The 144,179-nt window shown below is 44.8% G+C and overlaps 3 protein-coding genes and 1 non-coding gene across 4 annotated transcripts in view; 1 reads left to right on the top strand and 3 right to left on the bottom strand.

Moving 5' to 3' along the window:
• atad3 (ATPase family AAA domain containing 3) overlaps positions 1-46,883 on the bottom strand; it is a 49,211-nt gene extending 2,328 nt beyond the window's left edge. Inside the window, exons 1-15 of the mRNA XM_080215134.1 lie at positions 46,665-46,883; positions 46,343-46,419; positions 44,401-44,502; positions 42,595-42,654; positions 40,318-40,387; positions 34,255-34,420; positions 32,393-32,462; positions 27,933-28,088; positions 25,740-25,796; positions 25,507-25,632; positions 18,359-18,483; positions 17,324-17,375; positions 15,950-16,020; positions 9,299-9,466; positions 5,056-5,164 (exon numbers count right to left, since the gene is read on the bottom strand). Of these exons, the coding sequence (XP_080071260.1) occupies positions 5,056-5,164; positions 9,299-9,466; positions 15,950-16,020; positions 17,324-17,375; positions 18,359-18,483; positions 25,507-25,632; positions 25,740-25,796; positions 27,933-28,088; positions 32,393-32,462; positions 34,255-34,420; positions 40,318-40,387; positions 42,595-42,654; positions 44,401-44,502; positions 46,343-46,419; positions 46,665-46,866 (1,611 nt within the window). The 5' untranslated portion in view covers positions 46,867-46,883. The remainder of the gene's footprint in view (positions 1-5,055; positions 5,165-9,298; positions 9,467-15,949; positions 16,021-17,323; positions 17,376-18,358; positions 18,484-25,506; positions 25,633-25,739; positions 25,797-27,932; positions 28,089-32,392; positions 32,463-34,254; positions 34,421-40,317; positions 40,388-42,594; positions 42,655-44,400; positions 44,503-46,342; positions 46,420-46,664) is intronic.
• On the bottom strand, positions 1,329-1,526 carry LOC145360336 (U2 spliceosomal RNA). Its single transcript, XR_013889700.1, has one exon. It is a non-coding gene; the product is annotated as a U2 spliceosomal RNA (small nuclear RNA).
• A 2,995-nt stretch (positions 46,884-49,878) lies between the features above and the next one.
• Positions 49,879-58,442, top strand: LOC145360195 (uncharacterized). Its single transcript, XM_080215228.1, has 4 exons — positions 49,879-49,986; positions 52,055-52,940; positions 55,301-55,474; positions 57,927-58,442. The coding sequence occupies exons 1-4, from the start codon at positions 49,968-49,970 to the stop codon at positions 58,090-58,092; spliced, it is 1,245 nt and encodes a 414-aa protein (XP_080071354.1). The 5' UTR covers positions 49,879-49,967; the 3' UTR covers positions 58,093-58,442.
• A 9,570-nt stretch (positions 58,443-68,012) lies between these two features.
• Positions 68,013-129,841, bottom strand: vwa1 (von Willebrand factor A domain containing 1). The gene is made up of 6 exons (XM_080215528.1): positions 129,434-129,841; positions 108,135-108,698; positions 81,813-82,091; positions 74,921-75,193; positions 72,148-72,432; positions 68,013-69,431 (listed from the first exon to the last, which is right to left on the bottom strand). The coding sequence occupies exons 1-6, from the start codon at positions 129,501-129,503 to the stop codon at positions 69,367-69,369; spliced, it is 1,536 nt and encodes a 511-aa protein (XP_080071654.1). The 5' UTR covers positions 129,504-129,841; the 3' UTR covers positions 68,013-69,366.
• Positions 129,842-144,179: the final 14,338 nt, after the last annotated feature.

Genomic DNA, 144,179 nt, shown 5'->3' with positions numbered 1-144,179 from the left:
TCAGCTTTTGGTTAATTAGAGGACATTAAGGAGATGAGGAAATGGTAATAAGTAGTAATTCTGGTGCTGATGTCAGAATACGATTCCACTGGGTTTAAGCTGCAAATGCGTCAAGCATGAGCACTTGTAGACTTTGCCTTATGAAACATTGAACAAGCTCTCAGTATTTCCACAGAATCTGCACCAGTCGACATTACTTAAAAAAATGCCAACACAATGCCAGTGGGCATTGGTGCTGATAATCCAACTGAATGTTCCAATACTTCAAAGTGAATGATGGAATGAATGTTGCTGGCAACACAGCCACGGGGAAGATGGTGGTGGAGTGGTAACATTGCTAGACTAGTAATATAAAACTCTGGGAGCATGTGTTCACAGGAATTAATTAAAAAATCTGCAACCTCTAATGTTGATCAAGACAACTATAATTAACTGTTGTGAAACCCCATCTGGTTCACTAATGTCCTTTAGGGAAGGAAATCTGCTATCCTTACCCAGTCTGGCCTATATGTGACTCCAGAGCCACTGCCCTCAAAAGGCCAAGCAAGCCACTCAGTTTCAAAAGCAATTAGGGATAGGCAACAAATGCTAACCTCACTAGTGATAACTACAGGAAAAGAAACATTTTTAATGGCTCAAAGTGGTGAACTGCTTTCTTGAACTGCTCCAGTTTGTACGCTTGTAGTTACAACCCAGTTACACTGTCACACTGCTTAACTTCAGTGAAACACTGGCAATATTGTTCCAAGTTCAGATGGCATGTGGCTTAGAGGGGAGTTTGCAGGTGATGCATTCCCAGGCATCTGCTGCCCTTATCTTTCCAAGTGGTCGAGGCCGCAAGGCTTGGAAAGTGCTGTCAAAGAAGCCTTGCCGACTTGCTGCAGTATGCCATGTAGCTGATACACTCTGCTGCCACAATGCACCAGTGTCAGAGAGTTGGTACTTGTGGTTCCAAACTAGCAGGCTGCCCTGCCCTGGACTGTATTGAGCTTCAAGTGTTGCTGGAGCTGCACTCATCCAAGTGGAGAGCATTCATCACATTCCTCACTTGTGCCTTGTAAATAGCTGAGAAGCTTTAGCGAGGTTAGTTACTTTTGGCAGAATTCCCAGCCAATTAATCTGTTCTTCTCATCCTCCCACACTCCAAAGATTAAAGTTTATTTATTCGTATCATGAGTAGGCATACATTAACACTGCAACGAAGTTACTATGAAAATCCCTAGTCGCCACATTCCAGTGCCCATTCGGGTACACCGAGGGTGAATTTAGCATGGTCAATATACTTAACCAGCACGTCTTTCGGACTATGGGGAAGGAACCGGAGCACCTGGAGGAAACCCACACAGACACAGGGATAAGGTGCAGACTCCGCATAGATAGTGACTCAAGCCAGGAGTCAAACCCTGGGGCTGTGAGGCTGCAGTGCTAACCATTGTGCTACCATGTCACCTTTGGGTACATGTCAAATATTAAACTGATAAGAACAGCATTTACACTGGATCTTAGCCAAAAGGCCAAGAAGCTGACACTTTGGTGCAGCACTAAGCAAATACTGCAAGGCTAGGGATTCCAGGTACATAAGAAAGAGGAGGAGTAGGCCATCTAGCCCCTCGAGCCCGCTGCGCCATTCAACAAGTTCATGGCTGATCTGAAGTGGATCAGTTCCACTTTCCCGCTCTCTCCCCATAACCCTTAATTTCCTTATCTATCAAAATCCTATCTACCCGTGACTTAAATATATTTAGCGAGGTAGCCTCCACCACTCCAACGGGCAGAGAATTCCAGAGATTCACCACCCTTTGAGTGAAGAAGTTCCACCTCAACTCCGATCTAAACTGCCCCCCGCCCCCCCCCACCCCTTATCTTGAGGCTGTGCCCTCTAGTCCTGCTATCCTTTCTAAGCAGGAAGAATCTCTCTACCTCTACCCTATCCATCCCTTTCATTATCTTACACGTCTCTATAAGATCCCCCCTCATCCTTCTAAACTCCAACGAGTACAGACCCAGTCTATTTAGTCTCTCTTCATAGTCCAACTCCTTCATCTCCGGTATCGGCCTAGTGAACCTCCTCTGCACTCTCTCCAAGGCCAAAATATCCTTCCGCAAGTGCGGCGACCAAAACTGCACACAGTACTCCAGCTGCAGCCTCACCAGTACCCTGTACAGTTGCAGCAAGACCTCCCTACTTCTATATTCTATCCCCCTCGCTATAAAGGCCAACATTCCATTCGCCTTCTTGATCACCTGCTGTACCTGCAGACCGAGTTTTTGCGACTCATGCACAAGGACCCCCAGGTCCCTCTGCACCGTAGCATGCTGCAGCTTTTTGCCCTTTAAATAGTAATCCCTCCTACTATTATTTCTGCCAAAGTGGATAACCTCACACTTGCTAACATTATACTCCATCTGCCAGGTCCTCGTCCACTCGCATAGCCTATCCAGATCCCTCTGCAGACTTTCCACACTCTCCATGCAATTGGCTTTACCACTCATCTTTGTGTCATTAAGACATTAAATTCTTTCTACTCAAATCGATGTGAAATATTCCATGTTACTCTGGAGAGATTGGGGCGGGGGGGAGGGGGGGGGTGCGTTATTTAAAATCGACAGATATTTATTTCATTGCCCTAACCTAGAAAACAGTTACAGCAATTACGTATTTTTGATCTGTAAAGTGTTTGGGGAAGTGTCAAGAATGTGAAAGGCACTACCTAAATGCAAAAAGTTTGCTTTCATTATTCCAAAATGAGCAAATATGTGCATGTTCACTGTTTTAAATTTTAAAAAATCCTTCACTGTCAAGCAAATAAGCCCACTATGGATCTGACACCATCTGCTCAAATGAGCAGCCAATCTGTCTAATGTCTGCAGCCTGCTAAAGTTGACAGAGTCCATGTTCAAAGAGTGAAATGGGCAATCAAGTAAAAACCTGAAGGCCCTGCAGCCTCTTCCTTGCTTCTATAAGCCAGAAAGGGTCATTTGCTGGCTTTTGCTCTGATCAAACCTTCTGCCCGGACTCCTCCAGAGTGTGGTAGCAGCACACGCCGCAAAGGGTATCACCGTTAACAGTAACCAACGTCACCCGTTTAACTAATGTCCTCTAGGGAAGGAAATATGCCATTGTTACCCAGTTGTCAGTGTGAATCAATACAGACTCACAGTTTAACAGAATGAAAACCAATAATCACAGCCTGGCTGTACCCTCTCAGCCCCCAGGTTTTGTCACAATCATTCCGCGGTGAGTGCTGACTACATCAACTTAAGAATTCAGCTACCTTCAGATCTGTGGAGCCAATAACATAGGTCACGTGGGAGCATTAGACATAAATCTGACAGAGGTTAAGTGTCTGGTTAAACTCAGCCCAACAGATTCGAGGGGCTGCAAATTATTCACCTGGAACTGAGCACAGGTCTCTCGGGAGCAAGGGACATTTACTGTAAATATCCTGCTGCTATCATGCTCCTCTGGAGTTTCCAGTAAATGCAGCGAATGTTAGCTGCAAACATTTAACTGGGCCAGGGTTAATAATGCAGTAAAGCTGGAAAAGTGTTACTAACCAAACACTGCGAGCAACAATTCAATTAGGTACAATAAAGAAGCAGCCAGAAGCTTGCTCTCACCCATAGGAAAAACTATAACCAGTGCACATTTACATAGGCTACTCAATTTAATAGCTAGCAAAGAGCTGAACAGTCTCCACGCCGGCAAAAAAAACACAAGAGGGCAGAGAATGTATAGTGACACAATCTCATCTGTTCCAGTCACTTGGGAATGAGTGTACCTTTTGGGGATTAGGCATAGGAAGTAAAACTGGAAAAACAGAGACTGTTTATTAGTACACACCATTTAACAGATTACTCAATGGTGAAGACAGCCAAGCCTCGATTATCAGAGCACTTGCCTGACATACAGGCTACATTTACTGTGACCCTAAAAGGTGTAATGTAGCAGGGGAAACTGCCTCCAAAAAGAACATCCAAACATCCAGACAACATTTTGTTCTCCTGTGTCAGTTCCCCACTTTATGGGGGCTTGCATCAAGCTGTAACACTGCAAAGCAGCTAGAGGACACCTAGGCTCACTTCAATAAATAGCAGATTGAACTAGACTCTAGGATTATCCTGTGTACAGAGAGTAGAGCAATGGCAATTTAGTGGCAGGAAACAGAACATGGGCCTGACGTACCGAGAGAGTTAGGGTCTCCTACAGCACAGTCCACTGTCTCTGGGCGACAGCATCTATCTGGGACACAAGGGTGGCAAGGAATTGATCTCAGCTCCCACACTGCTCCAATCCTGCTACTGAAGATGGCGGCTCCCCTTGGGTTAGGGGCTCTGTATCCCCTGGGTGACTAAATCTAAAAATACCAGACTGTCCAATGACATTAAAATATGGGTAACCGGCCAATGCTTATCCTCGAGTTGTGGCCCACAAACTACTCGAAGAGCAAATGTATTTAAAAAAAAAACCATATGACACAGGAGGCCATTCAGCCCACCATGCCTGTGCCAGCCCTAGAGCGACCCAATGAATCCCATTCCCCTACAAGTATCTCCCTTTAACATTTATAACCCAATTCCCAAAAACAATCAACTCTTCCAGTGGTACAGTTTCTCTAATAAGAAATTTTCTGCATTTCCATATCTATTAAAAGCAGAGAGCACTAAAGATGGAATATCATTTAGATTTGAACCCCCACATAATCTGGTTCCTACAGACATTAGCCAAGCTCAATTGGAATAAAAGCAGGAGACAGACTGCAGTAAGTGGGGAAGTTAATTTTTCAGCATCATCAAGCTCCCCACCATTATACCAAACAATAACACGTAGGCCTTGAAAGACAAGTTTCACTCAGATTTGAGGGTTTCACCAACTGGAGCTTAACCTGAACGACAGCCTACTGTGATATCTGCATAAACTTTCCAACCCCGAGGGAAAGCAACTGTTTTAGTTAACGAAATCATTTGATTTACCTTTCTAGACCTTGTCGCAGTTATGTGGATGTGCCACTGGTGTTATACATTCAAATGACATAAGAATTAAATAAGCCATACCTGCCAGGCCACTCCAAGTTTGGAAATCTCTCTACCCGACATCCCTTCAGTCACCCTAGCAAGCTCAGAGCATTTCTTGCCGTAGTCGAACTGAGCCACTTTCAGGCGCCTGTGAAGCAGAATTGGATGGTCATGAGTGCTGTAAATGACATGTCTTTGGCCAGCAGACCTCTTTAGGTTCAAAATGGCTGCTCAATATTTGACGCATTTCTGCATTTTATGATCTTCAAATGTGGGTTTAAGATTAAATACTGGGACAAAGTAACTCAAGCCAAGGGACACAGCTTATATGTCAGAACAAACAACTTTACCCACTCTACATAAAACAAACTCTCATTCATATAGCACACAAACTCTTCACAACCAGTGAAATACTTTAACAATAGCTGTAATGTGGGCAATCACCTCAGTAAATTTGTTCACAATGAGGTTCCACAAATAGTAATGAGATGAATAACCAGTTAACCTGTTTTGGTTGTGAGAGTTAAGGGATGAAGGCTGGTTAGGGCATAAGGAGGAGGTAGCGCAGTGGTATTATCACTGGACTGGAAATCCAGAGACCCAGAACAAGATTTGGGGACCTGGGTTCAAAGCCTGCCAAGACAGATGGTGAAATCTGAATTCAATAAAAATCTGGAAGTAAGAATCTACTGATGACCATGAAACAGTTGTCGATTGTCAGAAAGACCCATCTGCTTCACTAACGTGAATTAGAGAAGGAAATCTGCCGTCCTTACCTGATCTGGCCTACTTGTGACTCCAATGTGATTGGCTCTCAAATGTCTTCTGAGATGGAGGACAGTTAGGGACGGACAATAAATGCTGGCCCAGCCAGCGACGCCTACACCCCATAAAATGAATTAAAAAACTCTTCAAATAGATCCAAGAAACTCATCCATCTACCTGAACATGCGGACAGCCTCATTTTATCTTATCTCTCATCATCTCAAATGCTTAGCAGTGCAGTTCATACAAGGAGATAAATAATGTCATAGGACCATTCACTGCACTATACAAAAGGGGGCGCCTGACAGAGTTTAAATTGAGTTAAGCCAATAACTCAATGTCAAGCTTCTGCTGACATTTTCAAACTTCATGCAAGACACTGGTCGCCCGAGAACTGATGTATTTTCCCTGGAATCTAGCCCAAATTGATAAAATCAAAGACTTTTCATTCTTTTGATCTCTGCAGCCTAGTCCCTCAGAGTGCAATTCTGTAAAAACTGACAAATCCACACTGCAAAAAGTCAGAGAGAATGTGCAAGTTCATAGAATCTCTGCAGTGCAGGAGGCCATTCAGCACCATCGAGTCTGCACCAACTCTCTGAAAGACCATCTTATCCAAGCCCACCCACTGCCCTAATCCCATAACCCCATGCATTTACCCCACTAATCCCCTTAACCTAACATCTTGAGACATTAAGGGACAATTTAGCGTGGCCAATCCACCTAATCTGCACATCTTTGGAGTGTGGGAGAAAACCGACACACATAGGGGCAAAACGCGCAAACTCCACACAGACACTTACCCAAGGCTGGAATTGAACCTGGGTCCCTGCCGCTGTGAGGCAGCAGTGCTAACCACTGTGCCATCCTTCTGTTGCGGCTGCAGTAAAATGTTACCAGAGCACATGGCGATCCAGGTAAAATTTGGGATGTCTATATTTTATCGAAGTGCATGCTCGATGGTTAGTTTCCACTCCCTCAAAAGTCAAAGTTGAATGGGGGGGAAGAAAATAAAACAGCCATTCAGACAGTCTGTGGGATGCTCTGGAAATTTACAAGGAACCATTATGTCAGTCTGTAGTATGCAGTTGCTACTTGACGCAGAAGCTGCAAGTCAATTTGTTAGATGCCACCAATATTTAAATAAAGTAGCTATTCATGTTTATAATCCTGCACGAATGAGGCTGCTGTGTTTTTGTTTTAATTATAAAAGCGTGGTTGCCTGACAGGATAAAACTCAAACACAATTTATAAAAGGACGAATATTCAAGGTGGCTCAAACTTTGACATGGTTCACTCAAACAGTGGTCACACAAGCTGGTCTGTACTACAGCTTGTTAGTGTTAACTGTCTCTGCTTTTGCCCTTCCTGGGTTGAGCATGAATGTTTTTCACGTGCAAGGCTGTGCTTCAAACACAAAAGCACTTTGCTCAGCCGTATCCCCATTTAATATAAAGTCCCCAATGCCATTTCGATTATAAACCAGATTATTTTTTATTTACATAAAGATTTCAAGATCACTACTTTCTAAAGGAATGTAGTGGCTTGTTTTAATAGAAGCATATGAGGTAGAAAAGGGACAAGCAGGCACTGTGTAATGTGTCCGGAAGCTACTGAATTCAGGTCTAAGGGAGTTGCAATCTTTTGCAAGTGTCAAACAATGGGTGGGTGAATCTTGATATTGGGCATCTGCTCCCATAACACCAGTTACGGTGCAAACAGGATAGAGCTAAAAAGAGAAAAATCAGGCAATCTGGCTGAGCTGCTGAGTATTTCCAGCATTTTGTTTTTATTTCCAATTTCCAGCAGCTGTAATATTTTGCTCCTTTGGGCTGAGCTACAGAACTAAAGGATCAGATGCAGAATCAACACTCATGTAATATTTCCCACATTTGGTCACACCAGGGCCAGTGGTTTCTTCTTACTGTGAAGCCAAGCCTGCTTCAGTCTGTACAGAAATGTTTCTCCTCAGGAACAGAAAACATTAGTTAAAACAGCTCTGGGAATATCTCTGATACTCACTGCTTGTAAGCAACAATGCCAGTTGCCAGCCTGGCCTTAGTCTTAATACAATGCAGGACGGTTATTTCAAATGCTGTCAAGTTAACGGCATGGTAGCACAGTGATTAACACTGCTACTTCACAGCACCAGGGACCCGGGTTCAATTCCCAACTTGGATCACTGTCAACGTGGGGTTTGCACGTTCTCCTGTGGGTTTCCTTTGGTTTAATCCCACAGTCCAAAAGAAGCGCTGGTTAGGTGCACTGCCCATGCTGAATTCTCCCTCAGTGTACCCAAACAGGTGCTGGAGTGTGGCCACTTGGTGATGTTCACAGCAATTTCATTGCAGTGTTAAATATAGCCTACTTGTGATTAATAAATAAACACAGAACGAAGAAAATTACAGCACAGAAACAGGTCCTTCGGCCCTCCAAACCTGCACCAACCATGCCGCCCGACTGAACTAAAACTCCCTACCTTGCCGGGGACCATATCCCTCTATTTCCATTCTATTCATGTATTTGTCAAGATGCCCCTTAAAAGTTACTACCGTATCCGCTTCCACTACCTCTCCTGGCAACAGGTTCCAGGTATCCATTAGCCTCATACATCTCCTTTAAACGTTGCCCCTCACACCTTAAACTTGTGCCCCCTAGTTATTGACTCTTTCACTCTGGGAAAAAGCTTCTAACTATCCACTCTGTCCATGCCTCTCAATCTTGTAGACTTCAGGTCGCCCCTCAACTTCTGTCATTCCAGTGGAAACAAACTAAGTCTCTCCAACCTCTCCTCATAGATAACGCCTTCCATACCAGCAAACATCCTGGTAAATCTTTTCTGTACCCTCTCCAAAGCCTGCACATCCTCTGGTACTGTGGCGACCAGAATTGAACACTATATTCCAAGTGTGGCCTAACTAAGGTCCTATAAAGCTGCAACATGGTTAGCCAATTTTTAAACTCAATATCCCAACCGATGAAGGCAAGCATGTTGTATGCCTTCTTCACTACCTTCTCCACCTGCATTGCATTTTTGGTGACATGTGTACCTGTATACCCAGATTCCTTTGCCTATCAATACTCTTAAGGGTTCTGTCATTTACTGTACATTTCCTATCTGTATAAGGCCTTCTAAAATGCACTACATCACATTTGTCCGGATTAAACTCCATCTGCCATCTCTCCACCCAAGTCTCCAACTCAACTATATTCTGCTGTATCCTTTGATGGTCCTCATCGCCATCCACAAATTCACCAACCTTTGTGTCATCTGCAAACTTACTAATCAAACCAGTTACATTTTCCTCCAAATCATTTATATATATATTACAAACAGCAAAGGTCCCTAAGGAACACCACTTGTCACAGTCCTCCATTCAGAAATGCAAAACCTTCAATTAAAATGGGGGCAAGGAAGAAAAGAAATTGAAAAATAACAAAAAAGTTAAAATAGAAGATCATAGCAAGATTACCCTACTCACTAAAAGCCAAAAGCGAGAGTAAATTAGGTACGTACTGTTTTCCTTCCGTGGCAGGTTTCAGAACATATTTGTCAAAATATAGCCTGACCAGTCGTTCCCTCTCATCAAGTCCTGGTAGATCAAAATTAACAATTTCATCTATACGATCATTGATAGCCCAGTCAAACTGCTCTGGTTGATTACTAGCCAGCACCAGCATAAACCTGTTAGGAAAAACAGATGAACATTAATGAGTCGAGTGGTCAGGATATTAATCAAAACAAATCTTTAAAGGCAGGTTGGCATTAGCAGTGCGGAACTATGTGGCACCTTCCAAATCATTACTAATCTAATTTCACAATGTTTCTTATATTAAATTTCTGTGACTTGATCAGCCTGGACAAAATTCATCCATTCCCAGAACAGTTTCCACAGCAAACAAGCAGCCAGATATGAGGATTCGTGGAAAAGGCCACAGAGATGAAACAGCTCGAGATTGCTGTCAACTCTAAGGCACTAAGGAAGCAATGGCCTAATGGTATTATCGCTAGACTATTAATCCAGAAACCCAGCTAACGTTCTGGGGATCTGGGTTTGAATCCCACCATGGCAGATGGTGGAATTTGAATTCAGTAAAAAATATCTGGAATTAAGAATTACTGATGACCATGAAACCATTGTCGCTTGTTGTAAAAACCCATCTGCTTCACTACTGTCTTTTAGGGGAGAAAATCTGCCGTCCTTAGCTGGTCTGGTCTACATGTGGTTGACTCAACTGCCCTCTGAACAAAGGCAAGTAGGAATGGGCAATAAATGCTGGCCCAGCTAATGATGCCCATGTCCCACGAATGAGTATTAAATAAAAAAAACTAAAGGAGGATAGAATGCACTTAGAGAAGATATGAGGAAGATCAGCAGACAGCGTCAGAACCTGGCTTGAATAACCAAAACTTGATGCAATGAATATCTCTGATCACAGATATGTTATTGGTCCAGTGAATTGAATCTGAGTAGTCAATCCAGCCCCCAGCAAGGTTTAACTCATCTAGCTGCTTCTTCCTCCTCGGTTCTGTGCCTGAAAGCATCCTTGGCAATTATTTGCTGAATCAAGCAATGTGCCATGATTCTTTCACCATGGATGGGCAAGGAAGCAGGCTCCAAATCTACTTCAGCCAGAACAGGGATCGAAGCTCGTGCTGTTGGCATTAATCTGATCCACACGCTAGTGCTTTAGTCAAACAAACTAACTGCCCCCTCCTCTCATTTTGCACCAGAACAAAGAAAAATCAGTGTCACTGGGATCAGTGAAGTATAATGATGGATGTGTGATATTAGCATTGTGCCTACTCCAACTGAAAATACTCAGGAGCACAATTACAGATGTACAGCATTTAAAGAGAGCACTTTGAGGATAACAACAATAGGTGGAGTATTGATCCATCATAGATAGTGGGTTAAATTTAAAAGGGGGTGAATTACATGGCACATAATACACCATTAAACCTCCTATTTCAAGTGCAGCTATTCCTTCCCCACACTGGCATTAACGGACAGAATGATACTGCAGAGTCCTGACAAGTGAACACTTCAAAATAAAATATTATGGGATAGCTTAACTGAAAAGGCAGCTTTTAATATTTGCATGTGATTGTTGATGTGAAGATTGTTCATTGAAGGAAAACAAAGGGCGCTGTGTATAATAATAGAACTTTTTGCTGTTTAATAATGAAAGTATCCAAATTTACTGGATTGCTAATGCTCAATTCAGATTTTGTTTTACGTGCATCATTTCCATTATCCTTTTTAATCAGAGGCATTGCTTCTTGCTGGGGTAATGGCTCCACAGTTACCGATCTTCCTCCCATAACTATCCAAAAAGGAAATTCCAAGTGCAAGCCCAGAAGCGAATGCAACATGTTGTTTCTCAGAATGGAGACAAGAGTATCATAGCAGAACTAACCCTGTTCTCATAATATCCAAACTCAAGTTTCCAGCAGGGGGTTACTGACTGGTTATACATGAGATCTGAGTGGCCAAATGTATTGCCTCCGACCTCAGCCACAACAGGGATTAGGGAAGGCGATGCACAGAGGGACCTCCTTGTTCTGCGGGGCACAGCTGCAGATTAAATAAGGTTGCTGACTCACTGGGGAACATCTATACATGTACTAAATAGGTCTGATCTCAATCAAGGAGAAAATCTCCTCAGGAGAAAGTCAATACACCCAGCCACCGAGGGCATTGATTCAACAGAACACCTGTGGCCGGCACAGGAGTTAAAACTCTGCAATGCCAGAGAATAAAAGCAGCAAAATCCTCTGTCCTGCAGATCAAAGTCACCGTTAAGTAATTAATTACACATGGACAGGATGCTACTCAAATACACTGTTTAAATAATTAATTTGATAGACTGCAATAATGCAAACAACCTTGTAGACAGTCATTGCCTTTCTGAGTAATCTCTCTGGCACTAGCATTGCTGGTTGGACTGACATGCAACTAGTAATTCTGGATTGACAAGTTGCTGGTGTTATTTAAACTCATCAGTATCCTCACTTTCTGGACTGATGGCAGCATCACCTGTACAAGGCCACATCTATTGCTCATGGTTTCCAAGGTGGTGGCAAGTACAGGCTTCACACTGACCCTGGTCTTCCTCGTCCCTCCACGCATTTTTAAAATCATTTTGCTGGAGGGTCGTTGGTGACCTTCTCTTGAGAACCCCTTGAAGTTGCACGTTATTGCCCAGTTGGCAGTGAGTGCACTCCAATGTTCCTGTTCCATGGTAGTCTGTCCACCACCACCCCCACCTTGTGCTGAATGATTTGTTAAAGTGTGAAAACCAATCAGGTAGTAATTTAAAATTAGATTTAAAAAGACCAAAGGATAAATTACAAATGTAGCTTTGCCCTAAAGCTAGCCCAATACCTGGGCTAAACATTTAAAACAAGCTGGTGTTTCAGGCCTGAAACCAAATAGTTTCAGATCAGAGATCAAACTCTTTGAAGGCACAAAAAGCCAAGGTTAGCCTTGGCTTAGCCTTAGGAAGGTTAGCCAAGTTAACGAGGGGCTGAGAAACAAGCACTTGAACCTGTAAACTTTAACAGAACCCAATCAAGACTTCCAGGGCCTTTTAGAAGAGTGGTGACGGGCACTAAATACCAGCGCTTGATTCACCATCATTTACAATCACAATTAAAGTATCATCATGGCTGGTCCTGTTGAAATTGAACACTGCTCATGCACTTTTTATTTCAAGATTTAATTTCCTGAATTTCTGAACACTGATACAACAGTAGGCAGCTCAGTTTTCCTTTCAAGGTTAGAGGCAAATTAGAGTTGAAATTCTGTACAATTTCACTATTTACAATCTTTGTGTTCAGTTGGGTGTAGATTTGCACACATTGGGCATGTAACACTCTTAACGAGTACAAACACATTAATAATCAAGTTTCGGGGTTTTGCTAACTCCCCCTCCAAGTTAGATTTCAAACAGTCCATGCAAAATCTAGCTATTTTCCAGTCAAATAGAATTTAACTAAGTATGTGGAAACGTCATTGAATTTAGATTTTTAAAAATCAAACTTATCATTTACTGCAACAGTTCAGTTTAAAACAGGAGTGCTGAATGCCAGAGAAGAAACCTTGTATTCAGGGCTGTCTTTAAACGAATCTCAAAACTCTGCCAATGGGTGCAATTCTCAGAGGCTGTGCATCACAGGGTGAGCCATAATAGTATCCACAGTGGCAAGATCTCAGTTTAAGATCTTCCATGCCCTCAGCCAGTGACATAGCAGGGCAGGGCTTCTAGTTGTAACCCGGTGGGGGTTTGCCTTGATACTAGTAAAGCTATGGAGGGTTGGCCCTCTGGCTCTGATGGTTTAGCTATTCTTCTCATCAGCCAGAGGCCTTGATGTTTCTGAGGAGTGTGGGGGTGCGGTGATTTAACATTACTTGGAGATTGAGGTTCCTTTTAAAGATGGCAGCTCTATCAGGCACCGCCCTGCCACATGCCCCCCCACCCCCACTTTTTTATTGACAAAGTGTCAGATGATCTGGACTGAAAACTCAACTGTTTCTGGGGAGAGACATGCCAGTTCTCAGTTAGAACCTGACAGTCTACCCTTTTTTTTAAAAAAAGGAAAATTCCACCAATTATTTCTCACTTTTATTGCCTCAAAATCCTATGATAATCTCAACTCAGCACGAGCAGAACTATTGGACTGCAGCAATTTGACAAAAATGAAGCAAGCTGCTTTTTAAAATCAGAGGGACAATCAGACATTAACAAAGAATTAAAGTAGAAGATGCTTTTCAAATTGAAATGGTGGACTGCAGCTTATAGCTCCTTTTAGTTGAACTGCAAATGTCTTCTTATTTTAGCTGATTTTCCCTTCAATCAACCATGTTAAAGAGCAGGCTTAGAGGGTTAGGAGTCAGTCAGTCAGCAGGAAGCGTAACAAATGTTAGCTGGGAAGCGCTGATAAGGACTCCAACTATTAAGTATGTTAGTATTCAGACTTCACTCAGTAATCATAAAGACATGCAGCCAAGAACCACAAATTGATTCACCTCTTGTCATGCAATTATGGACGCTGTGAATGACTGTACCAGGATGCCATATCAATATTTATAAAAAGCATAACAAAGATTGAGCTGCACTCAGGTAGTCAACCGAATTTCCTGAGAAGAGGTAGATGATGGGCCACCCTATTGCAGTCTACACAAATGAAGACAAGTAAAATGTCGTCTTAGGCTTGTGTGTTTAAAAATGAAAATCGCCATGAGCATCCTACCACACATGGTAACAACTCCATTGCAAATTAAACCGCAGAACCAGGTAGAAGATGCAGAATATCAGCATATTTTTAAAACCACCATTTTGGCCTGTCTCAACAACGAGAGAGAGAGAGAGAGACGTCACATCTACATCCAAAGCAACATAATAATATGATAGAAGGCTCAACACTGCCAACTGTGCTCTGCGTCCACAGCCATCAGTAAAGATAACCCCAGAGGAGGCAAAATAACAGCAGCCAATTGCAGGAAAATACAAATTGCTTCACATTTCCTTAAAAGTAAAGTTCTGACAAGCATTGAGGGATATATTTAAATTAACCCCTCTCGACAGACATACCTTGGGCAAGTTGAAAATTCACCTGAAATACAGGACCACAGAGGATGGAAGCTACCATATTCATCCACTGGGCCAGTTCCAAACAGGACAGATTTCTTACTCCACGTGATATTTTTAATCATTTTACCTGCCATCGCAATCAAATTTATAACTTACACGGCCCGCTTGCTGGGTTTTCCTATGTATTTACCATTTAAGGGAGAAGTTACATCCAGGCGCATATTCACGTTTGATTATTTAAATTTGAATTCACATCTTGAAGTTCACCTAAATATTAGCAATCTCACAAGGATCCAGTTTATCTATTCAATTTAGGATTTCAGTAACGTCAGGTATGGTATTGTTGTGGTAACATTACTGGTGCCCCAGGGGTCTGGACCAATCCAATCAATCACTACCATCACAGTTTAAGAATTCAAATTAAGTTTTAATAAAACAGTTGGTTGAAATATACACAACAACGAAGCTTGTTTTTCTGAACTGCTGCAAAATCAAACAGCGCAGCAATTTCTAGAGAAGGAAAGCCGCCGTCTATACCGTTATGGGCGAATGTGATCTAACAGCAGTATGGTTCACTCAAATGGTTTAGTAGGCCACTTGGTTGTTTCAACAGAATCACCACCTCCTGGTAATTAAGCACAGCCATCACATACCAGTTTCATCACTGTAGTGTTCTGTGATTCTGTGGGGGATTAGTTGGGCAGATGAGGCCTTTCCTGCGACAGTGCAGACTCAATGGGCTGAATAGCCTCTTCTGCACCAGCATATTCTGCGATACTGTGATATCCACATTCGGTGCGAAATGTAACGATCGCTGCTGGGGACACGTTCACCGACTGGAAAACTGCTGGCAACGCCATCACAACCATTGAGGTGTCAAGTCCTGAACAGGTGCTTACCTCTGAGGGGACGTTACCAGCAGAAATCCAAGTGCAGGCAGATGTCCTGCTTACTGAGCTGCCAGCCAGCCAGGGAGGGGGGCCAGGGGTAACATTCAGGCTCCTGAGGATCTCCAGGAGCACCCATGTCTCTGGCAGGTCTTTCCATTAGTCATGGGATGCCCAAGTAGAAGCAACATGGGCAGCATAGTGTCACAGTGGGTAGCCTATGTAGACTTCGCACCTTTTCCCCGTGTTTGCAAAATAACCTCCTTTCCCTTATTGCAGATGCTGGAGAAGAAGTGATGGTGGAGTGGTGTGATTGCTAGACAATTAATTCAGAAACTCAGCATATGTCCTGGGGACCCGTGTTCAAATCCCGTCATGGCAGATGATGGAATTTGAATTCAGTAAAAAATATCTTAAATTATGAATCCACTGTTGACTATGAAACCATTGCCGATTGTTAGAAAAGCCCATTGGTTCCCTAGTATCCTTAAGGGAAGGAAATCTGCCATCCTTACCTGGTCTGGCCTACATGTGACTCCAGAGACACAGCAACATGGTTGACTCTCAACTGCCTTCTGAGCAAGGGCAACTAGGGATGGGCAATAAATGCTGACCAGCCAGCGATGCCACGTCCCACAAAGGAATGAAGAAAAAAGCCTTTGGATTTGAAGGCTAATACTTACTTGTTACTCTGTTCCCCTGTTCGGTACAGGAATGCATTCAGTGTCGCTCTCAGATCTTCGCTTATCTTTTCCTGCAGAAACATATCAAGGTAAAAGAAAATATGGACAAGTAGCGCTTTCTCCAATTCGTAAACCACAATCACAGCTACTGAAAACCAAAATGCATCCAAATAGCTCATATTTAAATTTGCTTTACTCAAGTACTGAGTATAATGGAGTTAGTGGGGCATTTTTTGAACCAGATCACAGGGTAATACAGCTGGAGGAAATTCTGGTATGCAGTTGCATCAATTCTTCTCTTGTGCCTTTTTTAATGGGCAGCATGATTAGCACTGTTGCCTCACAGCACCTGGGACTCGGGTTCAATTCCAGCCTGTCAGTGGAATTTGCACATTCTCCCCATGTCTACATGGGTTTTCCTCTGGGTGCTCCGGTTTCTTCCCACACTCCAAAGATGTGCAGATTAAGTTGATTGGCCATGCTAAGTTGCCCTTTAGTGTCAGGGAGATTAGCAGGGTGAATATCAGGGGATGGACTCAGGTGGGATTGTTGTTGGTGCAAGCTTGATGGGCCGAATGGCCTCTTTCTGCATTATAGGGGTTCTATGATTTTTCAATCACTATCTCAATTTCTTCCTCCAAGTGTTAAACTCACTGACACGATAAATGCAGGGCCTGCATTGTTGTTCCAACAGAGATTGGGGAAAAAAGAGCAAAAATGGTGTTTCCCTCTCACACTTCAACAACCCTTCAAAACAAACATGTGAAGCAGAAAGAGCAGCAGCACAGACATAAAAACCACGAGACATGGCTCAATGCCTGGCACTGTGTGCGGAGTCTGCATGTTCTGTGTCTTTGTGGGTTTCCTCCCACAGTCTGAAAGATGTGCTGGTTAGGTGCATTGGCCATGCTAAATTCTCCCTCAGTGTACCCGAACAGGCACCAAAGTGTGGTGACTAGGAGATTTTCACAGTAACTTCTTTGCAGTGTTAATGTAAGCTTACTTGTGACGCTTGAGAAACCCCAAACCCAAGCTTAACAAAAGGAGGATATTTGGGAATGACACTTCTCCATTATATCCAATGACTAATGGAGGAGAATTAATGTAAACCCAGCCACTCCCCATCTGTCAGCCAAAGGCCATCCACCACTGTGTCGATCAAGCTCCACTGATGGTGGCCCAAAGGCAGAGTAGAACTGGGAGCAGAAGAAAACAGAAACTGAGAGAAGAAACATGAGCTGGAATTGAAAGGATATCTGTCAGCAATTTCACTCTTGTTAAATGCTGACGATAAATGGGGTCTCTGGGACAAACATCACCTTCCTATGATTCTTTGTTCAGAAGATTTTCAAAAGGTCACATGGGTAGACTTACGGTTGCTCTCTTTCGAAGAAACGCATCCGCCTCATCCACAAACAGCAAAAGCCTGTGCACAGGAGACAAGGTACGATCATTCCTTTGACTTCACATAAACACATCCAAATGTTTAAAACTTAGTAGCCCAAAATAAATCAATCTCCATTATTTAGAATTCTTGAGGCACAGAAGCCAAGAACACTAATCTAAGAAAACAGCACATCCAAAAACCAAACGCCCACATTTTTCAGCCTTACTTGTGACGCTAATACACAAACTTTAAATTCAGGCGAAAGTCTCTGTTGCCTTACAGCTGCAGGACAGTCTCAGGCAAAATTCTTAAAGGTGCAAGTCCACCACTGTACTCTGTTAAACCACAGTTCTTGTACGGAAAATTAAAATCTCAACATGGGCACAGTAGGAGGGATCACATTGCTACTTGCATTTTAAGTTTAAAACATATGGAAGCAAACATTAGGTGAAACAAATTTAAGAAACATTTCAAATTCTCTGAAATCACCAATCTTTAAATCAGTGGCCTACAAAACTCAAGTTAACCTAATCCTCTACTGCATCAGCACGATATCAACCTGTATCACTTGCTCAAACATCATCCACATGCAATTGGTAGTGGTACAGTGGCTAGCGTTGCTGCCTCACAGCGCTGGGAACCCAGTTTTGATTCTGGCCTCAGGTGACTGCATGGAGTCTGCCTGTTCTCCCAGTGTCTGTGCAGGTTTCCCCTCAGTCCAAAGATATGCAGGCCATGCTGAATTGTCCCTTATTATCCCAAGACATGTAGATCCAGGGGTCCAGTGGGGTAAATACATGGGTTACAGGGATATGGCCTGGGTAAGATGTTCTGTTGGAGAGCCGATACACACACGGTGGGCCGAGTGGCTTCTTTCAGCACTGTAAAGATTCTATGAATGTAGGGATTCAATTAATTTATCCTTCAAAATAAAATATTCAATTAAAACAACAATTAACAGCTGAAACACAGGAATAGTTCACTTCTCTCTGTAACTGACCCCACCAAAATGACAAACTCACCCTCTTCTGCTAGTTGATGCCCAATCAAAGACTTTGTGCATAGCTGTGACACCCTCACGACCCATAGGAGCCACGTCCCCACCTGTCATAATAGCGTAATCCATGCCGGAATGTACAGCTAGTTTCTGACAAGGGAAAAAAAACACAAGAAATATAAATCTGAAAGTAGCTCGTTTCTTGACTACTGAGCACCTCGTTGTCAGGTCAAATAGAAGAGGCCTTGACTTCAGCTGTCGGCAGTATTCAGATTCTTATACATGCAACATGCATTTGTATAGCACCATTCCAGAGTCAGCCCCAAAACACTTTACCAGCAATTTTATAGCCATCTATTTTTTAAAGTTGTAGTTACTGTTTGTAATGTAGGAAACACAAGGTCTCAGCAAAAACCAAGATGACGACTACCAGTTTTTTAAAATGAGGATGAAACCAAGGATAAAATATTGGCCAGAGACTGGGAGAACACTCTTGTTTTTCTTCTAATGGTGTAACAGGATCTTTTACATCCTGTGGTTTGGGCAGACAAGAACTGTTTAGTATCCAGTATGAAAGATGACACCTCTGGCACAGTGCTCCTCCATACTGTTATCCTGTGCCAGCCTACTGAGTGAAGACTGATACAAGCACTCACTTAATATCTCTGCCATTCCCAAACTCCTCCCTGGCCTCTCCTTCAGCATCTTTCAATGATGCAGTGCTCTCCGACAATCCTCTCTCACTTTGACAAAAAGGCTATTCCCATTATTCCCAGTTGTCCACGAGCCTCTTTTCCAGCAACTTTTAATGTGATCTGATAACCAATGTAGATTTTTAAAATAGTTCTTAGCACCTGTCTTTAACTTCCTGTGTATTATGCACTTTCAATCCATCAATCAGATTTTATCTCTTAAAATAAGCAGATGCAGGAATCTGAAACAAGATCAGAGAATGATAGTAAAACCTCAGCAGGTCTGGCAGCTTCTGCAGGGAGGGAAAAGAGTGAATGTTTGGAGTCCGTCCGACTGAGTGGAGGAGAGGGAGAAATGTGTTGGAAATTTTACTGTAGCTGGGAGAGATTGCAACAAGATGTAGCAACTTTAAGAGCACGAGATGTTGCTCTTCACTACAGCACACAGCAATATTGCAGCACACCAAAGGTAGACAATGGGCACAAGAGCAAGATGCTGAGTTAAAATAGCAGGTGACAGGAAGGATGGGTGGGGATGGAATGTACTGCAATTCCACAACTTTAGATTTGCTCTTAAAAACTTGCCTTTCGCAATAGTTTTATCCTTTACCAGTAAATCTGACCAACTGACACATTCCAAGATGCATTAGCACTAGCCTGGGTGGTTATATTAATACTGGGACACAAAGTTTAAAGTTTATTTGTGTCACAGGTAGGTTTACATTAACACGTTACCCACAAAAATCCACTAGTCACCACACTCTGGCACCTGTTCAGGTGCACTCAGGGGGAATTTAGCATGGCCAATGCTAAATACACGTCTTTTGGACTGTGGGAGGAAACTGGAGCACCCGGAAGAAACCCATGCAGACGTGAGGATAATGTGCAGACTCCACACAGTGACCCAAGCCGAGAAAGGAACCCGGGTCGCTGGTGCTGCGAGGCAGTAGTGCTAACCACTGTGCCATGCCTTTCAGTCCCATTAACACCCCATGTTCTCAGGTGAAATGAAGGATAATTAGATCGGGGATCCTGATATACATGAGTCTTCGTGCTAAACCCATTCATTATCCTTAATTATAAATGCTGCGTAGGAAATATATCATGAAAACATCCAGAGCAAACTTTGGCATACTGCAATTTTACCCTGACGCCTGTGGAAGTGCTGCCACTGACAAGGGGACAGTCACAGAGTGACACATTTGCACAGTTTCCATTTCAAATGTGAACACAAGAATTTATAGTGGGAAAAAAATTGACAGGTATTACACGCAGAAGCAAGCTTTTTAATATATCAGAGCAAATGTGGTTTCATTGAGAGGATGCACTGTTAATTGTATTATGTACAATTACATTAGTAATTTAGCTCTGCCTCAGTGCCAGTACTTCTTACTCAGTTCCAGCCTACTGAGTCACTGCAGTGTTATATAAAAAGAATTATGCTTTCTAAATATAGCCCTACTGCACTCTATAATTTAATTCTAGTTTTCCTTTATGCAGTTAAAAGTGTTGATGTAAACCTCCACGATTAAAGCATTTAAGCAGCCGGGCTATTTACAACGGAGAGAAATCCTGTGAAATTGTGGAACTGCCATAAGAAGTGTCAGTGCGGTTATTAAACTTGCAAATGAGATATTCCTGTTGGTGTTCACTTTGCAGGCGAGGCCACTAAACATCTGCCCTTGGGAAGAAAATTACATCTCAGCACTGTGCAAATCTGATAGGAAAGTGCCACACACAGCAGCCACCAACCATCCATTGCCACACACTCAGCAATCCCGTCTCTTGCAATCAGAAATCTCCCTCGCAAACGCAGTTCACATTTCGTGAGCAAAGCAACTTTCTTAAATTAACCAAAATAATTCACTTACTGAGACAAAGGTATACGGTCAGCGTTTAGAATATCAGTACAGACCTTTAAGCAGCAGCATCACTAATACGTTAGATGGCAGTTTCGCATACATCAATTGGGCAATGTCACTGAAGCCATTTGGAAAAATTGATGTAATCCAACCAGTCTCCTCTCTTCTATACCTGAAGATTTACGACTTTCCCCATTTATCAACTGTGTTCCCCACCTTGCCCCTGCCACACACACAAGTTTCCTGTCTCATTTAACCCTGATTCACAATTAAAAATTGTTAAACACAAATTTCAGAATATTTCATAATGCTTGCTAACACCTGGTAATACCCATCATGTTACACAATTATGGAATAAATTGCCTCCTTTATTTTTAATCCTCATATTTGCGCTATGACTTATTAGATCGAGGCATGAGCGCAAGATGCCACAGGGCAAGAACTGACTCACCAAAACAATCTACAACAGCATCAATTAAAAGACTATTTCACACCGATTTTATAAACACAGCAGGGATCTGACCAGGAAACATCCCTGCCTGCCTGTAAACCTGTCGTTGTGTTTCATTTACTGCATCATTTTGTTTCAGCCCTTCAGTCTGACGCATATCATTTAGTTTTTCAGCAAATTCACTTTGACGGCCGTAACCAATAGAATTTAAAAGCCTCCAAAAGAAAATTCTTCTTCTGCAACATATACCTTTGTGCCTTTATTGGATACACCCCTAAAGCTATATTCAATAGGAGCAGCATGTCCCAATCTGTGAAACTGTATGTTATTAGCAATGCCACTCTGAAATAAATCTGTATGTTAAGAATCAAATACAACCAACACCTTTTATTGCCCATAACCCAGACTCCCTAATGCTATCAAAAAAGGCTAAATCTGTAGAGTTGAATTGACATTATAATCAGGGCAGAGGTGTGGGAATTGCAGAATTAGGGTGATGGACATAGTGATAGAAATTGTTTAGGCCATTTTGTGTTTGCCAGGGTGGACAATCACTGCTGGGAAAGCTGCCACTTTAGATGAGACACCCCAGGTCAGGCACAACACTGCCGTCACAGGAAGGCTTTCACATCGCTGCCCCAATGATACACCATAATCTCACTCAGAGGCAGCGCAAAACAACACGTTTTTTTTTTGCACTTGCCACACAAACCAAACCAACTACCTCAGTGAAGCTGGCTATTAAAGCTGAAAAGATGTGTATCTACAAACTCGCTGTCATGGTTAGAACAAAACAGACAAAAAGCAAATGACACATGGGAGGATGAGGCAATGTGAACAGCGAACAGATAAATAGACGCTTCATCTTTATCAGACTGATCTGTTTTCAACTCTAGTCCTGACTGGACTCTAGCTATGACAAAAGAAAATCTTTCCAATAACCACCACGCCTAAATGAGCTACTAAACTTAAATCCGTCTATGTAGGTGTACTGAAAGATACAGATGTATATAAAAGATTTTATGGTATTATTTAAAAACACACATACACGAGTGTTCTCCTAGTGCCTTTGCCAGACATTTCTCCCACAATCATCACCACCATTAAAATCACATCAACTGTGGAACGTTGCTCTGCAGAAATTGGCTACTGCATTACAACAGAACTGCATACCGAAGTTAACAGATTGACTGCAAAATGCTTTGGGACAACCCAAGGTGAAATACAAGTTCTGCCTTATTTTAACACTGACCTTCCTCAGATAAAATTAGAAAGAATTAATAGGACCTGATGTGACAATAATTGTTCAGGTTGCAAAGTCTGTAACTCAGGATTCTTTCGGCCTAAAATTTTAACAGAAAGTACATTTAATGCCAGGGCTACTGACAGAGATGACTCACTGATCATACATATATGGCAATTAGTATTGCTATATGTAAGTTTGCAGAGATCATCAACTGAAGAGGGGAGGATAGAGGAAGAGGCACAGCGGCGAGTGAAAGAAGAAATTCACTGAGACATCTTACCCAAGGAACTGCCCTTCATACATTGCCGTCAGAAACATCCATTGCCCCAACATTAACACCCCTCACTCTGATATGCAGAAATTGGCCAGGGGGACGGCAGTAGTTATGGGGGATTTCAATCTGCATATTGATTGGTCGACCCATGTTGGACGAGGTGGGCTCGAGGAGGAGTTCTTGGAATGCTGCCGGGATAGTTTCCTGGAACAGTGTGTGTTGGAGCCGACGAGGGAGCGAGCTATCTTGGATCTGGTGCTATGTAATGAGGCGGGTAGAATTAGGGACCTTGAGGTGAAGGATCCTCTTGGAGAGAGTGATCATTGTATGGTGGAGTTTCTGTTGCAGATGGAGGAGGAGAAAGTGGGTTCCCGGACACGTGTCCTTTGTTTGAATAGAGGGGAGTACGGTAGGATGAGAGAAGAATTGGCGAATGTGGACTGGGGGAGCGCGTTGGAAGGTAGGTCTGCTGAGGAGCAGTGGAGGATCTTTAAGGAGATCTTTCTTGGTGCTCAGCAGAAATTTATTCCGATGGTTAAAAAGGACAGTAGGAAGAGAGGTAATAAGCCGTGGATAACGAAGGAGGTGAAGGAAAGTGTTAAATTAAAAGCGGAGGAATTTAGAGTAGCTAAGAGCAGTGGGCGAGAAGAGGATTGGGAAAGGTTTAAATGTCAACAAAGATTGACAAAAAAGTTGATAAAGGAGGGTAGAAGAAGCTATGAAGCTGGGCTAGCACTTAATATAAAAAAGGATAGCAAGAGTTTTTATAAATATATAAAAAGGAAGAGGCTGGCTAGGGTGAACGTTGGTCCCTTAGCGGATGAGAAAGGGGACCTAGTGGTAGGGGATGGGGATATGGCTAAGGTCTTGAATAACTTTTTTGTTTCTGTCTTCACGGAGGAGGACGTGAATAATTTGCCGGGTGTTAGCGATGGAAAGGTGGTAGGACTGGAGGGTCTTAATGACATTACTGTTACTAGAGAGGTGGTGCGCGACAGACTGGAGGGGCTGATTGTGGACAAGTCCCCAGGACCGGATGGAATGCATCCGAGGGTTCTGAAAGAAATGGCGGAGGTGATAGTGGATGCCTTGGTGGTTATTTTCCAGACGTCGCTGGATTCCGGGGAAGTGCCGGAGGATTGGAAAACGGCTAATGTTACGCCGTTGTTTAAGAAGGGTGCCAGGCAAAAGGCGGGGAATTACAGGCCGGTTAGTTTAACGTCTGTGGTAGGTAAAATGTTAGAATCCGTCATTAAGGAGGAAATTGCGAGGCATCTTGAAGGGAATTGCTTGATAGGGCAGACGCAACACGGTTTCATTAAAGGGAAGTCGTGTCTGACAAATTTACTGGAGTTCTATGAGGATGTGTCTAGGGCGGTGGATAGAGGAGAGCCGGTGGATGTGGTCTTTCTGGATTTTCAGAAGGCGTTTGATAAGGTACCTCACAAGAGGTTACTGCAGAAGGTCAGAGGACATGGAGTTGGGGGTAGGGTGTTAGCGTGGATAGAGGATTGGTTGTCAAATAGGAGGCAGAGAGTGGGGGTCAATGGGTGCTATTCGGATTGGCGGTTGGTGACTAGTGGGGTGCCCCAGGGGTCGGTGCTGGGGCCTCAGCTATTTACCATTTATATAGATGATCTGGAGGAGGGAACCGAGTGTAGGGTGTCAAAATTTGCTGATGACACCAAGATTGGGGGAAAGGCAAATTGTGTGGAGGGTGTGGAGAGTCTGCAGAAGGATCTAGATAGGCTGGGCGAATGGGCCAGGAAATGGCAAATGGAATTTAATGTTGGCAAGTGTGAGGTGGTCCACTTTGGTAGGAAGAATGGTAGGAAGGACTATTACTTACGTGGCGAAAAACTGCAGCAGGCGACGGTGCAGAGGGACCTCGGGGTCCTTGTGCATGAGTCGCAAAAACCCAGCCTGCAGGTGCAGCAGGTGGTCAGGAAGGCGAATGGGATGCTGGCCTTCATAGCGAGGGGGATTGAATATAAAAGTAGGGAGGTCTTGCTGCAGCTGTATAGGGCATTGGTGAGGCCGCAGCTGGAGTACTGTGTGCAGTTTTGGGCGCCGCACCTGCGCAAGGATATTTTGGCCTTGGAGGGAGTGCAGAGGAGGTTTACTAGGCTGATACCGGAGTTGAGGGGGTTGAGCTATGAGGAGAGGCTGAATAAACTAGGCTTGTACTCGTTAGAGTTTAGAAGAATGAGGGGAGATCTCATTGAGACGTATAAGATGATGAATGGGATGGATAGGATAGAGGTGGAAAGACTCTTCCCGCTCAAAAAAGACAGTAGGACTAGGGGGCACAGCCTCAAGATAAAGGGGGGGCGGTTCAGAACAGAGTTGAGGAGGAACTTCTTCACTCAAAGGGTGGTGAATCTCTGGAATTCTCTGCCCGTTGAAGTGGTGGAGGCTGCCTCGCTAAATATTTTTAAGAAGCGGGTTGATGGGTTTTTGATAAGAGAGGGGATTAAGGGTTATGGGGAGAGGGCGGGAAAGTGGAACTGAGCCACGACAGATCAGCCATGATCTTATTGAATGGCGGGGCAGGCTCGAAGGGCCAGATGGCCTACTCCTGCTCCTATTTCTTATGTTCTTATGTTCTTATGTTCTTATGATATTTTTCTCCCTCAAACAGTCCTTACCTTAGCAAAAAGGGTTTTCCCTGTACCCGGAGGCCCATACATTAGAATATTTCGGTACAGTCCCTTGTTGCTCTTTGTGTTGCGGGTTGCTATGGCGATATCTCTCACACGTTCCTCCAATTTGGGCTGTCATAGAAAATGGGAATTGAGTGAAAGTGGAAAAAGAGACTCATAACAAATAAATTCAATTTCTCCAGGCACAGAACTGCGTATATGTAACATATAAAACTCACACTCAACACCACCCCCTCAAGCGCATCCTGTGGCTTGCTCATCACACGTTTACCAACCTGGGAGGAAAAAGAAACGTATCTAGTTTAACTTTACAATGGAATATTATCTTTCATACACAATGAACAAACGCCATTACATTACCCAAAGCCATTTGCCGCAAGGGAAAAAGCAAGATACTGTGGACATGGGATCAGAAGATGCTGGAAATACACAGCAGGTCAGGCAGAGGGGAACAGTTAACCCTTCAGGCCACTGACCTTCCTCCATTTGAAATACTGACTCAATGTTTCTCTTTATAATTGAGAAACGTTTCCAGCCTTTTTTTGATAGTTCAGTATTAGGAATATTTCATGTAACTGTCACTAAATTCCCAAATACATTAATAAACAATTGAAAGCATTGAGTGTACAGCTGGGCCACATTATCAACTTTACCTTGAACTACATTATAACAATTTTATACTTTACCAAGATTTGTTGAAATGATGCAACAATGTCCCCCTCAATGTCAGTAAACAAAAGATAGTCATTGACTTCAAGCAGCACAGTGGAAGACATGCCTCTGTCTACATCAAAGGTGATGAAGTGGCAATGGTTGACAGCTTCAAGTTTCTAGCTGTTCAGAACACCAACAATCTGTCCTGGTCCCTTCACACCGACATTATAGTTAAGAAAGCCCACCGACATCTCTACTTTCTCAGAAGGAGAAAGAAATTTGGCACATCCACTACGACTCTCACCGACTTTTACAGATGCATCATAGAAAGCATCCTTTCCAGATGCATCATAGCTTGGTATGGCTCCTGCACTGTCCAACACCGCAAGAAACTACAAAAAGTTGTGAACGCAGCCCAGTCCATCATACACCAGCCTTCCATCCCAGCAAGAACATCTACAATTCCTGCTGTCTTGGGAAAACAGCCAGCATAATCAAGGATCGCACACACCCTAGACATACTCTCTTCCACCTTCTTACGTCACAAAAAAGATGCAAAATTTTGAGAACATGTGCCAACTGCTCAAGAACAGCTTCTTCTCTGCTATCGTCAGACTTTGAATGTCTGAATACATATTAAGCCGATCTTTCTCCTCAACCTATCTGTAACTGCAGCACAATATTCTGCATCCTTTTCTTTTCTTCTCCCCTACTCTACGAACAGTATATTTTGTTTACACAGTTTGCAAGAAACAATACTTTTCACTGCATCCCAATACATGTGACAATAATAAGACAATTCAATTCCATTAGTTTTTTGAGATACATTGTTCACAGACAAAAAGACTAAAAAATAAACATGGTTCACTAGTGAATTCTTGCTCCCTCCTCCCCAACTGCCCCCAACACACATTCAAAACTTGATAAAATTGAGTTCTCACAAATCATTGAGGCACTGCTACTCACTCACCCATCCCACACAAATGGGACACCAATCACGTCTCATCCTGTGGTCACATTTTTACCCTAAGAGGTATGATTTAAAAGCATTTTCACTAGGAACTGCAATGATGCAGGAATTGTGGAACAGTTCTGCAGTTGCTGCTGTGGAGGTTTGACTTCATGTTATCTCACTAAATATAAAAAAATGTAATTATTGAAAATAAGATGTGTAGAGAGGAGATTCAAAACTTCTCACAACTGACCGACAGACACCAAGACACACAGAAATTGACCCAGGCCCCAGCACACTTCCAGGAGTAAAAAGTATTTAATTTAAAGTGAATCTTAGCCCTTTAGATGGGCCAAGGAAGGACACCAGCCATTTAATGCATGACTCAAAACCCAACCGAATCTGCATAAACACAATAATGAAGGTTTAGTTTAGCCTATTACTCATTTTTTTTGCAGAGTACATAAAGTTATTAACACATTAATACTCAAGTTACAAATATGTTCCATGAAATCAAATTTCTTTTTAATGTACATTTTAAATGACATTGATGGGTGCCACTTTATACCTGCATCATGAAAACCACCCTGGGTATTAGGTAGCAAAGCTCTGATTGTTCTGGAATGGCTGTAGATTGGTGGCTGTTGCCTGAGAGAAAGGTTATGTCTGTAAGGATTAACCCCAGGGCTGTGCTGGGTTTCATAATGCAACTGGTCCTCATTAGTCAGAGAACATTCCCCATTTGAGAATCAGTCTAGGCCTGAACTTTCTGTTCAGATCACCAAAACGCTCAAGTTTGCATTACCTTGATTGGGTGCTTCAACGCTTCTACTAATGTAATGCGGGATGTATCTCGAACCAGTGAAGGCTTTCCCAGCCGAGCCTCAATGTATCGTCCAGCAACTCCCGTAGCATTCTTGGCAGAGTAAACGCCAACAGCCAGCAGTGTTAGCCCAGCCACCTAAAGATAAAGCAATGCCAGAAAAAGTAATGAGTTATAGTGATGCCTTAGAGGATGGCACAATTATTCAGCTTATAAAACATGCAGGCTTTTTTTAATCAACACATTTCATTGACATAATTAGAAGGATATTTAAAGACATGAAATATCTTTTAAACATTCAACAACACGTACTTGCCCCATCAGGTACATTTTTCAGGAAGAAATGTTATCTCTATTTAATCATAGATTTAACTCCCCCTTCAAAATCACTCTACAATGCAAGTATAATCTATCCCATCGTGTGCAAAATCCAGCTATTTCCTCTCCTTTGGGGACGTATACGTCAATGAAAATCTCAGCTGAACTATATTCCACTAGCTCTTCCACTCATGACAGACTACTGTAACCCATCGAGTACCCCATCTCCACACTCCCGCCCCCTCCCAATCTATTCCAAGTAACAGGCAGCATGGTGGCACAGTGGTTAGCACTGCTGCATCACAGCAACAGGGATCTGGGTTCAATTCTGTCCTTGGGTCAGTGTCTGTGTGGAGTTTCCACATTCTACCTGTTTCCGTGTGGGTTTCTTCCGGGCGCTCCAGTTCCGCCCCACACTTCAAAGGTTTGTGGGTTAGGTTGATTGGCCATGCTAAAATGCCCCTTAGTGCCAGAGGGATTAGCAGGGTAAATAAAGGCTTACAGGAATAAGGCCTGGGCGGGATTGTGGTCAGAGCAGACTTGATGGGCTGAATGGCCTACTTCTGAACTGTAGGAATTCTATGATGCTACAAATTCTTAAGAGCCCCATGTTTATTGGCATTTATACAACTTGATTTTAGAAGAGGTGACACCAAACATTCTAGATATAGAAGACACAGAGTCAGCAGGAGACCTCACTCTGTTCTATTAAAAAACAGCAAGCATCCAAATCACACAGTGCACTCCACTGGCAGAATTTCAAAAGAATAAAGATAATGGAGAATGGGGAAAACAATTAGACAACACCAAATGTGGGCTTCAAAGGCCTGTAAAGGGAAAGTAGACTAGGGAAATCAACTGATATCAGGAAAGAATGAACTGAATAACTGGGGACGGTGCAGTGTGCCATATGCTTTAATGGTGAGAAGGCAGGGATGGCGGAGGGTGTGCGGCAAGCTTTACCCAGAATTTAGATGGAACTGGAGGGTAAAGTTCAGAGATGCTAGAGTCAAACAAGGGATGCTGTTATTGCTCCCAACGCAAACTTACATTAAGTACTGTGTAGATTGCTACCAGCCCTGTCCCATCTGCTTTTATACAGGTCTGGGAACTAACTGGAAACTAACAGCTGAAAGTGTGCACAGTTAATGGATAACCTGAGTTGTGGCACCACTTGTTTTATTTCCATATTTCCACCGTACTCATTTCAATGAAAACATCACCCCTCCAAACCTTTCAGAAATTCTGAAGTAAAAGCAAACACTTCATAAAAACCCTAAGATCAAGACAAAAAAAAAACTGCCATATAATTATGCAGTAAGCTAAACCAGTCAAATATTATTGAATTACAAACTTAATTTGTGATAAGGAACTGGTCAAACCGGACAGAAAGAACATAGAACATTACAGCACAGTACAGGCCCTTCGGCCCTCAATGTTGCGCCGACTAGTGGAACCAATCTAATGACCCTCTAACCTAAACTATTCCAATGTTATCCATATGCCTATCCACTGACCATTTGAACGCCCTTAAAGTTGGCGAGTCCACAACTGCTGCAGGCAGGGCATTCCACGACCTTACTACCCTCTGAGTAAAGAAAACAAGGGTGTCCAGGGTATTGGGGCAATACAGAACGAACGCAAGTAAATGCCAACACTTGCAGAATCTGAATTTTAAGACAGATCAAACACTACAGCACAACTCCCTGAGGAGATCTGTTCAAGATAGTCCATTTTCACTAGTCTCCAAGGACCTGGTGCTTACTACATTGTCATATTAATATGCAGCATAAGAGCATGCTCCAGATTCAAGGGCAATCACTGTGCTTTTACTGAGAGGGGTTTACAACCCATTCTTTCAATTATACCCAGGAGAGCACGTGGAACATATGATTTATTGCCCACAAGTGTCATAAATAAACATTAGGGTTTCATTTTGAAAAATACCATGAAAATGGCAAACTGTCAGCTGACTGAGGCATACAACCAGTAATTGAGGCAAAGGGAACATGCAATCACTTCCAGATCAACTATAGATAGCAACTTCATCTCCAGCAAGAGTCTGAGCATGAATCCAACATCCCAGGAAGATGGTTATTATGGGGCTTCTTGTGGAGTACAGAGATCTATGTAAAGTCTCAACAATTACCACCTGCAACTTTTGGCAATGTTTCTTGCCCATTAGGAATATGCTGGGAGAACAAATCCACTTTATTCTTTTATGAACTGTAATTGCTGCACCACGCATTCCCAGAGTTCATGACAGTCTGCGGAGACATCTGTTGTCAAAGAGCGGAGGCCAAGCCAAAGAAGGACCAGTGTACAAAGTGGAAGCTATCAAGTGGTTTGTCAAGGACCATGAACTGAACAATCTTAAAGTAGGATCCTGAGCTTCTTCCTTTCCAGAAAAGGAAGGTCTCCTTTGCTCAACATTACAGAACTGCACACAAGACATCCACACAGAATCCACAGCTTCAATATCTCACTCAAAATCTGAATTCTTCAGTCATTGTTTCTTGACAAGGGGTGCCACAAATCAGGTTTTCCATTAACTGTGCACACTTTCAGCTGTTAGTTTCCAGTCAGCACTTGTGTTAAACTCAAGCAAAAAAAAACAATCACCTGCAAGGTCAGCTCATTTTTAAACCTTACTAGTTGCCAATTAAAACCTGGAGCACATCTCAGCTTGACAGTTCAAGAATATAAACCCAAAAGTTAAAAATGAAGGATATTTCAACAACAAGCTTTGACAGTGCATGACACAACAGTAAGAATATCCGACATTTCCAATTATTGTATAGCTCAGATAATTTAAGTGGCAAAGTCACTAAACAAAGCACTAGCCTGGAACACTTCTGCAAACAGCAATCGATACTGGGTCAATGGTTAATTTATGACTGAAATTGATAATTTCCTTTGACTAGAAGTATCAAGGGATGCAGACAACGGTTGTTACGTAGTTAGCAGAAAGATTAAAAGCTATTTTACTGAGTGGTCGGAGAGGCTCAAGGGCCTATCTCTATTCCGACAAGCCATACAACTTCAAAAAGGTGATTCCTTTAAACTGGTTGGGTTACTAATACTGTCTGATGATATCTGATCTTATCCCTCACTGCAATATTTAGTCAACCTTCATAAGGATCTCCATTAGTACTGGTACCCTCTGGTGCTTAAAATGAGATATTGCATGCATGGAAATGCAGCCCTTGAAGATCACAAGATAGACAAGTTCATTGGTATGGAATACAGCAAGCAATGTTTCCAGATCACATCATCTAAATGTTTCTCAAGTAATTCCAGTGGTTTTGTCTTCACCAGCCTACCAGAACACTAACCCAAATGCCACTGATTCTCATGCAAAATTGTCACCAACATATCATATCCCTTCATTTCACCAGTGTAAACCTTTCACTGGTTCTAATACTGTAGCATATTCTGATAAACTGCTCCCGATTTATTTGGGTGGCACAGTGGTTAGCACTGTTGCTTCACAGTGCCAGGAATCTGTGTTCAATTCCGACCTCAGGTCACTGTGTATATGGAGTTTTCACATTCTCTCTGTGTCTGCGTGGGTTTCCTCCGGGTGGTCTGGTTTCTTCCCACACTCCAAAGATGGGTGAGTTAGGTTGATTGGCCATGCTAAATTGACCCTCTGTCATGGGATTAGTAGTAGTAAATACGTGGGGCTCAGGAATAGGGCTTGGGTGGGATTGTTGTTGATACAGGCTTGGTAGGTTGAATGGCCTCTTTCTGCACCACAGGGATTCTATGGTTCTATCTCATAATCCCACTTATCTTGCAGACTTCTATATACTTTCTCCTTAGTCATTTCCTTTCAAAACTCAAGTAACATGGTTTCTTCACTCTTCAAAAGCTTAATTCTTTGATGCCATCTCCAGTCTTGTGGCCCTTCACTGCACAGCCTCTGGGGTTTTGATGGTTGACTTGATTTGATGAAAACTGAACCCAGTACACAGGACCAGTATGCTGCACAGCTTTAGTGCAAGGTCTTCCGATTTACATTTAATTCACCCAGCAATAGGATATCAGCATTTTACTTTCCGTGTTCTGCCCCAGAAGTCTGACAATCGCCGGGGAATACTGCATCTCTCCTTCTCACTTACTGTAGCTGTCACTTTGTCCCAGTCGGACACGAAGGCACGGAATCCTTCCCCAAACACTGCACCAGCTGTCCTGAGTGAAAGGAGAAAGTAGAGCAGTCAGCGCACCTCAAAACAGCATGAGCAGCTGCACAGAAGTGTAAACACAGTCGCAGTCTCTTAAAGGGAAGTGCAGGAAGTAGAAGGATGCCTTTGGCACAGGAATTGCATTATTTTGCTCACAGGCTAAGGGCTGGACAAGCATCCAAAACACTCACATCCACTCCATTTCGAAGCAAGGCAAAGAAAAATTTCATTCAATTATGCAGTATGAAACTGACCCCATAATACGAGTGTGTCAGCCTCAAATTTCTGCTCCTATATTTTCAGTTGCAGAATTTTCATTTTTAAGAATGGAGCATGTCTTGACCTTAATCCCCAGCTATCTTCCGAGTTTGTGGGAAACCCCAATAGAGTGAACTATAAAGAGATGTTTGTGTATATTTTAAACAGCTTCTAAATTTAACATGTACCACTAACTATTGCCCAAGTGCCTCATGATAATTTACTTTCCTAAAATTCTGGCGTCAATACTGAGATTGCATGATAGTTACCCAATGTCTTAACTAGCTAAGTTTTTGGGGTCTGCAAACAAATTGTTTAAAATATGCTGTGGGTATGATAAAGCTGGGAGGAGGTTCATACAAAACATTAATCTGTTGGATTGAATGGCCTGCTTTGGTGCTGTAAATTTCTATGCCAAAAACTTCAATGGAAAATGGCAATAAAAGGACAGGGAGGGCTGTATTGCAGGTAATGGAACAGCACGCTGAAAATGGCATACAGTTCAGTTATACATTCAGAACATGAAAGTCAACCCAAACATTTTGAAGATCCAGTTTGCAAGATGTATTTTTTCTTTATTTATTCAAAGGATGCCAGCTTTGCAATTAGGAATGGACAATAAATGCTGGCTTAAAGGCCCCAAGGACAGCACGGTGGCTAGCGCTGCTGCATCACAGCACCAGGGACCCAGGTTCAATTCCTGGCTTGGGTCACTGTCTGTGCAGTCTGTACGTGCGCCACGTGTCTGGGTGGGTTTTGTCCAGGTGCTCCGGTTTCCTCCCTCAGTCCGAAAGACTTGCTGGTTAGGTGCATTGGCCAGGCTAAATTCAGTGTATGTGAACAGACAGAGTGTGCGGACAAGGGGATTTTCAGAGTAAGTTAATTGCAGTATTCATGTAAGCCTACTTGGGACACTAATAAAGAAACTAAACTAAAACACATCCCCTTGAATGAAATTAAAAAATAGCCTGAAGCTACTTCATCTGACAAGGGCCAGACTTAAGAAGTTGGACCAAAGAGCCAAACAGATTTGAAACAGTTACTTTAATTCCAGCCTATTTCACATCACCCTGGCGTGGAATTGTAGGTGGTATTAATCACTAAGCCCTTTTCAACGGATTGCCAGTGAGGGAAAATCTGGTCCAGTATATTAGAAGGATATGGGTGCAAAAATGTATTAATAGCAGCAGTTCTTCCCTGAAAGGAGAAGGTAGCAGAACCATCACAATTTAATGCTAAACCATGAGATGCCTGTGAAGCGTTAATTTCTTCAGCAAACAATGAGTCACTAGGGCCTACATTCGGCAGTTCAATGTCAAGTGTTTTAATTACTATCATTATCATCCATTTGAGGACATTTCTATTACACTGTGAAACATCACTGCACCTTCACTGGCTGTATATACTAAAGGGAGCAGATAGAACAAGGCCCAGATATTAATGGGGAGGAAAATGTTGCGATAGTTTGACGAGGAAGGAAGAGAACAGATCAGTCCCGTTTTATTGACTGTAATCAACATTTCCTTCTATCTAACACTTACTTAATGGAGTCAAGGACAGTCTGACGATGCTCTGCAGCTTTCAACCGAATCTGCTCTCTGATCAGATCGGCGTTCTCTCGCTCAACCTTGCCACGAGCCTTGGCTTCAGCTTCAATTCGAAGCATCTCATTCTTGTGTCGGAGCTCCATCTCATGTTCAATGGTGGCTACATGGGGCAAAGAATTGTGAATCAGAACAATAGCCTTTCACCATGTTTTGGGGACAGAACAGTCATCTGTTCAGTAAAGACAAAGCCCTTGATGCTGAATCCTAGTCAGGATTTATTAGTAATGTAGAAAAAAGCATAGAAATCTGTTACAGGAGGAGGTCAATCTGTTCATCCTGTCTCTGATGGCCGCAAATGACCAATTCAATTCAAAACATCTCATTCCAGCTCTTTCTGTAGTCTTGAAAGTTGTGGTAACTTGAGTTTGTATTTGAGCACTTTTTAAATGCAGCAATGGTATCGTCTCTAGCACTCTTGCAGGCAGCAAGATCCAGAACCCATCACCCCCGGGTGAAATACTTTCTCCTCAACTCCCCTCTACTCCTTAGATCAATTATTTTAAATCCATGCCTCCTGGATATTGACCTCTGCCAAGGGAAATAAGTCCGGCCTAGGCCCTTCAACTAAAGCATTCATCGGACGTCCCTGACCCAAATAAATCAACTATTCCATCTTCTTTTGTAGTTAAATTCTCTTGGCAAAATCCTTATACCCTCTCTTCTTGATACCCTCTCTAGTGTGATCACAGTCTTCCTGTAATATGACCAGAACCGCACACTAGCTACGACCTCACTAATGATTGTGCAGTTCTGGCATAACCTCCTGCACTTCCATTCAATGACTGGATAATAAAAGGAAAGTATCCCTTCTTTATCTCTCTTGCTACCTTCATGAATCTGTGCACATGCACTCCAAGGTCACTCTGTTCCTTTACGTTTCTCAGTATCCTGCTTATGTATTCCCGCCATTTTCGTCTTCCCTAAATCCATCACCACAATTACCTGGAGTTAATTTTATTTATCACTTTTTACCCACAATTGACATCTTTCTGAAGTCTACAGCTTCCTTCCTCACTCTCAACGACATGATCAATATTTGCATCATGTAACTTATTATACGTACCCCTACATTTAAGCTTAAATCATTGACAAATATCACACAACCCAAGTGACCTGGTGCTGAGATCTGCAGAGACAACTTTCCAGTTACAAAAAACACCCATTGGCCATTCCTCAGACAGACCTCAGTCTGGATCCAACCTGTCACTTGCCCTCAAATCCTATGGACTTTTACCTTTCTGATCACTCTGCCAAGTGAGACCTTCTCAAGAGCCTTAGTGGATATCCATGTAGAGTATATCTGAGGTGCTATCCTCCCTATTCCTTCCCGAAAATATACAAACTAGTCAGACATGAGCTTCCTAACAAATCCAATCTGACTGTTGCCGCTGAATGAGACATGGATAGAGCAGGGTCAGGAATGGTTGTTGCAGGTCCCGGGGTTCAAATGCTTTAGTCGGAGTAGAGAAGGAGGTAGAAGGGGGGGAGGGGTAGCATTATTGGTCAAGGACTGTATCACAGTGTCAGAGAGGAAGTTTGATGAGGACTTGTCTGTTGAGGTAGTATGGGCGGAGATTAGAAATAGGAGAGGAGGGGTCACCCTGTTGGGAGTCTTTTATAGACCTCCTAAAAGTTCTAGAGAGGTTGAGGAAAGGATTGCGGAGACGATCCTGGTTAGGAGTGAAAGTAATAGGGTAATTGTTATGGGGGACTTTAACTTTACTAATATTGATTGGAATTGCTATAGCTCTAACTCGTTAGAGGGGTCAGTTTTTGTACAAAGCGTGCAGGAGGGTTTTTTGAGTCAGTATGTAGATAGGCCAACTACAGGTGAGGCTATATTGGATTTGGTGCTGGGAAATGAGCCAGACCAGGTGCTAGACTTGGAAGTTGGTGTGCATTTTGGTGATAGTGACCACAATTCGGTTACGTTCACCTTAGTGATGGAAAGGGATAGGCATGAACCTCGGGACAGTAGTTTTAGCTGGGGGAAGGGTAATTATGAGGCCATTAGGAGAGAATTAGGAAGCATAGGTTGGACTAGGAGATTACAGGGACTGGGAATGTCCGAAATGTGGAGTTTTTTCAAGGAGCAGCTACTGCGAGTCTGTGATAGGTATGTCCCTGTCAGGCAAGGAGGAATTGGTAGGGCTAGGGAACCGTGGTGCACTAAAAAAGTTGATTCGTTGGTTAAAAAGAAAAAGGAGGCTTATGTTCGGATGAGACTTGAGGGCTCGGGTAGTGCACTAGAAAACTTTAGATTGGCTAGGAGGGAGTTGAAGAGTGAGTTAAGAAGGGCTAAAAGAGGACATGAGAAGACTTTGGCTGATAGGATTAAGGAGAATCCTAAGGCGTTCTATAGGTATGTCAAGAACAGAAGGTTGGTTAGGGCAAGATTAGGGCCAGTTATAGACAGCAGAGGGAAGTTATGTGTGGAACCGGAAGAGATTGGAGAGGCATTGAACCAATATTTCTCTTCGGTGTTCACGCAGGGTGACATGAATATAGCTGAGGAGGACACTGGGTTGCAGGGGAGTAGAATAGACAGTATTACAGTTGATAAGGAGGATGTGCTGGATATTCTTGAGGGTTTGAAAATAGATAAGTCCCCTGGTCCGGATGGGATTTACCCTAGGATTCTCTGGGAGGCAAGAGAAGTGATTGCAGAGCCTCTGGCTCTGATCTTCAGGTCGTCGTTGGCCTCTGGTATAGTACCGGAAGATTGGAGGTTAGCGAATGTTGTCCCATTGTTTAAGAAGGGGAACAGAGACTTCCCCGGGAATTACAGACCGGTGAGTCTCACTTCTGTTGTGGGCAAGGTTTTAGAAAAAATTATTAGGGATAGGATTTATAGTTATTTGGAGAGTAATGAATTGATTGGAGATAGTCAGCATGGTTTTATAGCGGGTAGGTCGTGCCTTACTAACCTTATTGAGTTTTTTGAGAAAGTGACCAAAGAGGTGGATGGGGGTAAGGCAGTTGACGTGGTATATATGGATTTTAGTAAGGCGTTTGATAAGGTTCACCATGGTAGGCTTCTGCAGAAAATGCAGATGTATGGGATTGAGGGTAATCTAGGAAATTGGATCAGGAATTGGCTAGCAGATAGGAGACAGAGGGTGGTGGTTGATGGTAAATATTCGTCATGGAGTTCAGTTACGAGTGGTGTGCCTCAGGGATCTGTTTTGGGGCCACTGCTGTTTGTAATTTTTATTAATGATCTGGATGAGGGTATAGTTGGGTGGATTAGTAAATTTGCTGATGACACCAAAGTCGGAGGTGTGGTAGATTGTGAGGAAGGGTGTCATAGTTTGCAGGAAGACTTGGACAGGTTGCAGAGCTGGCGGATGGAGTTTAATGCGGAGAAGTGTGAGGTAATTCACTTTGGTAGGAATAACAGATGTGTTGAGTATAGGGCTAACGGGAGGACTTTGAATAGTGTGGATGAACAGAGGGATCTAGGTGTATGTGTACATAGACCCCTGAAAGTTGGGAATCAAGTAGATAGGGTTGTTGAGAAGGCATACGGTGTCTTGGCGTTTATTGGTAGGGGGATTGAATTTAGGAGTCGCAGCGTCATGCTGCAACTGTACACAACTCTGGTGCGGCCGCACTTGGAGTACTGTGTGCAGTTCTGGTCCCCACATTACAGGAAGGATGTGGAGGCTTTGGAGAGGGCGCAGAGGAGGTTTACCAGGATGTTGCCTGGTATGGAGGGGAGGTCCTATGAGGAGAGACTGAGGGATTTGGGGTTGTTTTCGCTGGAAAGAAGGCAGCTAAGAGGGGATCTTATTGAAACATATAAGATGATTAGAGGTTTAGATAGGGTGGACAGTGATAGCCTTTTTCCTCGGATGGAGAAATCTAGCATGAGGGGGCATGGCTTTAAATTAAGGGGGGGTAGTTGTAGGACGGATGTCAGGGGTAGATTCTTTACCCAGAGGGTGGTGAGGGATTGGAATGCCCTGCCTGCTGCGGTTGTAAATGCGCCTAGTTTGGGGGCGTTTAAGAGATCCGTGGATAGGTTTATGGACGAAAAGGGATTGGTTTAGGTTAGTGGGTCACTGTTTTTTTTTAAACTGGTCGGCGCAACATCGTGGGCCGAAGGGCCTGTTCTGCGCTGTAATGTTCTATGAATCCAAATCTTTCTAATTGACGACTAACACTGTCCCATCAAAATTCTTTTAAATAATTTTCACATTAAGATGATTGACCAATAACCACTCAGTACTGTTTTAAAACGGACAATGTTAGCCATCTTCCAACACCTAATCTGTAGCCAGAAATGACTATTAAGAGTCTCCATTATTTTTCCCCTTGCTTCTTTTAGCAACCTGGGAAACAGTCCATCTAGGCCTGTTGATTTATTCACTTTTAAAGATGCTAAATCCCTCAATATTTCATGATTATGGTTTACCACACCTTGTATTTCACACTCCTCCTCAGCCACAATGTCTGCATCGCACACCTATTCTGTAAAGCAGGCCCAAAATATTAAGAACCATGGCCATGTCTTCTGCCTTCACACACAAAGTTAATCTTCAAGTTGTAAAAAGCTTTCCTCTTTCCTTAGTTAACTATTCTTTATTTCATTTTTAAACTTTCCTTCATTATTCAGAAGAACAGTGCCTTCACTGCCCCAGTGGGACACCACAAATGTTAAATTGAGAAGCGGCAAACGAACAGAAAAGACCAGTCGAGAGGCAGTGACAGGCAAAGTTTGATGGAATGAGAGCAAACATTTTGGTATGGCTCCTGCTCTGCCCAAGACCACAAGAAACTACAAAATTTGTGAATGCAGCCCAACCCATCTCACAAGGCAGCCTCCCATCCACTGACTCCGACTACACTTCCCACTACCTTGGCAAAGCGGCCAACATAATTAAGGACCCAATGCACCCTGGACCTTCTGTCTTCAATTTTCTTCCATTGGAAAAAGATACAAAAATCTGAGGTCACATACCAATCGAGTCAAGAACAGCTTCTTTCTTGCTGCTGTCAGACTTTTGAATGGACTTACTTTGCATTAAGTTGATCTTTCTCTACACGCTTGCTATGACTGTAACACTACATTCTGCACTCTCTCATTTCCTTCTCTATGAACAGTATGTTTTGTCTGTATAGCGCTCTGGAAACAATACTTTTCACTGTATGTTAATATATGTGACAATAATAAATCAAATCAAAGGCAAGTGAACAGCCTCATTCCAATTTACAAGTTATAAACATTCAAATAAAGATTGCATCATATGCCAGACTTTGTAGAAGAATTATTTCACAACTATATTTTAAAAAATTCAACACATTAGCAATCACTGAAGCACAACTTTAGGGCCATGATTCCCTTTCAAAGTGGAACCAATCCCAGCAATTAAGCCAGAGTGCAAGGGCCACCTGTTGCAGGTGCAATAAAAGGAGGGAACACCTCCAGTAAAACATAACTGTGGTCGTAAATGAATAAATCTACACGGAAAAAGGTTACAAAGGCAGTTAATATTTTCAATGTTGGTTTAAGATATGCCATATAGGTGTCCTGATTGTTCACACTTCTCAGTATGGGTGCCACTGCCGCTGACATTTAAAAAAATAATCTTTGCAAAACCTGCAGGCTCATTATAAAGAAAAAACTGAAACCCAAAATCTTCACTCAGCTGAGCAGCAACTATAATGATCCAGATCGGAACAATAAAACAGGAAGCTAAATTATGTTATAACTCCCTTTATCTACGACTGAGGGAGATATTCGAACTTCCTTTCAATCAAAGCGCCTTAATCTCAACAGCTAACAGGTCTTTACTCATTTACCTCCAACTCCCCGATCCCACACAGCTCTTTTATTAGACCCAAGCAGTTAGGATTTGCTTCAACTTATTCCACCAGGCACTCAATTTAAAAAGCAGCAACCAATTCAAGATTCACTTACATTTTAACATTAACCTTCTAATGTTAAAACAATCCAAATTTTATTTAACAAGAATTATAATCGAAATATCTTACCTCTCCGCATAGATTCCTGTTTCAAAACAGATTCTTCTTGTTTCCTCAAGTTATCCTCATTTAACAGTTGCTAATAAAAACAAGGAATGATCGCTATTTGAAACAATGATGTTTACTGCTCATCCAACTGTCATTTCATTTGTGTGAAGCACTGAGGGCATTTCAGCTTATAGCTATAACGTATAACAAATATAGAATTTTATCATTCATAATCCATAACTGGGCAATGGTCTTCCTTATGTATATTAAGAGTACAATATCATTCTTTCAAAAAAAAATGTAATCTTTGAATGTATTTTATCACCCAGCGGCTTGAGGGCAGTTCACATTTTAACATGATCAGTAAGACACTGCAATTCAATTGATCCAAAGTCACTCTGCTATTGCCCTCAAACATACTTTAATTCTTTCTGAACCATGCAGTTATTTGCTGACTTCAGTGCTGCGCTGTACTTGACTGTCCCATACTGTACTTGGTTGCAGTCTCAGGCACGTATCAGGAACTTGTTCAGAGTGAAAGAGAAGTGTTGGAGCCTCCTCTGATGGCAGAGGTTGGTACTGCAGCACAACGATATGCTAATAATGACTCATTTACCACCGCCGAGAGATTTGAGTGCAAGAATCTAGCCTGCTACTCCAGTACAGTCCTGTACTGTCAGAGGTGTAGTCTTTCAAATGTGAAATTAAAATGAAAATTTTGTCTACTCAAATCAAATAAATGGAATAGATCTTATAGCACTACCTTGAAGAGCAGAATTCAGGCCCATGCTTATCACTCAGCCAACATGTAAAACAGATCTAATGATTATTTCATTGCAGGTCATGAGATCTCGCTGGTGTGCATACTATCTGCCATATTGCAAATGGCACGTCTTGAGTGTAGAGTGACTTGTGAAAGGCAATATATAATTGCAGGTCTTTCTTTTAATGTCATATAATCTACAAAGCAAGGCTTTACAAGTTGACTGACTGCAGCAGGAGGGAAGCTCAGTGGCTACCTCTCCAAATGTGTACCACTTCATTATTCCTACAATTGAATTGCATCTGTTGTGTTTCACCAATCTGTCTATGAGCACTAAAGTCTCTTGTGATCCTCTTCATTATTTACCACATTCCTGGATTTTGTGCCACCTGCAAAATTTGCAACTGTGTTTTGTATACCAAAGTCTAGATCACTGGAAGGGCAGCTGTCCTAATGCAGAGAGCTGGGGAGCAATACTACGTAGCTTCTTCTGGTCTGAAAAACAAAACACTACTGTTTTCTGTCTCTCAACCAACTTTGTATCCACATTGCCATCATCCCTTTTATCCCATTACTTTAGTTTTGTTAATAGGCCTGCTGTGTGGTACTTACAGTAAAAAGTCTGACAACACCAGGTTTTAGTCCAACCTATTTATTTGATAATATACTCACAAGCTTTCAGGGTTAGCCCCTTCGTCAGGTGCCAAACAACAAGTCCACACACAAGAAACACACTATCTGAAAGACATGCTGGTTAGGTGCATTGACCCAAACAAGCACCGGAGTGGTGACTAGGGGAATTTCACAGTAACTTCACTGCAGTGTTAACGTGAGCCTTACTTGTGACTAATAAAATTTAAAAAAATTTCAAAGTATTCAAACAAGTTAGTCAAATGTGATCTGGTTTTAACAAATCTACACCAACTTTCTCCAACTGTTAATTGCATTGTAGATTACAGTCTTTAAGCTTCCCTCTACACAAACTTTAGGCAAAACTAGCTAGCAATTACTGGGTTTATCCCTCCACCCTTAGTTAAACAAGAGTGTAGCATTTATAATTCTTTCATCTGGTATCATCTCATATCCAAAGAAACTTAAAACACTGCAGAGACTCTGGCTGCATCTTCTTTCTTTATATCTTTCAGTAAACTAGGATGTAACCTATATGGATCAAGTCACTTTTCCTTTTTGAGGGTTGCTGACTTTTTAAGTATAACCATTTTATTTATTTTTATGCTATCTGATATCATTACTGCCTTCTCCTTTACTGCCACCTTAGCAGCAGCTTTTTGCCTAGTACAAAGTGCCCATTTAGTTCCTCATCTATGCAAGTTGCTTCCTTTTGATCTATAACTAATTGCACCCTTCATCCAAATATCCTTTTACTATTGTGTATTTTATTATAAAAAGACTTCTGCGTTTTCTTTGTCAGCCACTACTTGTACATTTCAGTTCTATATTCAAAAGGAACAAAAGATTTAAGGAGATTGCTTACACCTCCAGACCACTGAAAATGAAAGCATCACACTACTTACTTGCTGGCGGAGTTGGTCATCATATCGTTGCCGTGCCAGTTTGTCCTGATACTGAGCTCGCTGCAGAACAAAGGTGACAAATTTAGTTTGTGAGCTTGAAACTTTCCTAATTTTTGAAAGTTACAGGAACAGCCAGTCACACCAGCAACAGGAATATTGGGTCAGTATCAAGATAAATCCGAATCCAAGTGGTGATCGTATCAACAGCAAGTGAGTGCCTTTGATAACATCCATTGCTTAGTTTGAATTCCTAAGTTTAAAGCCTGATCCTTCTCACCAGAGGAATATCACATGTCTGATGTGGGCACAGAATGTTGCTACCACAATATTACAACCAGTGACAAGATGTTCATAGAATCATACAGTGCTAAGAGGTCCTTCAGCGCATCAAGTCCCCACCAATACATTAGAAGCACCTGAACTCCCATCTAATCCAACCTGCCAACACTTGGCCCATAGCCCTGAATGTTATGTGCTAAGTGCTCATCCAGATACTTTTTAAAGGATGTGAGGCAACCCACCTCCACCACCCTCCCAGACAGCACATTCCAGACTGTCACCACCCTCTGAGTAAAAAGGTTTTTCCTCACATTCCCCCCTAAACCACCTGCCCCATCACCTTGGACCTATGTCCACTCTTGACTGACTCTTCAACTAAGGGAAACAGCTGTTCCTTATCCACTCTGTCCATGTCTCAAACTTGAGCACCTGAATCAGGTCGCTCCTCAGTCTTTTCTGCTCCAACAAAACAACCTAAGCCTATCCAAACTCTCTTCACATCTTAAACGTTCCCAGGCAACATCCTGGTAAATCTTCTCTGCATCTCCTCCAATGCAATCACATCCTTCCGATAATGTGGCGACCAGAATGGCACACAGTACTCTAGCTGTGATCTTCCAAAGTTCTATTGAATTCCCTGCTTTTGTAATCTATGCCTTAATTGATAAAGGCAAGTGTCCCACAACGTTTTTTCCACCCTACTAACATATCCTTCCACTTTCAGTGATCACTAGACAAACATGCCAAGGTCCCTTTATTCCACAGAACTTCCTAGTGACCCACTATTCATTGAATACTTTCTTATCAAATTATTCCTTCCAAATGTATCACTTCACACTTAAGTGTTAAATTCCATCTGCCACTTCTCTGCCCATTTGACCATTCCATCAGATGATTTTATCTTCTCCCCTTTAAGCCAAGCTCATGTTCATATCATGCCTTTTCCTAAGCTCAGAGAAATGAGGAGACTGCTCCCAGTTTTCTCTGAATGGTGTTTTTACCAATTCTCTAGGAGCTAAGCAGCAATGACGCACTCTGAACTCCAGGAGACTGCCATTTGGCCCGTCGAGTCTGCACCAACTCTGACAGAGCATCTTACCTAGATCCATTCTCCTGTCCTATCTCCACAACCTCATGCATTACCTTGGTAAACACCCACCCACACCTCCGCCCCCCCCCCCCCCCCCCCCCGGACCAACCAACCTACAAGTCTTTGGACACTAAAGAGTAATTTAACATGGCCAATCCACCTAACCTGCACATCTTTGGACTGAGAGAGAAAACTGGTGTAAACCCATGGATACGGAGAGAACGTGCAAACTCCACACAGACACCCAGGACTAGAATTGGACCCCAGTCCTTGGCAGGGGAGTCAATAGTACTAACAACTGTGCCACTGTCTTGCTGAACTCACTCAACCCCTGCCTTCACTCTGAATTGATATCATGGGCACAAGCTGCAATCCATTTTAAGCATCCAGCCCCATGATTCTATGGTAAAATTACTAAAACTGGTGCAAACACTTACTGCCTGGTGCTGCCTTGTTTCTTCAGCCAGTGTTTTCCGCTTTTCTTCTCCCTGCACTTTGATCTGGTCGCTTTTGAGTTGCTCCACAGCAGCTTCATATTCCTGCAGACAGAAGCACAGCAAATCCAGTCCGTCAACAATCACTGGAACGATCCAGGAACAGGTTTGGAGACATCAGCAGATGGGAAATTATGAGGAATTTAGAAATATATAAAAATTGCACACACTCACAAAATCTACTGGAGAAGAGGTACAAGGAAAAATAAACAAAATACTGCAGATGCTGGAATCTGAAACAAGACCTGAGGATGCTGGAAAAACTCAGCAGGTCCGCAATCATCTATTAAGAGAAAAACAGATTTAATGTTTCAAGTCCTTTCACAGAACCGAAAGGAGGGAGAACATGTTATACCTGTAGAAAGTGCAACAAAAAGTGGCACATTTTAGCAACAAAAGACAGATGGTTTGGTGCAAGGGGGTTGCATGGAGGATATGGATGGGATTTTTGGGGGAGGGGGGTGGTGGGCAGCTCATGGAGGAGAAAGGTCAAAGCCTAAAGTTGCTGAACTCAATGTTGAGTCCCAAAGGCTGCAATGTACCCAACCAGAAGATCAGATGCTAGGGAAGGTGTGCCGGGCTTCACTGGAGCATAGCACCAGGCGAAGGACGGACATTAAGAGCAGGGTTAAGAGCAAGGTCCTGTGTTGAGATGGTAAGCAACAGGAAGGTTGCAATCACGTTTGTGGGCTGAGCAAACGTGAACAGTCACTTGGTCAGTGTAGAGAAGGCAAACAGCAAATACAATAGACCAAATTAAAGGAAGTGCAAGTGGAACAGTGCTTAGCCCAAAAGAACTGTTTAGGAACTTGAATGGTGAGGAGGTAAAGGGGACATGTGCTGCACTTTTTTTGAATGCAAGGCAAGGTGCCATGGGAAGGGGAATTGAGCAACTGGAGGAGTGGATCAGGGTGTAATAGAAGGAGCGCTCCCTGTGGAAGGCTGATAGGGGGTTGTGGAAATGTGTTTTATGGTAACATGCCACAGCTGGTAGAGAATTATGCTGAGTGCCCTGTAAATGACAGGTGGGAAGAAACCTCAGCAGAGAGGTCAAGGAAGGAAAGGGTCAGAGATGGTTCAAAATTGGAAGCAAAACTGATACATTTTCCAAGTCCAGACAAAAACAAGAACATGAGGCAGCATCAATACGGTCATCAATGTAACGGAGAGTGCGTTGCGGGAACAAGCCTAGAACCTGGAGTGTTCCACATAATCCACACATAACTGAGGCCCACAAGGACACCTATGCTCTGCAGTCTCTTTTCCTTCCCTATGTGCAGTATGTTTTATCTGTATAGTATGCATAAAACAATACTTTTCACTATATACTAATACGTGACATAATAAATCAAATACTATAGCCGCAGATGCAAGAATTTTTTTTTAACATTCAAACCAAAACACACATGATCATAAGGCATAAAAATTATTCTAAACGTGAAGAATCCTTTAGATAAACTATCACATTACAGGTTTTCACCCCCAAAACTTACAATAACTTTCAACATTTAAAACCCTGCCTATCACAGCTTCACTTTTAGCTGAAGTTAGTCAGGGTAAACCACATAGCACCAGTTACAGCAGTTGGAATTGATTTATCTCTGAACTAACAATTTCAAAGTCCACAAAACCAGCCAAAATGCACTGGTCAGAATCACAAGTAAATGAATAGACTGTTGCATCAGCTGTCCCGCCACTGGAGAAATCCCTGACACCTCAACCTAACTGTAGTCTCAGACTCCACCCAGGCAATCTCTAGTCCCACACTGTCCTTTAATCTCTGGAAATGTTGTACACTTGCTCTCCAAGCTGTGTGTCACGGCCCCCCCGCCCAGTCTCTGCCTTGATCTCCTTCCATTACACCATTCCCTCCCTGCTTCCATACCTTGATGCGGCCTTGGTGCTCCAGCTGGAGGGTTTGCTCCTGTAACCGGGAGAGGTCCAGCGCTTCCTTGGCGTGACCTGAATCAAAGAGAGGAAACATCAGCCAAGGCCCTGGGGGCTGGAATATATAAAGTGTAAAGCGGCTCAGCCCCATCCCAGCCCCGCGGCCTGGCTATCCCGAGCCAGGCTGAAGGTCACAGGCCATTCCCTCCCTCTCCACAATCATTTAAAGGGATTGAGGTGCCGCTCAGGACCCAAGGCCTAGTGAGTGAGTGAGTGAGTGATGTCCCCGGGTCTGTGACCACCGAGCTCAGGCCACTCACGGGATGCGTCCAGGTCCCGAGCCGCCTTGGCCGCGCGCTCCAGGCCGGTGGGGTCGAAGTTGCTCCATTTGTCCTTGCTGCGATCGCGGTCGGAGCCATCGCCGCCGCTTGGGGGTAAGGTGGGGGGCGTGGGCGGTAAGGACGAGGCCGTGTCCCCGGAGCCCGGCTGGCTCCCCTTGTTCAGGCCGAAGATCCAGGACATGGCGGCCACCTCCACACGCGCGCGCTGTAACCTTCAGTGCGCCTGCGCGAGCCGGCCCGGCGTTCCGTCCCTGCCACGCTCCCCATTGGCCAACACTCCGCCGCGCTGATTGGTCGGGCCCGTTCCGCCGTCACCATTGGTGAAGGCGCCGGGCCGTCCCGATCACTGATTGGGCGACGTCCATCAGGAACAGTGATTGGCCCGCTGGCTGGAGGTCAGAGGTCAGCCGCGCCGTTAGGCGATCCGGCTCCAGTTCCAGCTCCAGTTACCATGGCTCTGAGTGCCCAGCCTGAATTCGTCCTGCACGGCCTCAGGAGCCCGCTGAGGTAGGAGCTGGTGCCCAGGCCTCATCCCGGTCACGGTAACCAGACCCGGGATGGCGGCTGTCGGGCTGGAGCGGGGCCAGACCGGCTCCACAGGCCGTTGCTGGGGCGGTTGCTATGGACGCTGAGGGAAAGCAGTGAGCCCATTTAAATGTCGCATGTCCCTGAGAGTGATTTATATTCCCTTTTACTGATCATTTACTCTTTATTCCCCTTCACTGATCATTTACTCTATATTCCCTTTTACTGATCATTTACTCTCTATTCCCCTTTACTGACCATTATATTTCCATGGATACTCTCAGGTTTACTTTCACTGGAAGCGAGGGGTGGGAGTCGTTGGGGGGAAGAGGCAGTAGATGTAACCAGTTAAAGAGTAAAATAAAATAGTAGTGGGGTTTAAAACTATATTTCTTTTTAGTGTAATTTATTTATCAGTGTCACAAGTAGGCTTACATTAACATTGCAATGAAGTTATTGTGAAAATCTCCCAATCACTACACTCGGACACCTGTTCGGGTACACTGAGGGAGAATTTAGCATAGCCAATGCTCCTAATCAGCACATCTTTCGGACTGTGGGAGGAAACTGGAGCATCTAGAGGAAACCCACGCAGACATAGGGAGAATGTGTAGACTCTGCACAGACTGTGACCCAAGCCTGGTACTGTGAGGCAGCAGCACTAACCACTGAGCTGCTTTTGGTTAGTGTGGTTGTAATGGTTCAGGGCTGAGTCAGTCTCCAGGCCTGAAGACAGTTCTATAATCTCTGCAATGTAGTAAGTCACCTCTATCATCAGGAATGGTAAAGGAGGAGGGACTTATTGACTAATATTTTTTAAAGATCCCCCCCTCTTGGTTTCACAATCTCAGAAACATACAAATACAAAAATACCAGTTTATAAAACAGGAACTAAAAAACATTGAGAGACAGTGTTCCCCCCATCCCCTCTCTCCTTGATTCTCCCTGTCTCTCTATTCCTACCTCATTCCAATCTCTGTCCCCTCACCCATTCCGTCTTTACCCCTCAACACAGGGATTGGAGAAAGAATGGGGATGAGGTTGTGCTGTCACTGTGGATTGACATGTTTCAAGATGGCTTTGGAGTGTGGTGACTCTTTGCAAGCTATGAATGGTATGATTTGTATGCAGAGCACACAAAGCAATACTTTTCACTGTATCTTGGTACATGTGACAATAATAAATCAGAAAGAAAAACAAAACAGCAGAGCCATGGGTTTACTCTCACCCATATTTCCTTCCAAGACGCATCCATTCATGACGAGAAATATATTTCATTGTTTGCTAGGTCAGACTTTATAATTGGAACCTAATACCTCTTTGTGGCAGCACCATCATCACAAGGACTGCAGCAGTTCAAAGTGAAGACCTGCCTTGCTTGCTCATGAGGACAATAAATGTGATCCTGCCAGTATTACCCACATAGTGAGAAAGCATTTTTCAAAAAAGCCAGTTGTTTCATAGGATAGCGTCTCAGATAGCCAGCAACCGCACATGCTCTGCATTTGTAGCCCAGTTTGGATTTTGCCAATTGCTAGGATGTCTAGACATGCCTCCATCTTCAAGTCAGAAATGCAAACAAGAAACATTAGCAATACACAATAAATCTTTCAGTATTTGGAAGTAAAAGGAGATTTTCACAGTAACCTTATTGCAGTGTTAATGTAAGCCTACTTGTGACACTAATAAATAAACAAACTTAAAATATTAACATTCTGGATATCAAACTTTTGACAATATTCAAGTTGATCTGCTTTTTTTTGTGGGTAAATAAACATTATCCTGGAATATGATTCCAAAACCGTTCCAAAATCGGAGAAAAAGTTCTTGTTCTCAGATACTAGAAGTTGAGTTTTTTTAAGTTTATTTATTATTGTCACAAATAGGCTTACATTAACACTGCAATGAAGTTACTGTGAAAATCCCCTAGTCGCCATACTCTGGCACTTGTTTGGGTACACAGACGAAGAATTTAGCTTGGCCAATGCATCTAACCACACGTCTTTAGGACTGTGAAAGGAAACCGGAGCACCTGGAGGAAATCCACACAGATGTGGGAGAATGTGCAGACTCCACGCAGACAGTGACCCAAGCCGGGAATCGAACCTGGGTCCCAGGTGCTGACAGGCAGCAGTGCTCACCACTGTGCCACCATACCATGAGCCACTGTAAAGCAAGGAACCAGATTGCAAATGAGTAAAATTTTATTCTTACAAGACTATTAAAACAAAACAGAATTCCCAACCCTGTAATGATAGGTGTGTAAATGAAATTTTAGTTGTATAAACTTTAGTCAAGTAATTAAAATTCCACACCAGAGACTTAGTTTGGAGACACTAACTTTATTATCAAGCCCTGCTCACTTTTGGATGAGAATTAAACTGAGGCCCCGCTTTGCCCTTTTGTACAGACATAAAAGATCCCATGACATTCTCCAAACAAGAGCAGGGAAATTCTGAGTGTTCTCATCAAAATTTATTTCTTTGCTGTTTGTGGAATCTTGCTGAATGCAAATTTTCCTTGTTAACAAATGCTGCTCCACAGAAGCTTCTGGAGCTGCTGAGTTTTTCCAGCATTTTCTGTTTTTATATCAGATTCCCAGCATTTGTGGTATTTTGCCTTTGTTGTAGTGGATACATGTGTTTCATTTTCAGAAAGAAACCAAATGGTTATCTTACAAACTCCGAAAGGACATTCACTGCTCAACAAGTACCAAGAGACCTGTCAGCAACCTGGAGCCAGTCAGCAAAAACTTCCATGGATGAAGAATTGAAGGGTATGATGTTACAGTATAAGAATTTAAACTTAGATGTTAGTGTTTTGCACAAAATTGGATCAGGACTTAAGAATTCGGTTGAGTGATTGTTTTGAGTTGACCAAATAGCTTCTGTGCTGCTTTACAAACTAAGTCATGCTTGACAAACTTACTTGAGTTCTTTGAGGACATAATCAGCAAGGTGGATAGTGGGAAACCTGTGAATGTGGTAGCCTTACAGACAAAGTGCCACTTAAAAGACTGATTCAGAAGGTGAGATCACAGGGGATTGGGAGTAGAGTAGGGGCTAGATTGGTTTGAAGATTGACTGATTGACAGACAGCAGAGGGTTGGGATAAATGGATCCTTCTCTGTCTGGCAAACTGTAACTAGTGGGTGCCACAGGGGTCAGTCCTTGGATCTCAACTGTTTACAATCTATATAAATGTTCTAAAAGTAGTAATGGAGTTTAACGTAGCAAAATTTGTGGGTGATACTGAAATAGATGGAGCAGTGAAGGGGATATAAAGATTTTACAGACAGTGTAGATAAACTAAGAGTAGGTCATTTTGTTCTTTGAGCCCGCTCCACCATTCAGTACGATCATGGCTAATCTTCTACTATTATTTCACCTTCCCATATTATCCCCCATTTCCCATAGAATTCAAAAATCTGTCAATCACTCACGGTCTTGAATAGATTCATTGAGTGAGCATCCACAGTCGTTTGGGATAAAGAATTCTAAAGAGCAGAAATAAAGAAGAAGTAAGCACAAAGTAAGCAACAAGAAATCTTCACTGTAGGGACCTTGAACATCAGGGAGATGGTCGCCTGGTGGTAATGTCACTGAACTAATGCTAGTTATCCAGAAGCACAGGCTAATGCTCTGGGGACAAATGTTCAAATTCCACTATGGCAGCTAGCGGCATTTAAATTCAATCAATCTGGAATGAAAGCTAGTCCCAGTAATGGTGACCATGACCATGACCATCATCGACTGTTGTAGAAAACCCTCTGGTTCAATAATGACCTTGAGGGAAGAAAATCTGCCATCCTTACCTGGTCTGGCCTACATGTGACTCAGACCCACAGGAATGTAGTTGGCTCTTAAGTGCCCTCTGCCAAGTCACTCAATTCAAGGGCAATTAGGAATGGGCAATAAATTGTGATCTTGTCAGCAACGCCCACATCCCATGAAATAATAAAGCAAAAAAAGGAATATCTATGGTCTCCCAACTAAACTTTTATACCAGATATTTTGCACAACATTCCTCTCTGGCTCTGTAGCTAAGTCCTGAAAGACGAATAGCATCTTATCACAGGTGTGAGATGGTATTCACTCTTTCAATGATCCCCATTTCAGCTGATCTCAGGCTATGCTGGTGAAAGGATTGCCCTTCTCTTCAGAGCCTCTTGCAACAGCACTGGCAAATCTGCAGTCAGGGAGGGTTCCTTTCTTCATCCTATCTTACTGCAGACAGTTCTGTTCCTCAATATCACTCCAGTTTTAACATCCCTTAATTCCTTTAAGAGTTGTTGTCACAAAGTAATGTGCATCTGCCTCATGGACTGTGCTTCAGGACCACAATATATTATTGCAGATGTGTAGGCATTGCATTATAGAATGAGGTCAGCTCAAAGTGTGACAAGTACACACAGCACCTAAGCAGCGGCACCCCGTATCTATTTTGCAGGAACTGCATTTATCTGTTAGATTCTGCAAAATAATCCTGAATTAAAACTGCTTTAAAGAATGAGGCTCAATTGTTCAGGTGTGCTCTGCAACATTAACATTGCAAATCATTGTATGTTGTGTAGCACCAAATGATGGAGCTGCCACTGAGTAATCACAGGCATTTCAATACAAAGTGAGGCCATTTATTCTCTTTCAGAGATATCTTATCTACCTCAATTTCTCTGCCTTTCCCCAATAATCTAATGTATTCCTTGAAATGTTTACGTAATTCCCTGTTAAATGTCATATGTGTTAGAGCCGCCATGTTTAGATGTGAACAGAATAATTTTCATTTGGTTTTTGATGTGGATTTTGTGTTATTTACCTATTGTTATTTGTATCTTTGTGAATTAGAGAGGCTTCTGGCTGGCAGCAGGAAGGATAGTCCCAGCATTGATGAGTTGGAACAAAGTTTAAGTGAACTGAAGGTGCAGGTAAAAGGCCTGACTGAAAGTCTGAACCCTGAGTTATCACCAGAGTGCCAGAAGATAGGAGAGTCGTACAGCACCTTTAGATCCAGTGGCAAGAACGGTGACTGTTTAGCCTCAACTGATGGGACGTTGCCTGAGGAGGATATAGGTGGACGAGCAAAAAGTCCTGATGGATCGGATTGGTTTTTGAGGCCGAGGCACTTAGTGCAGTCATTGGGCAGATATCCAACACTTGAAGACCTTGGTGTACCTGTTCGCTCCGTGTCACCAGTTGACCGAATGGTGGGCCTCACTGGGACTGAGCTGTCCAGCACAAACTACAGAGATTCCACCATCTCGCCTTTGGACATTGCCTACAGAGAGAGCTTTCCACTTAGGATTGGTGCACCGCATGTAATTGGAGTCAGGGCTCTTCTTCCTCCTCAGATTCCTGTCCGACCGCAATCCCCTGAAAGAACCAGATCATCATTCCTCCGAGACCGATCACAGACTCTCAGACGCTCCAGAAGCATCCGATCACGATCTCTGTCCCCAGCTTCCAAAAGAAGCCGCTGGCAGCTGTCCCGCTCCCAGTCTCCTAAACCTGTGTGGAGACCAAATTCTGCTAAAGTAAACGCATGTGGGCAGCCCCCTCCTCCCATTAAGAGGCCAGGAAAAAAGATGACTTCCAATAGACCAAGGGTGTTCAACTGCAGTTCCCAACTTGTGTCCAGTCAGAGCCTGGATGACAGCTCAAGCTCCCTGTGGACCCCGTACAGTTTTACAGCCCCAGCTATGCCATCCCTTTCTTCCCAGGAAATCAGTCAAAGGTAGTCTTCCTCCGACAGTCCATACCATTTTGCTGCAGACAAGGTTGTAGAAATTGTACATCATTCCTGTGGTTTCAGCAGGCATGAGCTAATATTAAACAAACAGTCAAAAGCCCACAGACCCAGTTCTGACTCTTTGGAACGAAAGCTAATACTGCTTTAGGGATAGATTGGTATCTCAGTTCAAATGTCAGTTAAAATCCATTTCACAGCCTGAGGCATCCCTGTTTCAGTTGTTGATGCATTCATCACTGTGCCCCACAACTGAGGAGTGTAAAATATTACACAATTGACAAAGGTTCTGGAGACAATTGACCCAATACGAAAAATGAATATCTCTGAAATGCCAACTACCTTAAATATCTATTCAATTCTCCCGTACTATTTTGTTTGCTTCCACTGTCTCCCCAGGTAGTCCAACCTACAGGTGCACATCCTTTCCATGTTGCTGTTGAAACTATGCACTCTTCCCCTTCTGATTTGAGACTGTGCCCCTTGGTTCTAGAGTTAAGTGATGTTGAACAATTCATTGGGGTTTAGTTTATCTTTTTCCTTAAAAATCTTGATTAATATCTCATCTGAACCTTCACTTATCTGCTGTAAGAAATCTTGCTTTCTTCAGCCTCTTCCCAGAGCTTAAACTATCTTTGCCCTCTTCCACACCACAACCAGTGCATGGATGTCCTTGTAGTACAGAAACACGGCACAGTGGCGCAGTGGTCAACACTGCTGCCGCACAAGGCCAGGGACCAGGGTTCAATTCCCGACTTGGGTCACAAATGGGGAATTTGCACGTTCTCCCTGTGTCTGCATGGGTTTCCTCCGGATGTTTGGTTTCCTCCCACAGTCCAAAAATGTGTAGGTTACCTTGATTGGCTATGCTAAATTCTCCCTCAGTGTTCCTGAATAGGCACCAGAATGTGGCGACCAGGGGATTTTCACAGTACCTTCACTGCAAAGTGAATGTAAGCCTACTTGTGACTAATAAATAAATTTTAACTTTAACAGAGGCCAGAATTGTGTACAATCCTCCATGGGTGTTTTGTACAGATTCACCTCAGCAATTTGTGCTTAATTCCTTTGGTTTTTCATCCTACAAATGATGTTGTTTCCTTTAGTGAACAATTCATCAGTGTAATCTGATCCCTCATTGGGCCGAAGGACCTGGTTCCTGTGCTGTGTTGTTCTTTGTGTTGTTTGTTCTCACTCCCCCTTTCGCTTAAGTTGATATTACTTGCAGAGAGTCTTCTTTCCATCCCTGACTCAAACAGTTTATGTACCCTGTAAACAGCAATACCTCCAAGCACTGAGTTTCTCTACCAAGGCAACCATAAAATCCCTACAGTGCAGAAGGAAGCCATTCAGCCCGTTGAGCCTGCACTGACCACAATCCCACCCAGCCCATATTCCCATAACCCCACGCACTGACTCTGCTAATCCCCCTGGTACTAGGGTCAAGTTACCATTGGCTAATCAACCTAACTCACACATCTTTGGACTGTGAGAGGAAACCGGAGCACCCGGAGGAAACTCACCCAGACACAGGGAGAATGTGCAAGCTCAACAGGACATTGATCTGAGGCTGGAATTGATCCTGGTTCCCTGGCACGGTGAGGCAGCAGTGCTAACCACTGTGCCGCCACAACGTCCATTCATGATTGCTCGTATCCTTTCATCTATCCCCGCAATCACTCCATCTGAATATTAGTTTTAATGTTCCAACAAGTCTTCATGTGGTATTCCTTCAGTCATTCGTGATTAGCCAATACATTTCTAAGTGTTTTCTAACGTCATTACTTTTTGACCTCAATAGTTTCTCTACAATTGGGATGAGGCTAACTGGCCTATCGTTCCAAAATTTCCTCTTTAATACAGGAGTACTTTCCTGTCCTCCACATTTTGTAGAGTTCTTATTTCCAATTTTTTTTTAAAATATGCTCAGTACCTCAATATTTTTTAAGAAACCTCCTTTAGTTTCTTCTTGGGCACAAAATCAAAAAGACTAAGTTAATCATTTTAATATGAATAAAGTTTAGTTTTCCACACATAACTTCCGGCTGTCTGCTGATGACTCCTGTCCCTTCCCACCACAGAGTTACTGCAGCACCTCCCTTTCTATTTCATGTGTGTCTCTCTGGTAGTCGTATGGTTCTTTTTAGCACTATTCCTGACACCAAGCTCTTTTTTGTTTCTCCTCCTCCCACCCACCCCCATATAGTCCGAGGGCACTGAGGCTAATTCCAAAAAAAGCTAATTTAGTACATCTTGGTGATTAAACTCTCAACCCTTTCCAGTTTGTGCGTGTGTGTTGATTGGATTTAACACGTATGTATCAGCTTCTTTTGTCTGCTGTCCTGTAGGTTCCTGCAGTCGCTGACAGATGGCGATGTCAGACAGTCATTGGTGGAAATGTCTCCGTACCAACAAGAACTCTCTCATCTGAGGCTGCAACGCCTCCGTGTAGAGGAAGAATTACTCCTGGAGCTGAAGCGGCAACAAGAACTGGAGAGGATCCGGGGCCCACAACCCAAATGGTTAGTGAGGAACAGGACAAGCGAACAGGAGTTCCGAATTGTTTTGGCCTGATTTGATTTATTTATTATTGTCACATGTTAAGTTGATTGGCCATACTGAATTGTCCCTTAGTGTCTGGGAGATTAGCAGGTAAATAGGTGGGCTTATGGAGATAGGGCCTGGGTGGGATTTTTGTCGATGCAGGCTCGATGGGCTGAATGGCCTCTTTCTGCATTGTAGGGATTACATGATTCTATAATTGTGTTGTTTCTTTCGTGCTGTACAGACAAAACATACCATTCAGAGAGTACATGGGGGGAAGGAAACGAGAGAGTGCAGAATGTAGTGTTACAGTCATAGCTAGCGTGTAAAGAAAAATCAACTTAATCCAGGGTAGGCCCATTCAAAAGTCTGATGGTAGCAGGGAAGAAGCTGTTCTTGCGTCGGTTGTTAGGTGACCTCAGACTTTAATATCTTTTTCCCGATGGAAGAAGATGGAAGAAAGAATGTTTGGGGTGAGTGGAAAGGTCCCTTTCAAATTAGGCACAGCGCAGGAGATTTTGAAGAACCCAATATTCCCTGCTCCTGCTTATTAAGGACTGGATATTGATTTTTGTGGAACAACATCAGACTTTAGGATGGATTTGAAAGTTTAGAAGGCGATGTAGAAGAGATCAGGTTGCCAGGGATGGAGTACGTCGATTATATAGAGAGATTGAAAATTCCAGAGTCTCCTTACAGTCGAAAACGTTGAGGTTTAATAGGGGTATTCAAAATTATGAATGGTCAGATAGGATAAATAAAGAAACCATTTCTAGCGGTAGAAGGGACAGTAACCAGAGGACACAATTAAGGCATTTGGAAAAAGAACCAGAAGTGATGTGAGGAAATATTGTTTTTACACAATGTGTAAGGATGGAAACAGATTTGACAGTAACATTCAAAAGGGGAATTGTATAAATATGTGAAGGGAAAATAAAGTTATGGGAAAAGAGCAGTGGAGTAGGATTGAGTGGATAGCTGTACCATGGACATTATGGTTGAATGGTCCCGTCCTGTGCTGTATCATTCTCTGATTACCAGCATGGGTGCTGACGGTGTCAAAGACATTGGGAAGATTTTCCAGCCTCGCTCGCCCCCGAAACCAGAAAATCCCATCTGAGGTCAACAGACCTTTCCATGGTCCACCCCTCACCCGCTCCAAACCCCGTGGTGGGCGGGACGGTAAAATTCACCCCATTAGGAGTTGAAATCTGGTAAAGTGATCCAAGATGGGAGGAACTGAAAACTAAATAAAAATGGGTAGGTAACATCCTTAAAGGTAACAAGATAACCCAGGGGGGCACTGCCGTACCCAGCCACCACCACCACCGCACCCAGACCATTCTGCAGCGCGTACTGAGACACTATGGGTGTTCGTGCAGCGGTTCAAGAAGATGACATGTCACCACCTTTTCGAGGGCACTTAGGGATGGGCAATAAATGGTGGCCTAGCCAGCGATGCCCACATCCCATAAATGAATGAAAAATAATACAGAACATAAATGGCATGCTTGACTGGTGGCAGGATTCTTCTTGATGAGGTCTGGCAAGCAGGAAGGACAAAGCATAATTCATTTGCGATAATCACCATGAGCCAAGGATGGGTGAATATATAATTTAGATACTGAACCATTAATCACAGGGTACCTGTAACTAGCTCCAGTTTCTTACAAATCATCAGTGTCTGATCTGATTGCAGTCTGTTATAAATCACAGAATTCTAGGATTGATTACAACCTGAAAGGAACATTAGTACAGTCTTGTTCATTCCTGGCTAAAAAATGATGTGCTAGGTTGAACGTAACAGACTAGAATCAGCCACCATTTTCTTTCGAGGTCATCAAATTCTACATTCAGAAATCATTAATGAAGAGAGAGATGGTTTAACAAGTGTAATTTAACCTGAAGTTCGGACAATAGATTTACTTCACCTTTGGTACCAGGATTTTTGACATGTTCACATTTAGGTTTCTGAAGTGGAACCTCATGCAGTTCCAATGATATTTTTATATTTGAGATGGGGTTAAGGAAGTTGCTTGTGCCCAAAATTGATCTGCAACATATTAAAGTTTTATTTAATCGTCACAAGTAGGCTTTTATTCACACTGCAATGAAGTTACTATGAAATTCCCCTAGTTGCCACAATCCGGTGCTTGTTCGGGTACACTGAGGAAGATTTATCATGACCAGTGCACCTAACCAGAACATCTTTGTACTGTGGGGGGAAACCGGAGCACTTGGAGGAAACCTAAGCAGACATGGGGAGTATGTGCAAACTCCACATAGACAGTGACCGAAACCGGAAATTGAACTGGGAGCCTGGCGCTGTGAAGCAGCAGTGCTAACCACTGTGCCGCCGTGCAACCCCAGGATCATTTTGGGATCATGTTCTTGACGAATTGTGAAGAGATTGATTTTGCATCTTTTCAGGTATGAAATGAAAGGATCACGCTTCCACTATGAAGCTCACAAGAACAACAGACTGCTGCGAAACAGCAAGGACTGGCAGTCCCTGTTCAACTATCGGGAGGATCTGCTCTCTGCATCCAAGGACTTCATGCCAAACGGCTGTCACAGAAACCCAGATTCTGCGTGATATTCGACAGTGATTATTCTCCTGGTTCGGCTAATGCTCAATCATCCAGGCATTGGTACAATGTGGCTTTAAAGTGCATCGGCGTGAAGATGGTTTAATATTACTCTGTGGTCTGGTCTCATCCAGATACTAGAGCACTATAATACAAAACCATCTGAGATTTCCGCCAGAGCGAGTGCTTCACTCTGGGTGGAATATCATCCCAGTCGGAGTGAAGCAGATTTCAGGAATATGCAGGTGTGCCCATAACTGCTGGATGAGGTCAAGCTTAAGAATTACTCAGGTGGTTTGCTAGATTCCTGGGCACATTTGTGAATTCCTTGCTAAAAATAAATCACTGATGGGATGGAGCTGTGCCTGCAGATATTAGCACTCTGAAGACAGGCAGAATGTGAGTCTCACCTCTGCACTGTTGCATCTTGCACTGTACTATTAGATTGCTGGTATAGTCATTGCATCATCAAACGACACAGAATTTTAAGGTAAAGAAAAAGAAAAGTTCCTTGGAACTTTTCTTCTGGAGAGCAGAGATTTGCTGTCTGATCCTGATTAATTTTGCTCAGGTTGCTTTTCCCTTCCCTAAACAAGCAATTGCAGCTTGGCATTGCAGCTTCTATCTATTTATAAATAGTTTTGCAGAACCATTCCAACTCTTGCCAGGAGTTTGTAACATTTGTCCTTTTTCAATTCATATGCTTCCTTTGCTTGTGATTGTGACTTGTGCAGTACCATAGAATATAGGCAGATGATGAAGGCCATTTAGCCCATCTTAGCTCACTCATGGACAAAGATCCTATATAGCCCAATTCCTCTTTCCCATCACAGCATCCGACATTTCCATCAATGATTCAGTGGTGTTTGTTTCCATGTGCATGGTAGCACAGTGGTTAGCACTGCTGCTTCACGGCGCCAGGTACCTGGGTTTGATTCCAGCCTTGGGTGACTGTGTGGAGTTTGCACACTCTCCTGTGCCTGTATGGATTTCCTCTGGGTGCTTCAGTTTCCTCACACACTCCAAAGATGTGCAGGTTAGGTGGATTGACCATGCTAAATTGTCCCCTTGTATCCAAAGATGTGTAGGTTAGGGGGATTAATGTAGAAAATGCATGTGGTTATGAGGATAGGGCGGGAGTGGGTCTGGGTAAAATGCTCTGTCAAGAGAGTTGATGCAGACTCGATGGGCTGAATGGCCTCCTCCATCTCTGTAGGGATTCTATATTACCCCACCCAAATGTTCCTGACATCAGTTCTAACTTGCCTTTCATTAGTTTAAACCTGTAGTTCATTGTACTGCTGTCAAAACCTATTGTTCCTTGTTTAAATATTTATTTTATTGCATCATTTATTATATGTTGCTTTAAGGTTACTTTACCTCCTCTGTTATCTCCTTTCAAGGTTCAAGTCTCTCCAGCCTTTCCTCATAACTCAGTTTGATGCAATGGATCAGCCCAGTGACTCTGCATCACTTCCAATGCTTGATTATCTCTTGCTGGCACCTTGCTTGCCAGATGTGATGTGCTTGGAGCACTGGCTCATTATGACTTCCTCCAACGACTATTCTCTTGTACACAGTTAATTTAACTTTCCTTTTGCTTTATTGGTTTCTGCTTCACAGTGATTACAGACGTCAAGCAGTAAATTCACTTATATGTCAGGGCCTGTTTCAACTTCAGTGCCTCTGTTGGTTTACCTCTGCTGCTCATCATGGGGCTTTCTACAATCCATTTGGGGTGGCATGTTTTCTTCTAGGAAGCAAAATAGGTTAGTTAGGCAAAATCATCCCCTTTTGTACCCGTTGGCTGCTATTTACTAGATCATTATCAAATAGACAAACTCCATTTTATTCCTGATAATCATATTTATTTTGTTCAGTTTTGATTTAGTGCTTTCAGGACTGTAGCTGTCTGGCTCTGTTCTCTGCAGGAAGGTATAACTGATATGGGGGATCAGCAATTATCTCATTGAATGGAGGGGCAGTCTCAAAGGGCCAAATCGCCTATTTCTCCTATTTCTTATTTTTTTTTAGTACATATCAAATTCTTAAATTGATGCATTAGGCACTGCAGATACCACTGACACTGATGTATTTAAATTTCATCACTACATTTTCTGCACAACAATTTTAGCTTTAGTGTTGGGGGATTCTTGAGTACAATGACTGCTGTGCAGTTTAGGCACAAATAATTCATCTAATCCAGCAAAATCATGGCAAGTATTATTGAAAAGAACAGGTCAGGCTAAAGTGTGAGAACCTGAACCTTTCCGATTTTAACTCTGTCAGTGCTGTAACTAATGTTGATTTTATGTGTCAGTGTGATTTGGGATGGCTAGGCAGTGTGCCATCATAATTGTTGGAGACCTGGTGTGTCAAAATCATTTGGGTTTCAGTGAACTTATTGTTGATGAGGATCAGTGTGTCTGTCATTGATGGGGAGTAGTGTTTGTGGTTGACGTGGAGGGGAAGTACATTTACTGCTGCTAATGTTATCATGCAGAGTCAGAATCAGAGGTTTACGGCATGCAGTTATCATTATTTTCTGAAACCAAAAGAGAAAATGCTGGAAAATCCTTTGCCAAAGGGTCCTCTGGACTGGAAATGTCAGCTCTTTTCTCTCCTTGCAGATACTGCTAGACCGGCTGAGATTTTCCATAATTTTCTCTTGGCTTCAGATTCCAGCATCCGCAGTAATTTGCTCATTATTTTCTGCACTGCTTTTGGAATTTAACGATCACCCTGATGTCTCTGTGAGTCACTATGATCAGTGCTAGAGCATGGTTTCAGCCTGACCTCCTCCAACTTCCTCCTATGTTTTTCCAGCAATTCAGCATTTTATCAGCTGTACTGACTTGTTGTTCTGTGATGATAGAACATGTTGAATCATAGGTTTACTGATTCTATTAGGAAAGAGTGTGTTAGTAATCATTGGTGCTAGGGCAGTGTGTGGTCATAATTGTTTAGGGAAAGGGGGAGATTGGTGATGGGACAATGTTGAGATTGTTGATAGTGGTTGAGGGGACACAGTTGATGAACGAAGGAAATGTACTTGATATTGTTGACACAGTGGGCAGGATTTTCCAGCCGCAGTCACCCTAAAACTGGAAAAATGTGAACTAGAACTAAGGGCTGCTGTTTAAAAGTAAGGATACTCCAAGTTATGACAATAATGAGGAAAAATTTCTTTTGAGGGTTGAGAGACTTTGGAATTCTCTTCCTCAATAGGTTATTGAGGCAGAGCCTTTGAATATTTTTAAAGCTGAGGTGGATAGATTCTTGCTAAGTGAGGGGATGAAAGGCTTTCGGCAATGGCAGGAATGTGGATACGAGGTTAAAATTAGACCAACCATTATCTTATTGGGTGGCGGTGCAGGCTCAAGGGGACGAGTGGCCTACTCCTATTCTTGCTCCTTGTTCATAAATTCTGATGTTCCTGATTAGTACAGAGGTGTTATTGAAGTAATTTTTCTGGCCCTGGTTTTTATTGTGTCATATTTACTAAAATGGCAGGAAGGGGAACAAGTGAATGCTGATGCACACAGGACATGACCACTCATCCAGCAGTGCCCTCTCATTCCCAGGAAAGAGCTATGAATCAGCTTCACTTAGTGCTGAACAAGTGAGAAAATTGCTGGAGGGAATCACAGAGAGAATTGCGGGAGGTCTCCTAACCCACACCCCCATCACCGATTGTCCCCATCTGCAGAGCTCCCCCTTCCCCCTGCCGATTACCTCCATCTGCTGAGTCCCTTTTCCCCTGCCAATTGCCCCCGTCTGCAGAGTTCCCACCCTCCCACCCCAGCAGAGTGTAGAGTTTCCTCCTCCCACTCCTGCGGAGCTCCTTTCCCTCCCACCAACCCTAAGTGTATTAGCTCCACCCCCTTCGCATTGCCCCTGGCACTTTTATAATGTCTGGTGGGCAGTTGCAGTGTGCCAGGCTGGCACTGCCTCATGGGCATGGTGCTGCCCTGCACCCAGACCACCTGAGAGTTTCAATGGCCTTTGATCCCTCCCAGCAAGACCACCAAGTCCAGTCTCCCACTGATGGAGACCACCTGAGATTCTTGCCAGTGAGAATCTCGACCAGCGAGCCAAAAAGGGCAAGTGAGCCCGGCGATGGCATTTGGGAGTTGCTAATGACAATTACATACTGTCATTAATATTTAAATTGGCTTTGCGTCCTTTTTGGGCGCAAAGCTGATTTTGCCAGCAGAACAGGGCTGGTACAGTCAAGGGGAGGTGAGAAAGCAGGCACGTTTATCGTTTCTCAACTCTCACCCGATTGTACCACCTTGCCTCGCCCAAAGTTGGGCAGGACGAGGTCATAAGAGTGCGCCGTTGTGTTTGACTTTACAACGCAACACCAGCCCAACTTTTATATTTTTACAAATATGATTTATAAATTTGAAACGCTTTGAATGTGCTCAGGAAAGTTGTGAAACCTCTCACTGAGACACCAGGCCCCCTGCTCTCCTCTGGCTTTAACCCTGGGCTGGAAGGTTGCCAAGGGGAGCGGTCACCGTGGAGACAGGCAGCAAGCTGCCTGGCCAAACTAGAGCCAGAAACCAGAAGACTGGTCTTGAAAACTGGGAACTGAAGCTGCAATTTGCTGGAAAATATCCTGCCTTGCCCCACTGGCTGATCTCCCATTGATTTCAATGGGATCTTTTGAACCTGCAATCAGAATCCCTTTGCTAAACCAGCGATGGTGAATGGTCGCTGTGGCAGAGATCTGAATGCATTGGGACAAATGTCTAAAACCAGCAGGAAGTGAGATTGCAATGTAGCAGTAAAAATGCTGCCCAGCCCAGCTGATGAAACCAACCCTCCCATTTTTAAAAGCAAATTACTGCGGGTGCTGGAATTTGAAACCAAAAGAGAAAATGCTGGAAAATCTCAGCAGGTCTGGCAACATCTTTAAGGAGAGAAAAGAACTGATGTTTCAAGTACAGATGACCTTTTGTCAAAATTTCCCCATTTTTAACATTGCTCCTGTGGGAATTTTTTTTCAAAATTCATTCTTGGGACATGGGCATCGCTGGTTGGCTAGCATTTATTGCCCATCCCTAGTTGCCCTTGAGAAGGTGGTGGTGAGCTGCCTTCTTGAATTGCTGCAGTCCACGTTCTGTGGGTTGATCCACAATGCTGTTAGGGAGGAAATTCCAGGATTTTGACCCAGAAACTGCAAAGGAACGGCAATATATTTCCAAATCAGGATGGTGAGTGGCTTGGAGGGGAACTTGCAGGTGGTGGTGTTCCCATGCATTTGTTGTCTTTGTCCTTTTAGATGGAAGTGGTCGTGTGTTTGGAAGGTGCTATCTAAGGATGTTTAGTGAATTGCTGCAGTACATCTTGTAGATAGTACACACTGCTGCTACTGAGCATCGGTGGTGGAGGGAGTGGATGTTTATTGACGTGGTGCCAATCAAGCGAGCTGCTTTGTCCTGGATGGTGTCAAGCTTCTTGAGTGTTCTTGGAGCTGCACCTATCCAGGCAAGTGGGGAGTATTCCATCACACTCCTACTTGTGCCTTGTAGATGGTGGATAGGCTCTGGGGAGTCAGGAGGTGAGTTACTTGTCGCAATATTCCTCTGACCTGCTTTTGTAGTCACTGTGTTTATGTGGTGAGTCCAGTTGAGTTTTTAGTCAATAGTAACCCCAAGGATGTTGACAGTGGGGGATTCAGTGATGGTTACATCGAATTATGATGCAGTTTCCAGACCTTGTGTTGCCAAGTCTGAGTCTACCTTTAGATTGGAGTGAAATGTAATAAAGTAAAAATTGCCTCCAGCCCCTGCTTTTTCAATCAAAGATCAATTGCAGTTTGATTCACGATCAAACTGGGTGACAAATTAAACTTCCTGCAGTAATTGAGTCTGAAATGAGGTCAGGTTGTGAAACATTTCAGCAAACTGATATAGGTGGTATAGGGCTGTTGCGTAGTGGCATAGGGTTGTTGTATGGTGGTAAAGGGTTGTCATAAGCTGTATTGTCGTGTTGAAGGCGGAAGTGCTCAGTTTGCATTTGAGTAGGCTTTCTAATTAACACCAATGGCTCCAAATTTCCTCTGTTTCGCTCCACTGCTGAGCAGAAGTCCCATTTTATATCAGCAGATCCCAGGTTAGTTTTTAAAAATGAATTATAAGAGACCATAGGACATTGGAGCAGAATTAGGCCACTCAGTCCATTGAGTCTGCTCTGCCATTCAATCATGGCTGACATGTTTCCAAACCCCATTCTCCCGCCTTTTCCTCGTAAGCTTTGATCCCCTTACCAATCAAGAACTTATCTATTTCTGTCTCAAATACACTAAATGACCTGGCCTTCACAGCCTTCTGGGGCAATGAATTCCACAGATTCACCACCCTCAGGCTGAAGAAATTCCTCCTTATCTCAGTCCCAAAGAGTAGTCCCTTTACTCTGAGGCTGTGCCCTCGGATCCGAGTCTTTGCTACTAATGGAAACACCTTCCCCATATCCACTCTATCCAGGCCTTTCCGTATTCTGTAAGTTTCAATGAGATCCGCCACCCTCTCATCCTTCTAAACTTCATAAATACAGACCCAGAGTTTTCAAAGATCCCTCATATGTCAAGCTTTTTATTAGCAGAATCATTCTTATGCAGATCTCCTATCCTGTTGCTGCTGAGGTCACAGGATATATTCTGTCTGTCTGAGGTTGGGGAGGAAGATGGGTTGGAAGTTATTGAGCAGGCAAGTATGGGAGAAAGAAATACCACAGTGAAAAGATGGGGAAGAAAGTGCCAATTTCCAAATTGCCTTTAGGACCAGAGGAGATAGGTAGAGTGAAGCTGAATGGGAGGACAACATTCAAATGGATAGGTAGAGAAATGAAGAGTTTAGGGGACCTGCAGAATGCAAAGACTGCAAAGCAAACAGTTGGTTAATTTACATTTTGGCTAGTGACGGCACATGGGATTAATTTAAATGTTTCATGTTTTGAAGTAAAATACCTTGAGGATTGTTGAGAACGAGGAAAGTCGGTAGAGTTAGGCAGGATTTGCAGCTAAATTACATGTTGAGTGTATGAAAATAGTGCATTAAAATAAGTGAAGTCGGTGTTACTGTGACAGAATTACCCCTTGATTCAGTGGATTGGAAGAACACCAGCATTGCTAATTCAAGATTATTGGTATAAAAAAATTATATACCAGGATTTTACCTGTCAGTGTGTATGTATATTTTAGTGATTTGATATGCAATGAACTTCGCAATGGAACTGTGATAAATTGGAGTGCATGGTGTTTCAGTAAACATCACAGCTTGAATTAATGCCCAAGACCTTTTATTGTGGCACTGCTGAATGTTTTAACATATAATTTTGTAGATTAGCAGTACCAGCTGGAGGCACTGTCTGCTGTAGAGGGTCAGCTTTGTCTCAGCAACATGTTGTTCAGCGAGCAACTCACTTAGCCGCCATGGATCAAAAAGGTCATTAGTTTGGTTCTGTACTGAGTTAACTGATTTCAGCCAAAACCAAGCAGAGGTTCTCTAATTGGCCTCAGTGCCCTTGGGCATCAGATGGAGCATGACCTTACTGTGACCCTTCTCCAGCTTTAGGAGGCCTGTCTTTGCTTCAAAATGTTAGTTTCTAAGTGGAAGGAGCATCAAAACTGACTTTAATCAAATGTTAGAGGCCACAATGAAACTTTTTCTGCAATGGGCTTACTGAGATGGGGAAAAGGTTAGGTTTCAGAGATTCAAATGTTCTGCCCAGTATGCATTGGACTAGGGAACTTGAAGAGAATGCATTCATTGAACCTATGCATACAAACAGGATTAGTTACCATCTTCCAAAGCTGGGAGGAGGATATCACTAAGGGATCTAGATTCTTTAACAGCTCTGAGCCATATCTCCACATCTTGATCAGATTGCATTTCCAACCCATTTTGGAGTATTTTGTATGTTTTTTTCCCCAATATGTTCAATGTAATAATTGGCCCTGTGCTGATTCAATGATTAAAAATGTTGATTTGTCTACAGTTTCAGCGTCTCTTCCATTTGTTCTTCGAATCAAACAACCAAATATAATCATTCCTAAACAAAACGTTCTGCTCACAGTGCCTAGAATGTTGTATTGCATCCTAATGATGGGTAATAAAGTCTTCTCGCTGATGGTTCAAAATAGATTATACTGTGAAGAAAAGGACCATAAAATACAGGAACAGAATTGGGCCATTCGGCCCATCAAGTCTGCTCTGCCCTTCAATCATGGCTAATAAGTTTTTCAAGCCCATTCTCCCGCTTTTTCCCATAACCTTTGATCCCTTTACCAATCAAGAACCTATCTATCTCTGTCTTAAATACACTCAATGACCTGGCCTTCACAGCCTTCTGTGGCAATAAATCCCATAAAATCACCACCCTCTGGTTGAAGAAATTCCTTCTCATCTTAGTTCTAAAAGGTCATCCCTTTACTCTGAGGCTGTGCCCTCAGATCCCAATCTCTTCTAAATTTTTATTTATTCATTGATGGGACATGGGTGTCTCTGGCTGGCCAGCATTTCTTGCCCATCCCTAATGGAACATCTTCCCCATGTCCTCGTTTTCCAGGCTTTCAATATCCTGTAAGTTTCAGTGAGATCACCCCTCATCCTTCTAAACTCCATCGAGTACGGACCTGGAGTCCTTGACAGGAGACAATGGATAATTTTTCTGAATGGTTAGGCATTAACGTGGAAGGGTGTTGTTCATTCTTCTCAGGTTGGTTCCTTAATGATTCACTTATTTGGTATTTTGGGTTAATGTGTACTGCCCTATTAAAGGTGAATTTAAAAGAACGTGGACTTACAGTGAATGATGCAGCTAGACACCACGCCTGCAGTACAGAATGTTCTGAATGGTTCAATAGCCCACAGGGTTACCCAGTGAAATATTAGCATTCATACCAAAAAGCAGGGAGACTTGGACTGATAGCAGTGTAATTGAAAGGAGCTAACCGTTTGCATTCAATGAAAATGGCTATGCTTTCATGGCCAATCAATAAGACCATCTGACAACAGCAGCATCAATGCTGAAATCGAATTATCTTGATAACAGTGCATTTTGCAAATAATTAATCAATATTCCTTGAGAGAGATTATTCAGATTGGAGATTAACCACTGTTAATGTGGAATTGGGGAGGTCGTGTGGTGTGGTGTGGTGCAGTGGGTAGTATCCCTATCTCTGAACCAGAAGCCCTAGGTTAAAGTCTGACTCCAGGACCTGGTGGCTATGGAAGGTGCACTCATAATGTGGTACAACGGATTGACAATCTGCTCGTAAACCTGTCCAAAGTGCCTGGTGAAAGCTGGTAAGAGTGGTCAGCAATACTGCAGAAGTCAATGGCAAGCCCGCTGCATTACTTTGCCAAGCATAATTATGGACCAATTCAATGGAAGTCTATTGTCATCAACCACAAGGCCTGGGACACAGAGGGAGGAGGAATATGGAGTGGAAAGATAAATAGGGGCGATGAAGCTTTCAGCCATAATTTATCAGCGAGATGCAAATAGAATATGGAGACACATTAGCTGAGAAGTCACATTGCACCTGAGGAGTCTCTCAGTTAACCGTGTGGTTTGAGGCTCCCTCTGACAATGTTCTCGGTGTATAGAACATACTTTTCCAGCTTCTCCATATTTTCTGATTAACCTGAGAAATATATTGTGCTTCTAGAGAAGCCCCGGCATCCATTGTGTTTTCTGGTCAGGTCTTGGCCACATTTCCTAATGCATTTTTTATTTCAGCAAGAACAGAGAGTCACTCAGGAAGAGAAGGAGGCCATTTGGCCTGTAAGGAGAAATTCCAAGTTATTGAAAGAGAGCTTTCAAAATACAGCAGAGCTGCTGCTGGACGGATCATTATGTCGGCAGTACATGTGAATTCACATATTAATTAGATACAAGAAATGGCTTACGTACATTTAATGATTGTAGAAACCAAATATATAAACTGCTAAATTTACATTTGAGTTTTATGAGGATTAGGTCATTACTGAACTATCAAAATGTTAGCGTTCCCTATTTCAAAACTGTGCGCAGATCTACAAAAAATCCACATAATTTGTATTTTCTTTCCAAAGTAGCGATGTTCCAGCCCCATGTCTGGTAGAATGCTAGATCTGTCATTTAGTCTGTTTCACAGAATTCGGTATTAGTTCTTCACCGGTCAGACATACACGCTGTTGGTGGAATTTTACCGTTACGTCCACCCTGGGATGCTTGGAGAACAGCAATTTCCATTGGCCTTGGGCGGGATCGTATGAACCTTGGGAGGACGTGCCGGTAAAATTCTACCCTTTGTTTCGGTTTCCAGCATCCACAGCATTTTGCTTGAATACACACGGACACATCACACACACACACGCTTTTCAATGAGAGCCACTAGGTTGGCGATCAGAAGAAGGAAGGCTGGTTGACCTCTTTCACCTCTTCAATGGGCATGTGACCACTTGTAGCCTCCCTGCCCCCATCTCCCACCCCTCCATATTCGTCCTGCTTCAGATGAGCTAACTCATTGTAGATTAGAGGGATCAATCATGGGAGAGTCCAGGATTCTCAGTATAGCTCAGTACCTATGCTGGGCAACACACTTACCCATGAAGCTTGTGAGCAGAATCCTCCCTTTTTTGTACATGAAAAGCTGTGCAGGAGATTATCTTGATTTCTAAAATTCTTTTGAAAGATAAATCAAAATACCATGGATGTGACGCTGTCTCTTGAGTTGTTTCTCAGTAGAATCCCGCAGCAGCAGGGCTATATTATGGGCATTCATACAGGAAAAATAATTCTTTCAACAACAGCGGTGCCAAAAGTGTGGCCTCTGGGCCGGACTTTTAACAGTATCATGTATAAAAATGGGATGACATCTTAGAAGTGTCACAACTGCATTGATCTCAGCCCTATAGATTCATAGAGTTCACAATTACATGGACCTCAGCCCTACCCAACAAGAAGGTGAATACAAACACAGAATTATCCAGGTTTCTTACAATCAACCAAACTCCACACACTCAACACTGCCCAAGAACATCAGACGTAAAATGGGGAAGCTTGAACGTGCCAGGAACCTGGAATCACAGTACACCGAGTTACTGGGAATTTAGACCCTTCAATTGCTTGTACAGCATTGGCATGTGTTGACTGTCTCCCAACTGGCCACCGTCAAACTCTGCAAGTAAACTGCAGACAGATTCTTTTTCATCGAATGTTTTTTTTTGATGAGTCCTCCTGTTGCTTTACAGCTTCCATTAGTCTTTTAGGTTTATGCGTCATTTTTACCAGCACTGATGCGCCTGAATGCAGAATGATTTAGTGGATCGTGTCTCTGTTGAAAAGGAATCTGAAAGAGGAAAGTAGGCCCGAGTTAGGACACTTGTTTATATCACAACACAGTTGCAAAACAAAGAAACTTAAAGAGCAAAGGGCATTCAGTTTCAAATACCATCCTCTAGTATCTAACCTTACCCATTGTTGCCCATCCTTCAAATACCTTGATTTATTCATTGATACTCATTCCTCTAATACCTAAAACTCACCAATCACAGCTGGTTCCTCTGATACCCTCTCATCCATCAATGCCTGAGATTCTAAAATTAAAGTTTATCTATTAGTCACAAGTAAGGCTTACCTTAACGTTGCAATGGAGTTACTGTGAAATTCCCCTAGTCGCCACACTCTGCGCTTGTTTGGGTCAATGCACCTAACCATCATGTCTTTCAGAATGTGGGAGGAAACCAGAGCACCCCGAGGAAATCCACGCAGACATGGGGAGAACGTGCAAACTCCACAAAGACACTGACCCAAGCCAGGAATCAAACCTGGGTCCCTGGCACTATGAGGCAGCAGTACTACTAATCCCAACATGTCTCTCTCTAATTTACTATGTCACTTGTCAAAGCCTCTCTCTAGAAGCCTAACTCACCCATTAGAGGTTGTCCATCATTTACACAAATTCACGTCATAGTCTGTCCCTTCAGTATATGATGTAACCCATCAATCTCTTCTGGTACTATTGCATATCCATTAAAGCTGATCACTATTGTCTCATTAAAGCACGGTAGCACAGTGGTTAGCACTGCTGTCTTACAGCGCCATGGATCTGGGTTCAATTCCCAGCTTGGCTCACTGTCTATGTGGAGTCTGAATATTCTTCCTGTGCCTGTGTGGCTCTCTTCCGTGTGCTCTGGTTACCTCCCACAGTCCGAAAGACGTGTTAGTTAAGTGCATTGGCCATGCTAAATTCTCCCTCAGTGTACCCAAACAAGCATTGGAGTGTGGCGACTAAGGGATTTTCACAGTAACTTAGTTGCAGTGTTAATGTAAGCCTACTTGTGACACGAATAAATAAACTTAAAAATATGAATATCTTTTCAGTAACTTTCCTCTTATTTTGATGACAGTCACCCTAGAACCTTATCTAATCCATCAATGCTCCTGTAATATCTTGACTTATCCATCAGTCATGGTGCCTCTAATGTCCAAATGTGCATACCAAAGTAGTGATTCTCTGTCTTCCTGTAATATCCTAACTCGCTTATCACTACTATATTTCCCTCTAATACTCCAATACCCACTTATTAATATCCATTCCCCCTGTACCCTAACCAGCTACAATTTGAATGCTCTGTATTTATTTATTAATTCGTAGAATGTGGGCATCGCTGGCTGGCCAGCATTTATTGCCCTATCCCAGTTGCCCTTGTTCAGAGGGCAGTTCAGAGCCAACCACATTGCTGTGGATCAGCAGTCACATGTAGGCCAGGCCAGGTAAGGACATCAGATTTCATTCCCTAAAGGATATTTGTGAACCAGATGGCTTTTTTTCCAACAATTGACAATGGTTTCATGGTCATCAGTAGATGCTTAATTTCAGGTTTTTTTTATTGAATTCAAATTCCACCGTCTGCCTCGTTTGAACCTGGGTTTCCATACCATTTAGCCAAGTTTCTGGATTAATAGTCTAGCGATAATACCACTCGGCCTTTAACCTCCCCTTTACTCTCCTGCTCTGCCATCAATTACAACCTGGTACAAAACAGAAAATCTCAGCAGGTCTGACAGCATCTGTGGAGAGCGAATAGAGCCAACATTTTGAGTCTGGATGTCCAAAAGGGCCATTCTGACTCGAAACATTGGCTCTATTCTCCCTCCACAGATGCTGTCAGACCTGTTGAGATTTTCCAGCATTTTCTGTTCTATGTTTCAGATTCCAGCACTGCTGTATTTTGCTTTTATTTACAATTCGGTACTCTGCAACTGTTCAAACAATGAACTGAAACAGTGGCTAGACAAATGACACCAGGGCTAGAATTTTACCACCTTGTCCACCCCGGAGTCGGGGCGGGCGAGGCTTGCAGAACAGAATTCTTCATTGGCCTCGGGCGGGATTTTACGAGTCTCACCCGATTGAGGTCGTAAAATAATGCCCCAGGTGTTTGTGAGCAGTGCCAAGTTAAATACCAGGCACAACACCAATGCTACCAAGTTCTCTTCAGGTGAATTATTCTAATTATTTGACAAAGATGTTCAGGGATTGCAGTGAGCAATTTGTGATGATGTGATGTTTTTATCTAACTGCTACCATTAGGCTGCTATTAAGGTGATGTTCTCTCTTTGAGAGAAATCATACAGCGTGATGGTGGAGGTTTGACTGAGAGTGGGCTCATTATCTAAGTGTACTGGTGTGATTTCCCCCCCCATGAGTTGGTTTCTAAAGTCAAAGCACTAATAGCAGAGAGCCGGACAGCAGTGCTGGGCGAGGGAGTGGGTTGTTGTAGTTGGAAGATGACTGATAATGGAATGACAAGCTGCAATTCATTCTCTTCATACAGTTCACAGTGTCTAACATTAATCAATCCAAGGTCGCAGTGAGGCGCACAAATGATCCAATGACTGTCAACCTTTAGCGAGACAAAGGTCAGTGCAGCATGCTCTGTTATTTCACTTTTATTGGATGTTGTTGCAATACATTTCAGTTGCCTGTATTCATCTCCCAACTATGTCTCCCCGGTTAAATGGTCAGGCTTTGGTAGCCCTTGCCTGGTTCAGTTACCCACCTTGTGGCTGTGGTGTGTGTACCGTCCTGCACACACCTCGCCTTGCACCATTTCTGTACACCGCCCTCACACAAATCCGGTTGTCAGCCCCTGGGATGAGGTCTGTTAATAGCACACTTCGGACCTGTGCTGGAACGGTTCTCACAGAGGGGCTTCTTTGGTGACGAGTGCACCTCACCCTGTAGTTCAGCACTGTTCCCCTGGCAGGATCCCATGAGGCTATTACACTGGTGGGGGTGATGTCGCTGAACTTCATGTTGTTGACTCTGGAATGCTCTGTCCAGACTAAAAGAAGAGGGTACAAATATTTGTTACTGATAAGATCTCAGATTAGTGATGGACACCAGGGTAAATAGTCCTGTTCTCATTCCGCTCTGCTGTGTTTATGTTCCTTAGACAGACATGGTGGTAGATAGTGACGAGAGAGAGGCCTAATTGTGTCCCACTACAGAGTCGGAGCCACTCACAGGATCTTATCGCTCACATATGTTACATGTTCAATGCATTGCACTATGGTTTCTCTTATATTGCATTTATCCCTCATTGGAAGGGCAATCCTTATCCCCAAATCATAGCAGATTGTTGGCTTTGATCCCAGGAATGAAAAGCTTGACATATGAGGAGTGTTTGAGGGCTCTGGTTCTGTACTGGATGGAGTTGAGAAGGATGAGGGGGATCTCACTGAAACTTATAGAGTACTGAAAGGCCTGGATAGAGTGGACATGGGGAAGATGTTTCCATCAGTAGCAGAATCTGGGATCCAAGGGCACAGACTCAGAGAAAAGGGACGACCCTTTATAACCAAGATGAGGAGGAATTTCTTCAGCCAGAGGGCGGTGAATCTGTGGAATTCATTGCTGCAGAAGGCTGTGGGGGCCAGATTATTAGGGGGAGTTTAAGACAGAGATAGATATGCTCTTGGTTGGTAAGGAGTTCCAAGGTTACGGGGAACAGGCAGAAGAATCAGCCAGGATTGAACGGCAGAGCAGACTCGAGGGCTGAATGTCTAATTCTGCTCCTTTATCTTACGGTCTGATGGTGAGAGGACACAACGAACCATCTTTCCTGGTTGTGATCAAAGGTTAAGCTGACAGTTCAGTCGTCCAAAAGGTTGGCAATCAATTCCGAGTACAACCCTGCCCACTGCCCCCTCTGCACCCACCTTATGATTGAAGATTAACAACTGTAACTTGACCTGAATTAAGTTGAAACACTGCAGTGCATCATCTGTGTTTGAGATATGACACATTGCTCTATGGGCTCCCCAAAGCACAAAGTGATTCTGGTGTGTTTATTTACATGAATGCCTCCTTCCTTTAAATTTTTAAAAATTCATTCGAGGGACATCACTGGGCCTTGCTCGGATGAGACTGGAAATTCCCGGCCGAGGTCAACAGAGATTCCGTGGCTGGTGAGGTGGGAGAGTTCTGGCCATTGTGTCCATTCTTTCTCCCACACCGTTTAGTCACTATTAAATCTGTGGGGTCACCTGTGCTTCACAGACCCACCAGATGCTTCCAGGAGGCTGTGGCTATCAGATTGAGTCAATCAAGGGGTGACTGGGGACTTGGCGACAAATTCGGAGTCTTGGTACCTCCTGGACACAAACCCAAGATCTTCATGCCAACACTTTGTGGGTGAGTATGAAACAACAGGGGCTGGCCTTGTATTTGGCTGAATGGCCTACGTTGCTGGATCTTGGATGACCAGGGACAGAATTTTCATTATGGGGTCGGGACTCACAAGTAGGGTGAATTTCCAAGTCCCAGCCCAGTGTTGCAATGGCATATGATGTGATTAGTTTTAACAAGCAGGTCAGTTAATTACTAATTAGTAATGGTGCTCGCTGTCCAGTTAAAGATGGTGGTCAGGCTCCTAATGATGGAGGCCCAATAGGAGATCTTCCAGCGCTGGAAGAGAGTGAGAGGGTGCCTCAAGTTGGAGGAGACTCTGAAGAGTTTCCATACACTTGTAAAATCAGAAAGGCCACGGCCACTAGCTGTCATCATGGAGACCTAATTCATCCACTGGGTGGCCAGTGGCCACAGCTCTATGGCAATGGCGTGTGCCAGTGTGAATCTCCTAGGAGGGTGGAACATTCCTTTCCCCCCGTCCAACAACAGCCGTGAAGGCTGTCTTCATCACTTAGCCATGTTCCAGCGTCAACAGCTGGAGATCAGCATATTGAGTGGAAAATTCCAGTTGACATTGGTTAAGTGCCCTTTAATTAGCCGAACGGGCTACCTGTCACTTGCAGGTGCAGTCACCCCCCCCCTCCCCCCCAAATCATGCCTTCATAGTACTGAGGTGGGGCCATGGCGGAAATCTGGCACACCAGCTGGTAATGCAAAATTGTGGGCCTGTGCACCACTGGCTCTGCCTCCTCAGGTAACCAAGAATTCTGCTGCAGGGTGGCACAATGGTTAGCACTGCCACCTCACAGTGCCAGGAACCTGGGTTCAATTCCTCTGAGTGCTCTGGTTTCCTCCCACCATCCAAAGATGTTCAGATTAGGTGGATTGGCCGTGCTAACTTGCCCAAGATGTGTATGTTAGGGGGATTGGCCATGGTGTGGGGTTACAGGGATAGGGTGGAGGGGTGGGGCTGGGTAAGATGCTCTTTCAGAGAGTTGGTGCTGACTCCGAATGGCCTCTTTCTGCACTGTAGGGATTCTATGGTTCTGGGGATTCTATGGTAGGAGACCATGCTCTGATGGGAAAAATGTTATCACTGGACCGCAGCATCTCTAGAATGCTGCCGCAGAACCTCTTACCTTCCTGAGTGCAGGCTATCGCAGACAGTGCTTTTGTTCTGCCTGAATGGTACAGAGCCGACACGGTGACCAGGTAGGTGGTGTTGGGCTCTAAGTTGTCCACGATGGTGCTGTTCTGGCTGCTGTCGATGGTGAGTAAACTGGGTTCACCGCCCGGCAGGATCCCGTACAGAACCTCATAGGAAGCTATGCCCGGCAGGGTCGGGGCCCAACCGACCCGAAAACTTCTTTGGCGTGAGTCCGAGATGAGGATTATCTGTGGACTGATCTCATCTGGAGTCATAGGAAAGAAAATAGTGTCTGAATTAATTTTGTACGATTGACAAAAGCCGCAGATAGCCTCATAAAATTGTGCACCAACTTTCACATGGATAATGTACCAATATATAATGTGCAGGAATATGGGGAAAAGGCAGGGAATGGCACTAAGTCATGATGCTCATTTGGAGTGTCTGGTGCAGACACAATGGGCAATGGCCTCCTTCTGCCCCATAACAATTCTGTGATTAATAAATTAGGATTTTTAAATTAATGTCATTGTTACTTTATGTAGCTCTTTGTATCTTTTTTTATTCATTCGTGGGACGTGAGCATCACTGGCTAGGCCAGCATTTATTGTCCATCCCTGGTTGCCCTTGAGAAGGTGGTGGTGAGCTGCCTTCTTGAATCGCTGCAGTCCATGTGCTGTGGCTTGATCCGCAATGTTGTTAGGGAGGGAATTCCAGGATTTTGACCCAGCGACTGCAAAGGAACGGCGATACATTTCAAAGTAAGGGTGGTGAGTGGCTTGGAGGGGACTTGCAGGTGGTGGTGTTCCCATGTATGTGTTATCTTTGTCCTGCTAGATGGAAGTGGTCATGGGTTTGGAAGGTGCTGTCTAAGAGCCTTTGGTAAATTGCTGCAGTGTATCTTGTAGATAGTACACACTACTGCTACTGAGCGTCAGTGGTGGAGGGATTGGATTTTTGTAGATGTGGTGCCAAACAAGCAGACTACTTTGTCCTGGATGGTGTCAAACTTCTTGAGTGTTGTTGGAGCTGTACCCATCCAGGCAAGTGGGGAGTATTCAATCACACTCCTGACCTGTGCCTTGTGGTGGACAGGCTTGGGGGAGTCAGGAGGTGAGTTACTCACCACAGGATTCCCAGCCTCTGACCTGCTCTTGTAGCCACTGTGTTTATGTGGTGAGTCCAGTTGAGTTTCTGGTCAATAGTAACCTTAAGGATGTTGACAGCGGAGGATTCAATGATGGAAACACCATTGAATGTCAAAAGGCGGTAGTTAGGTTGTCTCTATTGGTAATGGTCATTGCCTGGCATTTGTGTGGCGTGAATGTTACTTGCTACTTGTCAGCCCAAGCCTGGACATTATTCAGAACTTAAAAGCAAAATATTGCGGATGCTGGAATCTGAAACAAAAGGGCCATCTAGACTCGAAATGTTGGCTCTATTCTCTCCCCACAGATGCTGTCAAACCTGCTGAGATGTTCTAGCATTTTCTGTTATTGTCTAGCTCTTGTTGCAGTTGAACATGGACTTCTGTTTAATTTATTGACTATCATTATATTAAAAAATGTTCATCACTAACTGAGTGATCAGTGTAGCAAATGGTAACAATCCCCAATTAGTCAATTGTGAATGTTGACCATATGCTCCCAGAGGGTGGCACAGCGCCAGGGACCCAGGTTCAATTCCGACCTGAGGTCACTGTCTGTGCGGAGTCTACATGTTCTTCCCATGTCTCCATGGGTTTCCTCCAGGCGCTCCTGTTTCCTCCCAGACTCCAAAGGTGTGTAGGTTAGGTGGATTCGCAATGGATTTGCCATGGGATGCTCTCTTGGAGAGTCATTGCAGACACAATGGGCCGAATGGCCTCTTTCTACACTGTAGCGATTCCATGTGCTGCTTCTCTTTTTGATCCCCAGCCCTGTATTGTGCTACCGGGCAGTGCTGCTTAACATCTCCAAACTGATAAAAATATTTTTAAGAAAAGAGACATATCCTGTTAAAACTATAAAGAAATTTGATCAGCTAAAAGTAAGGAAGAAGAGTTCTGGAGAGTGCAAACAAGGTGCATAGAAGGTGGCCATGTAAAATTGTGATAAAGAACTCAGGAGAGACTTCTTTACCCGAGGAGTGGTGAGAATGTGGAACTTGTCATCATAGGACGGTGAAATATATTTAATCGTTCGACTGTACAGACAACTACTTTTATACTAGCGTGAATAGCAGAGATACATCTAAGAGAAATCTGAATAAGTACATGGAGGGATTGTTGAGATGAACCATAGAATTCGTATAGTGCAGAAGGAGACTATTCAGTTCATTGAGTCTGTGCCAATGGCAGTAAGGTGGGAGTGTGTTTAGGTACAGCACGATGACCAACTCAGGCCAGATGGGCCAAACGGCCTCTTTCTATACCGCAACGTTGTGTGTAATGATGCATTGGCAGCGGCAGTAAAAGCAGTTTGTCACAGAAATGTAGAAAGTAGGAGCAGGAGGGGGCCATTCGGCCCTTCGAGCCTACTCCACCATTCATCACGATCATGGCTGATCATCCAACTCAATAGCCTAATCCTGCTTTCTCCCCATAACCTTTGATCCCATTCATCCCAAGTGCAATATCCAGCCGTCTCTTGAATACATTCCATGTTTTGGCATCAACTACTTCCTGTGATAATGAATTCCACAGGCTCACCACTCTTTAGGTGAAGAAATATCTCCTCATCTGCGTCCTAAATCGTCAACTCTGTATCCTCAGACTTGACCCCTGGTTCTGGACTCCCCCACCATTGGGAATATCCTCCTGGCATCTACCCTGCCCGGTCCTGTTAGAATTTTATAAGTCTCTGTGAGATCCCCCCTTATTCGTCTGAACTCCATTGAAAACAATCCTATCCTAGTCAATCTCTTTGTGTACATCAGTCCTGCCATCCCTGGAATCAGCGTGGTAAACCTTTGCTGCCCTCCCTCAAGAGCAAGAACATCCTTCCCTGTGTCTGCATGGGTTTCCTCCGGGTCCTCCGGTTTTCTCCCACAGTCCGAAGATGTGTGGGTTAGGTGGATTGGCCAAGCTTAATTGCTGCTTAGTGTCGGGGGGGCTAGCTAGGGTAAATGCATAGGGTTATGGGGATGGAGCCGGGTGGGATTGTGGTCAGCATAGACTCGATGAGCCGAATGGCCTCCTTCTGCTTTGTAGAATTCTGTGATTCTATATGTTTGTCATGTGCCCATAAAATGCAATATGAAAGTAGCTACATGAATTGTCTGAGGATCCTTTAGTGCCTAGACTAGTTCAGTATATTTGACCATCCTGTGTTAATGCCATTACTTGGATTAACAGTGTTGCAATTGAATCAATTATTCTTTTCAACCCTGAGGGGTTTTCTCTGAATAACCAGACTGTGCAGACGACTAGAAGCAGAATTATTGAGGTTGTGAATGAGAGAAGGAGATTTGCATTGTTGTGGGCAACAATTTGGGAGGCCAAATGGGCCAGATGGACCTTAATGGTCTCTTTCAGCCCTGACCATGACAAACAACGTCCAGAATAATAGGCTACATCATACTCGCAATGGCAGATCACTGCCTGACTGCTTCAGTTAATTAAACCTCGATAAATAAACTCCAGCACATCTGGCTGCCTTGATTTGAATGCAGCTCCTGCCACATATGTGTGTGCACTGAGTGAGCTGTCACTTTGAGCACCTGACCCCCAGCTTGTCGCAGCGACATCTCAATGCCCCAGTGCTTGGACACCGGGGTCGTGACCCTCCTCAAGCTAAGCTGCCTTTGAAAGCTTCACAGCTCCAATTCTGAAAGCTGCTTTTGGCCCCTGAACCCCTGAAAGCTGTGAGTTTCCAGACGTGGCCAGTGGCACTCAGCTACCTCTTAGTGAGAAGGCAAGGACACTCGCAGACATTGTGGGAGGGAAGATGTTTCAGAGCTTGCTGAGAAGCGAAGTCTCCTGTTAATTCAAAAACAGGCAATGCTGGAAAATCTCAGCAGGTCTGACAACATCTGGGGGCAGAGAATACAGCCAACATTTTGATCAGGATGACCCTTTGTTAGCTCTATCTTTTCTCCACAGATGTTGTCAGACCTGCTGAGATTTTCCAGCATTTTGTGTGATATTTATACTGTGATGTTCATATGATGTTATACTGTGGAGGTGAGGGCAGATTGACAAAGGAGTCATAAACAAAAAAGTATAGAGAATATAAATGCCATCTCCATCTCTTGTGCATGGCTCATCCATTCAAATGCATGGTGCCTTTAAGTGTTTTGGCATGGCAGCTTAAAGGGAAATTGAGTGCATGGCCAACATGGGGTTACTGTACAGCCATGCACGTGCAGTTACAGGGAACATTAGTGAGGAAATAGGGTTGACCCAGAAAAACGAAGTGAGATTTTTGTGCTCAAGGGAGGCATGGTGGCACAGTGGTTAGCACTGTTGCCTCACAGTGCCAGGGACCCGGGCTCAATTCCAGCCTCGGGTGAGTATCTGTGTGGAGTTTGCACATTCTCCCCGTGTCTGCATGGGTTTCCTCCAGGTGCTCCTCCCACACTCCAAAAGACATGCTGGTTACATGGATTTGCCATGCTAAATTGGCCCTTAGTGTCCAATGATGTGTAGGTTAGGGGTATTATGGGGATAGGGCCTGGGTAAGATACCGTCGGAGAATTCGTGCAGACACGATGGGCCGAATGCTGAGTCCTATATCCACTTACTGCTCTGGACATTCTGATATTCATAGCCAGGGTTCAAAGGATCTTGGGGTGCAGATACACATATCTATAAAAGTCATGGCACAGAGCCTTTAAAAATTAAAAGCAAACTGGGCACTGGGTTTTATTGACAGAGTGGAAAAGCAGTCTTTTTAAACTTATACAGAATCTTGATTAGACTGGAGATCCCCAGCTGATGTGTTCTGTGGCACACTGGTGTGCTGTGAAGGCCCCCTAAGTGTGCCACAGAAAAAGGTTCCAAATGATTCAAAATTCATGTAATTAAACTAAAACTAATCTTCGTCTTCAGTTCTTCACACCTGATGAATCATGAGCCTCTGGGGCATGTGCTGACTGGGAAAGAGCCGCACGTGCGTGGTTTAGATTTGTTATGCTGGACTGGCCTATGTCCATGACCAACGGGACTTGGAGCTGCAGATAAAGGCCCCATATACTCGCACAATATGCAGAAACACTAAAAGGGTGCAAAAGCATTGGGAGAAGCCAGGGAGAGGTTAAAAACACACGGGCGAGCGGACAGGAGGAAGTTAAAAAACGAAGTTTCCAGTTAGTGAAAAAGAGACAATAGGAGAAATGCCTCAATTATTTTTGATTGTACAGAGGTATGCCATGACCTATAAAAGGTCGGGAACCACTGGATTAGACCACACTTGGCATCCTGCGCACCATTCTGGTCTCCTTTGTTGTGGATCCTGTGTATGGTTTGCTTCGTTTTAAGATATTTTAAGATATTTCTGCCTATGCAATTACATTTAAATAAGAACATAAGATATGGGAGCAGAATTAGGCCACTCGGCCCATCGAGTCCGCTCCGCCATTCAATCCGCTGATATTTTTCTCATTCCCATTCTCCTGCCTTTTCCCCATACCACTGATTCCCTTATTAATCAAGAACCTAACCATCTCTGCCCTAAAAATACTCAATGACCTGGCCTCCACAGCCTTCTGCGGCAAAGAGTTCCACAGATTCATCGCTCTCTGGCTGAAGAAATTCCTTCCCATCTCTGTTTTAAAGGATTGTCCTTTTAGCCTGAGGTTGTGCCCATGGAGAGAGAGCATGTGGAATCTACCGGCTTTGTTGAGGCCATCCATGCCCTGTTGGCACTGTGGGGGCTAGGTTGCCTTATCACATATTGGTTTGATGTTTTAAGTTTCATTGGTGATTTTTTTCTTTTGGTTTAAAACAGTATTCCTTTAAGGGGCCACCCCTTTAATTTGTCCCTCAGCTTATTTGACGTAGTTTGATTGGTTAATCAATTTACCGAAAATGGGAGCAAGATCCCTGCTTCAACCTCTCCTCCTGAGGTGATGGTGGCATGGTGGTATTGTCACTGGGCCAGCAACCCAGAGTCCTGGGGTAGGGTGGAGAGTCAGCGGCTTTTTACCCAGGACTGAAGCGTCAATTACAAGGGAGCACAAGTTCAAGGCGGGAGGGAGAAAACTTAAGGGAATTGTACGGCGGGTGGGGGGGGGGATAGTTTTTCACACAAAGTGGTGGGTGCATGGAACACGCTGCCAGAGGAGGTGGTGGAAGCTGGCACATGAGCAACATTAAGAGGAATCTGGATAGGTACCTGAATAGGAAAGGAATAGAGGGACCCAGTAAGGGCAGAAGGTATTTTTTAGTTTAGTTTGGGTATCATGATTGACACAGGCTTGGAGGGCTGAAGGGCCTCTTCCTGTGCTGTATTTTTCTTTGTTCTTTGTAATGCTCTGGGGACCTGGGTTCAAATCCAACAGTAAGAAGTCTCACAACACCAGGTTAAAGGTTTCCAGTTTCCACTCACTTGACCAAGGAACAGTGTTCTGAAAGCTCGTGGCGTGTACTATCAAATAAACCTGTTGGACTTTAATCTGGTGTGGTGAGACTTCTTACTGCGTTTACCCCAGTCCAACGTCGACATCTCCACTTCAAATCCCACAGCAGGTGGTGAAATTTGCATCTGATAACAATAGGAATCCCTGCTTCAATTTAAATGATTTTTGCTCTCCATATCCAATTTCCAAAGTCCTTATTGAGATCAAATAGCAAGTCAGCAGCCTAGTGATGAAGATTGCTTCCACTTGGCACTGTGCTCACAGTTTAATAGGCTGCCTTTCAGATTTCAGAGGGTTCACGTTACAGTGCACGCATCAGAACTCACCTTCCAGTGTAGTTACCTTTGTCACGAGGGGTTTGTGATAGTTGCTGTTACTTATTGGAGTGAGTTTGACTTCATACGTGCTCTCCGGTAGCAGCTCTTGCAGGACGACACTTGTCTCGTCTCTGGTAACCGTTTTCCATGCATTCCTTTGAGGTTGGGCAAGCAGACTGTACTCAATCAGATAATAATCCGTGTCACCGCTCAGCAACTTGGGCCACCACAAACGGAAGCTGCTCGCTGTGATGTCTGAGACTCGCAGTCTTCTAGCCCGGATAATCTCTGTAAAGGGAAACAAAGCAGCTTTCAGTAAAAAAAATTTAAAAATTGTGTGTGAGTCTGTGAGAGACAGATTATGTATGTGCGTAATGATGAAGTGATATAAATTGATCTGATTTATTATTGTCACATGTTTTGGGATACAGTGAAAAGTATTGTTTCTTGTGCATAGTTAGCACTGCTGCCTCACAGCCTCAGGGACCCAGGTTCAACTCCCAGCTTGGCTCACTATTTCTGTAGAGTTTGCATGTTCTCGCCGTGTCTGTGTGGGCTTCCTCTGGGTGCTCCGGTTTCCTCCCACAGTCTGAAAGATGTACTGGTTAGGTGCGTTGGTGGTGTAAATTCTCCCTCAATGTTACCCGCACAGGTGCTGGAGTGTGGCAACTAGAGGATTTTCACAGTAACCTCATTGCAGTGTGAATGTAAGCCTACTTGAGACTAATAAATAAACTTTACTTTGCAATAGAGACAAAACATATCATTCATAGAGTACATAGCAAGGAAACGCGAGGGTGCAGAATATAGCGTTACAGAGTGCAGGGTAAATTAATATAATGTAGGTCTAGAATCTGATGGCAACAGGGAAGAAGTTGTTCTTCAGGCGGTTGGTAGGTGGCCTCAGACTTTTGTACCTTTTTCCTAACTGAAAAGGGTGGAAGAGAGAATGTCTGGGGTGCATGAGGTCCTTGATATTGCTGGCTGCTTTTCCAAGGCAGCAGAAAGTATAGATGGAGTCAATGGATGGGAGGTTGGTTTGCGTGATGGACTGGGCTACGTTCACAATCTTTGTAGTTCCTTGCGGTCTTGGGCAGAGCAGGAGCCATACTAAGCTGTGATACACCTGAAAAGGATGCTGTCTATAGTGCATCTGTAAAAATTGATGACAGTTGGAGTGGACATGCAGAATTTCCTTAGTCTCCTGAGAAAGTCAAGGAAGGGCTTGGTGAGGGATATCTGCGAGAGCATGTGTCTGACAGGTATACAACTCGAGTGGGTGTATTGTTTGATGAAATACTAGATTGCAGCCCAAGATTAAATTTACAGGTTGTTAGATTTTGTTTGAATTTACAGAGGCCGGAGCATGAAGCTAGTCTGTTGTATGTTTGATTTTTTTTTCAAACTTATTCTAGGTGTAGACCATGTGTCACTGAAATTTAAGACCCTACTCCCATTTGCTTCTGTGCAGAGGGTAACTACATATATAGTCCAGCAGGACTCCCAGCTGATTCATCCGCCTGCCCTTGGCTGATGGGTTCAAATGTCCTGGCGCCATATTTAAACACCATTCCAGCACACTCATATCATTATCTCCAGCCCACCTGTCTCCACAAGACCATGCAGGGTGTCAGCAATCCAGAGGGCAAAAAGCCTTAAGAAGTCTGTTTCTTGATTCGACCATTCTTTTGAGCCCATCAACTGCGAGGGAAGCATGATGGCAGTGATAAGCACTGCTGCCTCACAGCATCAGGGACCCAGATTCGAGTCCCAGTTTGGATCACTGTCTATGCATGTTCTCCCCATGGGTTTCCTCCAAGTGCTCCAGTTTCCTCCCACAGTTCAAAAGATGCGCGGTTTAGATGCATTGGCCATGCTAGGTTCTCCCTCAGTGTACCCGAACAGGCGCTGGAGTGTGGCAACTAGGGGATTTTCACAGTAACTTCATTGCAGTGTTAATGTGACAATAATAAATAAACTTTAGTCTTCACCGCTGACTCTCTGCTCTTTTTTCCCCATTCTCTGCATTAGCTTTCCTAGTTCTCAACTTGCTTATGAATTGAAAAGTGCTCATTTCCTCCGGTTCTGATCGAAGGTTGTTGACTTTATTGGGCTTGTAAGTGGATGGTTTCAAATGAGTTAAAGTCTCACCCATTAATTCTGTTTCTCTTTCCACTGATGCTGCCCCAGTTTCTGACTGCTTCCAGCATTTTCTGTTTATATTTGAAAAGCGTACACATCGCTCAGATTGGATTCATTTCAAGGCCTGATTTCTTTTTTCGCAGCTGACTGTCAGTGGAACCACCTCACTGGATCAGTTTTCATGGCACCTACATCTCCCAACATGAATTTGTCAAATCAGTCACATAGGCCCAAAGGACCATAGAATCATAGAATCCCTACAGTGCAGAAGAAGGCCATTCGGCCCAACGAGTCTGCACTGACCACAATCCCAACCAGACCCTCTTCATGTAACCCCACATATTTGCCCTGCTAATCCCCTAACACTAGGGTCAATTTAGCATGGCCGATCCACCTAACCCCTGCACATCTTTGGACGGTGGGAGGGAATCAGAACATCCGGAGGAAACATGTGCAGAGATGGGGAGAATGTACAAACTCCACTCGGAGAGTGACCTGAGGCCAAGGAGATTTTGCCCCACACAAAGCAAGCTGAGCAAATATTTCCATTTTCAGCACCGCTAATGAGTTCCTAAACCATGAACAAGGTAAGGGAGTTTGGTTCTGAAGAGATTAATTTGTTTTTGTTGTAACACTTCTTAATGGGATCCGGGGGAAGGGTTATGTATAGTGATGTGGTAAATACAGTTCCTCCCTGCATGGTGGCAGAGGGATTTTTGATGATTCATGGTGTACACCTATCGCCAGGTTGATTGTGAGATGTGAGAAACCAGCTTCACTCCTTGTCCAAAGCAAAACCTACTGATGTGCAGTTTTAGCCTTGGATAGGCATTCCAGTATTTCAGAGGTGTTAGACCGAGACCCTGTCTGCTTCCTCAGATCAGCACAAGTGATCCCCATGACACTGTTTTGAAGCAGAACAGGGGCATGAGTTACCCTGGATGTGCCGGCCAATTCCTGTTTCTCAATCAACGCCGCTTAAAACAGATTAACTAGACGTATCACATTCCTATTTATGGTGCAGGGATGCCGGCGTTGGACTGGTGTGGGCACAGTAAGAAGTCTCACAACATCAGGTTAAAGTCCAACAGGTTTGTCTGGTATCACAAGCTTTCGGAGCGCTGCTCCTTGGAACACTTGATGATGGAGCAGCGCTCCAAAAGCTCATGATACCAGACAAACCTGTTGGATTAAAGGACTGGTGTTGTGAGATTTTTGGGAGCTTGCTCTACAGCTGTAACTTTTAACAGTATTCTGTTGGCTGTACAGTGGCACCGTGATCTCCTGAAGATATGAAAGCTGCTCGACAAATGTGAGATTTTCTTCTTCCAATATTCAGGCATGCTGTTCTCTGACAGTGGACTGGGATCACAATTCGCTCAAATTTGGATGAGTTAAGGGAGACATATGTTGGAGAAATGAAACCGTCCAAATAAAACACTGGCTGAGATTTTACGAGTTGAACCTCACATTCTCCCTTTGTCTGCATGGGTCTCCTCCAACTGCTCCGGTTTCCTCCCATACTCCAAAGATGTACAGGTTAGGTGGATTGGCCATGCTAAATTGCCTCTTACTGTCCAAGATATGTAGAGGGGATTAGTGGGGTAAATACAGGAATAATGTCTGGGTAAGATGCTCTATTGGAGAGTCGGTGTAGATACAATGGGCTAAATTGTTTCCTTCTGCACTGTAGGGATTCCATGATTCACTTCCGTTTACTCTCCTTTGACCCTTTGATCTAACAATAATTTATCAGTCCCAGAAACATTTCAGTTTTGAACATCCTGATCTTGGACGTACTTCAACTTGAATATTCCAGCACCCACAGCCATTTAGGAGAGAGAGTTCCGGATGTCCATTACCTTTTTATGAATAAGTATTTCCTAATTTCACTCCTAAATGCCTAACTTAATTTGTTCATCCTGGAATTTTCCCACAGAATGAAATCGTTTCCCTGAATGTTTTCTATCAAATCGCTTCATCATGTTAAAGACGTCAGTCAGACCATCCCACAGCTTTCTAAACTCATGGGAACATGAATCAGGTTTATATGAACTAGACATATGAGCATAGAACCCTACAGTATAGAAGCAGGCCACTCGGCCCATCGAACCTGCACCAACAACAATTCTACCCAGGCTCTATCCTTGTAATCACATGTATTTACGCTGCTAGTCCCCCTGACACTAAGGGGCAATTTAGCATGGCCAATCAACCCAACCTGCACATCTTTAGGGGGTGGGAGGAAACCGGAGCACATGGAGGAAACCCATGCAGACATGGGCAAATGTACAAACTCCACACAGACAGTCACCCGAGGTTGGAATTGAACCTGGGTCCCTGGCACTGTGAAGCACCAGTGCTGACCACTGTTCTGTTTCCTGCACTAACATTCACGCAACATTCAGCCCTGATGAAGGGTCACACTGACTCAAAACGTTGGCTCTATTCTCTCTCCACAGATGCTGCCAGACCTGCTGAGTTCCTCCAGTATTCTCTCTTGATTCACGCAACATTCAGTTAATTTATTAGTGTCACAAGTGGGCTTGCATTCACACTGCAATGAAGTTACTATAAAAATCCCTTAGACACTACTCTCTGGCATCTATTTGGGTGCACTGAGGGAGAGTTTAGCATGGCCAATCCATCTTTGGACTGTGGGAGGAACCGCACATCTTTGGACTGTGGGAGGAAAACCAGAACACAAAGAGAAAACCCATGCAGACATGGGGAAAATGTACAAAATTCACACAGACAGTCACCCAAGCCAGGAATCGCACCTGGGTCCCTGGCACTGTGAGGCAGTAGTGCTAACCACTGTGCCACCCCTTTATCCCACTTTGCCTCATGGTTTAATCTCTAATTTTGTGCTGCTCAATTAGAGCTGCACTCCTTCCAAGGCCAATATAAGATACCTTGCTCAAAGCTGAACATAGTATTCCAGATTGAGTCAGAGCAGGGTTCTGGATGAAGCAAAGCATCATAGAATCCCCACAGTGCAGGAGGACAACATTCAGTGCATCGAGCCTGCACCGACAATCATCCCACCCAGACTCTATCCATGGAACCCCACTTGTTAATCCTGCTATCTCCACCCCCAACACGAAGGGTCAATTTAGCATGGTCATTCAACCCAACCTGCACATCTTTGGACTGTGGGAGAAAACCCAGAGGAAACCCACGCAGACACAGGGAGAATGTGTAACCTCCACACAGTCAGCCACCCGAGGCCAGAATTGAACCTGGTTTCCTGAAGCTGTGAGGCAGCAGTGCTAACCACAGTGCCACATCACTTCCACCTGCTTCTATTTTAGATCTTCTGAAGGTAAAGGCCAACTATCCATTTGGCCTTTTCCATTCCTTTTTGTATCTGTTCACCAGCATTTTGAGATTTGTTTACTTGGACAACCTTTGCTCCTTTACAAATTGGAGATACTCACCATTAATGATCTATTCTGATTTGCCGCTTCTATGTTTAAAAAAACAATCGAAGGGGGATGTGTATTTGATTATTGTACTCGGCTGCTAAAGGTAAAAAGCTACAAAGCCTCACTGATAGAAGCAATCTTCACTGAGATGGCAAACAGCCTACCCTGATCTTAAACAACACATTGGCAGTGATTTCTGACTGCACCCCACCCCCCCAATCCCCGTGGCATGTTTTGCGGCATTGGAGGTGACCTACCATTGGCTGGTGGCAGGATCTTCTGCTCCCACCGCTGTCAATGGTTTCCCATTGTTCACACCCTCTGTTACCAGGAAACCCACAGTGGGACAGGTGTTTTCTGCTAACTCCCTTGGACCACACATATTTGTATTCATTTGTGGGACATGGGTGTCACTGGCTGGCCTGCATTTATTGCCCATCCCCAAATTGGAGGGCAGTTAAGAGTCAACCACATTGCTGTGGTTCTGGGGTTGGCCAGACCATGTAAGGGCAGCAGATTTCCTTCTCTAAAGGACTTTACTGAACCAGATGGATTTTTCCAACAATCATCAATAGAATCATAGAATCCCTACTGTATAGAAGGAGGCCATTTGGTCCATTGATTTTGCACTGACCACAATCCCACCCCAGGCCCTAATCCTGTAACCCCACACATTTACCCTGCTAAGCTCTCTGACACTAGGGTCAATTTGGCATGGCCAATCAACCTAACCTGCACATCTTTGGAGCGTGGGAGGAAATTGGAGCACCCAGAGGAAACCCACACAGACACAGGGAGAACATGCAGACTCAGCATAAACAGTGACCTGAGCTGGGAAGGGTTCCTGGCGCTGTGAAACAGCAGTGCTAACCACTGTGCCATTTTCATCAGCAGATTCTTAATTCCAGATTCTTATTGAATTCAAACTTCACCATCTGCCGTGGTGGGATCTGAACCTGGGACTCAGTAACATTAGCTGAGTTTTGGGTTAATGGTCTAGCGATAATGCCATAAAGCCATTGCCTCTCCTTAGATTAAAAACTGCGTTTATGGAATGTGCATGGACTAACTCAAATTAGACAGGACACAAAATATCCCCAGCCATATTTAGAAGTCTGTTAATGATGCTGAAGAAAGAAGTTTATCTAAAGGGTTGAGCTTAACAACTGTTAATATGTGTTTTTCTCCACCAAAGCATTGCCGTCTGTATGTTTATGCAATCTTTGTTAACTTGGAATATGCCAGATTTTGACTTCTGTGTCAGTGACTCTCGTTCCTGGGACAAAGTCAAGGGGCGGAATCTTTCAGTCGTGCTTGTCCCAAAATTGGAAAATCCCACCTGGGTCAACGGATCTTTGCATGGTCTGTTCCCCGCCCACTACAATTCCTGTGGCGGGTGGGACAGGAAAACTCCTCCCCCTGGACTGCAACCTTTGTCTATCACTCGGGTACAAAAGTGGAGGACCGCACACTTCCACACACATTAGCTTACTGATTTAATCTATCTGCATCCCTTTGCAACTTCCCATCTACACAACTTACTGAATCTGTACCAGTTGTACTGGGAATAGGCAGGATGTGAACGCCTCGGAGAGAGTGCAAAACAGGTTTACAAGAATGGTTCCAGGGATGAGAAACTTCAGTAACGAGATAGATTGAAGAGATTGGGACTGTTCTGCTTGGAGAGAAGGCAGCTGAGAGGAGGTTTGACAGAGATGTTCAAAACCATGATGGAGCCGGACAGGGAGAAAATGTTCCTGCTTGTAAAAGGATCAAGAACGAGATGGCACAGATTTAAAGTGATTTGCAAAAGAAGCAAATGAGGAAAAAACTTTTTCACACAGCCAGTGGTTTGGGTCTGGAACACGCTGCCTGGAAGTGTGGTGGAGGCAGGTTCAACTGAGGCAGTCAAAAGGAGATTAAATGATGTATTTGAATAGAAACATTGTGCAGGGGTACGAGGAAAAGGCAGGGGAATGACACTAAGCCATGATACTCATTTGGAGAGCCGGTGCAGACATGATGGGGTAAATGGCCTCCTTCTGCACCATTACAATCCTGTGATTCTGTAATCTGATGTAGAAGTGAGACTCCCAGCAAGGTGAATGTAGTGAGGTAGGGGACAATTCAAATTCAATCTTAAAGGATCATGAGTGGGTTACTTTGGAGTGAGATGCACATTGTGAGCTACTGTTCACACTCTGTCTGCAAAGGCAGAATCCCATTATTGGACACACTTACTTGGGAAAATGTCCAATTCTTCAGTTTGCTGGTTATTTGCCCAAAAAAAGTAACAGTAGCAAGATCACTCTGAATAACTGCAGACATAACGCTGCATCCCAATGTGAGCAGAACACACACAAAACTATTTAACTGATTGTGGGATTCATAATCTATCAGCCTGGCGTGCAATAAAAATCACTATCGCAGGAGAACTTTTCTGTGTGAATATAGAATAATGAACAGATGACAAGAATTCCGAGCATAAATCCCAGGAATGCTGGCTAATTTCAGCTTTCTAATAATACCCCAGCTGTTTAGCCACTGACACACACATGCACACACACACACAGTCTCACACACACACACACACACACATACACACACACACACACACACACACACACACAGAGTCACACATAGTCACTGTCTGTGCAGGGTTTGTACGTTCTCCCCGTGTCTACATGGGTTTCCCCAGGTTGCTCTGCTTTCCTCCCACACTGCGAAAGACGCGCTGCTTAGGTGCATTGACCATGCTAAATTCTCCCTCAGTGTATCTGAACAGGTGCCGGAGTGTGGTGACTCAGGGATTTTCACAGTAACTTCATTGCAGTGTTAATGTAAGCCTACTTGTGACACAAATAAATAAACTTTCAACTCACATACATACAACACATAAATAAAGCAAAGTGAAGCTCCAAGTGGAACCGATCAGAAGACTCCTCAGCAGATCAGCAGACAGATGTTGTATTCTAACCAGCTCCCCCATCCTATGGCAGCTGAAAAATGCTCGCTCCGAGTGGGAAGCGGCAAGTCACGGTCCACTGCAATTAAGGCTGAGGGTTCCAGCTGTTACAGCGCCTGGTGCGTGTTTATTTATATGTCAAGTCATGTGCAATAACATGCTGTGGAAACGGGACTATCATTACGGCACTGGCCCCCACATGTCTCAAGAATGTAAACTCCAGCTTTCTGCGTATCTCATTCACACGATCATTACAGGCAAGGAATGCTGTTCAGCCCATCTTAATCCGCCCATCCTGAAGCAGCCGCTCCTGCCACTGCTGCATCCCAGTGTTCCTCAGCTGATTCTAGGAACTTTCTCCATGTGTTGATCTGGCCATTTGCAAAGGAGCTTTCTGATAGCAGTCCTGCATGCCAACCTTACTCAGTCCGCATGTCCTACTCTTGCAGTTAAAAGGGCATTTTAGATGTCATCTGGAAGATGCCAACATCTGAAGGATACAAAGCAGATATGGGAGGAAGAAGGTTGGGACAATGGTTGCCGTCAATTGAAGAAAGATGAGGAGAGATAGTTTACCATGGCCATAGCCACTTTTGACTCTGACTTTGATTTCAATCCTGTGGTTTTTCTTATTCATTCACGGGACATGGGCGTCACTGGCTAGCCAGCATTTATTGCCCATCCCTGGTTGCATGAAGGCAGTTGAGAGTCAACCACATTGCTGTGACTCTGGAGTCACATGGAGACCAGACCAGATAAGGACAGCAGATTTCCTTCCCTAAATGGCATTAGTGAACCAGTTGGGTTTTGCTGACAAGCAACAATGGTTTCACGGTCATCAGTAGATTCTTAATTCCAGATATTTTTTATTGAATTCAAATTCCATCATTTGCCATGGAGGGATTCAGACCCGGGTCGCCAGAACATTAGCTGAGTTTCTGGATTAATATCTACTAATAATACCACTCAGCCATCACCTGGTAAGGAAACATTAAAGCATGGAGTTCAGGAAGCATGGCGTGCAGGAAAAATTGGCTAGGATTCATGGAATTTCTTCAAGATTAACATTTTCTATTCTGTTACTTTTTCTTTTTTCTATATACATTTCATAGGAACATTGGAACAGGATAAGGCCATTCAGCCCATTGAACCCATTCCACCATTCAATAAGATCATGACTGATCTGTGGCCTAACTCCACGTACCTGCCCTCGGCCCATATCCCTCGATACCCTTGCTCAGTAATAATGGCCTCGCTCATCCTGAAACCATAAAATACCGCCTGAGGACAAAGGACCTTCCCATTGTCTGCTCCTCGCCCGCTCCGATTCCCATGGCAGGCGGGGCAGGGTGGGGTAAAGTTCCGACCGTAGTATCTATCTCAAACTTAAACCTCAGAATTGAACCAGCATTCACCATTGATTGAGGAAGAGAGTTCCAAACCTCCACCACTCTCTGCGTGCAGAGGTGTTTTCTAACATCTCTCCTCAATGACTTGGCCTGAACCCCTGGTTCTACAGCCTTTAACCAGTGGAAATAGTTTATCCTTATTGGACAAGGTCTGCTTTTATTCACCACCTTTCAAAGCTGAAGAGCCTCTCTCCTACTTAGCAATGCTTCAGCAAGGGAGGAATGATTTGAAAAATCACGATGGCCAACATCTGCTGTTCCAAATTATTCCTGGAACAAATTCTAAAGCCTCCTGTTCTCCACAGCCAATAACTCCCTCAGAAGCATTTAAAGTTGGAACTGGTATAGCTGAGCGAGTGGGATAGCCTGTGTCAAGGCTCGATGTATGAAGGCCTTTCAGACTGTGTTCTTCACACATAACTGCACGATTTCATCATGGTTGGCTGCGCTAAGCAAGCCATTGGAGTTCACGCAGACTCTGCCACATCCAACACTCAGTGCATTTAAATGATTGAAAGCAACATTATTTGCCATATCCACATGAGGTTTATACTTAAGTAACTCAATCAGTTCCAAGGGAAGCACTTGCCAATTAAGTTTAAGTTGATTTATTTATTAGTCACAAGTAGGCTTACATTAACACTGCAGTGACGTTACTGTGAAAATCCCCTAGTCGCCACACTCTGGCGCCTGTTCGGGTACACTGAGGGTGAACTTGGCATGGCCAATCCACCTAATGTGCACATCCTTGGACCATGGGAGGAAACCAGAGCACCCAGAGGAAAGCCATGCAGACATGGGGAGAATGCGCAGACTCCGCACAGACAATAACCCAAGCTGGGAATCGAACTTGGTGTTGTGAGGCAGCAGTATTAACTACTGTGCTACCGTTGAAGGTGTGAAGTCCGAGGGATTGTGAATAATAGCTTTAGGCTTGAGTGATGTAGAACAGCCTCGTTTGTCGGGTGATAAGGTTCGTATAACTAAGAAATAAAGTGATTTATCATGTGAAAAAAGAATCGTCTCTCTTGAATAGCTTTTCAAGCATTCCTTGTTTAATTCACCCAGAAAAATAGAGGTCCGTCATGGTCTCCTTCACAGAACAGCAACCAATGTACCAACTGACTCAAGAACAGCTTCTTCCCTGCTACTGTCAGTCTTTTGAATGGACCTACCTTGCATTAAGTTGATCTTTCTCTACACCCCAGCTATGACTGTAATACTGTATTCTGCACTCTCTGCTTTCCTTCTCTATGAATGGTATGTTTTGTCTGTATCACCCACAAGAAACAATACTTTTCACTGTATATTAATACATATGACAATAATAAATCAAATCAAATGAATTGGTGGAATGCATTATAGATGAGACAAAATTCATCTTCCATACAAATGAACAATGTTTTTAAGGCCGTGTTTAAGAACATAACATAAGAAATAGGAAATAGGAGCAGGAGTAGGCCATCCAGCCCCTCGAGCCTGCCCCGCCATTCAATAAGATCATGGCTGATCTGTCGTGGCTCAGTTCCACATTCCCGCCCTCTCCCCATAACCCTTAATCCCCTCTCTTATCAAAAACCCATCAACCCGCGTCTTAAAAATATTTAGCGAGGTAGTTCTTATTCCTGGAGTCAATCAGATTATCCTGGTCCTGCAGTTCCCTGCATTTCTAACAATCTCCCCCAACTCTTCGTTTACACGCTGCTCCTCAATTATATCAGTATTTATGGGGAGGCAGGCAGGGGCAGAACGGGGTGACTGATAGTAATTGGGAAACCTTAAAACATAGCAAAGGTGGAGGGCCAGTCAATTCCAATGGCCAGATCACATTAGAATTTCAGAGCCCAGTTTCACGACGGGCAAATTGAAGGGGTGACTGCGACTAAGTACAAAGTTAGGTCTGGGAACAAGAGAGGAAACAAGGGGTGAGAAGTGGGGAATTTGAGGAAGATAGGCATGGTGGCACAGTGGTTAGCACTGCTGCCTCACAGCACCAGGGCCACAGGTTCGATCCTGACCTGGGGTGACTGTGACTGTTTGCATGTTCTCCCTGCATCTGTGTGTGTTTCCTCCAGTTTCCTCCCACACTATAGATGGGTTAGGTGGATTGGCTGAACTGCCCCTTAGTGTCCTAGGATGTGTAGGTTAAGAGGATTAGCAAAGTTAATACGTGGGAATAGGGGCTGGATCAGATGCTCTGTCGAAGAATCAGTGCAGACTCAATTTGCCAAATGACCTTCTTCTGCACTGTAGGGATTATATGATGAGATGAAGGGGTGGTTTGGAGATCTCAGGATGGGAGGCAGGTCTTGACGGTTAACTTGACCAAGGTGGAAGTTGGGGTGAGGGGGGTGGAGTGATGCACTCCTGCTCCTCTTGGTCCACAAGCAGCGCTGGTAAAGAATTTGCCTTTGTTTCAGTCAAATCTCATTTCTCATAAGCTGCCATCTTCCCAAGCCACAGTAAAGCCGGTTTGCAGCTGCTGAAACCTGAAGCACACAGTCTCACTAACACATTGGGAGGCCATTCTCTGGGGATGCTAGCTCCAGCTAGGATTTCTGATGGCCTGTTGAATTGGGCGTGAGGGTCAAATTGGGATACTTGCCAAGCGCCAAACCTGTTGCAAGTCTCTCAGCCTGCTGTACCTGGCCAAACAGATTCCCATTCAGAGAGAGCAAGAACCTGATCAGGGCTAATTTAAATGCATCTGATTACAATTAGTGGGCCGGTAGCCTGATTCAATGGCCTCCTGCGATGCTCTTGCCCCTTCTTAATGGGAAATCCTATTGATGACAATTAGTCTTCCTTCTTACAATCGGGGACCAAGCGGCAGGCAGGGGCAAGAAGGTAGGTACTGCTGCCACAATGCCCATGAACTCCACTGCTGCTGCCAAGCTGTGTGGGGGGCGGGCGGGGGGGGGGGGGGGGGGGGTGGAGGTGGGGTTGCGGGTGGGGGCGGGGGAGGAGGGTAGTGTGGTTGGGGGAGGTACTCTCAAGGGACCTGGAGTTGAGGGACTCAGGGGGGAATGGAGGGGTTTGACCTCAGGGTTTCTCTCATGATAGAGTTATTGTGGCTGGACTTCATAGAATCCCTACAGTATAGAAGGAAGCCATTTGGCCCATCGAGTCTGGACTGATCACTAACCCACCCAGGCCCCACACATATACCTTGCTAATCCCCCTGACACTAAGGGATAATACAGCATGGCTAATCAACCTAACCCGTACATCTTTGGAGTGTGGGAGGAAACCGGAGCACCCGGAGGAAACCCATGCAAACATGGGGAGAACGTGCAGGCTCTGCACAGACAGTGATCAAGGCTGGAATTGAACCCAGGTCCCTGCTGCTGTGGGACTTCTCCTTGTTGCCCTGGAAAAGGTGGAAATCACTCTTTGGATAGTGATTTCAGCCACCTTTGGGGCAAAAACATTTTTATTATTGTCTGTGTCTTGTCAAATCTTTGAAGTGGCCTTGTCCCATTAGAACCCCTGCCTGCTGAATACCTGGAAGCCTTCAAAATCATAGCAACTCTCTGTTCTATTGCAGGGATTGCCTTTGGTTGATTTCAGCACCCCCAGGTTTTACCAGACCTCTTTGGAGTGCTTTGATTGACAGAAGCATTCAATTTCACATGGGAAATCTCTCTTTCTAGTCTGGATGAGTCCCAACAGCTCTGAAACTGTTTTGACTGACAGCCCAGAGCAGCTCAAAGAGGGGATTAGCGTAGGTTCATTTGCACAAGGAACTGGCAAGCTTTTCTGACTGACAAATTCAGTAAAAAGTCTGACAACACCAGGTTTAAGTCCAACTGATTTAAGCTCTTCTTCAGAAGAGCTTAACCTCGAAAGCTTGTGAGTTTACTATCAAATAAATTGGTTGGACTTAAACCTGATGTTGTCAGACTTTTTACTGTGTTTACCCCAGTCCAACGCCGGCATACCCACATCATGACAGACTCTGGACAGATCAAACATTACATTGTTGATACAATCAGTTCACGTTCACGACACCTATTCTTTCTGGTCCCATTTATTAACAGTGCATTTTGTTTCAAGTCACTGGCCTTCCCTAGAAAGCAGATATGCTTTCTAATATTTCTCTGTGACACTGGTTTTCTTTCTTGCCTACAAAGCTTCTCAGTGAACCCATAAGATTTATATTACCTCTTCTTTCTCTTACTGTTTCTTTTTGTCAAGCTTTGTGATTGGATAGACTAGAGCCTTTATCTTTGAGACAGAGGAGGTGGAAGAAAGGCTTAACTGAAATACATAAAATAATGAGGGGGGCCTTAAGAGACAGGAACTTGAAGGACCTATTTTTAAAAGCAGAGGAGTCACCGGGGGCATAGATTAACACTGATAGGTTGAAGGATTAAGGGGTATAGAAGGGAAATTATTTTAACCCGGGAGTGTCTGGGGAGGGCTGTGGGTGGAGGGTTAGAGGCAGAAGGCTTCTAAAATATGCAGTGCATGCTTATGCATTAGGAGTACCATGATTAGCCAGATGATGATTAATGATGGAGCAGGCTCGAAGGACTGAATAGTGTAATCATGCAGATCCACAATTCCCTGAAAGTGGCCATACAGGAGGACAAGGTGATCAAGAAGGCACATGGCATGCTGGCCTTCATCAGTCGGGGCATTGAGTATAAGAATTGGAAAATCGTGTTGCAGCTGTATAAGACTTTGGTTAGGCTGCATTTGGAGTAGTGTGTACAGTTCTGGTCGCCACACTACCCGGAGGATGTTGATGCATTGGAAAGGGTGCAGAAGAGATTTACCAGGATGTTGCCTGGTTTGGAGGATATGGACAATGAAGGAAGGTTGAACAAACTTGGATTTTTTCATTGGAGCATCGGAGGATGAGGGGGACCTGATAGAGGTTTACAAGATTATGACAGGCTTGGATAGAGTGGATAGTCAGAGCCTTTTTCCCAGGGTCAAAGAGTCAATTACTCAGAGGCACAGGTTGGGAGTGAGAGGGGAAAGAGATGTAAGGAGCAAGTTTTTCACACAGAGGGTGGTGAATGCCTGGAATGCAGAGGAGGTGGTGGAAGCAGATTCTAAAACAACATTCAAAAGGTATCTGGATAGGTACATGAATAGGCAGGGCATAGAGGGATATGGGCCATGTAGAGGCACAAAAATATTAGATGAGAGAGGCATCTGTGTCAGCACAGACTTGGTGGGCCGAAGGGCCTGTTTCTGTGCTGTACTGTTCTTTGTACTTTTGTTCTGATTTCTATGTTTCTATCTACTGCCAAGGGCTGAAAAAGAAATCTCTTTCAGTCAGCAGACATCTGATAGGTTGAATGGCCACGTACTCTGAGGAACCAATCCCCTCACTTCATCCAATGAGACTCTCAGAAGGACCATTCATACCAATTAAACAAGATATTAAAATAATAATGTCATTGACATGAAACAAGGGTGCAGAGTCCTGTCCATTTGAATCCTGAATAATGGTTTTTCATTGGCCCTTAGAAGTTTCACAAGTCTAAATTTTGTTGTGGCTATCTTAGATTTGAAATTGACTTTTGCTTTATGACAATACACACTAAACAAACATGCCAGATGCTACACATGAAACTGTTAATTAAAGCATCAGTCTCTTTCTACATGATTTTACTTTTTCCTCATCAATGTTCTCCTTCTTCAGAACTGTTGATAATATTTCAATGTAATTCATTGGCGCTCTGGGACATTATGAGTACATGATAAGGTGCTATGCAAGTCTTTTTATAAAGTTAAAGTGTAAAGTTTATTTATTAGTCACAAGTAAGCCTTGCATTAACACTGAAATTACTGTGAAATTCCCCTAGCCGCCACACTTCGGCGCCTGTTCAGGTCAATGCACCTAACCAGCATGTCTTTCAGACTGTGGGAGGAAACCGGAGCACCCGGAGGAAACCCACGCAGATACGGGGAGAACAGACAAACTCCACACAGACAGTGGCCTGAGCCGGGAATAGAACTCAGGTCCCTGGCGCTGTGAGGCAGCAGTGCTAACCATTGTGCCGCCACAAAAATGATGATTTTCTCATCATTTTCAGCAGCTGTGATGAAGATGGTGGGCAGCTGGTCCCGGTGAGGTAGCAAGGGCTGATATTGGAATAAATCTCCCTTTGCGTGGAGTGTGTTTGCCTTCCAATGATTAAATGAGATTGGAAACTTGTGAGGCTTTATATGTGCTAATCTAGATCTCTCTGCTTTATTATATACAAGCTCAAACTCTAATAAACTGTGCCACTGTGATGCTCCTGCAATAGGTACAATTTCAGAACTACACCTCATTCTATTATCATGGGTGTATGTGAAAGAACCACTGAGATGTAGTTGTCATGGGGAAAACTGCAGGTTTGAATCTGTTATATCACATACTGTAAATGGACATTGAGTGCAATATCTTGTTAGTTTTGTGATTAACTAAATTTTGGGGGAACAATTCAGCTACAGGCTTCAGAATGAGAGAATACTACAGTGCAGAAGAGACCTTTTGGTCCAGCGATCTGCACTAACACATGAAAGGCCCTGACCTGCCCATCTAATCCCACTTGTTGGCACTCGGCCCTGAATGTTATGGTGTGCCAAGTACTCATCCAGGTATTTTTTAAAGGATGTGAGGCATCCAGCCTCCACCATCCTCCCAGGCAGCGCATTCCAGACCATCACCGCCCTCTGGGTACAAAAGCTTTTCCTCAAGTCCCCCCTAAACTTCCCGTCCCTTTGATTTTTTTCTGGGTTCTTGTTGCAGTAGAGACTGTCAGAGGTAAATAAACTTATAACTCAAAAAGATTGATGTCATAAAAGATCTAAGATGAAATTCTTCCTACATTAATGTGAGATTGAGTTATTCTTCCTTCAGTTAGTCTGAGAGAAAAAAGTAAAGTTATGTGGTCGGACTGCTGGTCCAACAACCAGTACTGGCTCAGTCACAACTTCTATCAGAGGTTAAACATTGGAAAGACAAATATTATCATCCTCAGCTCCATTCCAAATTCTGTATCATACTGGAGCATGGCAACGTTTTGCGGATGGTTCTCAACTTTAATGTTATCTTTTACTCTTGTTCTATGCTTTTAAAACTATACTCTAATATCTTATATTAAGTTGATCTTTCTCTACACCCTAGCTACGACTGTAACACTATATTCTGGACCCTTTCCTTCCCTTCTCCACTATGTACTCTCTGAACAGTATGTTTTGTCTGTATAGTGTGCAAAAAAGTATAGAATCATAGAAGCCTACAGTACAGAAGGAGGCCATTTGGCCTATTAAGTCAGGACCGACCACAATCCCATCCAGGCTCTATCCCCATACAAGTCCCCTGACAATTTAGCATGGCCAATCCATCTAACCAGCACATCTTTGTACCATGGGAGGAAACTGGAGCACCCGGAGGAAACCCACGCAGGCACAGGGAGAAAGTGCAAATTCCGCACAGAAAGTGACCCAATCTGGGAATTGAACCTGGCTCCCTGGTACTGTGAGGTAGCAGTGCCATCCACTGTGCCACCGTGCTGTCTCACGGCATGTTCTCTGGACACAGTCAAGAAATTCTGCAGCTCCCCATTGGGGAATTGAACCCTGGTCTCCTGCGTGACAGGTGGGGATACCAACCACTATGTTAATGAGGGAGATATTTTTCACTGTACCCCAATACATGTGATAATAATCAATCAAATCAAATCATCCCACTCCACGGACATTGCCTCAGGTTAACTCGATGCTGAACATCCCAAGCTGTATCTTCTTCATTATAAATGTTGCCCACCTCAATCCATCGCTCTTTGGAGTGGCCTCCCACCCTTCATCTTCCGTATACACTTCATCTCATTAAAAACTCTGCTGATTGTATCCAGTGTTGTGTCAAGTCCCACTCATTCATTCCCCCTGCACTCACTTGCAGATACAAGCTCCTGATCCGTCAGCAATTGAGATCTAAGATCTACTGCTTCAGTTTAAACCCCTTCACAGAATGGGAAGTTCCTATCTCTGAAACCTTCTAAAGCCTGGTAATGCCCCAAGAACTCGGTATTTTCCCAACTTTGGCTCATGCATCCGCTATTGTCTTCATCCCACCACCTAGGGTGGCACGGTGGTACAGTGGTTAGCACTGCTGCCTCACAATGCCAGGGATGCGGGTTTGATTCCTGGCTTGGGTCACTGAATGTGTGGAGTTTGCACACTCTCTCTGTGCCTGTGAGGGTTTCCTTCGGATGCTCCGGTTCCCTCCCACAATCCAAAGATGTGTGGGTTAGGTGGATTGGCCATGCTAAATTGCCCCTTAATGTCAGGGGGACTAGCTAGGGTAAATGCATGGGGTTACAGGAATAGGGCCTGGGTCGGATTGTAGTTGGTGCAGAGTTGATGGGCTGAATGGCCTCCCTCTGCACAGTAGGATTCTATGATCTAAAGCAGTGCCCTCTGCCATCTAGGTTTGAAGCTTTGGAATTTCTCCCCTAACCCTCTCCACTTTTCTCTCTTTCTTTAAGAGAGCCCACTCTGCCATTCAATATGATCATGGCTAATCCTTTTTCCTGCTCCCTCTCCGTACTCCTTGATGCCTTTAGTATCTAGAAATCTGTTCTATTGGCCTTTACAACCTTATGTGATAGAGAATTCCACATATTCACCACCCTCTGGGAGAAGAAATTTCTCCTCATCTGAGTCCCCCTGAATAGCTGACCCCAAGTCTTGAGACCATGACCCTTTGTTCTAAACTCCCAGCCAGGGGAACATTATCCCTGCACCCGGTGTGTCCAGCCCTGTCAGAATCGTATACATTTCAATGCAACCTCCCCTGATTCTTCTAAATTCCAGTAAGTACAGGCCCAGTCGACCCAATCTCTCCTCATATGACAACCCTGTCATCTCAGGAGTCAGTCTGGTGAATTTTCACTGCTCTCCTTCTATGGCAAGTACATGCTTTCTTAGGTAAAGAGACCAAAACTGCACACAATATTCCAGTAGGGAAACTTTCCCAGCCTGCCTGCCACAGGAATCATACAGGTGGGGGAGGAGGAGTGGCGGTGGTGGGCTGTGCAAATATTCGTCAATCTCTGGCGTGATTTTCCGGTTTTGGGCGAGTGCAGTCAGAAAATCCCGCTCCAGGTGCGGTCTCACCAATGCCCTGAAGGGTTGAGGTAAGACATCCAGCATGGTGGCACAGTGGTTAGCACTGCTGCCCCACAGCGCCAGAGACCCGGGTTCAATTCCAGGGTCACTGTGTGGATTCTGCACGTTCTCCCCGTATCCGTGTGGGTTTCCTCCGAGTGCTCTGGTTTCCTCCCACACAACAAAGATGTGCGGGTTAGGATGATAGGGCCATGCTAAATTGACCCTAGTGTCAGAGGGATTAGCAAAAATAAATATGTGGGGTTATGGGAATAGAGCCTAGATGGGATTGTTGGTGTAGATTTGATGGGCCGAATGGCCTCCTTCTGCACTGTAAGGATTCTATAATTCCCTGATATCCTTGCTCTTGTACTCAAGTCCTCTTGCAATGGAGGCCAACATATCATTTGCCTCCCTAATTGCTTGCTACATGCTTGCGTTCAGTGACTGGCATACAAGGATGGCCAGCTTACCAGTCCCAATACTTCTTCCTTTGACTCAGAGTTGATTTATTTTTCCGATGACGCTCCTGAGAATGTGTTGAAACATTTTTCTATTGGGTTTATGTTCTCACTGCACAATAATTACATGGGCTTCGCTTGTGCCCTGGGACAAACCACTTTGTGCTGTAAATTCCTTTGGCGTTATATTTACTTGTTCACCATCTTAGAAAGGTCCTTTTGTTTAATGCATTCAAAAATTTGGCATGAAACCTGGTCAGATGAGTAAAAGAATTTCATTATCAGGTTTTCTGCTCTGTGTACAGGGTCAGCTTTGGGGAGAGTGGGTGGGGGAGGAGGAACTAACATATCGAATGTCTTAACTCAGCTGAAAGCTGGATAATTATGCCACTGACAAATAACCCTTAGAATCCTTCCAATTTTAATTTGCACTCAAAATTAATTCTCCTGGACTGATCCCTGCTGAATGAACAGCATTTTCTGTCGGAATTTCTTGCGGAGCAATTCAGGAAAATGGAATTCTGACACAATAAGTTAAACACCAATAACTATTAAAGAGAAAATAAATAACTTAGAACTTATCAACACCTTAAAAAGGGAGATGATAAAAGTTTATTTGTTAGTGTCACAAGTAGGCTTACATTAACACAGCAATGAAATTACTGTGAAAATCTCCTAGTTGCCACTCTCCAATGTCTGTCCGGGTTACACTGAGGGAGAATTTAGCACGGCCAATGCACCTAACCAGCATGTCTTTCTGACTGTGGGTGGAAACTGGAGCACCCAGAGGAAACCCACGTGGACACGGGGAGAATGTGCAAACTCTGAACAGATGGTGACCCAACCCAAGAATCGAATCCAGGTCCCTGGCGCTGTGAGGCAGCAGTGTTAGCCACTGTGTCACCATGCTGCCTACGTAAAGCCTTCACAGTTATTACAATCCAAAGGTACTTCAACCTTCTTGATTGACTGGGCGAGCAAGATTCAAACTGAGGGCAGAAATTTTGTGGACTTTCAAAAATGGTGAGCAGCAGGGAAGAGGGACAAGGAGTGATTCACACATGAACAGCACAGTGGCAATTCCGCTAATTTGCTTTAACTGACTACGTGGTGGTGTAGCAATTTCAATAGTTGTATGTTGACATTTTGTTAATGCTAAGGACTCTTTCGAATGCTTGGCTGGGTTTGGAAAGCTACAATTACTTCAGCAAGGGTTGTGAGTTCACAGCTTGATCCATAGTCTAAAGAGTCTATTAAATGATTAGCTGACTTTGATGCGGGCTATGACTAGAAGTTTGTTTTTTAGAAGAGCTTAAGCACTTGAAATTTAAAAGCTATGAATGAGATTTCATGAATGGGTATATATTTTAACTATTAGATCTATGCAGTGAGAGATGTATTAGATCTTTAGGACAGGATTTTCCAACCGTGCTCACCCCTAGACTAAAAAGTCCCACCCAAGGTCAAAGCCCATGGCAGACAGCGGGGGGGGGGGGGGAATGGGAAAATTCTACCATTAGAGTATTATTTTGTTTCATTGCCACATGGTTCATGAGGTCTGCCCATGGTGGATACTGGCATCACGTTGGCATGAGGATATAAAGAGCTATGGGAAGTGGATAGGAGAATAAGTTGACATTGAAGTAGTTTTAAGGTGTATGGGACCATGGGGAGTGGGTGGTGTGAGGGTTCAAGAGCCTAAGGTCTATTAATACAATTGGAAAGAAAGTCTCAGAAACTGAGGTGCACTTCCTAAGCAGCCCAGCTTGGCATTTAGTTACTCCTGTGGCTGCCACTTGCAACAAATATGGAGTGTGTAGGGGCATTTTTTATAGCGATGAGCCCACTCCAGCTACCTCCCTGCTAGCAAAAATCCAGCCCTGAAACTCAGGGCAAGATAGTGGCACAGTGGTGAGCACTGCTGCCTCGCAATTCCAGGGACCCGGGTTCGATTCCCAGCTTGGGTCGCTGTCTGTGTGAGTTTGCACATTCTCTCTGTGTCTGTGTGTGTTTCCTCTGGATACTCTGGTTTCCTCCCAAAGCCCAAGGATGTGCAGATTAGGTTGATTGGATGTTAAATTAATCCTTAGTGTCCTGGGATGTGGTAGATTAGAGAGATCAGCAGGTAACTAAGTGGGGAAAGGGCCTGGGTGGGATTGATGTCAGTGCAGACTCGATGGGCCGAATGGCTTCCTTCTGCACTGTAGGGATTCTATGATTCAATGAACTGTCTATGCCTCTATCCCCAATTAGCTTGCAATCCAACTTCTCCTAAAAGACCAATTGAGTACAATGACACATTTCCCTGTGCATGGTGGAACATATTACTGCAGATTAACAGCAAAGAGAGTATGAAAAATAAGATCTCTGTGCTGACGGCTAATTACAGTGCCAAGTTTTAAGACTTAAGGCAGTTATGTGCAAATTACAAGTCTGTGATTCAGGAATGTAGCTGGCTGTTTAATAACACCCCTCTACACAGCAACATTCAACATATAGACAGCAGTGGTTAAAAAAAAGTGTTTCCCCACCAACTTCTCAAGGGCAATAAGAGAAGGGCAATAAATGCTGAACCAGTCAGCAATGCCTGTATCCCAACAATGATTGATTTTATAGAAACCGACAGCGTGGAAGAAGGCCATTCCGTCCATCGAATCTGCACTAACCCCATGCATTTACCCCTGCTAATCCCCCTGACACTAAAGGGCAATTTAGCATGGCCAGCGCTGAGGAGGCTGTTGCCGGGCGGGGGTGTGTGTGTGTGATTGTGCAGGAGAGGGAACTGCCTCAGGTGGGGTTGGGAGATCCGCTGGTGAGCGTGTTTTTAAGTGCATTGTACAGTTCTACTTGGAGTTTGTGTACTTGGTCACCACTTTTGTCCTCTCTGACATCGTGTCCTTGGCCAGTTCCCTGTCAGCAGCAGGCGCAGGACGGTCTGGATCTCTCGGGAGCTGATGGTGCCGTGCTTGTCATTATTGGCCAGGTAGGAAGTCTTGCCCGCGGTGTGCTCCAAGATGTCGCTGGTGAATGAGTTCATGACGCTCATGGCCTTGGAGGAGATGCTGGTATCGGGCTGAACTTGCTTCATCATTTTGTAGATGTAGATGGAATAATTTAGGGAAGGCGATGGCCTCGTGGATTTATCGCTAGACTGTTAACGCAGAAACTCAGCTAATGCTCTGGGGACCTGGGCTCAAATCCCCCCACAGCAGATGGTGGAACTTGAATACAATAAAAATATCTGGAGTTAGGAATCTACTGATGAAGATGAAACCATTGTCATAAAAACCTCCATCTGGTTCAGTAAAGTTCTTTAGGGAAGGAAATCTGCTGTCTTCACCTGGTCTGGCCTACATGTAACTCCAGAGCCACAGCAATGTGGTTGTCTCTACTCCTTTTCATTGGTGACTTCTTCTGGCTTTGTTGGCTCCTTCTTGGAAGCTTGGACTTTCTTTTCTTCAGACATGGTAAATGGAGATGGCAGACTTTGATTTGATTTAATTTATTATTGTCACATATATTAGTATACAGTGGAAAGTATTGTCTCTTGCACGCTATATAGAGCATACCATTCATAGAGAAGGAAAGGAGAGCATGCAGAATATAGTGTTACACACATAGCTAAGGTGTAGAGAAAGCTCAGCTTAATATAAGAGTTAGAATACCGTGTGAGGTAGAACTATTGAGAAGTCTGATGGCAGCAGGGAAGAAGCTGTTCTTGAGTCGGTTGGTACGCGACCTCAGACTTTTGTATCTTTTTCCTGACAGAAGAAGTTGGAAGACTGTGTGTCTGGAGTGAGTGGGGTCCTTAATTGTGCTGGGTGCTTTTCCAAGGCAGCAGGATGGGAGGCTGGTTTGCTCGATGGACTGGGCTACATTCATGACCCTTTGTAGTTTCTTGTGATTTTGGGCAGAGCAGAAGCCATACCAAGCTGTGATACAACCAGAAAGAATGCTTTCTATGTAAAAGTTGGTGAGAGTTGTAGTGGACGTGCCAGATTTCCTTAGTCTTCTGAGAAAGTAGAGACGTTGGTTCTTAACTATAGTGTTGGCATGGGGTGGCCAGGACAGGTTATTTGTGATCTGGACACCTAAAAACTTAAAGCTGTTGACCATTTCCACTTCATCCCTGTTGATGTAGACGGGGCATGTTCTCCACTATGTCTCGTGAAGTCGTTGACTACCTCCTTCATCACAGAATAAGGGACTGGAAAATCTGCCCAAATGAGTGCCTTCCTTATGATTTGCTCTGTTACTGACTTCCACCTCTAACTGAACCTTTACAAATACTCCCTGCTATATTTTTCTGTATCATTTGGAACAGTGGCTATATTAGGATCAGTAATAAAGAAGAAATGTGATCCGCATTTTTATCCTTTATCTCTCTCTTCAAGTCTGTCAAAAGGCACCTTCCTATTAACAGTGAAATTAAAGGATTGATAACATTTTGAATAGGGAATATAACATTGACACTGTACCCAAATTATTTTATAATAGTAAATTAGATAAAACCAGAAAACCATGTTGCAGGGACAGCATTCCTCCCTAGTGCAAAATTATTTGATGAAAGATTTCCCACAACTTTGCACTGAAATATTTCCCAGTAAGAAGTCTCACAACACCAGGTTAAAGTCCAGCAGGTTTTTTTGGAATCACGTGATGAATGAGCAGCAATCTGAAAGCTCGTGATTCCAAATAAACCTGTTGGACTTTAACCTGGTGTTGTGAGACTTCCTACTGTGCCCATCCCAGTCCAACGCTGGCAACTCCACATCATGAAATACTTCCAACTTGGTTATTTTAAATAAATTGAATATTTTAGTGGGAAACGTTGTCCTGAAAAGATTGACCGTGACCTTTTACTAAGAGGAAAAATCATATGATTGAAGGTGAATTAAATAAGATTCAGCACGAAATGAGCTACTTCTATTAAGGCTTCAAACAAGTCAAAAGCTCCTCATTACTCCCCTGTACAAGAGCTGGTCTGCAGGGAGGTTTTGCCCTTCATCCAGCATGGATAATCCCCATGCCCCGTTTGAGCAGCCATTTCAGTCTCAGGCCGGTACAGAAACTACATCAATGTCAGACTGAAGAAGTCTTGCTTTATGTATTAGAGGGATCCAGCACATTAAGGGTTAACCTGGGACTGAGTACAATACTGTCTGCTGCTGAAGTCACCTGACCTAGACCTGACTTAGGTCAGCAGTGTCGAGGTACGGCTGGAATATCTGGCCCCCGCCATGGTGGGTTACCCTCCGGAAAATGCAGTGAAGCATTCAAATGTCTATTGACTTTGGCAGGGCTGGAAGATCCCATCAGTGGAAGTGCTCAGAAAATTCCGGCCTAGTTGGCAACCATAGAATCCTCCAATGCAGAAGGAGGCCACTTGGCCCATCGAGTCTGCACTGAACACAATCCCATCCAGACCCTGTCCCCATAACGCCATGTATTTACCCTAGCTAGTCCCCCTGACACTAAGGGGCAATTTAGCATGGCCAATCAACCTCTCTTGCACATCTTTAGACTGTGGAAGGAAACCAGAATACCCAGAGGAAACTCACACAGATATGCGGAGAATGTGCAATCTCCACATAGACAGGCTGGAATTGAACCCGGATCCTTGGCATTGTGAGGCAGCAGTGCTAACCACTGCGCCACCGTACCACAACATGTAAGGGCATGCCATGGAGTCCCCTCCATAGCTGTACCCTCTATTGCAAATATGTACATAGTTCAGTAATGTTCATATGTAATGTACGTAGTTCTGTAATGCTTGGTAATGTCTACAAGGCTGCTTGATGGTGTCCAAGTCATACACACCATATGGAGTGAGAACCCAACAAAATACTTTAAATCTGGTATGAGATATTTCCAACTATATCATGACCTTCCATACAAAAGACATCATTGATTGAGACCTGTACAGGCAGACAGGTAATCTGGACCATCAAACAGCGTCAAGCACTGGATGTCTGCAATCTGGTTTTCCGTCTGATGTAGAACCATACACACACCCCTACACACACACAGAACTAGAGCTAGTTCTGCACCCCTTAGAGACAGATGGCAAAGATATGGGGACTGAGGGTGACACATTGGCACAGTGGTTAGCACTGCTGCCTCACAGCGCCAGTGACCCTGGGTTCGATTCCAGCCTAAGGTCACTGTCTGTGTGGAGTTTGCACATTCTCCCCATGTCTGTGTGGGTTTCCTCTGGGTGCTCTGGTTTCCGCCCACTGTCCAAAGCTGTGCAGGTTAGGTGATTGTCCACGCTTGATTGCCCAGTGGCATCCCAGGATGCATTGGTTAGGTGGATTAGTGGGGGTAAATGCATGGGATTACAGTGATAAGGCGGGGTGTTGGGCTTGGGTAAGATGCTCTGTCATAGCGTCGGTGTAGACTTGATCATAGAATCCTATAGTGCAGACGGGGGTCATTCGGCCCATCAAGTCTGCACCGACCACAATCCCACCCCGGTCCTATCCCTGTAACCCCATACATTTACCATAGCTAGACCCCCAACACTAAGGGGCAATTTAGTGTGGCGAATCCACCTATCCTGCACAGTGTTGGACTGTGGGAGGAAACTGGAGCACCCGGAGGAAACCCACGCAGGCACGGAGAGAATGTGCAAACTCCACACGGACAGTGACCTGAGGCGGTAATTGGAGCTGGGTCCCTGGTGCTGTGAGGTAACAGTGCTAACCATTGTGCCACTGTGCCACCCTAATGGGCCAAATGTACTGTAGGGATTCTATACTACAGATGAAAACAATTGTTTGGAAGTAGTTGGCAAAAGAGTGACGTACCCAGAATTTCATTACGCAGCTCCTCAGTAATAACATTTATATCATCTGGATTCACATAATACAGGCGCCTTTCTGGTGGCTCACTGGCTGCAGCCTTCAGTTCAATATAATTGCCCCTGCCTGTGCTGACAATGAAAATTGTAACCCCGAGATCCTTGAGGAGCTGGGTGGGCCCTAATATATCATCTGATGATATCCCGTCAGTCAGCCACACCAGGACCTTTGGGATATCCGGCCTGGCACCAGCTTTCTGTGTGAACATGGTGTCTTTGGCATGTATCAATGCCTTGCCCGTGTTGGTGTCTCCCAGTTTCTGTTCCATTCTGTGAAGAGCCCCCTGGAGATCAGTATTCGATGTGTACTTATTGAATGGAAACTCCAACATGGGATTGTCACTGATGTGCATAAAGCTGACCTGCACATCTCTGGGGCCTATGGTGAAAGGCTTCAGTAAATCGACAACAAACATTTTCAGCTGGGTGAACTCATAGGGCAAGATGCTTCCGGAACTGTCCATCAGGAAGAGAAGATCTCCCTCTACATCCTCTATAGAGTACTCAATCCCTAAAGGAGAGGAGAAAACGACAGATTAAATTAGGATAAAGCTTTTACTGTCCACCGAACTTTGTTTGCTGCTTCAATTATTTCATTAGTGTCACAAGTAGACTTACATTAACACCACAAGTAAGTTACTGTGAAAATCCCTTAGTTGCCACACTCCCCTAGTTGCCTGTTCAGGTACACGGAGGGAGAACTTGGCATGACCAATGCACCTAACCAGCATGTCTTTCGGAGTGTGGGAGGAAACCAGAGCATCCAGAGGAAGCCCACGCAAGACAGAGAGAGAACTCCTGCGCAGACTCCGCAGAGACAGTGACCCAAGCTGGGAATCAAACCCGGGTACCTGGCGCTACCCACTGTGCCACTGTGCTGCCCTATTCTCTGCCTAGGTGCTACCTGACCTGCTCGGTGTTCCAGCATTTTATTGTGGATAAACTCTGATGTTTGCACAATGTAAGATTCTATTTTCAAATGGTATAAATGACTCATGAATTCAAACATTGAGATGGGAGAATGGACTTGAAAAGCTACAGGTTACAAATCAGAACGTGTTATCTGGCATTCTTTGTGATCATTCATGAGTCCAGTTCTTGGAGCACGACAGGCAATTTCGATGATCCTACCTCCAGAATGATATTGATATGTTAGATAGAATATAGAGAGTGATTTCAGGTTTTAGGGGAGTTTATTCATTCTTGGGATCATACTTCATTGTCAAGGCCAGAGTTTATTGCCCATCTTTAACTGTGCACCAACAGCACTGTTACATGGAGGGGGGAGGGGGGTTCTGTGACTTTGACCCAGTGGTATTGAAGGAACATGGATACATTTCCAAGTCAGAATGGTGTGTGGGAAACTGTAAGCAATGATGTTCCCATTAATCTGCTGCCCTTATTATTCCAGACAGTAGGGATTGTTGGATTTGATGAAGGGATCTTGGCAAATTGCTGCAGATGGTGGAGAGCATCAAGTTTCTAGGTGTCCAGATCGCCAATAACCTATCCTGGTTCATCCATGCTGACGTTATAGTTAAGAAAGCCCACCAATGCTTCTGCTTTCTCAGGAGGTTAAGGAAATCCAGTATGTCTGCGACAACTGTCACCAATTTTTACAGGAGTGGTACGGCTCCTGCTCTGACCAAGGCTGCAAGAAACTACAGAGGGTTGTGAACGTAGCTCAGTTCATTACGTAAACCAGCCTCTCATTCATTGATTCTGTTCACACTTCCTGCTGCATCGTGAAAGCAGCCAGCATAATCAAGGACCCCATGCACCCTGGAGATTCTCTCTTCCACCTTCCTCATTGGGAAAAAGATACAAAAGTCTGGGATCACGGAACAACCAACTCAAGAACAACTTCTTCCCTGCTGCTATCAGACTTTTGAATGGATCTAACTTATACTAAACTGATCTTTCTGTATACCCTAGCTATGACTGTAACAGTATATTCTGCACCTCATCCTTTCCTTCTCCCCTCTGTACTCTATGAATGGTATGCTTTGTCTGTGGCAAGCAAGAAACAATATTTTTCACTGCACGTGTGACAATAATAAATCAAATCAGAGCAATCAAATCAGTGCATCTTGTGGATTGTAGTCGCACAAGCAGATAGTGGAAGGAGTGATTGATTTAGGTGGTCAATGGGTTGTGCACCAAGCTGGCTGCTTTGTCCTAACTAAGATACCAAGAGAGGTGACTAAACCTATTTCTGCTGGAGAAAATACTGGGTGGGATTTTCTGGCCATTCCGGTGATCTTCTGGTCCTGCTGACGTGAGCCCCGCTGCAGGTTCCTCGGTTGAGGGGGTGATAGGGGTTGGAGTAAATGGGATATCCCATTGTCAACAATAGTATCTGGAATTAAGAGTCTAATGGTGACCATGAAACCATTGCCGATTGTCAGAAAAACCCATCTGGTTTATTAGTGTCTTTTAGGGAAGGGAATGTGCCATCCTTACCCAGTCTGACTGACATGTGACTCCAGAGCCACAGTGGTTGACTCTCAACTGTCCTCAGGCAGCTAGGGATGGGCAATAAATGCCCCATGTCCCACAAATGAATAAATGAAAAAGGTCTCACCTACAGTGGGCCACCTCTGATGCAGCGAAACACACCTCAGGGAATGATAAAAATCTCACTCATTGATTGGAGGCATGCTCCAGGTTTTTAAGATAAAAAATGAGGAAGAGATGGAAAGAAATAACGATCGCAGGAATGCCAGAGTGGGGGGTCATAACAGCAAAAATTCACAAGCCCGGATTAACATTTAGATGAAACTTTCTCCCCCCTGCAGCCTAGTGGGTAGGAATCATATTTTGGGAGAGTTGATTTGTGGCCAATTAGCTTCTTTAAATGGAATGGGATTTATGTTCCTTGGAGCGATTGCCACTGGGGAGATGTTAAAAATGTTTCTTGATTTTCTATGGCTCAGTGGAGATAGGGAAAGGTATCTGGCAGCTCTACAATGAACAGGAGATGTTTTCAGGCTAAAGTATTGAAAAAAACAATCAGAATAGATTCTGGATGGAGTGACAAGGTTATATATTTTGGGTTGCACTAGAGATTCTCATTGGTCCAGCATCACTTTAAGAAAATGGGCAGCACAGTGGTTAGCACCGCTGCCTCTCAGCGCCGGGGACCCGGGTTCAATTGTAGCCTCGGGTCACTGTCTATGCGGAATCCGCACGTTCTCCCTGTGCCTGCGTGAGTTTCCTCCGGGTGCTCCGGTTTCCTCCCATAGTCCAAAGATGTGTGGGTTAGGTGGATTGGCCATGCTAAATTGTCCCTCAGCATGAGGTGGACGAGCAAGGTAAATATGGGGATAGGGCCTGGGTGGGATTGTGGTCGGTGCAGGCTTGATGGGCCAAATGGCCTCCTTCTACACTGTAGGGATTCTATGAATGCATGCCTCTCTCTCTCTCAATGACCACACCCCAGAGGATTCTCACGTGGCAGAGAAAGAGGCCCTTCAGTCCATCATATGTGTGCTGTCCATCAATCACTTATCTACTCTAATCCTTGTGCTCTGTCGGGATTCTATGATTCTATGAAATCATGTGTTCACCTTTACTGCCTGATATCTAGTCATGTGATAGTGAAGACCTTCCATTCTGAGTAATCCCTTTGCCCTGCATAACATTGAGCATGCCCCAAAGTGCCTTTCTCCTGATTTTAACAAGATGGTCGCTTAAACATTAAAGTGTGTAGGCCGGATATAGAATATAGAACTAAACAGGGTGTGATTTTCAGTGAAACTTAAGTTCTCTCACACTGCACCACACAACATGTCACTTTACCCCGTTAACGCTGTCAGTGTCGATTGGCTACCCCAGCCTAGGTGATCCTTACCCTGTGGTATTGGTCGTAAAGGGATGATTGCTATGCTTAGCCACCTGGCTCTCGCAGGTCGATTTGACAACAAGAACAGAAGCATTCCTGACAGCTTTCAAATTCAACCTCGAGATGTATGCCTTTGTTTGAGTGTGAGAGGAAGCCAACAAGCTGACTGTGAACCTTGCCTCCCTTGTGCCAGGTATTGAGAGATTGAGCTGTCAATCAAATCAGTCACCTCCCATGAGAAACCTTAGCCCCATTTTAATGGCCTGCTCAAATGCGACAAACGTTCATAAATTCATAAGATATAGGAGCAGAATTTGGCCATTCGGCCCATCGAGTCTGTTCCGCCATTCGACCATGGCTGATATGTTCCTCATCCTCATTCTCCTGCTTTCTCCTCATAACCCTTCAACCCATTACCAATTAAAAATCTATTTAACTCCTCCTCACTGTCCCAGTATCCACCACACTTTGGGGCAGCGAATTCAACAGATTCACAACCCTTTGGGAGAAATAGTTTCTCCTCAACTCTGTTTTAAATTTGCTAACCCTCATCCTAAGACTATGATCTCTCATTCTAGTGTGCCCCACAAGAGGAAGCATTCGCTCCATGTCTACTTTATCCATACCTTTAATCATCTTATGTACCTCAAACCCCTGTTGTGCTCAGTGGAAGGAAATGTTTCCCAGAGTTCACCCAACATCTTCTCTGAAATGTACAAATGAACCCCATTGTCTCAAACTGATGTGGTATTAGAGAAATGCAGTTCTGTTAGTCCTGGCTAGTCAGTTCGAATTCCACTTTCCTCAATAGCTTGTGTATTGTACGATTAACCATTTTCATGCTGTATTTGGGGTGGTGTGGCGGCACAGTGGTTAGCACTGCTGCCTCACAATGGTGGGGAGCTGGGTTCAATCCCAACCTCGGGTCACTGCCTGTGTGGAGTCTGCACATCCTCCCAGTGTCTGCATGGGTTTCCTCCCATACTCCAAAGATGTGTGGGTTAGGTTGATTGGCCATGCTAAATTGCCCCTTAGTGTCGGGGGACAGTGTAGGTTCAATACATGGGGTTACAGGGATAGCATCTGGATGGGATTGTTGTCAGTGCAGGCTCTATGGACTGAATGGCCTTTTTCTGCACTGTATGGATTCTATGATTCTATGAATTGGAAACAAATAATCTGAAATAGTCACACCACGCAAGCGCTAGGCAGTGACCATCTCCAATAGGAGAGAATCTAACCATTGCTCCTTGACATTCAGTAACATTACCATCGCTGAATCCCCTACTATCAACATCCTGGGGGTTACCATTGACTAGAAACTAAACTGGACTAGTTATATAAATGTGTGGCTGCAAGAGTAGATCAGACACTGGGAATTCTGCAGTAAGTAACTCACCTCCTGACTCCCTAAAGCCTGTCTACAAAACACAAGTCATGAGTGTGATGGAATACTCTCCACTTGCCTGGATGAGTGCAGCTCCAACAACACCCACGAAGCTTGACATTATCTGGGCTTAATTAGCTTAATTAGCATCTGATTCATCACAGAACGGTCATCCTTCCAGTGCTGACACACACCGATGGCAGAATGCATCACCTACCAGATGCAATGCACCAAGGCGCTTTGGACAGCACCTTCCAAATCTGTGACCTCTACCACCTAGAAGGACAAAGGCAGCAGATGTATGGGAACACAATCACCTGCAAGCTCCTCTCCAAGTCAAACACCATCCCAATTTGGAAATATACCACTTTTTTTTGCTGTTGCTGGGTAAAAAAATCCTGGAACTCCCTCCCCAACAGCACTGTGGGTGTACCCACACCACATGGACTGCAGCAATTCAAGAAGGCAGCTCACCGCCACCTTCTCAAGTATAATTAGTGATGTTCACTTAGCCAGCAATGCCACACAGAATCAAAAAATCCGTACATTGCAGAAAGAGGCCATTCAGCCCATCGAGTCTGCATCACATCTCTGTCAGAGCATCCCAGCCAGGCCCTATCCCCACAAATTTGACCAGCTAATCCACCTAACCTAAACAAACTTGGGACACTAAGGAACAATTTAGCATAGCCAGTCCACCTAACCTGCACTTCTTTCAGACATCTGAGGTCAGAATTGAACTCAGGTCCCTGGCGCTGTGAGGTAGCAGTGCTAACCATTGCACCACCTTGTCGCCCGACATCTCAGAAATGAATAAAAAAAATTATACCTGACACCAAATAGTCAATGAATTTGGAAGACTGATAACTGACTGGCTTTACTTGTCCTGGGTTTCCCTCTGTCTTTATACAGTAAGCTGATGCATGGGTGGGGGGTGGTAACAGCTTCTGTAAATGATCCTGCAGTAGTTGCCATTATTAATTCCCATTCAAAAGAGCTTGGTGTGTACAGTCAATGCGACAATTACACCACAATTGCAGCTGTCGCTAATTACTTATTTATAAAAGCCAGACGTTACTGTGCACTTAACGATGTTGTTGAATACACAGTGCTGCTTTCGTAAAGTGCTAAGCAAGAATTTTTGGGATGTCTTTTCTCTCTCATTCAAAAGGACAAAACAGAAAGGCATACCGCACAGTGGCACAGTGGTTAGCACTGCTGCCTCACTGTGCCAGAGACCAGGTTTCGATTCCCGACCTGGGTCACTGTGCAGAGTCTGAACGTTCTCCCTGTGTCTGCGTGGGTTTCCTCCAGTTTCCTCCCACAGTCTATAAGCTGTGCTGGTTAAGTGCTAAGTTCTCCCTCAGTGTATCTGAACAGGTGCCAGAGTGCGGTGACTAGAGGATTTTCACAGTAACTTCATTGCTGTGTTAACGTAAGCCTACTTGTGACGCTAATAAATAAACTTAGGATTAGAAAAATGATTAAGTCAACAATCGACAGCATCAGAACTGACGTGTTAACTCAGTTCCTCTCTCCACACATGCTGCCTAACCTGGTCAGCATTTTCTGATTTGATTTTGGAGTTCTCCCAGCATCCTGGCCAATATATATCCCTCACCCAACATTATTAACACTGATTACCTGGCCACTTATCTCATTGCTGCTTGTTGGTACCCTACCATTCATATATTGAATGTGAAGGCATCTTGAAGGGAATTGCTTGATAGAGCAGACGCAGCACGGTTTCATTAAAGGGAAGTCGTGTCTGACAAATTTACTGGAGTTCTATGAGGATGTGTCTAGGGTGGTGGATAGAGGAGAGCCGGTGGATGTGGTCTTTCTAGATTTTCAGAAGGCGTTTGACAGAGTACCTCACAAGAGGTTATTGCAGAAGGTCGAGGGACATGGAGTTGGGGGTAGGGTGTTAGCGTGGATAGAGGATTGGTTGTCAAATAGGAGGCAGAGAGTGGGGGTCAACGGGTGCTGTTCGGATTGGCGGATGGTGACTAGTGGAGTGCCCCAGGGGTCGGCGCTGGGGCCTCAGCTTTTTACCATTTATATAGATGATCTGGAGGAGGGAACCGAGTGTAGGGTGTCGAAATTTGCTGATGACACCAAGATTGGGGGAACGGCAAATTGTGCGGAGGGTGTGGAGAGTCTGCAGAAGGATCTAGATAGGCTGGGCGAATGGGCCAGGAAATGGCAAATGGAATTTAATGTTGGCAAGTGTGAGGTGGTCCACTTTGGTAGGAAGAATGGTAGGAAGGACTATTACTTACGGGGCGAAAAACTGCAGCAGGCGATGGTGCAGAGGGACGTCGGGGTCCTTGTGCATGAGTCGCAAAAACCCAGCTTGCAGGTGCAGCACGTGGTCAGGAAGGCAAATGGGATGCTGGCCTTCATAGCGAGGGGGATTGAATATAAAAGTAGGGAGGTCTTGCTGCAGTTGTATAGGGCATTGGTGAGGCCACAGCTGGAGTACTGTGTGCAGTTTTGGGCGCCGCACCTGCGCAAAGATATTTTGGCCTTGGAGGGAGTGCAGAGGAGGTTTACTAGGCTGATACCGGAGTTGAGGGGGTTGAGCTATGAGGAGAGGCTGAATAAACTGGGCTTGTACTCGTTAGAGTTTAGAAGAATGAGGGGAGATCTCATTGAGACGTATAAGATGATGAATGGGATGGATAGGATAGAGGTGGAGAGACTCTTCCCGCTCAAAAAAGACAGTAGGACTAGGGGGCACAGCCTCAAGATAAAAGGGGGGCGGTTTAGAACGGAGTTGAGGAGGAACTTCTTCACTCAAAGGGTGGTGAATCTCTGGAATTCTCTGCCCGTTGAAGTGGTGGAGGCTGCCTCGCTAAATATTTTTAAGACGTGGGTTGATGGGTTTTTGATAAGAGAGGGGATTAAGGGTTATGGGGAGAGGGCGGGAAAGTGGAACTGAGCAGCGACAGATCAGCCATGATCTTATTGAATGGCGGGGCAGGCTCGAAGGGCTAGATGGCCTACTCCTGCTCCTATTTCTTATGTTCTCATATTGGTTGCCTGTCTGCTTACCACCCTCACTGCTGCTTAAAAGTACTTAATTGACTGTGAAACACTTTGAGATCTCCTGAGGCTGCATAGGTGCTGTATAAATCCAAACTTCTTTCAATCTGCACACTATTAAAACCAGAATATAGTATGTGATGTTTATAATAAACCGTTAAGGGATAACAGTATGACATCACTGGTAGGAAAGTCTGTCATGTGATCCAGTCTCAGTTGCACTTTGGCCTGTGAGCAGACACACACCACAGCACACACAGCTCTACTGCTGATGTCATCACGTTTTCTATCTTTGAATAGCTGTTCTTATTTGCCAAGTGTAAATAAATGAACTCTCAATGTCTTTCCCCAATGCCTCATGAATGGATTGGTGCTTTTACAACCTTATAAAATCACACGAATGTTATGGTGGGATTCAGTACTTTGATGAAGGCTCGGGTTTTGGGAGAGGGGTGGGTCATGTCATCCTTTTCACTGTGATTCCCCCCCCACCCTCTCACAATCATGTCCACTGTATCTCGTGCAGACCGCAGCCAGGTTCACTTCCCGTAAATCCTAGTCTGGCAGGGGGCCAGACAGCTGCAACATTGGGTTAAACGTTCGCCAAGTGGCCTTGAAGAAAACACAAAACTCGCAGCTGTAGTTTAATGAAATAAAAATGAAATGAGTAAATGCGGTAGTCAGCATTCCGAGTGGGGACATGCAAACCAGGTTTGATAGTAACACGAGCTGATAGTGAGGCTGACTAACAAAAGATTAATGTTTGGCCCTGGGCAGTGCGTAAATACCCGAGAAGTGATTCTATTGTGCTTGATGTGCAATAATACATGATTCATTCAATCTGACACAGTCTTACAGCTAACACCATGGATCAAAGACAGGCACTCCCAGCACATGCAATCTAGTTAGCAGCACCTCCTGGTTAGGATGTAGCAGGACAGGTACAGCACTGGTCTGGATGCAGCAGGACAAGTACAGCACTGGTTAGGATGTAGCAGGACAGGTACAGCACTGGTCTGGATGCAGCAGGACAGGTACAGCACTGGTTAGGATGTAGCAGGACAGGTACAGCACTGGTTAGGATGTAGCAGGGCAGGTACAGCACTGGTTAGGATGTAGCCGCGCAGGTACAGCACTGGTCTGGATGCAGCAGGACAGGTTCAGCACTGGTCTGGATGCAGCAGAACACATACAGCACTGGTTAGGCTGCAGCAGGACAGGTACAGCACTGGTTAGGATGTAGCAGGACAGGTACAGCACTGGTCAGGATGCAGAGGATAGGTACAGCACTGGTCAGGATGTAGCAGGGCAGGTACAGCACTGGTCAGGATGCAGAGGATAGGTACAGCACTGGTCAGGATGCAGCAGGGCAGGTACAGCACTGGTCAGGATGCAGCAGGGCAGGTACAGCACTGGTCAGAATGTAGCAGGGCAGGTACAGCACTGGTTAGGCTGCAGCAGGACAGGTACAGCACTGGTTAGGATGTAGCAGGACAGGTACAGCACTGGTCAGGATGCAGCAGGACAGGTACAGCACTGGTTAGGATGCAGCAGGACAGGTACAGCACTGGTTAGGATGCAGCAGGTCAGGTACAGCACAGGTTAGGATGCAGCAGGTCAGGTACAGCACTGGTCAGGATGCAGAGGATAGGTACAGCACTGGTCAGGATGCAGCAGGGCAGGTACAGCACTGGTCAGGATGCAGCAGGATAGGTACAGCACTGGTCAGGATGCAGCAGGGCAGGTACAGCACTGGTCTGGATGCAGCAGGATAGGTACAGCACTGGTCAGGATGCAGCAGGGCAGGTACAGCACTGGTCTGGATGCAGCAGGATAGGTACAGCACTGGTCTGGACGCAGCAGGATAGGTACAGCACTGGTCAGGATGCAGCAGGACAGGTACAGCACTGGTCAGGATGCAGCAGGACAGGTACAGCACTGGTCAGGATGCAGCAGGACAGGTACAGCACTGGTTAGGATGCAGCAGGACAGGTACAGCACAGGTTAGGATGCAGCAGGTCAGGTACAGCACTGGTCAGGATGCAGAGGATAGGTACAGCACTGGTTAGGATGTAGCAGGTCAGGTACAGCACTGGTCAGGATGCAGAGGATAGGTACAGCACTGGTCAGGATGCAGCAGGGCAGGTACAGCACTGGTCTGGATGCAGCAGGATAGGTACAGCACTGGTCTGGACGCAGCAGGATAGGTACAGCACTGGTCAGGATGCAGCAGGACAGGTACAGCACTGGTCAGGATGCAGCAGGACAGGTACAGCACTGGTTAGGATGTAGCAGGACAGGTACAGCACTGGTCAGGATGCAGCAGGACAGGTACAGCACTGGTTAGGATGCAGCAGGACAGGTACAGCACTGGTTAGGATGCAGCAGGTCAGGTACAGCACAGGTTAGGATGCAGCAGGTCAGGTACAGCACTGGTCAGGATGCAGAGGATAGGTACAGCACTGGTCAGGATGCAGCAGGGCAGGTACAGCACTGGTCAGGATGCAGCAGGATAGGTACAGCACTGGTCAGGATGCAGCAGGGCAGGTACAGCACTGGTCTGGATGCAGCAGGATAGGTACAGCACTGGTCTGGACGCAGCAGGATAGGTACAGCACTGGTCAGGATGCAGCAGGACAGGTACAGCACTGGTCAGGATGCAGCAGGACAGGTACAGCACTGGTCAGGATGCAGCAGGACAGGTACAGCACTGGTTAGGATGCAGCAGGACAGGTACAGCACTGGTTAGGATGCAGCAGGTCAGGTACAGCACAGGTTAGGATGCAGCAGGTCAGGTACAGTGCTGGTCAGGATGCAGAGGATAGGTACAGCACTGGTTAGGATGTAGCAGGTCAGGTACAGCACTGGTCAGGATGCAGAGGATAGGTACAGCACTGGTCAGGATGCAGCAGGGCAGGTACAGCACTGGTCTGGATGCAGCAGGATAGGTACAGCACTGGTCTGGACGCAGCAGGATAGGTACAGCACTGGTCAGGATGCAGCAGGACAGGTACAGCACTGGTCAGGATGCAGCAGGACAGGTACAGCACTGGTCAGGATGCAGCAGGACAGGTACAGCACTGGTTAGGATGCAGCAGGTCAGGTACAGCACAGGTTAGGATGCAGCAGGTCAGGTACAGCACTGGTTAGGATGCAGCAGGTCAGGTACAGCACTGGTCAGGATGCAGAGGATAGGTACAGCACTGGTCTGGATGTAGCAGGTCAGGTACAGCACTGGTCAGGATGCAGCAGGATAGGTACAGCACTGGTCAGGATGCAGCAGGGCAGGTACAGCACTGGTCAGGATGCAGCAGGATAGGTACAGCACTGGTCTGGACGCAGCAGGATAGGTACAGCACTGGTCAGGATGCAGCAGGATAGGTACAGCACTGGTCAGGATGCAGCAGGATAGGTACAGCACTGGTCAGGATGCAGCAGGACAGGTACAGCACTGGTTAGGATGCAGCAGGGCAGGTAGAGCACTGGTCAGAATGCAGCAGGATAGGTACAGCACTGGTCAGGATGCAGCAGGGCAGGTACAGCACTGGTCTGGATGCAGCAGGATAGGTACAGCACTGGTCAGGATGCAGCAGGACAGGTACAGCACTGGTCTGGACGCAGCAGGATAGGTACAGCACTGGTCAGGATGCAGCAGGACAGGTACAGCACTGGTCAGGATGCAGCAGGATAGGTACAGCACTGGTCAGGATGCAGCAGGATAGGTACAGCACTGGTCAGGATGCAGCAGGACAGGTACAGCACTGGTCAGGATGCAGCAGGATAGGTACAGCACTGGTCAGGACGCAGCAGGACAGGTACAGCACTGGTCAGGATGCAGCAGGTCAGGTACAGCACTGGTCAGGATGCAGCAGGACAGGTACAGCACTGGTCTGGATGCAGCAGGTCAGGTACAGCACTGGTCAGGATGCAGCAGGTCAGGTACAGCACTGGTCAGGATGCAGCAGGACAGGTACAACACTGGTCAGGATGCAGCAGGACAGGTACAGCACTGGTCAGGATGTAGCAGGACAGGTACAGCACTGGTCAGGATGCAGCAGGACAGGTACAGCACTGGTCAGGATGCAGCAGGACAGGTACAACACTGATTACAATGCAGCAGGACAGGTACAACACTGATTACAATGCAGCAGGACAGGTACAACACTGATTACAATGCAGCAGGACAAGCACAGCACTGGTTACAATGCAGCAGGACAGGTACAGCACTGGTCTGGATGCAGCAGGTCATGCACAGCACTGGTCAGGATGCAGCAGGACAGGTACAGCACTGGTCAGGATGTAGCAGGACAGGTACAGCACTGGTCAGGATGCAGCAGGACAGGTACAGCACTGGTCAGGATGCAGCAGGGCAGGTACAGCACTGGTCAGGATGCAGCAGGACAGGTACAGCACTGGTCAGGATGCAGCAGGGCAGGTACAGCACTGGTCAGGATGCAGCAGGATAGGTACAACACTGATTACAATGCAGCAGGACAGGTACAGCACTGGTCAGGGTGCAGTAGGACAGGTACAACACTGATTACAATGCAGCAGGACAGGTACAACACTGATTACAATGCAGCAGGACAGGTACAACACTGATTACAATGCAGCAGGACAAGCACAGCACTGGTTACAATGCAGCAGGACAGGTACAGCACTGGTCTGGATGCAGCAGGTCATGCACAGCACTGGTCAGGATGCAGCAGGACAGGTACAGCACTGGTCAGGATGCAGCAGGACAGGCACAGCACTGGTCAGGATGCAGTAGGACAGGTACAGCACTGGTTACAATGCAGCAGGACAGGTACAGCACTGGTTATGATGAAGAGTAAAGTTCCAACCACACTCCCTGACACATGCTCACAGCTCAGGTACAGCACAGGTTAGTTACTGAGTGAAGGATCTTTTACCCTCTTCCATTAAACACTCCCATATCAGGTATAACACTAATATGCTTCAGATCAATGCATCTTACTGTACCTATGTGATGTTTCTAAGGTGGCGACTGCTCCAATTGTATTATTTACAGCAAGGGTTGGAAAATGTATTTCCTGTGTATTTTAATCTGATTTGGTCCATTCCCAGTCTATGATTCACCTCAGTAAAGCATAGAGATGAGGAAGACCATTCAGCCCATCTTAGCTCATTCAATCAGAAAGATCCTAGACTCACTTCTTACAGCATTCAACTGTTTTGTAAAAAGATTCAGGCATTTCCTTTCTCTCCCCTCACTGCCTTTCCTGGATGTCAGCTCCACATGTTGCTCGGTCTTTGAATACAGAAGAATTTCTTGGCCCTTTCCCTAAATTTGCATTTTGCTCACTCAAACATTATTGTTTTGCCCTACTCTCAGGGTAAAGAAGGAAAGCCTTGCACATATCTCAGGATGTCCCAAGTGACTTTTGAAGAGCAGTCGCTGTTTTAATGTAGGAACCGTGGCAGCCAATTTTGCGCACAGCAAGATCCCACAAACAGCACTGTGATAATGACCAGATATTCTGTTTTTTGTGATGTTGATTGGGTGGCATGGTGGTTAGCACTGCCGCTCACAGCTCCAGGGACCCGGGCTCAATTCCAGCCTCAGGTCACTGTCTGTGTGGAGTTTGCATGTTCTCCCCGTGGGTTTCCTCCGTGTGCTCCGGTTTCCTCCCACAGTCCAAAGATGTGAGGGTTAGGTTAATTGACCCTAGTGTCAGGGGGATTAGCAGGCTAAATGAAGATTCCGGGGATAGGGCCTGGGTGGGATTGTTGTCAGTGCAGACTCGATGGGCCGAATTGTCTCCTTCTGCACTATAAGGATTCTATGAAGGATAGACTATGGCTGGGGCACTGGGAGTGGTGACTGCGCTTGGCAGAAACGGGAAGATGTTCACTAAAGGTTCTTTGCAATCGATTGGGGTTTTTGGGTGAAAACAAACGGCAACCGCTGTTGCCCAGTGTAATGGGGGAAATGGTCTTATCAGGATGGAAGGCCTCTGGAGCAGACTGAGCCAAGAACCTTACAGTACAAACTGTTGGAACCAGCTCTGCTGTTGGGCAAGGAAGGATTTGCTGGAATGCATAGTCGAGTTTGTGTGAAAGTCGGTGGTCAAGTAGCTCAAATCTATGCTATCCGTCTATGCCATTTCTAAAGCATTGGGGGTACACCACCAGAAACATGTAGATGAAGCCTCCAAGAAAGAGATCAAAGACATCCTCAGGACAGGACCTTGCTGGTTTCTGATCCACATCATTGTGAGGCCAGGAAAGTTACTGGACATCTTACTGTTAACTCTTTTATTTGACTGTGACAAATAAATATGTAATTGTTGAAGAAAAACTTCCCCTGCCCCTCTTCAAGATAGCGCCAAGGGATCTCTTATGTCCACAGAGCGTACAAGGCCTTAGTTTAGCATCTGATCTGAGAGGTGGCACCTCCAACAGAGCAATAATCCCTCGTTCGCACAGTGGTTAGAACTGCTGCATTACAGCACCAAGGACCCAGATTCAATTCTGGCCTCGGGTGACTGTCTGTGTGGAGTTTGCATTTTCTCCCTATATCTGTGTGGGTTTCCCCTTGATCTCCTGTTTCCTCCCACACTCCAAAGCTATGTGGGTTAGTTGGATTGGCCAGGCTAAATTGCCCTTTAATTAAATACATTGGGTTAAGCGGGTAGGGCCTGGGTGCACTGCACTGTGGGGAGTCTATGAAGCCCTATCCCCGTAACCCCACATATTTACCCTGCTAATCTTCCTGACATTAAGGGGCAATTTAGCATGGTCAATCAACCTAACCCAAACATCTTTGGAATCCTTGATGCTTGTTGCTTAGTGAATTGTTGGATTGATCATCCTCAAATTTGTCTCCCGATAATTAATCCATTATTTTATCTTTAATTGAATGGGTCACTCGTTGCCTGTTGTTAAATACGGGCAGTATGTCATGGTTTTTTCCAATCTTCTGCAATTTCACGAGTGCTCAGTAGCTCCCTCAATATTGGCCATTAATACTGCATAAGTCTTCGTTCTGGTTTCTTCCAGCACTCTGAGATAAACAGCATTTATCTCCGAGGACTTATTTGTTTCAAGCTCCTTCAGGCTGTCAAGAATAATTTTATTTATCTTGAAGTGATTGATTTTGCTTAGGTTATTTTTGCTTCAGAAGCATGTATAGTGCGTGTCACTCGTCCTGAAGAGTTGAAGGAAGAAATAGTTCAGGATATTTATGACTTGTGTTCATTTTTGGTTTCCAGCCTGTATTAAAGTTTTTGACAACAAATCACTTTAAAATAACATAGAAAAACCCTTTAAAAGCACATTTATTTCTGCCCTGTTATAAGGGGTGGCACAGAATCAGCACTGCTGCCTCACAGCCCCAGGGACCCAGGTTCGATTCCCAACCTCGGGTCACTGTCTGAGTGGAGTTTGCACATTCTCCCTGTGTCTGTGTAGATTTCCTCTGGGTGCTCCAGTTTCCTCCCACAGTCTAAAGATGTGCAGGTGAGATGCTAAATTACCCCTCAGCGTCCCAGGATGCATAGGTTGGAGAGTTTTTAAAAAGAAAATCATTCATGGGACATGGCCGTTGCTGGCTGGCCAGCATTCCTAGTTGCCCTTGAAAGGCAATTGAGAGTCAGCCAGTTTGCCGTGGCTCTGGAGTCACATATAGGCCAGACCAGGTAAGGATGGCAGATTTCCTTCCCTAAAGGACGTTAGTGAACCAGATGGGTTTTTGCGACAATCGTCAGTAGATTCTTAATTCTAGATATTTTTTATTGAATTCAAATTCCACCATCTGCTGTGATGGGATTCAAACCCGGGCCCCCAGAACATTAGCTGAGTTTCTGGATTAATAGTTTAGCGATAATACCACTAGGCGATCACCTCCCCATTAGCAGGGTAAATATGTGGGATTATGGGGATAAGACCTAGGTGGGATTGTGGTCAGTACAGAGTTGACGGGCCAAATGGCTGCCATCTGCACTGTAGGGATTCTATAATTCTATGATACTGGAAAATTCAATTATTTTTACTGATGTGCTTACACACAGCCTCTGTAACCCAATCTTTCTCTACACCCTAGCTACGACTGTAACACTACATTCTGCATTCTCTCCTTTCCTTCTCCCCTACGCACTCTAAGAATGGTATGCTTTATATAACTGTATCCCAATACATATGACAATAATAAATCAAATCAAATCTTTAACCAGCTTTCTCTTTGTATCTCTGATCAAACTTTTATTTTTGTTTTCAATTTCTTAAATATTCAGTGCAGAAGAGGCCCTTTGGCCCATTGAGCCACCCCGACACATTAGAAACACCTGAACTTCCACCAGTACCTGGCCCACAACCCTGAATGTTATGATGTGCTAAGTGCTCATCCATGTACTTTTTAAAGAATGTGAGGCATCCCGCCTCTACCACCCTCCCAGGCAGCACATTCCAGACCGTTACCACCCTTTGGGTAAAAACATTTTTCCTCATATCCCCCCAGACCTTCTGGCCCTCACCTTGAACCTATTTACCCTCGAGACTGACCCTTCAACCCTATGGAGAACAGTTGCTCCTTATCCACTCTGTCCACATCGCTCATAATCACGTACACCTCAATCAGGTTGCCCCTCAGTCATAAAATCATAAATATCATAAAATCATGCATTGTGGAAGAGGCTCTTTGGCCCATCGAATCTGTACTGACCCTTGAGAAATACCTGAACTCCCACCTAATCCCATTTATCAGCACTTGGCCAATAGCCCAAATGATAATAAAGAATCATTTTTGGGGTGACAAATTGCAACTAATTGAGCAATGAGGGCTTAGTGTTCAGGTCTCCGCAGTTTGCAATCTATATCAATGACTTGGATAAGAGGACTAAGTTTAATATACATAAGTTTGCTGATGATACAAAGCTGGATGAAAAAGTAAGCTGTGAGGAGGACACATAGTGACTGCAAAGGGGTGGAGACCAATTAAGTGGTTAAGCAAGAATCTGGTGGTTGGAGTGTAATGTGGTAAGAAAACTGGAAAAGCAGATTATTAAGAAGAAGAGGCAGACTGGTAAATGAGAACATAAGAACGTAGGGTGGCATGGTAGCACCGTGGTTAGCACTGCTGCTTCACAGCGTCAGGGACCCGGGTTAGATTCCCAGCTTGGGTCACCATATGCGTGGAGCTTGCATGTTCACCTTGTATCTGCATGGATTTCCTTTGGTTTCCTCCCTCATTCTGGTTTGGTGCATTGACCCAAACAGACGCCAGACTGTGACGACTAGGGGAATTTCACAGTAACTTCATATAACTTCCCGTGTTAATGTAAGCCTTACTTGTGCCTAATAAATAAACTTCAAAGCACTAGGAACAGGAGAAGGCTACCTGGCCTCTTGAGCCTTCTCTGGCATTCAATAAGATCATGGCTGGACTTTTCGTAGACTTTTCTGCTCCAACGAAAACAACCCAAGCTTATGCAACCTCTCTTCATGACTTAGATGTTTCATCCCAGGCAGCATCCTGGTGAATCTCCTCTGCACCCCCTTCCAGTGCAATCACATCCTTCCTATAATGTGGTGACCAGATTTGCACACAATAATCTAGCTGTGGCATCACCAAAGTTCGATTCATTCCACTAAACCTAGACTCCGTGCAAAGATTATTTATCCTGTTTATTTATTTCCTGGTTAGTCTGTTAAGCCACTTAAAGTTCACATTTATTTAGACTGAGTTTGTTGATTTTAGAAATGTAACTAATATTCATTCTTTCAGCATTGTACCTACAATGGAATTCCACTTGGCCTCCAGTGAAGTGCTACCCAGCAACCTATCCAAAATTTGTATATTAGTCATTTCTTGAATTGAACCCTTTTATGGTCATAGACAGCTCCTTGATCTACGTAGTTTTGACTTCATGTTGATAGGGAAGCAATGGTCTAGTGGTATTTATAGAATCATAGAATCCCTACAGTGCAGAAGGAGGCCATTCAGCCTATCAAGTCTGCACCGACCACAGTCCCACCCAGGCCCTATTCTCCTAATCCCACGTATTTATCCTGCTAATCCCTTGACACTAGGGTCAATTTACCATGGCCAATCAACCTAACCCACACATCTTTAGACCGTGGGAGGAAACCAGAGCACCTGGAGGAAACCCATGCAGACATGAGGAGAATGTGCAAACTCCACATAGATAGTGACCCAAGGCCGGAATTGAACCTGGACCCCTGGCGCTGTGAGGCAGCAGTGCTAATCACTGTGCCACTCATGACTGTTAAGCCAGAAACTCAGCTAATATTCTGGGGACCTGGGTTTGAATCCTGCCACGGCAGACAGTGGAATTTGAATTCAATTTTAAAAGAATCTGGAATTAAAAATCATGAAACCATTGTCAATTGTCAGAAAAACCCCTCTGGTTCACTAATGTCCTCTAGGGAAGGAAATCTACTGTCCTTCCTGGTCTGGCCTACATGTGACTCCAGAGCCACAGCAATGTAGTTGAGTCTCAATTGCCCTCCAAGGGCAACTAGGGATGGGCAATAAATGCTGGCCGGTATGTGATATCCATGTCCCTCAAATGAATAAAAGAATGAATCAGCAGGCGTGAGGACGGGAAATTGCCAATGCTGTTTAATGACGAGTTATTTTTAATCTTTAATAAATTTGAATAACCATCTTAATCATGGTGTTCATCCACAGACTGGAAACAGGTGGTTACTGCCACTCAGGAGAGCACTTCTAAAGGTATGGTAGGATTATTAGCCGCTGTGACACCGTTTTAGTATTAACTAATTAATAAGAAAATCAATTTTTAAAAATTGTTCTGCCCATTCAGGAAAGGATCAGTCGGCATTCCAGGTGTACATTCCCATAATGTATGAACTTGTGCCTCAGTAGTGGTAGGGGTGACACGGTGGCACCATGGTCAGCACTGCTGCCTCGTGGTGCCAGAGACCTGGGTTCAATTCCAGCCTTGGTAACTGTCTGTGTGGAGTTTGCATTTCCTTCCCATATTTGCTCCGGTTTCCTCTCACACTCCAAAGATTAAAGTTTACTTATTTGTGTCACAAGTCGGCTTACATTAACACCACAATGAAGTTGCTGTGAAAATCCCCTAGTTGCCACACGCTGGCGCCTGTTCGGGTACACTGAGGGAGAATTTAGCATGACCAATGCACTTAACCAGCACATCTTTTGGACTCTGGGAGGAAACTGGAGGAAACTCATGCAGACACAGGGAGAACGTGCAGACTCCACATAGACAGTGACCCAAGCCAGGAATCGAACCTGGGTCTCTGACACTGTGACAGTCCGAGCTACTGTGCCACCTTGCTGCTCCATGTGTGGGTTAGATGGATTGGCCATGCTAAATTGCCCCTTAGAGTCAGCGAGGTTAGCAGGGTAAATACGTGGGGTTATGGAGATGGGACCTGCGTGGGATTGTTAGTGCAGACTTGATGGGCCGAATGGCTTTCTTCTTCACTATAGTGATTCTCTGATTCTAATGGATCATCTGCCATCATGCTCCAGACAACTGATAACTAGTGTGGAGGCCAGTCATTCCTAAACAAAGATTACTGGGATTGTAGTTAGGGGTTCAGGTATTTAAAATTCCAGCAACATCAGCAATGTGTTGGCACTGAGTCTAACCAGGTTTTTAATCTAACCGGCATCCCTCCCCTCCAGTAACCTGCAGTTACGATAAACAAGGAAGCATTCGCAATCGCTGTCTATTAGGGACCACACAACAGCAACTTCCAGTAGACGGAGAACTGAAGGCATTCCTGTTTCTGCGACACACCAGCATGCCCAGCCTGGGTAAGGAACTGCCTGCTTTACTCCCTCTGAACAGCTCCCAGCAGCCGGTGGGATAGAGTGAAGCCGGACGGAAGGAGTTGACCTGGTCCTGAGAGAAAGCTCAGTTACATGGTGCCTCTGCAGAAAGGCAGCTGGGGCAGGCAATAAAACACAGCCCCCTAAGTTCAGGGGATTCCACAGGGGGCCAGTTTGCCAACACTGAGCTGGCACACAGTCCCCTCTAACCCAGAGAAAGGGCACAGATTGGGGCGAGGGGAAATCCAGACAGCCCGGAGAGTGAGGAATCCTTGTGCCCACTCCAGCTGGGGTGGGTGTCGCAGATACAGCTGTAAAACTTTATTCCATTGTAAAACAAAACTCTTTGGAAATGTCCACAAAACGAGTGGAGCGACTCGTTTAAGGTCTCAATTTCTCAATCCAGTTTTATTCTACCTTTGTCCCTTTTTGCCACCGGTTGGTGTGTGTGTAATAGAACGGAATATTCCCCTAATAGGCAGCGACAGAGAGAGCAATCTCCACCCTCCCACTCCACTTTAACCAGATACTCTGCAACATTCCCTATTCAGAAGAGAAAAAAGGAAATACATTTTCACAATTCCCATCTAGTAAACTCTGGGTGAGAAGTGAAATTCATTAAGAATTCTCACAACACCAGGTTAAAGTCCAACAGGTTTATTTGATGGTATACCACAAGCTTGTGGCGTTTACTATCAAATAAACCTGTTGGACTTTAACTTGGTGATGTGAGACTTCTTACTGTGTTTACCCCAGTCCAACACCGGCATCTCCACATCATGAGGAGTGAGATTCCCAGATTTCGGCTGTAGATGCAAATTCCGCTGTGTGTAAACTGGTTTAAAATCACAGAGTTCAGTCCCAACTCCAGTCACTCCCAACTCTGGTCATCCCCCACCCAGTCTGGAGCAACTTACACCTGTCTCCTTCAGCTGCTGTGACCACCTTGAAACTTTTTATCTTAATGATATTCTTATCTGTCAGTCTTCAATGTCCACAAACAGTGTATCTTCCCACGGGGTGATATTTGTCTTTAGGCTTTGAGATATGACTCGATCCTTCACCTGTTTTTAACCGACACCACCCCCCCCCCCCACTTCCTCCCCACACATCCTCTCAGTCCCCCTCCCCAGGGGTCCTGCCTCTTGTGCCCTGGCTCACCTGCTGTCCTGTGTAAGATCCAGACTGCTAGCAGGAAGGATTGCAGACTGATACCTCTGAGTGCGGGCATGGCGATTGCTGCTCTGGGTAGGGAGAGGGGAAACAATCGCTGTCGTCCTTTTTCTTTGCAAAATTTGCTCACATTCTGAAAATGGCAACGAACGGGAAAAGTGGCCGAAGGAAAAGGGGAACAGATCCCGGGCGCCTCTCAAATTGGTCCGCCTCTGCTCCACATTTGCGTGTGTGTGCAGAATTAACCTCGACCGAGAAACTCTCACAATGATTCAGTCTCCCTCTGTGGAGTTAACGCTGAACTTGGAGACACGGCGTCACTCGAAAGCTGGCAAAATGCCGGCACACAGAGAGAGAGAGAGAGAAGTGCTTGAGCAAAGACACAATTTAACCATCTTATCATCTAGTGTCGTTTTGAAGAATGCAAGGGCTCAAAACCCTGGTTACACCTTCAATAACTCGTAACACTCTGTCCCTGCAATCAAAGCTTACAAGGGGCGGAGAGAGGCCACTTCATTCATTGGTGGGACATGGGCCCTTGCTGGCTGGCCAGCAATTATTGTCCATCCCTAGTTGCCCTTGAAGGGCAGTTAAGAGTCGACCACAGTGCTGTGGCTCTGGGGTCACATGTAGACCAGACCAGGTAAAGACAGATTTCCATCCCTAAAGGACATTAATGAACCAGGCAGGTTTTAACGACAATCAACAATGGTTTCATGGTCATCAGTTGATTCTTAATTCCAGATATTATTTATTGAATTCGAATTCCACCTTCTCCTGAGGTGGGATTTGAACCCGGGTCCCCAGGACATTAGCTGGATTAATAGTTTGGTGATAATATCACTAGACCATTGCCTTCCCATTTGAAACATTCTTTTGATTTTATTTGATTTATTATTGTCACATGTATTATGCACTATACAGACAAGGCACACCGTTCATAGAGTACACAGGAAAGGAGAGGGTGCAGAACATAGTTACAGTCATAGTTAGGGTGTGGACAAAGATCAACTCAATGCAAAGTAGGTCCATTCAAAAGTCTAATGGCAGCAGGGAAGAAGTTGTTCTTCAGTCAGTTGGTACATGTTCTAAGACTTTTATATCTTTTTCCTGATGGAAGAAGTTGGAAGAGACTATGTCCGGGGTCCGTGATTAAGCTGGTTGTTTTTCCAAGGCAGTGTGAAGTGTAAACAGTGTCAATTGATGCATAGTTAGTGTCACTGGTCAACATGGCCAGTTCAATATGGAGTGAAAAATATCTCCTGCTGAGTATGGGATGTGGGGTGTCAGAGGCAAGGCCAACACTTGTTGCCCATCCCTAATTACCCTTAAACAGAATGGTTGGCTAGATTGTTTCAGAGGGCAGTTTGACCACATTACTGTGGGTCTCGGGTCACATGTAGGCCAGACCAGGCAAGGATGGCAGATTTCCCTCCCTAAAGGTCTTCAGTGAACCAGATGGGTTTTTAAGATGCTGGACCATAGTTTCAGGCTTCACTGTAAATGTAAAAGAATGAGTGAAGAATGTGCTAATTAGGGGAGAGGGAGAGCTAAGGATTTCCCATGTGTTAAATGCAGCAGTTAGATGTTTTCTGGGTTATGAGGATGGTGGGTGTAAAAGGCATTGACGTGTCCAATCAGCCATGATTGTATTGAATAGTAGAGCAGACTTAATGGGCTGAACGGCCTGCACCTGTTCCTATGTTTCTATGATCTTGGGGAATAGAACATGGTTGGGTCATTAATTGGCCTTTGACATATAGACCAAGTACCAGACTATCCAATATACACATTCCTCGATAGATCACACTGCCTGCCATATTCATAAAGGCACAATAAGCATTGTCCTGGGCCCATGTCTGATATAACCACAGTGTCCTTTGCCCCATGTAAATAAACAGTCCACTGCCCATTTCAGCCTCTCTTTCCAGAATTGACATGCCCTGATTGTAACCAACTGCATTCAGGAAAACAGAATTTTACCACCTCGCCTGCCCCAGAATCAGGGCGGGAGAGTCTCGCAGAACAACATTTCAATTGGCCTGGGGTGGGATCTTATGAGCCTCAGGGGGGTGAGGCGGTAAAATTCCAGCATATATATCAGCTCACTAACAGTTCTTAAAGGGACAGTAAGAGGGCAGCATTAAACAGGTAGACTTGGTAAGTAAAAATACTTCAGTTCTCCTACTTCCAGTGCTGAAGACCCCTGGGTCACTCTTAACTCTCTGATTGGCTCATTCCTCCGGACTCCAGATCATCCTTTCCCTCCCAGGACCTGAGGAGTGCTGCCAGTAAGGAATTGGTCTGAAATCCGGTGCTAATTCACTGGCAAGCCCCCTTAATAACCAGCATTCATCCTGTATTTGGTGCCATATTGAATTGAGTTCTGAGGCTCAGGATTAGGTACAGCTCGGGATTTTCCTCTTCAGAAGCAGGAATCATGTTTGGCTTGAACTGATTCCTAGACCTATGGGTACTATGTGTTAAATAAAAGAATGAGACAGTATGGTGGGCTGCATGGTGGCACAGTGGTTAGCACTGCTGCCTCACAGTGCCTGGGACCGGGGTTCGATTCCCAGCACAGTCATTGTCTGTGTGGAGTCTGGACATTCTCCCCATGTCTGTGCGGGTTTCCTCCAGGTGCTCTGGTTTCCACCCACAGCCCAAAGATGTGCTGGTTAGATGGATTGGCCATGTTAAATTGTCAGGGGGGCTAGCAAGGTAAATACGCGGGGTTATGGGGAAAGGGACTGAGTGGGATTGTGGCCGGTGCTGGCTGGATGGACTGCATGGCCTCCTTCACTGTAGGGATTCTGTGACTCTGTTGATTCTTGAGAATGATCCAAGTATCACCTCATGCGTGGAGTGGAACAGTGAGATAGTGTGCTTGTTACGTGTGGGTGTTTCGCTTTGACAATGTTTTCCACAAAAAGCATTTGAAAAAAAGTTGTACTTTGTGTTTTAAAGCCAACTTGCATTCAGTCAATTTAAAAAACAAACGCACTGACATAAAAGGCATTTAAAATACTAATGAAGGCAGACAAAGGCAAAAGAGAAGAAAACTAATTTTCCAGCGTGGCTATCGGCTCTCAGCTTTTGTGGGGTTTTTTGTTTAAAAGCTTCTTTGTGTGCATTTGTCTCCTTTTTACTGCACCTAACAGCACTGCGGGTGTACCTATACCTCATGGACTGCAGCGGTTCAGGAAGGAAGCCCACCTCCATCTTCTTAAGGGCAATTAGGGATGGGCAATAAATGCTGGTCTAGCCAGCGACACCCGCATCCAGTACCGGAATAAAAAAATATTCTAGTGAGGTTGAACTCATGCCCTATTCAAGTTGGATATAACCCAAGCTCTTGCACTCTAAACCCCTATTAATAAAACCTAGAATAGTGACTGCTTTGTTAACTGTGCTCTCAACCTGTTCTGCCACCTTTACTGATGTATATACGTAGACACCCAGGTGCCTTTAGAATTATACCCTTTGTTTTATAATGTCTCTCCACGCTCTTCCTACCAAAATGAGTCACTTCACATTTCTCTCTGTTGAACTTCATCTGCCACTCCTCTACTCAATCATGACTTGTCTACGTCCTTTTGAAGTTCTAACTATCCTCCTCACAGTCTTTATCTTGTACAACTTACAATTCTGTCTCCTGGTCCTCCTCAATCGATTTAATTGGAACAAGTTCCAAATGGATAAATATCTATCCCAATACAACTATCCTAAATGAGAATCAAATCCCTAGACCAATGAGCCAGCAAGCAATGACTGAAGCAATGGTGGCACAGTGGTTAGCACTGCTGCCTCACAGCTCCAGGGACTCGGGTTCAATTCCTGGCTTGGGTCACTATCTGTGTGGAGTTTGCATATTCTCCCTGTGTCTTTGTGGGTTTACTTCCACAGTCCAAAGATGTGCGGGTTAGGTTGATTGGCCCAGTTGGCTGGACAGCTGGTTAATGATGCCAGCAGCACAAGTTCAATTCCTGAACTGGCTAAGGTTATTCTTGAAGGCCTTGCCTTCTCAACCTTGTCCCTCGCCTGAGGTGTGGTGATTCTCAGGTTAAATCATCACCAGTCAACTCTGCCCCTTAAAGAGGGGGAGCAGCCTATGGTCATCTGGGATTATGGCGACTTTAGCTTGTCTTTTAGTTATCAAGGTAGACAAGAAGAATCGGAACTCCGTATTTTGGAGGTGTAGAATTACAAGTGATCTGATTGAGGTTGACAACATAATGAAAAGGAATAGATTCATAGAATCCATACAGTGCAGAAGGAGGCCATTGAGCCTGCACTGACAACAATTCTACCCAGGCTCTATTCCTGCACCCCACGTATTTACACTGCTAATCCCTCTGACACTAAGGGGGGCAATTTAGTATAAAAGTTGGCAACTTATATTACACCTGTATAAAACCTTTGTTAGATCCCATTTGGAATACTGCATGCAACTCTGGTTGCTACACAACCAGGAGCACATGGGTGCTTTGGAGAGAGTGCAAGGAAGGTTCACCAGGGTGTTGCCTGGCCTGGAGGTCTTTAGCTATGAGGAAAGGTTGGATAAACCTGGATTGTTTTAAAAGAATGGAGGCTGAGGGGAGACCTGACAGAAGTCTACAAAATTATGAGAGGCAGAGACAGGGTGGGTAGTCAGAGGCTTTTTCCCAGCATGGAAAGATTGACTGCAAGGACACGTTGGCACAGTGGTTAGCACTGCTGCCTCACTGCACCAGGAACCCGGGTTCGATTCCTGGCTTGGGCACTGTCTGTGTGGAGTTTGATGTCCTCCATGTGTCTGCGTGAATCTCCTCCAAGTGCTCTGGTTTCCTCCCTTGTTCCAAAGGTGTCCGGGTTAGGTTGATTGGCCATGCTAAATTGACCCTAGTGTCAGGGTGATTGGCAAGGTAAATATGCGGGGTTACGGCATTAGGTTTTGGGTGGGTTTATGATTGGTGCAGACTTGTTGGGCTGAATGGCCTCCTTCTGCACTGTAGGGGTTCTATGAAGAGGTTTAACATGAAAGATGGTAAGTTTAGGGCAGGTGTGTTTTTCACACAGAGGATGATGGGTGTCTGGAACGGACTGCCGGTGATGGCAATGGAAGCAGACACATTAACAACATTCAAGGTGTATGTTGATAGATACATGAATAGGAAGCAAACTGTTTCTGTGCCGTATTGGTCTATGTTCTTTCAGTTTACTATGGTATAATGTCCATGTGGCTTTGAGACTGTGGCCAGAATTTTCTGATCTTGCCCGTGGCTGGGATTCTCCAGTCCTGCTGCAGCGAATGGAATTTAGGCTGAACACCAAATTCTCCATTCTCGCTGGCAGCGTGAACAAGTTTAGAGAATCCTGGCCCATGAGTTGGTCACTTTAGCCATGATAAGATGATGCCAGTGCAATGCTCCCCTACCAAAGGATGTGCAAGTGTTAAGTCAGCTGTCAGTCTGCGGCCGTTGCTTTTACTGCCTCTATGAATGGGAAAGGAGAGAAAAAATGTTTTCCATTCGACAGCCTTGTTTAATGAAACCTACTTCCTGTGTCCTATTTTCATGGACAGACGCAAGTTAAACTATTACTGACGGCACAGAAGAGGAAGCCAGGTCGAAATGCGAAATATTTATAGCTGAATGTGCTGCATCCGCCAGAACTCAGCCACCTGCACCATCAGCTAAGCAGCTGAACTGGAGCTCAGCTCAGCTCAGTGGCCTCGGGTCACCATCTGTGTGTGGAGTCTGCACGTCCTCCCTGTGTCTGCGTGGGTTTCCTCCAGGTGCTCCGGTTTCCTCCCACACTCCAAAGGTGTGCGGTTGATTGATCATGCAAAATTGCCCCATAGTGTCAGGGGGACTAACTAGGGTAAATACATGTGGGTACGGTGATAGGGCTTGGGTGGGACTGTTGTTGGTGTGGGCTCGATGGGCTGAATGACCTCCTTCTGTTCTGTATGGATTCTACGTACCTCAGCTCATGAGGTTCGAACAAGTGACTTTCTGACCCAGCTGAACCACAATAACACTCAAAGGGACAGAGTTGAACAATAAAACACACAGAGGCCCATGCTGGCAAAGGCATTGATTCTGGGAATGGTGAAGGTTAGTAATCGTTATTCAATTCACTCCCAGTGAAAACGTCTCCCTACATGTCTTTCAGCCCATTTTGTCAGCTTAGAAAGAAACTTTGTCAACTTTATTTTTCTGCTGCTCCTATCGTCTCTGTCCTGTACCAGTGCGTTTAAAGAGATGGGCCGGGATTCTTTTGCCCATATGGGATTCTCCAGTCCCGCCGGCAGCACAACCCCCACCCACGGGTTTCCTGCCCGCATGGGGTGACGTCAGTGGGAATTCCCATTGACAGTGGTGGGACTGGAGAATTCTGCTGCTAGCAAACAACACAGCACCTCCCACTGGTGGGAAACACACGGCTGGAAGGCCAGAGGATCTCACCCATCATTCACTTTATGCTGTTTTACCCTCAATCAAGCAACCTCAACAATATTTCTTTGATTTGATTTATTATTGTCACATGTATTAACATACAGTGGAAAGTATTGTTTCTTGCGTGCTATACAGATAAAGCATACCGTTCATAGAGTACTTAGGGGAGAAGGAAAGGAAAGGGTGAGGAATATAGTGTTACAGTCATAGTTAGGGTGTAGAGAAAGATCAACTTAATATAAAGCATGTCCATTCAAAAGTCTGACAGCAGCAGGGAAGAAGCTGTTCTCGAGTTGGTTGGTACATGATCTCAGACTTTTGTATCTTTTTCCTGATGGAAAAAGATGGAAGAGAGAATGTTCCAGGTGCTTGGGGTCTGTGACTATGCTGGCTGCTTTTCCGGACAGCGGGAAATGTAGACGGAGTCAATGGATAGAAAGCTGGTTTGTGTGATGGACTGATCTTCATTCACAACCCTTTATAGTTCCGTGTGGTCTTGGGCAGAGCAGGAGCCATACCAAACTGTGATACAACCAGAAAGAATGCTTTCTATGGAGTAATTGACAAAGGGGGACTCAGAAAAACACTCATTTTATTGTATTCACCATGGGCCTGGAAGTGGCTACAGTTCCTATTGAGGTGGGATCCCGAACTCATTGAGTCATTACAGCTCAGAAAGAGGCTATTCAGCCCATCAGGTCCATGTTGGGTTCTCTGTAGAGTGACTCAATCAACCCCATCCCCCCTCTCTATTCTCATACCCTTGCAAATGCCTACCCAATTGCCATTTGAAATCACTCATCATCATTCTTACCCCCTCCCCTGTTTGTGTTCAGTGCTGCTGTGGGATGTGGGGCTTTGAGGAATGAGGGATGTTCCTCAACCTTCCTTTCAATTACTCCGAGTACTGTGTACAAATAGGTGAGTGTTTTAGCAGCAAGTCTGGTCTTGTACTGAGTGATGTCAGCTCGTTAGAATTTCTACTAATTGGCCCACAGGCAGGAACGACACACACTGTTCTACACACTGTGTCAATAAACCTTTAACTCCCACCTGAATGGCTGGAGAAAAGCTCAACTGAATGTCTCATGGCAACCAGTGTACCAGGCGGCACGGTGGCACAGTAGTTAACACTGCTGCCTCACAGCGCCAGGGACCCAGGTTCAATTCCGGCCTGTGTGCAAAGTTTGCACATTCTCCCCGTGTCTGCGTGGGTTTCCTCTGGGTGCTCCGGTTTCCTCCCACAGTCCAAAGATGTGTGGGTTAGGTTGATTGGATGTGCTAAATTGACCCTTAGTGTCAGGGGGACTAGCAGGGTAAATACACAGAGTTACAGGGATAGGGCCTGGGTGGGACTGTTGTTGGTGCGGGCTCGATGGGCTAAATGGCCTCCTTCTGTTCTGTATAGATTCTACGTACCTCAGCTCATGAGGTTCAAATCCCCGGAGTGGGCTCGAACAAGTGACTTTCTGACCCAGCTGAACCACAATGACACTCAAAGGGACAGACAGAGTCGAACAAAGGCATTGATTCTGGGAATGGTGAAGGTTAGTGATCATTATTCATTTCACTTCCAGTGAAAACATTTCCCTAAATGTCTTTCAGCCCATTTTGCCAATGTTGTCCTGCCCAGTGGCGGGATGTACAAGTGCTGTCCTCCACGGATTATCGGTCGTTCCCTGCCTGTTTATCCATTTGTGCTGCTATATTGTCAACTCTCACACAAAGGCCGAAACTCTAATGGAAACAATATACAGGGGGTATGGGGGAATAGGGCATGTGGAATGGTACTAAATCATAACGCTCGTTTGGAGAGCTGGTGCAGACACGATGAGCCAAATAGCCTCCTTCTGCACCATAAAAATTCTGCTGTTTTCCAGCCCCTCCAGCCAGCAGGATCTTCCAGTCCCATCAATAGTGACCTCATCCCCCAAAGTGGAAGGCTGGGTGTGTGGGACACAAAATTCCATAGACATGGCGGGGCTGGAAGATCCCTATGCCATGACAGCACACACCGCAGTTGGAGGCGGAAACAGAAAACCCTGCCCTTTAAAGGATCTTCAACCCAACCCCACACGTGAGTCTCTCCACAGACACTGCTGGGCACTTAGAATCACTGAATCCTTACAGTGCAGGAGGAGGCTATTCAGCCCATCAAGCCTGCAGCGGCAACAATTCCATCCAGACCCCATCCCCGTAAACCCAAAAATTTACCCAGCCAATCTCCTGATACGAAGGGGCAACTTAGCATGGCCAATCCACCTAACCCACACATCTTTGGAGTGTGGGAGGATACCGGAGCACCCGGAGGAATCCCATGCAGACATGGGGAGAATGTGCAGAGTGTCACCCAAGGTCAAGGGTCCCTGGTGCTGTGAGGCAGCAGTGCTAACAGCTGTACCACCAGCATTTTCTGTAGTTATTTCAGATCTCCCGCATCCACAGCACTTTGCTCTTTTCTTTCCCCATCTTGTTAAGTGTTGTTTGTACCTGTGCGGGTTAGTAATCCTCCAGTGGCCAGAGTTCAGCAGCAGCGAACTTCATTCATTCAATTCTTTAAACACTCGCCTTTTATAATTAAGCAACCTGTTGGATTTAACTGTGGGGGAAATTTGTCCGGGGTTCTGTTGCCCGTCAATGCCTCCAATACTCAATCTCAGAGGCTGAGGACAGGGCAACTAGACAAGTGCTTCCTTGGAATATTTTAACACTCAACATCAGCTACTCACTCCTGCTTCTGTCTTTGCCAGCTCCTGACATTCATAATGTTATATTTCTGGCCTTAATTTGGGCTTTGGCTTTCAGTCCACGGGGAAAAGGGCTGGAAGCATACAACTTGTTTTCCATTTGGGAGAAAGGAAACTTTCCACTGAAATCTCTTGGCCAGAATTCAGTGCGAGTAACGCAAGTGAAATTTATACTTAATCTAGGCTGCTGCCTCGCCTAATCCCTGGCATGTTACCTCCTTCATTTCTTACGTTATCTGTACAGAGCAGGACTGAGAGACTGCTTTGGCTGGATGAGCAGTCACAGAGTGAAATCATCATTCTTTCTAATCCCTTCCCAACAGCCACGACAAGATAAAGGCACAGTGGTTAGCACTGCTGCCTCACAGCGTCAGAGACCTGGATTCCCGGTTTGGGTCACTGTCTGTGCAGATTCTGCACATTCTCCCTGTGTCTGTTCCCTCCCAGTGTCCGAAAGATGTGCTGGTTAAAGTTTATTTATTAGTGTCACAAGCAAGCTTACATTCACACTGTGAAAATCCCCTAGTCGCCACACTCCGGCACCTGCTCAGGTACACTGAGGGAGAATTTAGCATGGCCAATGCACCCTAACCAGCACATCTTTCGGACTGGGAGGAAACCAGAGCACCCGAAGGAAGCCCATGCAGACACGGGGAGAACATGCAAACTCCACACAGACAGTGACCCAAGCCGAGAATCGAACCCAGGTCCCTGGCGCTATGAGGCAGCTGTGAGGCTAACCACTGTGCCACCATGCCGCCCATGGTTAGGTGCCTTGGCCAAGCTAAATTCTCCCTCAGTGTACCTGAACAGGCGCTGGAGCAGGCGATTTTCACAGTAACTTCATTGCTGTGTTAATGTAAGCCTCCTTGCGACACTGATAAATAAACTTAAATGAATGAGCATGTGTCTCGTGGTCGATATGTTTGTTTGTGTGATTAGCTGTTATGCTGCTGGTGTGCCCGTGCTGTGGGACTTTCTGCACTCAGTCAGCAGTGAGACCTTCCAGTCCCGCTGCTGTCAATGGGGTTTTCTGAAGGTAGCCATCGGTGGGACTGGAAAACTCTGCGTGCGCTCTATGTTTGAATTTGATCTGAATTTTTGTCCCCCCAGGTCCCAAAGCTGCCTTCAGGATGAAATGCAGGCACAAAATTTGGGAGGAGATAACCGGTTCAGGAGGACGAGCCTGAGTCTGGAGGATCACCCATGACAACCAGTTTGGAAGGCCCACTCTCAGAGGGAGGTGCTGCTGAAGTAAGTGAGTATGCAGAGAGTGCCTCCCTTCCTGGCCGTGGATTAGTTACGAGGGACAGGTGGGCTAGGACCTTTGGAAATCAAAGGGAAAACCCTCCCTCACCACAATAATTGGCACTGCCATGGTTGTGTGGCCCAATTGTGGAGCAGCACTTTTCAGATAGATGGCAGCTCCAGCTATGAGGCCAACCCAACTCCTCTGAGGCCTATCTAACTCTTCTGATATTTACCCAACTCAGCTAGTGGGAGCCGTCCACAGTTTCACTGATAGCTTCATGATGTGGCGGGATTGAAAACCCAGGCTGGATTGGGAAAGTGCCCTTAATGAAGCTAACAGGGAACAAAGAATAAAGAACAGTACAGCACAGGAACAGGCCCTTTGGCCCTCCAAGCCTGCGCCGATCATGATGCCTGTCTAAACTAAAACCGTTTGCGCTTAGAGAGTCTGTATCTTCCCACTTCCATCCTGTTCATGTATTCGTCTAGTTGCCCCTTGAATGCTGCTATCGTACCTGTTTCCACCACCTCCCCGGGCAGTAGGTTCCAGACGTTCACCATCCTCTGTGTAAAGAAACTTGCCTCGCACATCTCCTCTATAATTTTCCCCACGTCTGTGTCCCCTAGTACCTGACATTTCTGACTATCCACTCTGTCCATGCCAATCATAATCTTGTAGACTTCTATCAGGTCACCCCTCAACCTCCTTCGCTCCAGTGAGAACAAACCAAGTTTCTCCAACCTCTCCTCACAGCTAACACCCTCCAGAACAGACAACATCCTGGTAAACCTCTTCTGTACTCTCTCCAAAGCCTCCACATCCCTCTGGTAGTACGCTGACCAGAATTGTATACAATATTTCTTTCTTTAAAAATATGCTCAACTTCTTCCAAAATCCCAGCTGGGAAGAGGAAAGCGAACACATCGCTCAGAGGGCATGAAATTGTGGCTCTGCCTGCTGCCCTCCCTTCCCCCCACCCCTCCCCACCTCACCCCCCCCTCGCCACCCGTCCTGCCTCTCAATCAAATGAATATTCAACCCCACTCCATGTGCACATCTGTCTCCCCTCTTCATGTATGTGTGCATGTCTTCTCCATGTGTGTACTTCCTCTACACAGGTGCTGGTGTATGTACCACCTGTTTGTGTGTCTGTGTTCAGGGAAAACACAGTTTCTCATATTTATCTGCTGAAATCTTGTCACTATCTGGGGTGTTGGTGTGCTAAACATACAAACAAGGAGCAGGAGTAGGCCATTCAGTCCCTTGGACCTGCTGTGCCATTTAATAAGACTGTGGCTGATCTTATTGTAACCTCAAATCTGCATCCTGCTGACCCTCGATAACCTATCACCCTCTCGCCTACCAAGAATTATCCCCCTCTGCTTTAAACTATTCAAAAACTCTGCTTCCATTGCCTTTTCAGAAAGAGAGTTCCAAAGAATCATAGAATCCTTATATAATGCATAACAAGGCCATTTGGCCCATTGAGTCTGTAACAACCACACATCCCACCTAGGCCCTATTCCCATAACCCCACACATATACCCTGCTAATTCCCCTGACACTATGGGGCAATTTAGCATGGCCAATCCACCTAACGCGTACATCTTTGCATTGTGGGAAGAAACCGGAGCACCCGGAGGAAACCAATGCAGACAGGGGGAGAACGTGCAGGGTATATGTGACCTGAGGCCGGAATTGAACCCATGTCTCTGGTGCTATATTAATCACTGTGCCACAGTGCCACCCAACTCACAACTCTTTGAGTGAAAATAGTTCACCTCATCTCCAGTTTAAATGGGCGACCCCTTAATTTTAAACAGTGACCCTCTAGTTTGAGATTCTCTCACAAGAGGAAGCTTTCCCTTCACGTCCACCCTGTCAAGACCCCTATGTGTCCTACTTCAATTTTAGGAGGGCCCAGTTAATGACTGCATTGAGTTACAATTATTCTGGCAAAACGGTTAACAATTTGCTGAGATTTACAGCTTGTGACAATGAAATACAAATGGTGAGAATATTTTGAACATTCCCCAATGGGAAGCTGCCAAGTGGCACAGTGGCATAATGGTTAGCACTGGTACCTCACAGCACCAGGGACCTGGGTTCGATTCCAGCCTTGGGTCACTGTCTGTATGGAGTTTGCATGTTCTCCCTGTGTCTGCGTGGGTTTCCTCCGGGTGCTCCGGTTTCCTCCCACAGTCCAAAAGATGTGCTGGTTAGGTGCATTGGCCTAATGCTAAATTCTCCCTCAGTGTACCCAAACAGGCGCCGGAGTGTGGCAACTACGGGATTTCCACAGTAACTTTATTGCAGTGTAAATGTAAGCCTACTTGCGACGCTAATAAAAAAACTTTAACATATTTTAAAAATAGAAAGGTTTAAAGACATGAAAAGGCAGTCAGTCACAAAAATCCAACTGATCCTACTCCTTCTGCTGTCTCCCTCATTATCCCTTCCTGGTAACTCACCCCATCATTTATACTGTCTATTTCAATATCCTTTCTTTATAACTTACCACATCATACACGTTGTCTCCTTCAATACCCCTCCCTAGTAACTTACTCTATCATTTGATTATCCTTTGAGTTACTGGTGCCTTAATTAAAATTCTGGCCATAGTTCTGGCTACCGGGATGTTATATTAGTCAGTTATATACAGTTCAGTCAAGTGGGCGGCTCGGTGGCACAGTGGTTAGCACTGCTGCCTCACAGCGCCAGGGACCTGGTTTTGATTCTCGAGCTTGGGTCACTGTCAGTGTGGAGTTTGCACATTCTCCACGTGTTTGCGTGGGTTTCCTTGGATGCTCCGGTTCCCTCCCACAGTCCGAAAGATGTGCTGGTTAGGTGCACTGGCTATGCTAAATTCTCTCTTAGTGTACCAGAACAGGTGCCGGAGTGTGGCGACCAGGGGATTTTCACTGTAACTTCATTGCAGTGTTAATGTTAGCCTACTTGTGACACTAATAAATAAACTTTAAATGCATATATTTATTGGAAGGGAGAGGCAGCGGTGAATTGTCATTTAACTAGTAATCTCTGGATTTCTCTGAATGACACAGAGTCATTCAGACTCAAAACGTTGGCTCTATTCTCTTGCCACGGATGCTGTCAGACCTGCTGAGATTTTCCAGCATTTTCCGTTTTTGTTTCCGTTTCCAGCATCCACATTATTTTGCCTTTATCTAAATGCTCTGGGGCCTGGGTTCAAATCGGGCAGGTGGTGGAATTTGAATTCAATGAAATAGCTGGAATTACAAAACTCCAACAATGGCCATAAGACCATTGCCAATTGTCGGAAAAACTCACCTGGTTCACTCATGTTCTCTGGGGGAGGAAATCTACTGTCCTTACCCGGTCTGGCCTACATGTGATTCCTGTGCCACAGCAATGTGTTTGATTCGGAAATGCCTTCTGAAATGGCCTGGCAGGCCACTCCTGCTACAAATGGAACAAAAAGAAGTGAAACCAGATAGACCACCCGGCATCAATGTTGGCACTGGAATGACAATGACAAACCCAGCACTGTCAACCCTGCAATGTTCCTCTAACTAACATCTGAGGACTAGTACCAAAACTGGGAGACTGTCTCACAGAGCAGCCTGACAGTCATACTCATGGAAGCATACCTCAGATACCACCATCACCATTCCTAGGTATGTCCTGTCCCATTGGCAGGACACACCCAGCATAGGTGGTAGTACAGTGATATACAGTCGGAAGGAGTTGCTCTGAAAATGCTGAACATCGAGTCTGGACTCCAAAAAGTCTCATAGCACCAGGTCAAACATGGGCAAGGAAACCCCCTTCAGCTGATGAATCAGTGCCCCTCCATGTTGAACCCCATTTGGCGGCGGAAGCACTGAGGGTGGCAAAGGCGCAGAATGTACTCTGAGTGGGGACTTCACTGCCCATCACCAAGAGTGCCTCGGTTGTACCACCACGGACCAAACTGGCATAAAGGACACAGCTGGTAGGCTGGAACTGCGGCAGGTGATGGTTAAGATCCCACAGCTGGCCAATGTTTGGCCACCTCCGCTCCTGCCCAATGTGGACACTTCCTCGCACCACATTTCAGGATAGATAAAAAGACACCGGAGGAGGTTTACTGGGATATTACCGGAGATGAGGGACTTTGACTCTGAGGACATTTTGGAAAAGCTCAGACTGTCCTCCTTGGAACTGAGATGGTCAAGAGGTTACCTAGGATAGGTTTCCAAGAAGGTGAGACGCTTTCCTAGATTAAATCACAGAATCTTACAGCCCTCAGGCACAGAGTGCAGGAGCTGAACCAG

The sequence above is a fragment of the Carcharhinus amblyrhynchos genome, chromosome 30 (assembly GCF_965287045.1).
Source record: "Carcharhinus amblyrhynchos chromosome 30, sCarAmb.v2.hapA, whole genome shotgun sequence".
Taxonomy (NCBI): domain Eukaryota; kingdom Metazoa; phylum Chordata; class Chondrichthyes; order Carcharhiniformes; family Carcharhinidae; genus Carcharhinus; species Carcharhinus amblyrhynchos.
The sequence above is the reverse complement of the archived record's forward strand: the minus strand, read 5'-3'. Positions and strand labels throughout refer to the sequence as shown.

Coding starts and splice junctions, on each gene's coding strand:
- LOC145360195 (XM_080215228.1), top strand. Junction 52,941..55,300: donor TCCCAGGAAATCAGTCAAAG/GTAGTCTTCCTC, acceptor GCTGTCCTGTAG/GTTCCTGCAGTCGCTGACAG. Junction 55,475..57,926: donor CGGGGCCCACAACCCAAATG/GTTAGTGAGGAA, acceptor GCATCTTTTCAG/GTATGAAATGAAAGGATCAC.
- vwa1 (XM_080215528.1), bottom strand. CDS start 129,503: ATGCCCGCACTCAGAGGTATCAGTCTGCAATCCTTCCTGCTAGCAGTC. Junction 108,699..129,433: donor GATCTTACACAGGACAGCAG/GTGAGCCAGGGC, acceptor CCTCTCCTTTAG/GGATTGAGTACTCTATAGAG. Junction 69,432..72,147: donor ACACACACCACAGCCACAAG/GTGGGTAACTGA, acceptor TTCCTCTTTCAG/ATTCCTTTTCAACAGAGACA.